This window comes from Amblyomma mixtum, chromosome 2 (assembly GCF_055824585.1).
Source record: "Amblyomma mixtum isolate Tamu chromosome 2, ASM5582458v1, whole genome shotgun sequence".
In the NCBI taxonomy this organism is placed as follows: Eukaryota; Metazoa; Arthropoda; class Arachnida; order Ixodida; family Ixodidae; genus Amblyomma; species Amblyomma mixtum.
This window is the reverse complement of record NC_143013.1, coordinates 12394644-12516211: the sequence shown is the minus strand read 5'-3', so window position 1 is coordinate 12516211 and position 121568 is coordinate 12394644. Positions and strand designations below refer to the sequence as shown.

At 47.9% G+C, this 121568-nt stretch overlaps 1 protein-coding gene across 2 annotated transcripts; it reads right to left on the bottom strand.

Moving 5' to 3' along the window:
- Positions 1-18157: 18157 nt before the first annotated feature.
- On the bottom strand, positions 18158-120079 carry LOC149358453 (protein Wnt-2-like). Of its 2 annotated transcripts, none has more exons than XM_089570512.1 (5): positions 120046-120079; positions 64040-64260; positions 54832-55030; positions 51904-52186; positions 18158-20169 (listed from the first exon to the last, which is right to left on the bottom strand). In XM_089570512.1, exons 2-5 carry the CDS (start codon positions 64164-64166, stop codon positions 19573-19575), a joined length of 1206 nt encoding a protein of 401 aa, XP_089426638.1. In that variant the 5' UTR covers positions 64167-64260; positions 120046-120079; the 3' UTR covers positions 18158-19572. The 2 variants fall into 2 exon arrangements, with proteins under 2 accessions (XP_089426638.1, XP_089426637.1); XM_089570511.1 differs by lacking the exon at positions 120046-120079 and adding an exon at positions 99653-100617.
- Between the last annotated feature and the right edge of the window lie 1489 nt (positions 120080-121568).

Here is a 121568-nt window from a genome sequence, read left to right as displayed (position 1 = left end):
TCGGCAAAAAGTTTCGTTCTGACAGGCGATTCAACGATAGCAGAAATATCATTTATATACAATAAAAACAAAAGTGGACCTAGAACGGAGCCCTGTGGCACCCCCGACAGAACTTCACGCCTATCTGATACTGCACTTTCTATTTTGACGACTTGACAGCGGTTACTTGGATAGGCCTGAATCCATAGTACTATATTTTCAGCGATTCCTAATCTGCGCAGTTTAAAAAGAAGCTTATGATTTGGAACTTTATCGAAAGCCTTCGAGAAGTCCACACAGACCACATCTACCTGCTGACGTTCGTCTATATAGCCTTGCAAAAGTCGTTCACTGTTTCAATTAACTGCGTCACTGTCGAAAGGCCGGTCCGAAAACCATGCTGGAATGAACACAATAGTTCATTTATTTCCAAAAAATGAAGGATGTGTTTAGCTATTATGTGTTCAAAAACCTTGCAACATACGGAAGTGAGTGAAACTGGCCTGTAGTTTTTTACAAGAAGTCGATTACCGCCTTTAAAAACCGGAACTACTATTGCGCTCCGCCAGTCACGAGGTAAAGAATGATCCCGCAATGACTTTTCAAATAAAATTTGCAAATAATATGATAACCACTCAGTATAACGTTTAAGGAATTCCGTCGGTATTTCATCGGGACCGCTCGATTTCTTCGGGTCCAGAGACAGCAGCTGCTGACAAATGCCCTCCCTATTGATGCGAATCTCGTGCATTGAGTATGGCAACGTGTAAAGTGTTGTATGATCACTCTCAATGTCATTGTCATCCCTACTAAAGATCGACTGGAAGAAATCATTAAACAGATTTGCAATATCGTTTTTATCAGTCACCTCATCGTCCCCATCCATTACCTGTGTGATTGCGTTCTTTTTCGCTGAAAAATATCGCCAGAACTTTTGCGGTGAGCTTGTGAGAAAATTAGTGTTGTATTAATACGAATAATCTTGTATTGAAGGGAAAAATCAGCTGTATGTTCCCGGCCATTAATCTAATCACTTTCTTTTGAAGCAATAGTAATTTATTAATGTTAGTGCTTGCTGTGGTGGCCCAGATAAAAACACAATAGTTTAGATGAGATTGGAATACTGCATTGTATATCATCAGCTGTAGATATGAAGGAAATTCTGAGCGACATCTGTCAAGGACACCAACAGACTGTGACACTCTCTTTGCGATATATGTTATGTGTTCTGTCCATTTCATGTGTGCATCGAAGATGACGCCCAATGATCTAAAACTGTTGACAATTTCTATTACTTTATTATTATGTAAAAGGGGGGCTGATATAGTTATTTAAAGTTGAAAGGTCGAAAGAAAACTGCTTTAGATTTTTTAGTACTGGCAACAAGTTCCTTTGATCTGGACCATCTGTTTAAAGAATGAAGAACACCGTTTCCTCTTTTTAATAGATTATCTGTTGATGAGTTAGTAAGGGAAAAACTTTTTCCATCTGCATACAGAACATATCTAACATCAGAAGCGATTCGAACTATATAATTAATATAAGCATAAAAAAGAAACTGACCTATAAGGCTACCTTGGGGAACTCCGAATTGTATGCGTTTTAAATCAGATTGGTTACCATCAATAAAGACAGCCTGCTTACGCTGGCCTATATACGAGCGAAACAGATCAAGACAAGAGCCGCGGATACCGTGCCTTTCTAGTTTATGAAGTAATATTTCATAATTTAGGAGATCAAACGCTTTACTAAAGTCTACAAATACACCTAGAGTAGTATTCTTGCATTCCATACCCTCTAAAATAATTCTTTTTTTGCAACAGTTTAGCAGATTCTGTGGGCCGTCTATTACGAAAACCAAACCGAATGTCAATTAATGAAGACTGTTTATTGAAGTTCTTAGTTCATTTAACTATAACTTCCTCTACGGTTTTGAAAAAACGGCAAAACGGAGATTGGTCGGCAGTTGGATATTTCGTTCTTGTCTCCTCCCTTAAATAAAACTGAAACATTAGAATTTTTTTATTCTTGCGGGAAAAGTGGCAGAAGATGTTGAGAAGTTTAAAATATGCGCCAAATAAAGTGCAGTGATGTCTGCTACAAATTTCATCGATCTTATTTGAAGGCCGTCATAACCTACAGAACGATAGATAGATACAGAGAGGGGGAAAAGGCAGGGATTTTAACCAGAAAGGTATCCGGTTGGGTACCCTGCACTAGGGATGGGAATGAGGGGATCAAAGAGGGATGAGAGAAGGAACGGGAAACACAGTCACAATCTGTCAATCAAGGCAGTCTCGCAAAAAAAAAAAAAACAGTGTCTTGTAAGCCTTGATGGCAGTCGACTGTTGTGGCCACGGACCGAGGATCTTAGCCTCCGTGTAGGGTTCGAGGATTAAGGCGGTCCAGAGCACAACGCAGCTTAATTGTCTTTCGTTCACAAAGACAGGGCACTCACACAAGAGATGACTGATTGTCTCCTCACAGACACAGTTTACAGAAGAAGGGCTGTCGGCCATCGCTATTCGGAAAGCGTACTGATTTGTGGAGGCAACGCCGAGCCACAGACGACACAGTAATGTTGCTTCACGACGCGCTACATCACATGGAAGACCGATATAGACTGTCATAGAGCTTCTGTGGTGGGCCCTGTTCAAGAAAGTAAGGGCTGCATCAGAACTTGCCGTCGAAATACAGCCAGTGAAAGTTATTGAATTCGTCCGCAAAGGGGAAAAAACAGATATGGGCTTTGTATTTATATTAAGCTCTTCTACATTTGTAGCTCCGCACTTTTTTTTAGAAATTCATTCTTCAAAATACTCCAGAATCTTCTTTGATCGACTTTATCGCTTTCAGGTAGGCGTTTCTGATATCCCTATTTTGCCCTTCTCAAATAATTAGTTAAGTTATTGCGATACCGTTTAAACGCAGCTAGGTATACAGGTCCCCGGGTGCACAGGAAACGTTCGAAAAGCTTATGTTTACGGTTCACGTTAAGATGGCGAGAATCAACCCATGGCTTGCGGAATTTAACGCTTTCAATTCAAATTTTACCTTCAAAGGAAAACATTTGTCATAGAGAGGTTTTAACATGTTTATGAAAACATCATAGCACTCTTCAGGTGTAAGGCAATCAAAGATTCGTCCCAGACGGTCGCTTCCACTAATGTTCAAAAGCGGGATAAGTTTTTGTTAGTAATACATTGATATGAAAACACTTCACACGCATTCCGAGCAGCTGGAGAAGTCAGAGGCATAGAGGCAAATATAGCACAGTGATCACTAAGATCAGAAGCAACTGTTTCAGCGCAGGACAAACAGGAAGCAATGTCTACAACAAAAATACCAAGCAGACTATAAGTTTTCGAAGTAATTCTAGTGGGTGTTGTGATTGCGTTTGAAAACTTGTTTTAAGAAATTGTTCGTTGAAAATCAGTATTAATTCTTCAGGTCTCCTTAACATTAATGTTGAAATCACCGCCGATTACAACGGGACACCTTTCGGCACTACAAAGTTCAAGGTAACTATCAAAGAATTTCAGAAACTTATCAATATTTCCAGACGGGTGTCTATACACCACAGGAACAATCATATCCTTGGTCCGTGGCCACAACAGTCAACTGCCATCAAGGCTTACAAGGCACTCTTTTGTTTTTTGAGAGAGACTGCCTTGATTGACAGACTGTGATTATTTCCCGTTCCTTCTCTATTTCCTCTTTAATTCCCCTCATTCCTTCATTGTTAGTACTTCGTACTCAGTAGACATGACAGAAAAGGCAGGCATCAAATCAGCTTTAAGATGTCTTTTCACGTAAATAACCACGCCGCCTACTCGTGACCCCCGGTTTAACTAAAAGAGTACATAACCAGGAAGGTCAACCAAGTCCACCTCATATTCAGCCCAGGTCTCAGTTAATAAAATCACATAAAACATGTGTTGCAGGTTTACAAGAAAATAAGCAGAATTGTCCAAGATATTTCGAATAGACCGAATATTCAGTTGTAAAGCCGAAGAGCTATTCAGTCCAGGACAATGAGCAACTTGATGTGGAAGTAGTAGATTATCGCAATGCATTGCTGACAACTGTTACAGAGTGGTAGAAGCAAGATTAGTTTATAGTTTATTGGGGGTTTAACGTCCCAAAGCGACTCAGGTTATCAGAGACGCCGTAGTGAAGGGCTCCGGAAATTTCGACCACCTGGGGTACTTCAACGTGCACTGACATCGCACAGTACACGGGCCTCTAGAATTTGGCCACCAGCGAAATTCGACCCCCGAGGCCGGGATCGAATCCGCGTCTTTTGGGTCAGCAGCCGAGCGTCATAACCACTGAGCCACCGCGGCGGCGATAGCGCAGAAAGAACTGCCACTGAGTGATAGCAACAAGATCAGCTTCACAGCGAATGACCCAGGCTGTATCTCCTTCCTTCTTCCTGATAACTACCCGTTCATTCGAGTGCCATGCAAACGCATAGACCACTTTGCCCATTCTATAGTGACATATATTAGAAAGAAGTCTGCGAGCACACTTAGTCATGTTTTCAGTGATATACTGACAGCTATTAGAAAGCCACAAGGCGTGGTTTTTGGCCAGTCATTGGTCCCTCAATTCTTGACGCCCGAAGCGAACAATTATGCCAGGGGTTTTGTCCTTCTTGGCAGGAAGCCTATGAATCGATGCGTTGTTTCGAGCCTACTTCCATTACTTTCGCTAACCAATCTTCCTGCTCACATTAAGGGATACTGTGAAACTCGAGACTTAAGCGCATACTCCGTCATACAAGGTCATCGATATCCGCCTTCAACTCAGCCAACTCTCTAGGTGTGTTAGCTTATTCAAGCGTGCCAAGCCGTACCTTTAGATCCGCCGTTCTTTTCTCCTGAGCATCAAGCCTTTTCTTGAACTCGTCTAACTCGTTAGGAATAAACACAACATTTTATTCAATCTCCTCGACTTTCCCTGGCAGGCAGAAAAGCGAGCGCAATTTGCTACTTTTGTCAAGCACCCTAGATTTGACATCCCCATGCAATGAGTTTCCACTACCACACTTAGTGACAGCGGGTTTGCGTGAGGCAAATTTTCAGGCTTTTTAGAACGGTTTTCGTTAGTTCTTCAGTGTTTCTTCCGGAACCCCAGAGCAAGCACCAGGCTGAAAATCTAACTCACAATCGCTACAATTCAAATAAGGTGCATTTTTTTTAAGCAAGACCCTGCATACACAACAACGCGACATACTGATAACGTGTCGGCATACACGGAACAAACAGCACTACAGGATAAGCTTGGAAGCAGCGGCGTTACTATAAGAGTAGAAGTAGAAATGGAACCAACCTGCAAACTAAGAAGCAGACGTAGTACAATCCCCGTGACGTGTCGCGAGCTGCCGCTGCTGCCAAATCCGAGTTAACGCCCACAGATACAGTCCAGGAAAGCTTCCGATGCGTCGATGCCGGCGCCGCTGGGATTGACGATGACGATGCGGGTGTCTGCAGGCCACGGTGAATTAAGCCGCCAAAATTGCAATGCTGCACCAAAAAGAGTGCAGTTCACGAAAGCGGTTCCAGGTTCACACCGCGGTCACACGAGTTAAAAACTGAAGCCAACTGAAAACGTAGAAGCAGACGTTGTACAATCAGCGTGACTTGTCAAAAGCTGCCGCTGCTGCCAAACGTCACATGCAACAAACATATGCAATTCTTAATTGTACAGAATGCGATTGGCAATAAAATGGATATATCGAACTCTCCGGCGACTACAGCCTGCAATCCCAGCGGGCAAAACTTGGTGGTCACTCTGATGGCAGGCGGCAGGCTTTGCCGCTTTACATAAACGACTGACGGTGATGCCACAAGCATTCGCGATATGGTTCACGCCTTTACCTCGCACTCTTCAGCAGCGCCCCATGAGATAAAAACAACCTGCAGGGCCTAAGCGGCGCTAAAACTGTTCCACCGCATGCCTAAAAACTGCTGTCTTTATTCCCTTGGGTCGCGGTAAACGCGAGGTCATTTGGAACGATTAGATGCGCGCGTCAGGCTGATAACATTCTTTGCCTAGGTACTCTCGACGTAGTCCAGCTCGCTGGAGCACGGTACATGAGACTTCGAGAAAGCGCGGAAGCTCATGACTACAACCTTAAGAATGTGGTGTGGATAACTATTTCGCGTTAGAGTCACGTGGACTCCACTACGAATTCGCCTAAAAATGCTTTCGCCTCTAGCTAGGCTTGCGTTAATGCTCTGCGATAGACACTGTAAGCGTAATCGCATGTTTCCACTGACAGGGGTTAGGCACTCATTTGTGCCTCACACACCCGTCGACATCGCCTCGGAAGCAGCGTCGAGGACGATTGTAGTCTTGCGGAAACCATCCTGTGCTCCCGTCATCTGTCACGGCGCTGGTGAGAGCAGGCGATAGCTTTTGTTCTGCCGCACCATTTTTTCACGCAACGCTCCTGCAACGCGGAGAAGCCACCCTATCTGGATTCTGGTCTGCCGACTGTGGCACAGCGTCTGTTCTTTATTTGTTCTTGGACTCTTCTCGCTAACTAATTTCTTTCACAGATGGCCTTCCACCGTTTCGTGCTGACGCTGCAGTGCCGGAAAGCCTAAGGTGCCCCGGGGCATCCTAGGGAAGCCAGTCTAACTGACGTTTGGCGCTCAGCATTTCGCGGGCTCCAGAATCGCCAAGACTGTCTTTGAAACAACGCACAGACTTCGTTAAATGTTTCACCCTACTCTTGAGGATTGACACTGTTCCCAAGTGTTTCTTTCCTCGTAAAACCGAATATCATGCCAGAGGAGGCTTGCACCCTGTTTAAAAAAAAAAAAAAACGGCGATTTAGCCTGATTAGGCCAAATGCGAATTAAGTGCGCAAGTGCTTCGGTTTCAGTTTTATGTTTCTGTTTCGGTTCGAGGCTCGGGTTTTCGAGGTAAAGCACGCTTCAGACAAAGACCAGTGATGTCGGTGAGTGGAGGCCTTATTGCTAGCGCGCTATACTGGGGGTCACACTTAAGCTCCGCCTTAAGGGTATGACGTGATAGCTTGAATGGATTACTGCCCATAAATGCGGAATTGGTCATTCTGTGCTCAACATTCATAGGTCCTTGGGAGTCCCCATACCCCTCCTGGCGCAGTGGTGCAGCGGTTAATCGATGCGCCACTGCCCTGCGATAGGAGGTGCTGCCACCTATGGGGGCTTCTGAGACCCAGGTTGCCCATCCTGAGCAACCCCTCGCGACCAATCTTTAATTGAACTGCCACATGCCACGGTGACCATGTTACTCAAAATTGGGTGGGCAGGTGGTGATGATGTCTCAAGGGCACGTAACCTTGATTATCCAGACGCACAGTGGCTAAATCGGTGAGTGGGGGTCTTTGTGCTATCGCACTATAAAAATGCCAGTGGGATCCCCATTGTGCCGGCAATGGTACCGATTGCGTAGACGGCGGCAGACGGAGAGTTTGAAGAACACTGGATAGGCATTTCCTGCAAATAACGGAGAGATATGTTTCTGAAGTAAATCGTAGCCGACAGGGGAGACAGAGGCATGAATATAGTTAATGTTTACGACGTAGGGTGGTTTTCTTAACCTGTAGATATTTTTATTTTAAAAGTAGAGAGGTAAGTAGGCGCAATCTGTTTAGGGAATTCTACAGCAAGCCTGACATTACGTGCGTGATAGAGCCGGATAACTAAACTTAACTGATCAACTTTTTATTTTTGATCCTAGAGGGTGAGATTGAAAGGCGAAACTGAAGGCCATCAGCACTGAAGGTGAGCGCAGCGTTTAAATGTATCGGCAATGTGGTTCAAAATATCGAACGTTATGAATTCGCGTTTGAAAACTCGTTGAGTTGACTTCTCTGTGTTGTACATGTACAAAATGGTCTCGCTCGCATTTCCAATGTCGCAAATACAGACGCCGTTTGTGCATTTTATCACGTGAAAGTAATTAACGTGATATCGGCGGCGATACCGCGTGCAGCGACACCATTTTATAGATATGCAGCGCGGAAAAGCCAACTCAACGAGCTTCAAATTGAGTTCTTTTGATGTTAAATTTTTCGAAGCCCATTGTCGACAAAGAAATATAAAAAAAAAACTGAGCTCATCTTCGATGGTGACAGCCTTCAATCTCGCGATAGAAATGCTGCCCTATAAAGTCAAAAATAGGAAAGTTTTTAGTTAATTTTAGTTCCTTAAGCGTCTAATTACTAACTACTGAGCTCTATCACATACAGCCTAAGGAGAGTGGAAATATTTTGTAAAAATTTTAAGGCGCATTTTGGCCCCACCCTGCATAGTAATCATCAAAGACATCACGGCACATGTATGCTTTGGTTGGTTTGGTTCATGGGGTTTATCGTCCCAAAGCAACTAAGGCTATGAGAGACGCCGTAGTGGAGGGCTCCGGAAATTTCGACCACCTGGGGTTCTTTAACGCGCACTGACATCGCACAGTACACGGGCCTCTAGAATTTCTCCTCCAAAGAAATTCCAGCCGCCGCGGCCGGGATCGAACCCGCGTCTTTCGGGCCAGCAGCCGAGCACCATAACCGCTGAGCCACCGCGGCGGCTGCACATGTATGCGTGTGTGTGCATGAATAAACACGCTTGGAGTTCACTCCTAAGTTGAAATGATTTGACTATACGTACTTAAAGTGTAAATCGAATCAGACTGTCGCTAAATCTCTGCTTCCCCAGGCACCTATTAGATTCTGCAGCTAATATGCACATTCCCCAACATTTAAAGACAAGGTCATTCCTGGTACCGCGCATGCATTATGTTGTTTTAGAAAACGTTGGAGGTGATAGGTGTGATTGAATCCGGTGTTGTTTTTTTTCTTTCTCCTTTCAACGCCCTTAAGATAAATGGCTAAAGTCCCCCTAGAGGAAGGAATTTTCTGCGGGAAGACCACATCGCCCCCCTTTTTCTGCGGATAAACTTAAAAAAAAAAAAATCATTGTATATGAAACAGCCCTTCGCAACCGACCGACCGACCCACCACCAAACCAAGTCGAACCAACTATCCACCCACACCGACCAACCCAAATAAACCAAACCGAACCAAATAATCAACCACACCAGCCAAACAAAAATAAACAAACCAAACCAAGCCGAACCAACCAACAAATCAAATGGCCCAGGCGAATCAATCAATCAATCAATCAATCAATCAATCAATCAATCAATCAATCAATCAATCAATCAATCAATCAATCAATCAAAATAGTATTTAATCAATTATATAATTACCATCCACCAGTTTGTTATGATTGTCCACAATGCACCATTCGGCACAGCCTGGAAGACCGTACTTGCAAGACATTAGTGTTATGCGGCGAAACCTCGCCAGCTTTAGTTTATCGACGTTTTTCCCAACGACGAGTATGTTTGCAAAAAGGAAATAACTTGGCCATGTTGGCCCGACCGGCATTGTGAGCAGGAATCATATGCAGTCCTGGGGGCATCAGTAGTCATAATAATGCGTCGCGCTTTTCCAGCCCGCCTGTGCCGTATGTTGTCGCGATAAAAGGGTCAAACGTATTTCTGCCAAGCCACGCTTCGCAGGTGCAATGCACCTGCCCCGCGTAGCAGCCTCGAAAGAACGGTGAAACTCATCTGTGCCGATTTGTTTCTTGCCAGATGCTTGCCTGCCTTAACATGAGGCGGTGTTGCCACCTGGCGAAGCGCGGCAAAACAACTTTTCTTTCATCGCGGCCTTCGAGATTAGCGCACCAAACCCTATAAACGCCAGTATTTGAGGCCATAAGCCGTCAGAAAGCGCACGGCCGCCCTGTGCCGCCACCTAACGTATTCCCAAGGAGGTTTCGACGGCTGGCGCGGTGCTTGACTTCGCCAGAGAGCCCTACGAGTACGAGCCAACGCAGTTTATGGTTCCGCTAACATTGCTGGGTGATCTACAAACTGCTGCTGCTTCAGCTTAAAGGCTGACTACTTGTTCCCAGACACTGTCATGTATGCTATTGTATAAAAGATAAGGACACGCAGTAAACTAAGCTAGGAAATCGGTTATGTGCACCAGCTGGGAGCTCTCATTGTAAGAGCTAAGGCATGGGTGACATATCGGCTTCATACTGAATCGAAAGAAATGGCCGCGACACAAAACGTCAATACATATTATTTTGTCCGCATCTCTAGCGGGATTAAACCCATATTTTATGAAATACTCGATTATAGGAAGCCAATATTTTTTGGCGGTTGGCTGTTTGTCTGTTGGCTTTCCTCATGTGTGTCGTCACCAGCCCCTCAATTCCATACACGGGCGTCCGGAAGGGTGGGCAAGGGGGGGCGGTTGCACGCACCTGGAATTACAGATATTATTTATGCACTAGTATAAAACAACTACACAGCTTGATTAGCACGCTTAGGTGATATTAACTTCTCGGATTTCGCTCATTGAGTTCAGTTCTTTGTTCATTAATAAATTCCAATGTTTGTTCTCCAAGCCTAGCACTAATTTGCTGCTTCTAATTTTTGTTTCATGTGCGCAGTTTAGACCACAAATAGTTCCTTTTTTGTGCTAACCTTCCGCCCCCCCCCCCCCCCCCCCATACCTGGCCATCGGGTGTCCCCCCCCCCCCCCCCCCCTGGAAAAAATTGGCTATGGCTTAGCTTAGGTTAAGCCTGGATATCAGCGAAAAGCTTCGGTGAGCGTCATATCAGGAAGCCGAGCGCGCGCCGATGCACACTCGTTAAACACGCGCAGAGCGCGTGAACGACGGCTAAGGTCGACCGACGGAGCCGCGCACGGCGGCGGCTCCGCCGGCCACCTGCGCCGCTCCAGTGACGTGACGCGGCGAACTCGCGCACGCGCAGATGTGGCTAAAATTGATCACGGCGCACGCCAGACCCGGTGTTGACTAGCCTATTGAAGCTTTTCGCGTGAAAAGTTCTGCGGACGCCGTTTATTCCATATCCTTGTTTTCAAACATTCTTATTGTTCATCATATTGTTGGCAATGCTCGCACTACTTCTACATCCGATTTCTCCTGTTGACACGTTATTGCCGTGCCTTTCTTACTCTTTAATTAAGAACTTTATTTCCCTGATGTCGATGACTCCCATACCTCGCGGTTTTTAACAGATTGAAAGAAGAAAGCTCCGGCTACAATAAGGCGGGGTGTTAATTTGTCATCTTTCCCGCTAATGGTGGGCGGTGGTGGTAGTGGTTTATTTTAAATAAAAACAGAAAAAAAGGTCAAGGAAAGGAGTGTTGCCGGCCGCGGCAATTGCTTTCTAATATCTTAAGCACGCAAGCTACAGCTGGCGGAGGTGAAAGGGAAAGGAAGAGGATAGCGAGGAGAAGTACTGAGGGGAGAGATTGCAAGATATCAGAAAACTATCTTCGGGGTGGCTAGAAATCGAAACAAATTCGATAAAACAAGAGCCCTTTCATAATTTCTTAGGTTGGTTTTCCCATGTTAAGAGTTGCCTTAATAATGAATATAATGACGTCACTGGCAAGCAGTTAGTATCAGGACAAAGAGATGAACTTGCAAGCTGCTATTTTGCAAGTGCACTATATGTTGTCATGGTCGCCGCGTTGACATATCCCACTACATAAAATACGCAATAATTACCGCTATATCTTATGCTGTAGAAATTTGCTGTTCTGAATTTGTACGGCAGTTACATGAAGCTGGCCCTAGCATTGATGAAAGGGGTCTATTAAGTTGAAGTAAGATACTGCATAACGGTGCGCACGGAATTACGCTCACTTATGTGTCTGCACGCATCTCAGTTGAACACTTACACTAGTAAAGAAAAACATTTCCCTCATATATGTGACTTCCCGTACTTCCAGAACGAAAGACATTTAGGTGGTTAGTGGAATCTCTCGTCTGTACCATTCAGGGGCGTTTAACCTTTCCGAGTCGTAATGTTCCTGCCTTCGTGCCCACATAATACTCTGAAGTGTACCTTCAGTCCCAGTATGTGCACTGGTCGTGCAGCCAGTAGCCTCGTAATAAGGCTTCGTTTTATGGTTTGTTTTTACTCATCATATATCTGTTTTCGCTGCAGCAGCCGTGCTCTGCTTCAGTAATGTCTACAGTGTAGATTCCACCACACTCCGAAGGATGGACAGGAGTTTCTGACATAATTCGCATGCGATGGGAGGCAGCAACTTCGCACAGACGGCCACGCTTCATGGACTTTTCTCGCTTTTCATATAGCCGGACCAGTATGTCAGTTTGGTGCATTCTGTGAAAACACCACGATCGGCTGGTAGCAAGCACCTTTGAAATATTTCCTTTGCATAAGATATTAGGCGCACCAGAACACGCGGAGCTCTCTGGGAACCACGCGGCTGACGTCATCGCTTAAGTCACACTTACCGAGCGGAGGCTGAAGCGTGGCTCCCGGAGCCTGTACCCCAACTGTACGTCGTAGCAGTGGAGCACGTAAGGGACAGTGTAGATGACGTTACCCACTGCCTCATCCTAAGTTCAGCAAAGAGGAGGCGGACACGCTGGCTCCAGCCTAACCCTACTCACAAAAATTCATCTCACCGCTTATGAGGATAGATGTCCACATTGTGGGAATAGGGCAACATAATTCCGCACCACGTGGGCCTGCCAGCGTAACCCGACAGTGCATTCACACAGATGTCTCACATTGGAGCAGTGGGAGGCGTCCTTGACCGGCGTGGTCATGGAGCACCAGCTCGCGTTTATAGACCGAGCCTGTGCACCGGCTGTCTCTGCCCTGCACTAGACGAAACTAGTCCGGGGCGACCCATCCAGGCTTTTCCGCCTTTCCGAATAAAGTTTATTCTTCCTTACTTGATTTGCTTATAGGAGCCGTAAAGAAGAATCTGAATTCGTCTTTTTACCTCGTGAACTCGATCTACACGTTCCGAGCATCCTTGAAAACTTCGAATTATTGTCCTGTGCGGCCGATTTCCCTAATTTAAATCGCATTTAACGTCCCGGCTCCCGCCTTTATTCGAACTCACCGCTGATGATAGGAGGACTCAACCAACCCGCAGAGTGCTTTTCAGCCAGTCCCGTGTCGGCTAGCCGCCCTGGCATCAGCGGACTGATAGATACAAAGCGATTGGCGAAAGCAAAGAGTCCACAGGTATTTTTATTTCCGTGGGCCTAATTTACAGCTATGTTGTCTCTGACTGGATCTATTCATTAACGGAAACCTAAAAAATAAAATAAAAGTGAAAGCGAAGCCGCCACGCGACTGCCTGAAAGGCGCTCCACGCGTTGGTTGACTCCTCCTACCTACAACAGTGAATTTTAAAAAAAATGGCGGGAGCCGGGACATTTAATTCGATTTAAATTAGGAAAATCGGCCCCACAGGGCATTAATTCCAAGTTTCTAGGAATGCTGGGAACGTGTAGATTGAGTTCCCGCGGTAAATAGTAGACGAGTTCAGATTCCTCTTTAGTGCTCCTTTAATATACTACAAATCACACTAAACGAAACAGCTATTCGCAAACCTTGTCCGTCGGAAGAAAACAGCTCAGCAGTCACCTGGAGACGAAGGCCGCCTGCCTCTGGAGTACTGCTAAAGGGTTACAGATAAGGCGTTCTGTCAGGGTTACAAATTTGGAGCTAACGGAATGTTTTCAGTGTGCACTCAGACCTTGTGTACGAGTTGGTTGTGTACCAGAGGCGTTCAACATTCCATTCCATTATCATTTTCTGAAAGAACCGCACGCGAACACACATACGCTCTCTTCCTCTCTCTCTCTCTCTCACACACACACACACACACACACACACACACACACACACACACACACACACACACACACACACACACACACACACACACACACACACACACACACACACACACACACACACACACACACACACACACACACACACACGCACACATCATTTACTGAACAGCACGGACCAAGCGCTCAGTAGAGGTGACTACAGGCAGGCATTCCAGAGGGCATGCTTTTCTTCAGTCCTGTAAGGACCACAGGACGCATATCACAACTGTAGAAGCAAATGCCTTCCTAGAAGCAGTTTGCACAGTTGTCAGCTCACCGTATCGGGCACAGGCTCATCCATAGTTCGTTACTGCGGGGGGTAGTCACGAAGCTTTGAGCAGCTCAAGACCGATCGGCTACTCCGCAATTACGAGAGGTACGGAGGCGTGTAAGAGACCACTTTTGTCAAATTACTTGAAAAGTGGTTTAGGTGGCCCTTGGGGGACAGGTGAAAGTAGCGTACAGCGAGCACAAATTCCTGGTTCCTGAAATGCGCGTTGTATTCAGAGCGTTGCGAGCTTTTTAACGTGTCATTGACCGATACTTTTTTTTTTTTGCGCATCGCGTAGAGAATGAAGAGTAAAGACTTTGGCCGGCGTTTAAAAAGCGCTGGCATATTACTCTGCATTGGGGAGGACTTGGGCTTGTAGTGTTTCCTGTTCAGGTTCTTTAACGGAATCTCGAGGAAGTCGAACTGGTAGAGTGATTACCTTGCCGATTCAGGAGCAACGACAGGCGTGTATAACGCTTGTAATCAAGGCTACATTAAATTGGTCGTGTGCACACTCGGCTGTTTTACAAAGTTAAGACGAGACTCAAAATCGCTATGAACTCACTCGGGCACCGCTCAACATAAGCACGTCCATGAAGGCTATGCAAAAGTAGAAATTCATTTTTTTTTTCCTTTAAGGAAACGAAAGGCACAGCAACTGTCGCACTTTCGGTTGGCACCTGAAACGTGCCATGAGGAAGAAGGGATGAAAGAGACAGTGAAAGGAAACAGAGAAATAAAGGTGCCGTAGGGGCAACGGCTCCGGATTAGTTTCGATCATCTGGAGTTATTTAACGTGTACTGGCGTAGCACAGCCAGCAGAAATTTTAATGCGATGGTATTTAGGTTGTCGGCTCACAAAGAATCTCCGGCTTCTCTGTCGTGCAATTCCCAGATTGGTGGAGAGAGGTCAAGTGACCTTGGGACGTCATCACAACCTGCCCCCCCCCCCCCCCCCCCCCCCCTCCCTATCTCCTGTACGAAAAACGAAACGGCCATTTTTTTTTTTTTGGTATTAACCTTTTGTTGCTGTTCCATCTTTATCTCTGACAAGATTAAACAAGCTGAACAAGGCGTACCGCACTCAGCGGCTTAACAAAATTTACAATTTCTTTTTTTAGTCCATCGCAAATTCATTTCAGTTATGTCACATGCCTGCGTACGGCAATAACATTGGGACTAGACGGCCAGTTCTGTTAAAATGGTTGCCATCGTCCTTGTTTATCATCACTACCACTTTTTAAGAATGAAATGCTTTTCACTCCCATTCTCCGCAAATTTAAACGAACACGTCCGGAAACCGTGCTTATTCTGAGGACAAATATAGCCGAACTTATCCGAAAGCGACCGATCTTTTCCGTCCTTGGTGGCCAGCCGAAAAAAAGACTTATCGCACAAGCAGGATTCAAACCAGCGCCGGCACATACAGACCAACTTCGTTTTCCGATTCCCTGCACCACTGGGCCATCACCGCAGCCAGCAGTGCTGCGCTAGTGACAGTACAAATGAGTCAGATATGCGAAAAGATAGCAAAGCTTGACTATGTCGCCAACGGCAACTTTATGTAGCCGCACGCAAAGATGAGAAGGCGGCCAAGTCGGCCAAGCGCATTGCTAAGGCCGACGGAGAGTGGGCAAGCGCCGTTTTTTCATATATCGTTAGATCTCACTGTAACAATCAATATGCCCGGAGATTCCCCCTCGGCAGGTTAGCATTTATTTGCTGTTAGTGTTTTTGCTATCGTCAAAAACGTTCGGCAATCTTAACTATTCGATGCGAGCGATGGAAAAAATTCAAAAGATTTTACTACGCACCGAAAGAATGAACCATTACCTTCAATATTTCCATAACTGAACCTTACAATATTCCAATGTTCAAACTTTTTTCCCCAAGAATTGTGGAATTGAGAACCAAAGCAGTGAAGGAAGCCGACTGCGCAGCCTAGCGAAGAAAAGCGGCTGATGGCGGGCACCCCTGAAGCACCTAAAGTTGGCAGGAAGACCAAATGAGCTACCTATCTGGAAGAACAGAAGCAGACGAAGACAGACAGCCAGTTGTCTTGGCCTACACCAGGCAGTACGGGAGCATATTATAGGGACACTAACACCAGGGTGCGGGTGCTGCCATCTATGAGCCGTCCTAGAATGCGCCACTTCTTTCGTGCAGTGTGTTTCTTGCTTACACCCACTGTCGACGACGGACTACACTTTTATTTTTCAATTTGCTTACAACGCGTTGGCGTTAAAAAATCAATAGTGAACCAAACCACACAGCTTTATCCTTCAAGCTGGTCGAAGCCCTTCCAAAGATGGCAATAACGTCGGCCTGTGCCGTCTTGGAGTGCGATCAGGAATGTAACACAACCACGGCGTCATTACGCGTCCGGAATGCTCATCAGTGCACCGGGCCCTCATAAGTTCGCCAGGCGAGCGCAGAATGAAAAGTGCAGCAGAGCTTTCGTGCCAAGCGGCCATAAACGGAGCGAGTTCCTTCCCTGATGAGCCGAGATGAATCGCCTGCGGGAAATAGCCTGATCGCAAATGCCGTGCAGATCACCGCGGCTATTATAGGTGCGCGCACCGCCACTGAAGCGGCACCGCTACGGCGCCGCCTCCATCTTCCGTGCTTACCTGTTATTCATCGCTCCATCAGGTCCCATCTGCGATTCCTATACCTAACGCCTGCCGTGCATTCGTAAAACGTATAGCAGTAGTAATCCCTTGTTTCGTAATCGTAACGTGCATTAGTTAGAAAAGAAGCTTTGTGAGTAGTTTTATGCCACTAAGAAGATAAGGCTATGACGCACCAAACTCTAAAGTTCGAGTTTTCTTTAATTTTTTTCTCGGGGTTGGAGGAAAATGAGAGGTGATTTCCTTCGTATTTAAGCGCTCAGCGATTCTAAGGAATCTTGTTCTGTTGACTCTAGACAGAAAAAGTTTAAAGAATGATTAGCAAAATCACCAACAGGAGAAGAGGTGTGAAAGAGAAGGACATCCTGCAGCTGGTATACAGGCTTTCATAATCTGCAGAACTGCGAATTTCGCACCGTACCTTAGAATAATAAAAAAAAAACAGAAGAGGAGAAAAATCAACGTCCTGATAAGGATGGCATACAAGAGAGCCCGCGGCATTCCAATAAGCGCGTCAACAGAAAGGCTATTGATGCTAGGAATCCGTAACACGCTGAATGAAATAATTGAAGCCCACCTAACATCGCAGAAATGCCGGCTACAGCCAACAGTATAGGACAGACAGAGCAGGGTAAGACAAACTGAAACTGACATACGTGAGCAGAACGCAAGACCGACATGAAGCCCTAGAACAGATGAACATTATGTTACAAGTGAAGCCTATACCAGGGAACATGCATCCGGTACACCACGCAAAAAGAAGAGAGGCCAGAGCTCGAGCCATAGAGAAACAATGGATGATCAACAGAAGCACACTGTATACAGACGCGGCGGGGCCGGCTGGAGGCATCATGACGATAACAGCCACAGACTCGGCTGGCAACCTCAGAAATAGCGCATCAATTATGTGCAGAGACCCAACCAACGCGGAGGAGGCAGCCACTGCGCTCACAATAATCAGAGAAAAAAAATAACATAATCAGCGATTCGTGAGAAGCGTGCAGGAGCTGCATCATGGGCAGGTTAGGGCAGGCAGCCATTAGGATCCTGAAGGACATCAAGGAAGCCGGTTAGCAAGCAAAGCTCATATGGACGCCAGAGTATCAGTCCATAGAGGGGAACGAAGGCGCACACGTCGAAGCCCGAGCATTCCTATCTCTTTACGAGTAAGGTCATATGACCATGTTGTGATGCCCATTCAAGTAGGTAAATGACTTCATGAAATGAATCGGCCGCCCTTTCCCCGATGGCCATGTACATAACAACGTCCAACGACACTTACCGGTTTCTTTGCACACAGCTCTACTTCACTTTTTTCATTACCCTTTCGTAGCTGCTGCCCATTCCTGCGTCAATTTTTCCTCGGTTCAGGCATAAATGCGTCTTCGCCTCAATGCAATCACAAACCCAATAAAGTCGTTCATAAAGCATGGGTGCCTGCTACGTCTCGAGTGTGTTCTTGGTAAACGAAAACAAAGAAACAGTACGTGAGGCGTTCGACCCCATTCTTTCTAAAATAAACTTTATTCGCGAAAAATCATGCCACAGGCTGTATGCGTCTTCGGCATTCGGAGTTCCGACGTGGTCGTTTCGGGGAGATGACCAGACATTTTCGAATCAAGCTTACACATGTTCAGCCTTGACGACGACTAATTTTCGACGACAAATGGCTGCAGAAAACGTTCATCTAATAAGACCGCTCACCACTTTCTCGCCTAAGTCTTCAGGGGCAGCACCTCATTTGTACCACGAGGAATGTTCGATTTTTATTTAGCAATAACAATTAAGCGCCATGCATATATTACTTGTGGAACACGTATTGCACTTCTCTAACGGGTGCATCCTTTGATTTCACAATGTCTCTCAATAACGAAAGAAAAGCGAGTTGTAAGCCTTGAGACAAAAGCAGAAAAAACGCAGGGACTTTTTGTGTCGTAGGTAGCAGATCTGATTTGTGTAACATGTGACTTTATCCACGCGGCACAGACAAAGTCTCGCGCACAGTGACAGCGCTTCAGAGAAGCCGTTGAGTCTCAAGGCACTGTCTTGTGACCTTAATTTCACACATCACAGGTGGTGCAATGTCTCTTCGCCACTTCCGGTGTCCCTCTGGCGTTGCTCTCGCGGGAATAGCGCCCAACTAGAAGGCAAACAGAACAACGAAGAAGACGAGGCAATTTGGCCCGCGCACGCCTTCCTCGTTCGTCCTTGGGTGAAGTATGTCGTCCGTCAGTGAGGGGTGCTCTAGCGAAACTGCTTGGGTCTAAGCTGAAAAGTGCTCCTGACACACTGAACACACAAAATATCACATTATTCTTAAGCAGCTCTTCCGTAGTAGAACTAGGGCTCAAGGCAAACGTAGCTTGAAATAGCCGCAAGGCTGCGCGTCCATGGAATGATTGAGTGCGCTAGAAACACAGTCACAGTAATCGAGGAGGCGACTGAGTTCATTTCTAGATGGTATCAATAACCGAATGTATATTTTTATGTAATATTTTTGCCGGCTATTCAGTGTAACCGCGAAAGTAAGCAAATATCCCAAGTTGTCAGAGCTCTTTGAAGTCTCAGAGCAGCGCGATGTCTGTGAGCGACAGAGTACCTAGTGGCTGTGACTTAATGCGGGTGATTTAAGCTCTCAACCCCAAATTTATGAATGTCTGATGCACCCATGCAGTCCGTTAGAGAACACCGGTGTTGGGTGAGCCACCACCTCAGCGCCCAGGATGCAGAGAAATCACTCAGTAACTTCGACTGGCGAATTCGGTATGTGGACACACGCATATCTTCATATTAAGCACATCGCAGAGTCACAGCTGGGCAACTGGTGTTCTACAGAAGAATGGCCTGCGCACGCAGATTGACGCACCCCAAACACGAAGCACAACGCAAAGCTTCGAGAGTCACAGCGCCCCAAGCGGCGTCACTTGCAAATGCTCTCGCGCACTTTCTCGGCGCACGTGTCGCAGCGCACGAAGCAGCACCAGTGGAACTTGCAGTGGCACTGCTGCGTCCTGGTTCTGTAGTGAGTCTCGAACCCGCGGCCGCAGCATAGAAAGCGGCAGCTGTCCGGACCCGTCGAGGTCCGGTTGCAGACGCGGCCCGCCGTGCCGGCCGAGCCGCGCTCCACGTCACGCACGCAGTAGTTTGGCGAGTCCTCCAGGAACACGAGGTCGCGGGGCTTGGGCTGGACCACCACGTCCGCCCACGGCACTTCGTACGAGTCCGGCTCGTCGACGAAGGCGCTCGAGGAGCGCCTCTTGGACGCCGAGGCCTTGGCGGGGGCCGGGCGCAGGTGCTTCTCGTGAAGCTTGAGGTGCACCGGCCTCCGCCGGTTCGGGTCCAGGGAGGCCCTGGAGAGGCCAAAGTACGGCAGCGCCCGCTTGGCGCGCCGGTAGCGCTCGACCAGGTAGTCGCCCACGTGACTGAACGGGGGCAGCCGCTTCCAGCAGGTCTTTAGCGAGCAGGAGCCCGACACGCCGTGGCACTTGCACTCCGTAAGCAGGGTGAACTTGACGGCCTGAAATAAAGGAGGGTACAAAGGTCAGTGAGGGCTTTGAGTAAAAGAATGTACACTAAGGCTTAACCGGTATTGCTCCCTCTTAAGAGTTACCAACGGTTGCCAAGAACGCAATAGTAGATGGATAGATTAATGTTATTTCACACATTATTGGTTACTATGCTTTCACACGCTCATGCGAGGATTTGCTTGTATTTGACAACTTGTATTTCTTTTTGAAAATTCACGCAGTGATTGCACTGCAACAAAGAAGTACCGGTCGATACTTGAAGATGGAGAAAAGTCTAACGACCGAGTGACCAGGCAAGGAGCACTATAACACGCCCAGCACAGAACCGGTGTCTGATGTGTGGAAAATAAAGATAGGGCTTGCATCTGATGTGGCAACGCTTGCGTTGTCGCTTACCGCTGACGGACATTAGGATACTGCACATATATGAAAGAGTGTGTTATATAAATATTTAATTATGAGTCGACTGACACCATTTCTACCGGAATTTACAACGCAGGTGTTCCACTTATGCCTGCCTACCTGTATATGCGTATATTTTCGTTTCGGTGGCCGCTGTAAGCGTGACACTAAGATTTAGCTTTGACACTCAACGGGTAGGAGCGAAACGGTTAGGTTTAGCTTCCTCATACGCCCATAAGTTCTGTGCAGCGACAAAAGCTTGTCTTTCAACGAACCTCTGAGCCGGAATCACAGCCTGCGCGATGAAGGTTGTATACACTGCACGACAGTCGGACTAGTGAGAGGAAGATACAGCAAGACCAAAACTATTCGAATCGATCGTGCCGTAACAGAACAGGCTCGATATATCTTCCTCGATGACGAAATAATCAGCTGACCGTGATTCCTGTCCCTGTGCTGTTCTCTAAGGTCGAGTGTTATATTCGAGCACTCGAAAATCGACCGAAGGCATCCGATCTGTCGCCTGCTCGAGTCGAATCGGTTTGCGCAACCCATTCTGTTTCGAAGAGGAATAGAATGAGACTGACAAAAAGAAATAAGACAGATTCAACATAGACAATTAAGGCTGCTTAGGTGTGGGAATGCGAGAACATTCCTATCACAGCAGGTGCCCTGACACCCACCGTATGACACCACCCAGAACGCTGTACGACGAACGGTTGTGTCACAGTTTTGATACGAAAGTTTGGGAAGGCATAAAATTGAAGACGCATATGTCATCCGTTCGAATCCCTGTCGCAAGCTAGCCTCCAACTTGACTAGCACATGTAAGCTGTATGTCGTACACCACCCGGAACACTGTACAACAAGCGGTTGGATTACAATCTTAGTACGAATGTTGTCGGGAAAACTGGCGCGACATTTTAGGTCGGACAGTGGGGAGTAATACAGGCCAACGACATGTATATGATTGTCTGAAGTGGTGGTGCTTGGCTTGCTGTGTGCGTCCTACGCCGTTTGATGACGTCACTCGTCCGTTTGATGACTACTTTCTTGACGTTGGTGGGATTTTCTGTACCATCTGCGAGTACACAAACACACACACTCGCCGCCGGCTTTTCTCGTATTAATGGGACTAGTAATGCTTTCGAATTAAAAAAAAAAAGCGTACGCAAGTGTGAAGAAAAGACGCCGCCGTGGCGAGCGCACAGTGGTGTGGCCGCCCGTCTCGGGCGGCGGCGGCCACGTTACTCATCCGCGCACTTGCTCGGCGGCGGCCCCGGCGAGCGAGTTGATGGCTGCGTGGGGCGGCCGCCTCCTCCGCTCCCGCCGGGTGAGATGAGCGATCCGCGAGGAGCAGCACGGACGCTTGCCAGTGGATGGAGTGGAGGGGGTCAGGCCCTCCACGTGCAAGAATGCTCGCCGGGCCGCCGCCGCCGGCAAATAAGGGAGGTGGCGGGAAGAGAGAAAAGAAGGGCAGACGGGGGGAGTGGGGGGTGGGGGGGGGAAGCGGTGGCACAGTCCACGAAGGACGCCTTAAAGGGGTGGAGACACCAAATTTTGAAGCTATAAAAAGCCTGCTATGGGATTCCTATGTATGCAAGGGCAGTCACTGCCAGGTGTTGGACGCAACAAACGTTTAAAAAATATTTTAATTCGGTTCCAAAGATTACCTAAATGCTCACTCTCACGACCTAGACCCATTCGCTAGCGCCATCAACCATGACGTCACAAGGGGTGTAGAAAAATAAAGTTTTATTGACGTCATACCAAAATACAGTGACGTACGATGAGCGGGGCAGAGCCGCGTGAGCGCAGTCGACGCACCAGCGAGCCGCGTTTGCTGCTAACCGCCACTCGCTCGGTTTGCGGCGCGCCGTTGCGAACAGCGTCGCAACGTCCGATTGCAGCTCGTTGCCTGCGTCCGGCCTGCTAGATGTCAACGGCGGGCCGCTCGCGGCAACAACGACGGGAAGCGGCAGCCAATGCGAGCGCGGAGAGCGGCAGCGTCATGATGACATAGGGCGCACTCCTTAGAGCCAGTCTTCGTGCCGAACGCCGGCATCTGAAGAACGCGATAGTATTGTTTGTTCACGTTCATAGCAAACCCTGGGATATATGAATATCAAAAATGCATCGTTTGTGACGATCGTTGGCAAATACCGAGTTCCTGGTAGAAGTGATGACTGCGATGCAAGCAAATTTCATCCCATAGCCGGTTTTGTGCTGCTGCTACCTGGTGCGGTTCGCCTGCCGTCTGCTAGCTCTGTTGCTGAAGACGTCGTGGAAATCGAGCATAGCTTTTATTATGGGACGAGTTCACAGTAAAGGGGTGCCAAGCGGAGCACGTTTCTGAGCGCTGGCCAGTCCCGAAGCTCCCTCAGCTGCGGAGTCGATATCGAAAGCAGCTAGGCCTAGCGACGACTAGGGCAGTCTGGGACCAGCGCGCAGGTCGTCGGCCGGCGTTGCCGCAGGCAGTGTCGCTGCCGAAAGATCCACTTTTAGCACAGATGCATGCTGTCGTATCTCGAATCTAGAAAGCATCCTTTCTGGTGGCATGGCTGTTTTGTATTTTCTTGTGCGGACGTGAAGTACGCCGAGTCTGCCGGCCGGTAGGTCAGCCTGGATACCGTCTGCCGACGTCATAAAAGCGAGCTAAAGAGTGTTCTTGACGTAAATAATAAACCATGGGACAAGAAATGTGAAAAAAGTGTCATTTTTGAGGATCGCTGACCAATACTGAGCTGCTAGTAGAGGTAACAACTGTGATATGAGCAAATTTCTCACAACCGCGCCTAGCAGCTGCCGCTGGCGCGACGTCGGGGTCCGGCTCGCCTGGCGCCCGCTAGCTCCGCTGCCGAAGGCGTCGAGGAGATTGACCATACTATTATTTTATTGTGAGATGATTCTGTTAACACTACAGCTATTTGTGAAAAGTAGGCCTTTTATTATAGCGCAGGCAAGGGCGTCCGCAGAATTTTTTGCAGGGGGGGGCCCCGTTGGTGCCCCGGGGGGGGGGGGGGGGGGGGGGGTATGTTCGTAGCAGAAAGGCGCTATTTGCGGAGTAAATTTATTTATTTATATATAAATAAAAATTAAACAAAATGCACACATGAAAGAAAAATTACAAACAGCAAATTAAAGCGCGGCTAGGAGAGGTACATTGGAGTTTATCAACGAAGAAACAACTAAAATTAATAAAAATGCAAAAAGATGCTATATCACTTCGTGGAGAAGAGTGCTCAGTCTTGCTGCATACGGGTTCTCGACTCACCCGGATTGATGACCAGCACACAGCACAATATGTTCACAAACACGCAACTACAGTCACTCAGTCAGTCTTCCTTGAACAGCAACTGTAGGCGCCTCGGATTTTTCTGGGCGAATTGCGTAATTACACGTGTGATAAATTCACTTCTGTGCTTCATTACACGCTCTCGGTGCACACTCATCATACACATTGATTGGAAAAACTGTTGAACGCGTACGTTGAAAACAAAAGATGACTATATATACAACGAAAACTTATTTACAAGATAAATGCACGCTCGCAGCTTCATACACCTCGCTCCATCTTGCTTGCGCATCCGCACAGTCGAGCAACCGCACACACACTGCTCTCCGCTCGTCGTTTTCTCGTCCGCTGTCTTGGTTGTTCTCAGCTTCGCTGACAACCGGCCACTAAAAACACCCAAGCACAAACACAGAGGCGCGCACACGTGCAAGGGCTTACTTGCCGCAGTATCCCCGAATGCGCGCTTTGGGGGTGAAAGGAACGCCGCGCAACTTCCGAGGGGAAGGGACACTCGCCACTCCAGTCGGAAAATTTGTTTTTGTGTTTTTATGGGGTTCAGAGCCCCAAAACGACTCAGGCTATGAGGGATGGAGTAGTACAGAGTTCCGGGTAATGTCGACCACCTGGGTCTCTTTACCATGCACTGACACGCACAGTACATGGGCGCTGTTGTGATTTGAGGCCCAGCCAGAGGTGACAGGCGAGCCAGGCAGGCGCCATCGGGCTGCGTTGACCAAAGGCGCTGGTTTTCGCAGAAGACGCAAAGAACGCTGGTGTGGGGGCGCCTCGGGAGACTGCGTCGCCGTGAACAAAAGCAGCTAATCCCCTTTGCCGGAGATTCTGAAAGCGGCGCTTCTACCGAACTGCGCTACCCGTGGATCGGAGGAGACAGCGAGCGGCGGCGGCGCCAACTCATCGCCCGCTTGCCCCTGAGCAGCCCGACAAAGCGGGGGTGGACACGGCTGATTTTACCTTCCCTCCTTAAGAATTCATCGGTGACCGGCGTAACGATAGGCGAAAACAAGATGCCCCGTGCACTGTCTGCCTCCGTGTCGCTATCTCTCTAGAGATCAAAGAAACAGACACCCATCTCAAGGCGGCTCGAAACACATGCTCGCCGGTGCCGCTGTATGTCTGGAACAGGTCGCCCTTCAGTAGAGCTAACGATGGCGTGGTTTGAAAACGGCGGAACGACGCACGCCCGGACGCGGCATTTCGCAGATGTGACCATGCGGGGCTGCTTTTACCCTTTTGACTGAGCGCACCACCGCCCCTGGCGTGCGGCCATCACTCACGGTTCGAGTGAGTGATTTTCCAGGGGGGTGCAGCCGCCCCCCCTTGCCCCCCCCTCCGGACGCCCATGAGCGCAGGCGACTTCCGAAGCGCCGGCCGCTTGCTAAACAGGCTATAGGCCTAGCGACGACCACGGCAGCCAGGCTGCAGCAGAGCTCGTCGCCCGGAGCGCCCGCGAGCGGTGCCGTTGCCGAAAGCTCCCAACATAAGCAGACATGCTTTGTCGCTGCTCGAGTATAGCTGGCAGTTCTGATAACAAGGCGATCTTGTCTTTTCTTGTGATATTTGTACACCATCCCAAGCAGCGCTCAGGTACTGCTGCACGGCAGCGAAGTGTGACACCGGTTGTGGGCGCAGCTTGGGTAGAGCGGCGCAGCGATGCTTACTGGCATTTTGCAAAGTGTTTCGCATCCTCACGCGAACCCGCGAAGGCGATATTAGCGTGCGAACAAAAAAAAAGTCGATGTCCTCACTCGTTGGAATCAGATCTGTCAGAAAACGAGCTGCTGGGACTAGACGTGCAGTTGTTAGTTTTCATATGCGCTGGTCAACACGTGTGTGGGAAAGCAGACGATGCAGCAGTAGGAGCGTCACAACTTTTGTGGGCCCACGTGACCAAGCGAAGCAGTTGATCTTCCCCCTCTGTGACGTCACTGTACAACTCGGCGTTCCGAAACCGAAACCGAAAATCGTTCACCTAAAAATGCTATAATAAATTATTCACTGTGAATATATGAATCTTTGAGTGTGTATCATGCTTCCTGGAGCCATAAGAAACGTTTGCAACTAAGAACGCGCGAACCACAAATTTGGTGTCTCCACCCCTTTAAGCTTGTCGCAGCCCGCGGCGTGACAAGTGTTTCCGTCTGACCGAGTTATAGAAGCGCACCTTCTTGTTGCGACAATCAGAGGAAAAAAAGCTGCTCCGCGGATTCTTTGGCAGGGAATCGCACGGAGCGATTCAAAGCGTAGTCCTAGCAGCCCCTATTGCGTCGAACCAGCAGTTAGGGGTCGCTGGAGGTAATAGGTTAGTCAGAGATATCTACACTTGACTGCTCAGAAAGAAGTTAGGAGGAGAAGCCGAAAATTTGTAATTGTTAGAGTAGTGGATGTAGTGATGGGTTTCCTTGGTGACTAACGTCCCTTTGTAGGTATTTTCAACAGAAGAGGACCGTGTATATGCAAGAAATTTTAAGGAAACAGATGCTTAAGGAGAATATGTTCTGCTGCGCCTGTTTCAGAGAAGAGTTCGACGTTGGAATCAATCCTTCCCAGAATGTGAAGTTGGATGTAAAGTGTACGCATTGGCGTTTCCAGGAATCTTTCAGTAACTATTTTGAGTACGCGATGCTTTCGCTTTGTTTCTGAGCATTTCCGTCCCTTCTCTGCATGCGCTGTATGCCGCCGGCAGGTCAACAGCAGTCCATGAAAAGCAAGCTACCTTCGGCAAGTCAGCCATCATTGCGCTGACTCTTCTATTTATGTTCCCATTTTGACAGAGCACAGATAAACGTGCTCTCCTTTGCGCAAAACTAAACAGTACGAGTCAGTGATTGCATTTATATAAGTTTATTTGACGTTTTATATAACCCATTGTGACGCAACGTAAATCTCAACGAATAGCGGGAGACTGGTAAGAAACAGGGGGATGGGTTAACGAGGAGCTACGCACCCGTCACTTCAGCGAGCGTTACAGCTAAGTTTGTCACAAAAATGGACTTATTCTGAGGCGCGAAGAGCCGTCTTGAAGGCCATACAGAAACAGTCCAGACTCGGATCCTACAACATGACCCCATTCGTTTACGACAGGCTCCCCCGACCCCAGAAAATACGAAGGCAATTACTACCACACCTGCTTGAAGAGTTGAGGAGTTAATAGAATCTGACACTAACCATAAATAGGACAAATACAGGCAGGAATTTATTTAAAACGGGAGAAGAAAGTTCATTTCGGGACTTCGCGGTCAATAAACTCCATTTTTCTTAGATCTGAAAGCTATCGGAAGTGATAACATGGTTAGGGAAGGCAGGGTTTTGTTCGCCTGAACAAAATTTAATTTCTGGTTTCTCGAGCACACTTTAGACATAGAGAAAACAAAACAGAAGGCAATCAGCAATTGCGTGACTAACTCCATCTCACTACTACCTGTAGTGTAACAGAGTATATATGAGCTCAAGGTGACTGCTTCCACAAGCGTTCTACTTGGAAATGCAATTCTAGTAGAATTCTACAGTGAGCTGCACGCCACGAACGGTACAGACGGTCTACCCGCATCTAGCTTGCCCGCACGAATGCCAGCTTGAAAGGCTCATCGTATTGTGCGTTCGTTCGCATACCACCGTCGCTGCATGATTGCACCAAGACTGAATAACGTCCGCGGCAGTGTACACAGACGCGTGACCCGTCAGCATTCATCTCAGGTTCCTCCGCAAAACTGAAGGCCTCTATATAGAAAGCCACCGAAGACGATTAGCGTTTTCCTATACGAGTCTCGCGACGACAATACGATGAACGGTTGCGGGCGGCTCCACACGTTCTTCCTTCATATATCTACACATACGTATACGCCCTGGGCCTCCATATTTCATGCCACTGCGCTAGCCACCTGCGGCGCCCTCAAACACACCAACATTTGTATGCGGTTCGCCGCAGAAGATAACTTTATCGCCGCGCTCGACTTTATAGACGCGGTCGTGAGTGAGATTTACGGCTGTCGGCCAACTACCGTGCCCGCTTATTTATTGCGGTCAGTTCGCATCCATAAATCGACACAGCGGCCTTTTTTTGCATCCTCTCCCCCTAACTTTATATCGAGCATCGACAAATACAGGGGGCGCTCGATTCCTTTCAGGGAGGCAACGGTGGCTTTGGCGCACTGGGCGCAAAGCGACTCAGTGGCAGCTTATTAAACAACAACAAAAAAAAAGTTAAACAGCGGGATAAGACAAATGCCGAATCGTGAGCGATTCTTTGCTCTTCATACGAAGGGGGTCTAAATAAGCAAGTGCACCCAGAGTTGACGGAGCTAGCTGCCGAACAAAGGGGAACGCCTGTGGAGCACGCGAGAAGCTCGCGTTCAAAGGCTGGTAGCTAGGGTTCTTAATGTATAGGAGGGGTGGCGGGGCTTTCAATATCCTCAAATGGCGCACTACAAGGGAGCTGCGGTTATGAGCAGGCATTGCTGTTTAGAGGCTTTGCACACTAACGATGAGATTGGCTGGGAGCTTGAGCAAAGCCGGAGGCAATGAATTTTGGTGGCAGGAGGTAGGCGGGGGTATTCACGAGGCTTACAGGATTTTTTCCCACGTTAGAGGGGTCAATCTTTAAACCGCAAAAAAAAAAGAGAGAAAGAAATGAAACCCCGCAACGCATCGCACAAAAATCGTATACCGCAGAGCTACTGGAGGCAACTTCGAGCAGGAAGCAGCGCTTTTCGTTTTTACTTTGCCACCGTTCAACCATATGATTACCATTAATCAATAAGCGTTTAAGGCATTAGGGATGCTCGGAATTTTATGCGGCGTGAAATTAAGGATCTAATCACTCAATTTCTTAAAGCATTAGCCTCTCCCCGCAGAGAACAGAGGTTGCGCAGAGTTTTATGAGAGCCTGCGTGCGGGAGGCTAGAGCAGCGTAAACTGAAAGCAGTAGCATAACACTGTCCAGACGCAACCAAGCACAGCGCACATCATTAGGCTAAACCGGCCTTCAAGCACCCGGAGACGCATAAAATGAAAATTGAAAGAATAAGTAATTTATGATAACGTGAGGATTGCTTTAGTTGTTCTGGTTATATGGTGGAGGTGGGGGGATGGGAGGGAGGGGCACTTGAGGAAGAAGAGCCTTCGACAAAACACTGCATGGGTAGTCAGTGTTTGCTGTTGCTGTTTGAAAGGCGAAGAAAACATTGAACTTATTCTAATCGCGCGCAAGGCTTGCCAGCCCAGAACAAACGAGGGTATCACGAAAATCAGCTGAGCTCAAGCGTTCAGAAGCAGCGACAGGGTAATTTATTCGCTGAAAGCAGAGATAAGCTATGTAAACGAAAATAGAAGTTCAGAAGAAAAATTGGCAGTGGTTTAGCTCTGGTTAAACCTGGGGGATTGCGAAAGCAACGAGGAAAGAGAGAGAGGCGATGGAGAGCGCGCGGCAGCGGCGGCGGCCCCGGCACGCTAGCTATGCGCCGCTACTGCGCATGCGCAACTGGCGAGCGCGGCGGCGGCACCTCTGAGTCACCCGCGCAGCGACGGCGGCTGCGCGCCAGCTGTGCACCGTGTGACGTCACTGCTCCTAGCACATGTGCAATATGGCCTTGCCTCAGCTCCGCGAAACGGCTCGGCGATTTGCGTAGTGTTGCTTTCGCAACAAAATATATTTCTGAGAAAATGCAGTAGGTAAGAATAAGAGATTTCATAGTTTAATAGCAGAGGATGAAACTGCCGCAACCTGAAGGAACAAATTGCATACGTGGAAAACTGGCAACGATCGCCGTGCCGGCCAAAACAATTAGATAAGCCATGAAGCGCCCACTATACTCAACACGAACCCACTGCACTTGAGTGCAGTGAGGCCTTGCGGGGACCCAGGGGCCTGTGTGCGCTGAATTCCTTCGTCATAAGTTTCTCTCTCCCTCTCCTACTCGGCGTTGGTTATATGAAACAGTGCTTCCGCACAAGAAGCCATTCCTCAGTGCAATCCGCCATGGCCTATGGGAAAGAAAAGCCGCGACCATCAAAGAGGAACACTTTCTCTATCTCTCTCTGAAAGCAAGCACTCTCCAAGGCAAATAACACGCCGCGTATATAATAGACCAAGGCACTATACAGCGTCCGCCACACCAGCCCCGGTTTTTCGACCGATAGAAAAGTGAAATACCGGTCTAACTTCCCATTCTCTCTTAGAAAAAAAAAATCAAAACAAAAAACAAGTAAAATAGTAAAGGAGGCACTGGCGGGATGCACGGGCATCCGAGCAAGAATACCACGGCCTCGCAATGTTGGTGAACCAGATGCTGGCAAACAAAGAGCTGCTAATTAAGTGGTGTATTCACAAAGTAGTTGGCTCGTAAGAGCGAATCAGCAGCTCTGAATGTCAACCGACTGTGTGATTATCGCGTCGATGGCTGGCCATTGAAACGCTGCAGGCCAATTAGAAATAATGCTAACTGCAGAACTGCCGCCGCGGTGGCTCAGTGGTTATGGTGCTCGGCTGCTGACCCGAAAGACGCGGGTTCGATCCCGTCCACGGCGGTCGGATTTCGATGGAGGCGAAATTCTAGAGGCCCGTGCACTGTGCGATGTCAGTGCACGTTTAAGAACCCCAGGTGGTCGAAATTTCCGGAGCCCTTCTCTACGGCGTCTCTCATTGCCTAAGTCGCTTTGGGACGTTAAACCCCATAAACCAAACCAGACCTAACTGCAGAACTGCTTCGCGCGTTCTGTTCACGGTGAGCGGACACCACTTTTCGCTTTCGGCGGGGTGTTTAGAGAATTTGTACAGCCTCTCACAATTGCCGGAACTGAATTGGAAGCTTCAGTTCACGCTGACAAATTACGGGCTGTTTTCTAAAAGCATCACAGCCGGATGGACAGTTTGTGAGTGGCTCACACCCATGGCCTCGGAGAGCGCGATCACTGAAAATGGGAATTGGTTTGTGGAATGGGAAGAAGTGAATGCTGCACTTTCGATGAACCCTTCAACCGCGCCATCAGGGAAAGGGCAAATGAGGAAAAGAAGGGAGAGAGAGAGAGGATGTGCTGTGATGGAGCGCTCGGAAACAATTTCTACCACCTGGAGTTCTTTAACAGACACTGACATAGTATAGTAGACGGGCGTACACTGCATTTTGCCTTCACAGAAACGCGGCTGCCGCGGTCGCTATTGGATCCCACGTGCTCGGTCTGAAGTTTCAGAATGGAGACAATGGCTGGTGTACTATTTCCTTGACAATTTTCTCTCTTTTTTTTTGTTTTGTTCTATTCTAACCGTCCGCCGCACCAATTAACTAAAGGATGAATGGGAAAAAGAATGAAAATGATATGAAGTCGTGTAAATGGTCGGACATTTTTTAAACAACTCTTTTAACGTTCCATTCTTCTGTGTATAGGGCACCCAGCAAGCGATGTCTCTGAGGAACAAATAAAAGAAAAAAAATGCATATATAGTGCTCGCCAGCAGCAAATAGAAGGAAAAAATAGTATAAGAAAAAAATTGAGCGAGAACAAAATGTTGCAAAACGTTGCCCCCAGCTTTTTTTAACAAAACTTTTTCTCGCAAAAAAAAAAGAGAAATTGAACTAGGAGGCCACTCGTTCGCAACTTGTGCGCGGAAATATCTTTCTTAGCGTTTTTATTGGATTTTCTTTTTCTCCTATGCTTGAACGTTCACTGTTAGCACAGATGCAAAATTTCATCGCATATAACAAGAACCGCGTAATTCCCCAAGTAGGCTTCTTCGCAGAGCACGTCACGTTGCTTTGTGGAAAAGCTCAAGTGGAATGTTCTGTTGGTCCGGCGCACATTAGCTCTACGTCTAAGGTCCCTTAAAGTCATGAAATTGATACAAGATAAGGTAAACGTAGCATGAGGCGGCAGAACACAAGGCAGTTAGATGAGATAAGAAGTTCACGGGTATAGGGCGGTCGCAGCTAGCGCAAGGCAGGTTTAACTGGATGTCATTCGGAGAGGACTTTGTCCTGTCCTGCAGTGGACCTAAGTTCGTTTATTTTAAATTATTTGGTATTAAGAATAGAGGCCAAATAATTACAAGAAATTAGTATTGTAGGAGCTCCAATGGTTAAAAGTGGAATGATGATGATAGAATTGTATCGCTCATCTCTTTTGTTGTTTTAATGAGATGCAGGCAGCTCAGTCAACATAGTGTGACTGCCACCTCCTTTTTGTTGTGCTCAGTACAAAACAGCGTAGTTTATACACCTAGCTCCGTTTTATTAAGAAAACAAACTGTTAAAGGTAAATGCGGGAAGTCACGCTTTAGCGAGTTTCTGGCTAACTAGCTGGTATTGCATTAGCGAGTTTCTGGCTAACTAGCTGGTATGACAACAGCATTTGATACTATGCAAGAAAAACGGATTCGTCGCCCTAATTCTCTCCGTACCGCACTAATCGGTTATTGTTAGCCCGGTAACGATGGAGGTGAACATCAATTTCAAATGCTTCCGCGCCGTTCTTGAGCCTGCGGTGATTACGCCCTGAATCTTGAAAACTTCAATTGAATTTTTTTTTCAGTTTTTTTTTTTTTTTTTGGTGTGGGGTAGATTCTTGAACCACTTGTGAGAAGAGAGGTTTAGAATGGCCGCCTCTGCCAGCGTTGGCACGCACCCTGAAATGCGGCAAATGTTGAGATTCAGCCGCGTCCACGATCGGTTTTGTCGATAATTAGGCAGCAGTGACTCTGAGTATCCTACCGGTACTCACCTATGGGGCAGAAACGTGAAAGCTAACAAAGAGGGTTCAGCTTAATTTAAGAACAACGTAGCGAGCTATGGAAAGGAAAATGATAGGTGTAAAGTTACGAGATCGGAAGAGGGCGGAGTGGGTGAGGGAACAAACGCGGGTTAATGACATCTTAGTTGAAATCAAGAAGAAGAAATGGGCTTGGGCAGGGCATGTAATGCGAAGGCAGGATAACCGCTGGTCCTTAAGGGTAACGGAGTGGATTCCAAGAGAAAGCAAACGTAGCAGGGGACTGCAGAAAGTTAGGTGGGCGGATGAGATTAAGAAGTTTGCGGGGATACAGTGGCGGCAACTGGCGAAGGACAGGGTTATTGGAGAGACATGGGAGAGGCCTCTGCCCTGCAGTGGGTGTAGTCAGGCTGATGATGATGATGACTCTGAGGATGCTGTCTCATCATCAGAGAGCGAAGAAGACCCGAGGATTTTCGTTGCACCCAAAGCGCCCACAGGCACGGAGGAACGTTCACCAACTCTCGCACTTGAGGCGGAAATACAGGCGACGTGCTTCGCTTCTCTGCGATGACATCTACCAGGCCCGTAAAGCGGCGCCCCTTCGCAACAACTAGTTCGTTTGCTGTGCGCGCGGTAAGCTTAACATTTGCGGATGGGTAGATTTATAGTGCTGTTGAAGTTCGTGCAGCGATGCTTAGACGACACAAGCGCACACTATGGCGTAAGTGCAATTTTTTACACAGAAAACAATATTATATGCGTCTGCAAAGAGCCAGCACAGCAATGAAAATATTGCAAGCACGATTACGGTACTGCCTCATGCGAAATTTGAGCGCAGCTCTGTCGATGTCTCAGGCTCTGTGCCTCTTTGTTTTGCTTTGCTGGGCCGTCGGCACGTCTCGCGACGATATTAGTTCGATAGTACTAATTGATGAAGACGAAGATGTGCAGTGCACTGCGCACGGGAATGTGTATGTTATAGTTCGATAGCGTTATTATTACTAGACAACAACGATGTGCAATGCACAGCGCGAGAGTGTGTTGCAGTTTAACACGAGGCGCGATCGGCTACGGCAATAGCATAGCGCTCTGGTGCAGTCGACAGCGAAGTTGATTTGTTCGCGGCGCCGCTAATTCCGGTCCCAGTCGCGGCAATTTTTATTTGTTTATGGTTTGGCTCGGTTGCATTAAGGCCGGCGACGCGGCACTACCCCCGAATGGTTGCTTAAGAGCTGCGCTCTAAAAAAACTCACAGGACGGTTGCCACTGTGCAACGCGAGATTCAGCGACAGCTGCTTGCAGTGGTGAAAATTTGTTTTCGTTCTAGTACAGCGCGCGTGGCTTACTACGGTGTAACTTGTGACGTCAACGCGTTCGGACCACTTAGCGCAGTGAGTCACCACGGTGTGTTGCCATGGCGCACTGGTTATGCATGATGTCACTGTATGCGTGCCAATCAGCGTGGCATGTTGCGGCTACGTCATGCTTGACGCCATGAATGCTGACCGGCTTGCGTGTCGCTAGGCTACGCAGCCAACGCCGATGCCACGTAGCCGGGAAACGTGTCCTAAACATTGTTGGTTTCGAATACACCATATACGTGTTGAACACGTATCAAGTTTCGAAGTGAGGGATGTAGTAGGAATGTCGTAATAAGTTGTAGACACTAAAAAAAGACCTTAAAAAGCGAAATTAGTTAAGAAAATATTACTGCCTGTTCCACAATCGAGAGTAAATGTAAGCCTGACATGATTACGGGCATAGCACTCGACCACGGTGCACTCGACCGCCGTTGTCGGACTTCTACGTGCGTGGGACCGTGGGACCGTGGCGCCATCCTTGGGGACGGCGCGGAAGCTCTTGTTCCGCGCAGCGCCCCTCTCACCCTGTCGTAACATGTTTGAGCAGCACTACGCAGCACCTAGTGTTTGCATTCCCGTCTTGTTCGAGGGCTCGATCGGTGGCCGGCTGATCCCATTTCGGTTCCTGGATGAAGGGAGATCGGTGTCCGGATGTTGGCTCTGTTTCGGCTCGACGTCGCCTCAAGGTCGCCAACAACGGGAGCTAAATGCATTTCATGCTTAAAATCGGCCCGACCTTTTTTAGCCTGTGAGCGCAAGGCTCGGGCGCGAAGCGAAAAGAATGCCTGACACGAATCGAGTCTAGAACTGAACTACCGTGCCGTGTAGTGCCGTGGCATAATACGCGCACCCCGCGGCGGCATGTTCTTTATTTCCTTCTTCGTTCGACCACGAAGAAGCTGTTGGGTTGCTCCTTCCTTGGGAGAAGCCCAAGGAGGGCGCTACAGGCGTTATTTTCTGCTTCAGCCTATGTACCGCTTCAACCTTTTTCTTGCAAGTGTGCCTTTCCTTTAACAACCGTGGATGAAATCATGTATGCCAGTCCAGTAAGCCAGTAACCCAAAATAGATTACGTGTGTCGGTGCAGAAAAGGTAAAACGTCAGTGTTTTTTCCGCCGACACTATTCGAGTTGTCGTTCGCAGCACCTGCTAACATATAGCGACAGGTACCTGTGGTGCTCAGAACAGCTAAAAAGACACGGAGGAAGACACAACTGGAGACACAAGGCCCTGTCGCTTTGTGTCAACATCCGTGTTCTTTGCACTGTTTTAAGAATCACGACCGACCAACTAGCCCGTACCTCTACCCTTATACCACAACTATGGCCTGGCATCGTTTAAACTTACCAGAAAGGGCTTAGAAACAGAAAATTCAGAAATAAGCTTATTATAATCGCTCTATTAAGCCGACCAGGCATGCTAACAACTGGCGTCCCTTAAACGCCGTGGCGAAGTATAATACGCGCGACGAGTTTGAGACAAGAGTGAGACGTTTCCATCCTCCGCCTCAACCTCCCCCTTCCCCCTCTCCCTTTTCCGTTTGGCTTTTTTTAATATATATATATATATAGATATATATATTTTTTTTTCGTTCAATCGACGATGACCGCCTTGCACTGCGTAGGAGAAATAATGAAGAGGCCTCGAATAAACAACCCGGAGAGTTGAGACCTGCTGTTCGCCGGCGCTCCGAGAATGGCTGTTTTATGCACGCAGCGTCAAGATTGCGCTCTCGCTTAATTCGGCAGGTGGAGACCCTCGCTCACGTGTCCGGTATTAAGGAACCGTTGGGGCCGCATAAATCTCCGGCCAGTTTGGGTTTTTAGGGCCGGCGATTTATATGCCGTTTAAGCCTGCGGCTTTGTATACAGCGCGCACCGCGCGAAGCAGTGGGAAGAAGATAAACGGTGGTAATGAGAAGATAATCACCCAGCTTGCGCTTTCTACAGAGCTGACCCTCGTGTCGTACCTCCGCGAACGGCTTTAAATTACGATCTTCCACAGTGTCTGCGTTTTCTTTATATATATTCTTTCCCGTACATGTGCCATTTCAGTTCTTTCTTTTCTTTCCTGAAGGTATTGCGTGGATATATCCGCAGTCCCGGTTGTTGTCGGGACTGTGAACGTCGCCGCTTCAAAACTGGCACTTAGAAAGATTACATCTAGGAATTTCTCGGGAGAGCAACGCCGCTAGTGCGCCGACATCCGCGTTTGCGCCACTTGTGAACGTTTTTAAAGCATTCCACAGTTTACGGCGCCCGATAGTGGGACTTCGAACCGTCAACGCACGGGTCTTCTTGCACAAACACGGGAGATAGCGAGTTTTATGTTAAAGTCGTATCGATAATACTGCGGTCTGTTTGTTGAGTCATTGCTAACCGCGAACATACGGCACTCCATGGGGTGCAGATACCAGCGGGGAAGCCGCAGAAGAACGAATGGTGCCGAAAGACGAACTGCAGGTATGTGCCGAGGTATGTGCCATGGCTCTCACGGTGCTCAAGTTGCAACAGATTCTTTCTTGAACTACGTCCTTTTTGCTTGCCTCAAACTGGACGCGTTTGGAAGCAGAAAGTCGCAGGTTCGACTGCCAGCCATCTCAGCAGCATAGCTAGTAAGCGCGTGCGTTCAGATTGTAGCGTTCGTGAGATAACCTCAGCTTGTTTTTACGCTTTGTAGATTTCAGTCCATTAAAAGCTAGCAGAATGTCTGATTGCTTAAACTTGCTTAGTGCCTTACTATTGGTTGTCAACAGCACAAACTTTGCCACTCTGAGGCTGCAGCAAGCCAGTTGTTGTTTGTGGAAGATTGTCACTCAGTTCCCGCTTATCTTCGGGGTTCTTATTGTAAACGGTGAGCTTTTAGTGCAGTAACCTCGCATGGAATTTCAAATGGTTATTAAATACGCCTTGCGTACATAATTCGTACCATCGACGTTCTCTGCATGCGACTGTAGTGCGTGATAAGACACTGCCTTTTCCTCCTTGATCAGGAATAGAGGAATGCGTTCAAGTCGCGTCAAGTGCCTCGCAAGTAGTTGGACTGATATACCGAAACAAAAGTATACTACCCTGTAATGTAATGATGTTACTGTATAATGCCTTATTTTGTTCAAGACTTAACTACTGCCATTTAGTTTGGGCCTCTACAATACAAGGAAATATTCATAAAATTCATATTCTGCAAAAAAGGCTCCTACGTGCTGTTGCAAACGTTCCTATGTGCTATCCCTCTGAACCCTTATTTGCAGCATATAATGTATTGCCTGTTACTAAGACATATGGCTATCGCCTCAGCAAACAATATAAAAAGGAGGTGAAGAATAATACGTGTTTTTTAAGCCACCTAGCAAACCTAAACATTCACTCCACTACATATAACACGCGAAAGTTTGAGCGATGGCAAGTTGACACGTGCAGGACAACGTATGGCTTGCAAATGCTAGAAAACCGGCTTCCAAGATTGTTAAGCGCACTGCATAAGGACAATATAGAAGCCGAGAGCATTACTTTCAAGAAACTTCGTGATCACTTCAGTACTTGAAAAAAAAAAAAAAACTTAATATCGCTAGTTAACTGGTTATAGTTTCATTTCCGGCGATAAACAATTGTCGGAATTTCATGCTCTCTTTCCTAATGATGCTTGTATAGGTTATCTGTTTCAATGTAATAACTTTTGTTTTGTTGATTGTGAATGCTGACTTTTATTTATTTTTTTTCCAATGTATGGTGGAATCTGAATACATGTAACTTGTAGTTCTTGACCTGTAGCGCGGTTTTCTGAAACGTTGAATGCCGTCGTTTTGTGTTTTTCCCCTCTCTGTGCTCGAAATAACTAGTGCGAATTTCTGTGTTTAGTTATATATTTTGCTGACCACTGTGTGATGTTGCCAGTGCGGGGGCCTGTGGCCTTGTCAAGCTGCCATTGTGACAGCTTTTTCCGCAGGCCTCCGGCATCATGTATGCATGATGTGAATAAAGTTATTATTATTATTATTATTAATATTATTATTATTAATTGCTAATATGGCGTTTGGTGCCACTGATCGCGTGTCGCGTTCGTTTCGAGCCATCTTTTTGCTCCTTCACTTCAAGCGCTAGGCGCCAATCCCCAACATGATTTGGACCCTGAGGGGAGAACTTCTATTGGGATATAGACGTTGAACCGGCCCAACCAGCTCTTATCTGCAGTACAGGCATACTACGCATGTGCGCACCATCCCATCCCTTTCCTTAGGTAACCAACTCGCCCAAAATGTTGTATTATGGATCCCATCCCTGCTGTTGATACACTATACGCGATAACAACAGTTCGCCGAAACAGTTTTGGTGCACTGTCCTCCGACTAGACCTCCCGTCTTGAGGTCGGGGGCGTTATGCTCTTTGTCAGCATGTAGACTGTGAAGAGCAGGGAAATGCTCATGGTGCCCCTATTTCCAGACAAGAGCCATGACCGAACGATTTCAAGCAAGTGAGCCAAGCGATTTAGAATCTCCGTTTGTTTCGTCTTATCGCAACGTTCCGGCATGAACAGCCCAACAAGAAATGGGAAGGAGTTAACACGCCCGGCCGATTAGGATTGGAGTAGATGAAAGGAATTGGCCTTGGATTAACAACATTCCAGGTTTCAGATATTAAAGTGCCAGGCTTTTGCAGATCAAGATGTCCGTTTCCCAATAATATCCGCGATTCACCAGAGAGATCTCTAGGTGATAAACTTCCACGTTATGCTTTGACTATAGCCGCAGCATAATACGGAACACACGAAAGACAACTGCGCTATAGTGCAGCTGTCTTTCATGCGTTGCTTTCTAAGAGAACTGTGAAGCTCTGCCGTCGCTTTTGAGAGGGGTAGATGTCTAGTATTGCCGACAACGTGTCGAGACTTTATTTCTTGGCGGGGTGGATCACTTCCGTAGCAAAGATGTCGTTCTGAACTTGCTTGAACCACATGACCTCAGGTTCTCATAGTTCTTGGGCATCAAGGGGTTCGGTTCAACGAGTTCCAGCGGAATGACAGTTGCTGGCGAAATGCCTTATCCTTGTCGTTGTTCTCGTAGTTTTCTTCGAAGTGCTGAACTTATCACTAGGAAAAGCTGATTCCCTGGTCCCGGTCGTCAGAACCGGCACGTTGTGCTTCAGCTCAGATGTGGCGGTAGTGTCTTTTGGGCAGCCAATGTTAGCAGCTCTGTCCGGTTAAGTTTCGGAAGAGCGCGACACCCAGTCAGGAATTTCCAACAGAATTGGGTAGCTATAGAAGGTCATGAGTGGATATTCCTCGAATTAAAAGGCCCGCTGTGTTTTGATTACCAAGATTGTAATTCAAGCGATATGGCCCACTTGCAGCCTGTATTTCGGTGTCGCTATTGCAAATTCCTTTCACCTAGTAGTGGCACCCTTTATCCAATAAAGCGCGAATCTAGGGCCTGTCCATAAACACTCTGTGCTTTGTCGCTAGCGTCGCCCGTGGTAATTTCCCTAAGCGAGCCACGAAACTGTAGCAACCAGTTCTAAACGAGGTACGAGGTTAAGGCAAGACAATTGACTGAAGCGACACTTCGGAAGTAGAAGCTCAATGTACACCTTACCGTATGCGTCTTCGGCACGAAGCTACGCGACAATACCCTATGCATTGGTGCTTGTGCCAGCAAATACGAGTAACTGGTAGATGCAAGAGTGCCCCAAAACTCTCCCACATATTGGTCAAGAAAACGTCTGTAGCTCTTTTATAGTCTTCGCATGATGCATCACGTTGTTCTCCTAGGGATTTAGGCGTGGTGTCCTACCAGGCAGCGCCACGGAGCCAAAGACGCTGGATGAGAATCGTGACTCTGGTAAAGAGTGAAGATAACCGTTCTAAAGGATGGCAGAGGCATGCTGTCGTCTGTAAAATGTAGCGCTTCGTGTTTTCCTTGTGTGTGAGCGGCTGCAGCACCGTGTCAGCATTAAGGTGAAGCTGGTCAGAAGCGATGCTGCAGCAAAGGCCCGAGGCCTTCGTTAGCGCGGCATGGGAAGCTTGTGCCGCAGCCCTGCCGATGTGTTGCTGGAGTGTGTTCGCATTCGTAGCTCACTCATGAAGTTTCATGCAAGCTCCCTGGAGGCTGCCATTTTCTTTTTCATATAAGCGAAAGACTGACTACAAACAAGAAGCCCCACCCTTACAAAAAAAACTTTTCCACAGTCTATAGACTGCCCATAGACTTCTGTCTATAATAAAGTATGTAAACTCTCTGTACACAAATCCTGGAGAACAGTCTATATGCAATACAAATGCTATAAACAGTCTATAGACAATCTATAGACTTATGGCCATTAACTTTTCATTTAGTATACTTTCGTCTGCAAACACCTATAGACTACGAATAGAGAAAAAGAAATATCTGTAGGAAGCCAATAGAGTCTATAACAAGTCTATAGACTTTCTATAGACCATTTTTATGAGGGTTCAGTGACCGGCTGCTGTGGCAAATCGGCGTTATCGCCAAGTCGTCGAACCAAGCTGCGCGGGCGTCCGACCGCAAACGAGCGGTTGTCGACTAGTTAGCATCCACTGCCGTCGAAGGCAGCAGTTAACGCGGTACTTACGGGGTTATAAACGACAGCGAACTGAAGTTCCTATCACGGTTCTGACTAAAGAAACGACAGCACAGTGCACTCTCAATAAAATAGTTCACAAGGCTGTGCCTTGGAGTTGCGTTCCCTACCATAATCATAATTTCCCTCTCTCTGCCGGCACATAGAACGAACTTCCCAGACAAGGTAACAGGTAAAATATAAAGGTTTAATACATGATTAAAGGTGAGACAAGAAGGAAAAGTAGGGAGACAAGGTTACAAGATTGAAGAAAAAGCCCCTTTCCATGCCGAACAGCCGCTTAAATAGGGTGTCCTGTCCCCAGGTCCCTAGTTGGGGAAATTGGTTAATCAAAAATGTGTCCAATCACTGTGAACTGGGTCACGTGTCCATTCGTAGTGGTCCGCCCACAAGGACGTCCCCCAGTTCACCCTCGCCACTTCTTCGAAGATGCTGTCCGGCCGATCCCTCGCGGCAACGATGACAAGCCGTTGAGTTCGAGCCATTCGTCAGCCGAAACACGAGTCCGACGCCTGCACTTCACAGCGAGCCGCGGGGACGGAGGGCCGGCGTCGCACTTGCGCCGAAAGGTTCCAGGAAGACCGGAAGCCGTTACCGAAGCGCGAGCACGCCAGCACCCGCGCTGGCCACAAACAACACAGAACAGCCGCCGACCCACCATGCCGTCGCGTTGCGTTTGGGTTTGGCACCGCTAATGGGCGTTGAGCTGAAGACCGTTCCCGTGCAGCGGATGTCCCCCCGTAAACCACCAGGGGGTCCCCTTGTTGACGCCGCTCCCTGCTTTCGGGGTACCGGGGCCGCCACGCCGACGCCTCTCCGAAGTCCTGTCTATTGACACTTTCCAGATGTCTGGAGATTCTTTGTTGCCTGGCGCTTCCCCGTCTTTAACACATACTGCACCAAGGAGCCGCTCCGATGCTTCGGCGCTTTAGCGGAAGGAGTCGAGCGTAACACCTCCGCACCAACTGTGTTGCATGGTTTTCCTAGCGTGCAACACAACACACCAGAATAGCTCGACAAGCCCGAGCCCCGGCGGCCGGGAGTTCCCGATGGCCTCCCGCGCCGCGTGCAAAGTCAAAGCCTTCTCCCACTTATCTCCCCATACCGCAAAAGAAAAGAGAGAGAGACAGAGAGAGAGAAAGAAAAAAAAAACTACTTGACCCCTCCCCCGCACACACAGAGATCCCGCTGGAGATTAGCCGGCACCCACAAGCCTTGACATGGCGTCGGCGTTGGCATTTTGGACCCCCTTTTTGTGTTCTATTGTGAGGTTGTACTTTTGCAGAGCCAACGACCGTCGAGTGAGCTTAGCACTATGTGGACTGCAAAGGGTGAGGTAGTGAAGGGGGTTATGGTCGGTGATGCTCGCACCTTAGTGCCGAACACCCACTCCTCGAGTTTATCTAGTGCCCAAATGATGGCATAAGCCTCCCTTTCAACGGTGGCCCAACGGGCCTGGGCCGGACTCAGTTTCCTGCTCAGGAAGGACACGGGGCACTCCCTACCCTCCTCGTCGAGTTGCGCTAGACACGCGCCGACGGCGAAGTCGGACGCGTCTGTGGCGAGAACATATTCTCGCGTGGGATCTGGCGCGCGTAGCGCTGTCGCGGACTTTAGCCTAGCCTTGACCTCGTCGAATGCCCTTTGGGCCTAGCTTTGCAAGGAGCTCCTGAGTCAACTTAGCTGTGAAATTTGTGCCCTGATCGCAGCAGATCGTCTCTGGGACACCTAGTCGCGCAAATATCTGAAGTAACCCGTCGCAGGTAGCCCTCGCAGTCAAGGCCCTCAAACATATTACCTCTGGCCACCTTGAATGGACGTCCACTACACACAAAGCATAACGGTGTCCTCTAGCGGAAGGCGGCTTTAGCGGGCCTACGCAGTCCATGTTTACCACTTGGAATGCGACGCCCGGTCTAGCTAAAGGTGAGATCGGCACGCGGTCCTGTGTTAGCATAGGGGCTCTCATCTGACAATTATGGGCCATTTCTAGGACTTCCTTGCGGCGTTCTGATGGCAGAACGAGCTGGCAGCCCTCGTGCCCGGCGACGTGCTCTCGGTGATAAAGCAACTCGTCGCGCACGAGCATGCCGTGCGTGCCTTCCTTCGCCTGTGTCCATGCTTCTCTCAGCGTTTCGTCCATCCGTTGCGCCTCGCGGAACGTCTGCCGCGTCGTTTGCGCTGCCTCTTGCGAGGTGCTCTCGACGGTCACTTCGCATGCGCGCACTACTTCCTGGCTCTCGTTCTCGCACGATTCCTGCCTTGGGTCTAAGTTCTCATCTTCGCCTTCAAGCTCGCAGATAGGTGGTACTGCCACTCTGTCCTCCAAGAGCTGCTCGTAATCATTAGGGGTTATCAGCGCGTCTATGCCCTTTGCCAACTTGTCGGTGATTGCACACAGTATGCCCTTCTCCGAGGGGTAAAATGAGACACCTGGAGCGCCCTCCGTAGTCGACATCGGCACGTATGCCAGCTCGGCAACTACTTGCTCCCCAAACGCGCCTGTCAGTTTGATAGTCGACCCTGCGCTGTCGTACCTTGGACATAGTGATTTGCGAATGACGGTCAAGTCCGCCCCAGAGTCTATTCGCGCGTCGAAAGTTTGACCTGCGCTCTTTAGCGTAACCGTGCTGGCCCCGCCGACTTCTGTTACCCGCACTGGCGCGTCCCCCGCCTCAAGTGGCGCGGCTACCCGAGCAACGACCTCTCTGTTCTCACTACGATTTTTCTTTGTCGCCTCCCTCGCTGATAATGCGCCCTGCGGGCATTCCCTTGCTACGTGCCCGTAGCTGTAGCAATTAAAACATTGTTTCCTGCGCCGCGAATGGGGGCTAGCGTTTTCTGAAGGCCGCGCTGTCGGTGTCCCTTCAGCTTTCTGTTTTTCGTTCGCACTTGATGTCCTTCCCGCTGTTACTCTGCACCTGACACTCTCCTCGAATGCCTGTGCTATCGTAGCAACATCTTCGGGTTTAAGGAATCCTCGCTTTTGGCTTTGGTTTAGCACAATGTGTGCTCTTGCGTCTGCGTTGAGACAATCCTTCAGACGGTCTGAGACTACGAGCTGTTTAATTTTCTCTAACGAGTTTGCTTCACTGCTTTCGACATAGTACTCCCAATAATTCTCTAATCTGACCGCGAATTGCTCCCACGACTCTTCCGGTCTCCTGCTGGATGATTGGAAAAGACGTTTGTACTCCGCAGCTGATAATCTAAGTCCCTGCAAAATTTTGCTTTTTAGAATGGCGTACTCTCGCCTTTCATCTGAAGATAGACGGGTAAGGAGTCCCCGCGCCCTCTCACTGAGTCTCGGCAACACAAGTCCGGCCCACCACTCTGTTGGTACATCGTAGGATTCCAATGTTGCCTCGATGTCTTCGAACCAACCCGGCACTAGTGCTTCTTGAGTAGGCATTGTCGCGAGTACCCCTTTCAACAGGCTAGCAAATTTTAGTTTCCGGTCCTCCTCCGACCGCGTATCCGCACCTGAGCAGCTGCTCCCCTCGACGGACGCGACTCCACTTTGCGATTGCAAACGTACTGTTTCTAGGATCCTTTCAGCAATTTTCAATTGTAACTCCAGCAGCCTTTCTTGCTGCTCCGACGCCGTCTGTGGCGAGGCGTTACTACGGCCTTCTACCATTTCGCTTGTTAGTGCCGGCACCTCTCCCCCTTCCCCATCTACACCCGGGTTCTCCATTACTGTTTCTTTGGCGATGTCACTCCTCAAAACCCAAGGCTTTGACATTACACGCAAACACAAGAAACCAAACGGGTACTCGCCTAGCTACCGAAGCGTCGCTGTCGGTGCCCCGGCTGGGTCAGATGAGCCTGGAGGTCTGGTGGGTCTCCTTGGTAGCTCGGTCGCTCCCTCCGCCACTCTCGTCGTCGTTGTCGCTTGTCCCCGGTGAAGTTCTTCCGCTCAGCCTAAGCAGGTCCTGTCGACTGCGCCAGTTGCGTTCCCTACCATAATCATAATTTCCCTCTCTCTGCCGGCACATAGAACGAACTTCCCAGACAAGGTAACAGGTAAAATATAAAGGTTTAATACATGATTAAAGGTGAGACAAGAAGGAAAAGTAGGGAGACAAGGTTACAAGATTGAAGAAAAAGCCCCTTTCCATGCCGAACAGCCGCTTAAATAGGGTGTCCTGTCCCCAGGTCCCTAGTTGGGGAAATTGGTTAATCAAAAATGTGTCCAATCACTGTGAACTGGGTCACGTGTCCATTCGTAGTGGTCCGCCCACAAGGACGTCCCCCAGTTCACCCTCGCCACTTCTTCGAAGATGCTGTCCGGCCGATCCCTCGCGGCAACGATGACAAGCCGTTGAGTTCGAGCCATTCGTCAGCCGAAACACGAGTCCGACGCCTGCACTTCACAGCGAGCCGCGGGGACGGAGGGCCGGCGTCGCACTTGCGCCGAAAGGTTCCAGGAAGACCGGAAGCCGTTACCGAAGCGCGAGCACGCCAGCACCCGCGCTGGCCACAAACAACACAGAACAGCCGCCGACCCACCATGCCGTCGCGTTGCGTTTGGGTTTGGCACCGCTAATGGGCGTTGAGCTGAAGACCGTTCCCGTGCAGCGGATGTCCCCCCGTAAACCACCAGGGGGTCCCCTTGTTGACGCCGCTCCCTGCTTTCGGGGTACCGGGGCCGCCACGCCGACGCCTCTCCGAAGTCCTGTCTATTGACACTTTCCAGATGTCTGGAGATTCTTTGTTGCCTGGCGCTTCCCCGTCTTTAACACATACTGCACCAAGGAGCCGCTCCGATGCTTCGGCGCTTTAGCGGAAGGAGTCGAGCGTAACACTTGGATTCATGGCAGAGTGGAATATAGAACGGGATTCAGGTGGGCCCTGATTGATGGTACCGGGCTGCTGTTTTAAAGTGGCCGGCCTGTTGCATTTGGTGTGACCTGCTCGGTGTCCTGATGTGTTCAGTCTGGTGTGTTTTTGATGTGATCAGATAAATGTGTTTTGTTTTGAATTTTCTACTTCGTCAGGCTTATTTCACCGTGACTTGCCACTTGTCCTTCCCATTTTGTTCGTACATTACCTGCTCACATCTGCATCATTGCCCGTCTGCCTGGAGAACGACAAAAACCAATGCCGAAAGCTTGTTGCTTTCACAGGGACGTGTTTTGCGCGCGAGTGAGCATGCGTAATATCAGCGTCATTACACTCTACAAGAATATGAATATAGAGTTAGAGTTTGTAGAGTTTCAGAATATGAAATATGGTGACAGAACGTATTCTGAATAAAAATAGTCTCAAATCTATGCGTTAGGAAACCAAGTGAAAGGAAAGAACCTTTCACAGGCAGCATCTTTTGAAATAACACGAATGTAGCCAAAGAAATAAGGAGGAGGAGGATATAGAAGAGGAAAGGCAGGGAGGTTAACCGAAATAATAATCGGTTTGCTACCCTACACGGGGGGAAGGGGGTGAGGGGATAAAAAAAGAAAGAGAAAGGAGAGTAACAGAAAATTGAAGTCACTATAAAAAGCCTAAGAAATAAAGTGCCCCAAAACTCTCCCACATATTGGTCAAGAAAACGTCTGTAGCTCTTTTATAGTCTTCGCATGATGCATCACGTTGTTCTCCTAGGGATTTAGGCGTGGTGTCCTACCAGGCAGCGCCACGCAGCCAAAGACGCTGGATGAAACCCACCAGTTAACGGTGGTTACACTTAAACTTTTTCCGTCAACTTCAATGCCCACTGCTCGATGTGACCCATATACGTTAGGAATAAAAAAAAAAAAAAGCCTAAGAAATAAAGTTTTTTGATATCACCCTGCCATCGCGACTGTAATAGTAGGATCAGTACCACGACCCCAGATATGGCAGATTCCCGAGCACAGTAATATTCATCACCTTAAGACTGCCGACACATAGCTCATATGTTCAGAACATTTAGCACGTAGAAGAAAGACAATGAATAACTTTTTCCGTCAACTTCAATGCCCACTGCTCGATGTGACCCATATACGTTAGGAATAAAGAAACGTATGCAGCAAGAAAAACGAAAATTTCAAAAACTTTAACACTGCGGACACTCAGGCTAGGGAGTCTCAAACAACGCGTACTCCTGTGAAGTACAGGGCGTTTCATTTTATTCGATACCTATTTCGTTCCTCATAAAATTGCCGCAATATCTTAAGACCTCCGTTTTTAGTGTCAGGTTATTGGCCAGGCAGATGAGTCGTTCAAGGAAATTTCTGAATAACAACTGATGACTACGTAACTATTGAAAAAGCCACAATTATTTTTTTTTGATCAATCCGTTTCAACCAATATGGATTCAGTAAAAATGCCACACCCTGTACAAACGCGACCGCTGGGCGCTCTTCATCCAGCGGCACCGTCGGCCGCCACCCCACCACGCTTCCAGCGGGCGCCGTCGAAACAGAAGCGGCGCCGACGGGGCCCGCACACGAGAAACCGGCCGCGGGCGCTCGATTATCGCTTGTGCAAACAAGACAGCGGTGACGACGCCGAACTTGGCCATGCACGTCGCGTGCGCCTGCATACCGGATCAAACGAGGGAGAGAACGAACGGTCCGGCCGGCTTCGCCACCGAGCGAGCAGTGATCGATGGCACGGAAGCGCGCTCCGTTCTTGCGGTGGGCCTCGCCACCACGAGCAGCGACCGAGTATCGCTTCTGCTGCGCCCGCGCTTAATTGGTTCGGCCGCCCATCTGACGGATCCCACGGAGGGTGTGTCCCGACGGCCACCCGAGCATTGGTTCCGCGAGAGAGCGCTCTCCGCCGCCGCGTGGGACGCCCGATCTCCTCCACGAGCTCCACCGCAGTTGCCGGGCGCGCGCATCAAGCACGTAAGCGCAGAAAACAAGACGACCCGGAGGAGAATTGATGCCCGGGCTCGGCTTATCGGCTACCGCACGGCGGGGCAGGCAGGATCTTTGGGCGTGTGTGTATACGAGCGTCCCTGGATATATATCTGTGTGTCCGGGCTCGGAGAGGGTACAGTGTAACCTTCTCGCTCGCAAAAGCGAGATCCGATAAACGGGTACGTTGATTTGGGCGTGATGCTGCAGTGTGCCTTGCTCGCTTTCTGTGGGAAGAAGATTTCGCCTGATTTCTCTAGTAAAGAATGGCCAGTTCATGCCTTACGACCTCGGGTGGGACGAGATGGCCCCAGCGCTTACGCAGCTTCTTCTGAGCCCCGGCTGTTGTCTTGTTTTGTTCTGCGTAATATCGCTCGTTACGACGTTGATGTCTGTGTAGCTAAGAAGGGGTTGTTTCGGTTGTGGCTCGTATCTTTTACAGCGCTCAACGCATACGTGTGCGAGTGGTTCCCAGCCGATCCTCGAACCGTCAGCGAACAAGAAATGGCTACGGAGCGCAGCCGCTAGTCTGCTACGAAAGGATTTTGAGGCGCGACACGCAGCAATAAACATATTTTTTCCTATAGAAACGGCACTGTGAGGTTCCATCGCACAGCAGAAGTTGAACGCATTGCCACTCTGAGCCAATATAAAGGGCTGACGGGACTTATGGGACTTATAAAATGCAAGCGCTGCTTGCACAGGGCTATCTCGTACAATTTTTGTTACGTGTACCAGTTTATATTTGCACGGTAAAATTCTGACAAGAGTTCTTCAGAAATTATCACCAGAGTTTGCAGACGACGACTGGCATCAGGAAAAAGCAAACAAACGAAAAACTCCACACACTTGTATCATGAAGGGTCCTGCGATAAATGTAGAGACGTAAAAATCCAGTGGCGTGAACCGCTGACATGGCGTGACAATGGCATGAAAACCATCGGACTTCATGAACAGAGACATCGAGCCAACAAAATCCTTTTTAATCAATATAAGTACACCGTCTGTTATGGCTCTTCACGCAGCTAATCCTAATATAGGAGGCTATTAGGTGCCAAGTCATAACCGCTGCTGAAAGCTGATGGCAGTGTAACCACCGTTGAATAAGCTCGGAAAAAAGAAGGCTTCAAAAATTCGCGAAAAATGTGCAGGTGTAACTCCTTAGATTAGACATTTATGCTTGAGGACGTTGTTAGAGCAGAATTTAAACTGTACAGTCGAGAGCAAAAGTGGTCTATACCATGCGAGCGCCGGTTGTACTGCATCGCCGCGACACACTCCGGCTGTGTTCGCTGTAACAGGATGTGACCATTTTTATCTCCTAGCATGTAGGTTTGCTGCTTTTATCTGTGCTATTTCTTGAAAAAAAAAAAAAAAACGCAGAAAGCCTTCGCAATAGAAGCGACCCATGCAAAGGCGCGTTTAATAGATCCCTTCTGGCCCCGACTGTACTTGTTTGGCATCTCGTGCATTATGAGGCTATAGACTTGGTTAGGCTTGGTTACGTTTGGCAGTACGCCTAACAGTACGATTGGCGTTGCCTGCACACTGCTGCCATTCCATTTTCATTATTTTGACTACTTTTTTTATTAAAAGCTAGCCGGCTGCTTCGATGTTGTCGCAGGCTGCTATATGGTTCGTTGAAAGGGGATGCAGCTAGGAGATTAAAAGACACGTCTGGTTACGCGCATAATGGACCGCGTTCGTTGTGGTCCCCGGCTCATAAAGTTCAGACCCAAATTATCGGCCAGAGGTATACGAGATACGTCCATCCCCCAGGTGGTCTCGAACCGGAACTACGCAGTTCTCGAAGCCCCTACGAGGTGCTATACGCGAAGACTGCCAAAGCAGAGTAATTATTCTTCTCCTTTGTCGTTACTCCCGCACGCGGAATGCTGACTTAACGGCTTGCTTGTTTGCTTTAATGAATGACGCAAACCGATGACAAGCATCCGCATCGCTTCTACACTTCTTTTTTTCTTTCGTGTCCTGTACAATTGCCCATTTGGCGCCAACCGCACGTCCACAAAAAAAGATCAAAATCAAACCAACGTCGACGGCCACTTGTTGAGTCGTCGCGGTTCCAGAGGGTTTCTTCCTCTTTCTTCACCTGTTATCGCGCGAAAATAGGGACCCAGCCAGAGAGACGCCGCCGAAATAAACATCGCTTTACTGCCTCGCTCAACCAAAGGCCAACGTGGTTTGGAGGGAAAGGGTGAGAGAAGAAAGGGCGCGTGCGTGGCATTTATGCCATCCATTCACCGGCGCATGATGGAAGCCTCCAGTTTAGCGTCTCTTTGGGAGCGTGCGCCGAGGCCGGCCTCAGCGAATCATCGTCGTCATCTGACGCCCCGACATCGACGCTGGCGTGCGAAAGGATTCTTTTTTTCCCAGGCGCAGAATGATACGACCGATTCCCGCGGAAGAAGCGAGTAAAGAAGCGAAAGCCGCATATATATGGCCCTGGGCTTTACGACCCCATACGGCGGCGAAGACCACGCAACACTCAGCGGAGGAAGGCCGTGTATGTATAAGAGGGTAGAGCTAAAGGAGTAGAGGGTCCGTCCGACAGAATCCGCACCGCCGAGCGAGCGTGCGCCGGTCACAAAAGGCTGCGATCACAGCGCAAAATAAAGGACGAAAGAAAAACAAAAGACGCGAAGGTAGAGAGAGAAAGAAGACGGAAAGGAAATCGGAGCCAGCGACGGAGAGCAAAGGCACGAAACTAGCGCCAATAAAACGAAAGGAGCGTACACGCAAAACAGGGAGGCTTATATAGGCCCCACTCTCTCCGGTGTGCGGGCGACCCTGGCCGACCTCACAATGAGGCCTCCAGCCAGAGGCTACGCCCATGAGAGAAGATCTGTGCCCGGGATAATAATAAGAGGGCGAGGATGCGGCGGAGGAGGCATCGAGGGCGCCGCCGCCGAAATGCCCTCTTGTTGGCCCGTAGCCGCGTCCTCCCGGAGCCGGAAGAAAGCGACAGCTGCGTTCTCTCAGCGCCGGTAGGAGAAGCGCACGCGCAGCTGTTGCTTGCGTACAATGCACCCAGGCATTTTTCCCCCGGGAAGCGAGGCATCTCCTTTAGTCATCGTCATCTAGCAAGGAGACCCTCATCTAGTTGCGTGGGGACATTAAACGTGGGAAACAACGGTTCCTTGCAGGGCTCGGCAGCAAAGAGATGACTCTTCTGGGTCTGTAATGATGCAGCGGTATCTGCTCGTTGCGTATCTCATGACAGGGCACTCGACACAGTGCATGCAAGCCCCCTGGACCTACTCGCTAAGTGACCATGTCATCAAACCAGGCCGGTCAGTAATGGATATGATCACGATCATGATATGATCATGATCATGGTGAACATGAGCCTCAGATCAGTGGATAGCGGTAAAGAACCTCCATTGTCTCTGCAAAATCGATTCCGATCGCATGTCTGCCATCACGCTCACAGGCACAGGCAGCAGATATATTAGTTCAGTTTAGTTCATCTTTTTAAACATTTCACACTGTTGACAGACTCCCAGACAAAAAGATGTAAGGACAGCTTTCCAAGTAGACTTCCACAGTGATTTTACGACTTTCTACCCGACTCACGCAGCCAAGCGACTTTTCATAGCAGCAGAGGTCTCGGTCATGTCCCAACACTGCACACCCTCAATTCCTACCCCGAGAGTCTCATTCCGTAAGATGCAAAATGCAATCACCCATGTGCTGCGCGGTGTCAGTGTACCTTAAAGTAGCCGAGGTCGTCAAAATAAATGCGCAGCCCTCCACTACTGCGTCGCTTATATAGCTCACTTGAACACCTACCATACCGTGCTTCAGCCCTGCCATAAGCCGACTCACCTTAACGAAAAGTACATCATGACGACAGGACGTAAAACACAATAGTGTATCTACAGCACATATGGCAGGTTCTCTCAGATCATGAATGGTAGCTTACCAATATCCCTGAAGAGAAAAGTATACAACAGCTGTATCCTACCGGCACTCACCTGTGGGGCAGAAACGTGGAGGCTAACAAAGAGGGTTCAGCTTAAGTTAAGGACAACGCAGCGAGCTATGGAAAGGAGAATGATAGGTGTAACGTTAAGAGATCGGAAGAGGGCGGAGTGGGTGAGGGAACAAACGCGGGTTAATGACATCTTAGTTGAAATCAAGAGGAAGAAATGGGCTTGGGCAGGGCATGTAATGTGAAGGCAAGATAACCGCTGGTCCTTATTAAGGGTAACGGAGTGGATTCCAAGAGAAAGCAAACGTAGCAGGGGACGGCAGAAAGTTAGGTGGGCGGATGAGATTAAGAAGTTCGCGGAGATACAGTGGCGGCAACTGGCAAAGGACAGGGTTAATTGGAGAGACATGGGAGAGGCCTTTGCCCTGCAGTGGGTGTAGTCAGGCTGATGATGATGATGATGATGATGATGTATCTACAGCAAATAGGGCCTTGTTTGACCGTGATGTCCGTGTTTGAGAGTGAAATGAGCACGCCAGTGGGGGGGGGGCTCACCTTTCTTCCGGCCCGGTTGTTGTGCAGGTTCATGAGCGCCCTCTCGTCGGTCTCCACCTCGCGGACGTCGAGGAACCTGCGCGCGAGGCGCATGCCGCGCTTGACGTGCGCGCTGCAGCCGCCCCACTTCCAGCTGGGGTCGCCCGCCGACAGCGTGGACAGCGCCAGCAGCTCGTCGGCGGTCAGGCCGCGGCTGCCGTGGCGGGGGGCGGCGGCGACGGCACCGCCCCCAACGGGTGCCGGAGAAGACCACGAGTCCCGCACAAACTGCGCACCTCGGGCGCTGCGTCACGAAAGCACGGAACAGCTGCAGCCACGATGCTGATTAATCGAGGAAGTTTCTGATCACCCGTGGCTGTCGGCACACTATACGGGGACCATTACACACATACGAGGGAAAACTAAGGCCCACAGAGACATACGAGCAAGGAGAACTGTTTTACCCGTTCCCCGCTAGAAATAAAAAGAAAGCTGATCAGCTGCGTTCAAAAGTGTAAAGGAATACCCGAAGGCGGAGTAGATTTGCAATAAGGGAGTAATTACTCATTGGCATCAGCGGTGGCCCCGAGCTCAAAACACAGACCAGGATGAATATTTAACTACCAAGCTTTTGAAAAAGCTTTATAGCTTATCTTTATAGCCGCGTGGCTGCGGTTAGGTGGATGCTAGTGAGTAATTACACCCTTATTGCCCACCAATTGCACTGGACGATTAGATCGCGGTTCCCTACACGGGTCCTTAAACAAAGTGAAGTGATCAACACAGTCGCTCGTTTATTCCGTAAACGAGGTATTCTGGTGGCCATATTTTGAACTAGTCCCCTGTTCTGGAAGCCGAAACATCATCCCCCCATCTTTTTCTAACATTTGTAGAGGGCAGGTTGCCCCGTCTTTCTTTCAGCTCACAAATTTTATGATTAAGCCTCTTTAATGAGAACGTCTATCAGGTGATGATGCCTCGCTCTAAAGCTTTTCGGTATTTTCTTGGGAAGGGGTCAACGCGGTAATGGTAAAGCGAACACGAAATAACACTGTTGAGCAGTGCCAGTAAAACACATCCCTAATGAAAATGGTCAATAGATTGCCCATAGATTTCTTATAGACTCTACTGCCTTCCTGCAGATATTTGCTTTTGTCAATATGTAGTCTATATAGTAGACTGCCCGTAGAAAAAAGCCTACCAAAAGTGTATGGTCATAAATCTGTAGATTGTCTATAGTAGACTGTCTATAGGTTTTGTATTGCCTTTAGACCAGTGTTGTCGGTAACGCGTTACAAGTAACGGCGTTACCGGTAACGCGTTACTTTTTTCGGTAACTTAGTAACGTACTCGTTACCGTTTCGGAACTATAACGGGTAACGTACTTACGTTAACATTTTTCGGTAACGTGAGGTGTCACGTTACTAGTTACTTTTTATTTAAATATTCCCCCTCCGCCTCTCTTTCAGAGAAAAAAACGCCGAAAATGACGTTGCAAATAAACAAAATCTACAGTTGCTCTCGACGACCCTTGTTGCGGCTCGCATGCATGCCAGAAAACACCTGCCCTTGACGACGCACTAAACTAAAAAAAAAGCACGAACACTCATTCACACACTTGTCTTCACCCCCAAACCACTCACACACACAACCATCTAAAGAGTGGACCCATGCCGAGCCACCAATGGACCATTTGCAGAAATCTGTAAGTCAGTTTCTCTGCAACCTTGTTTTCCAGCCAAAAGCTCGTTCCCAGGCGACACTCTCGCATTCTTTGTGGAAACAGTTTCCTCTTCTGAGTAAACTCAGAAATGTCGCCAGTTTACTTCAAGATGGCCCCAAGAGCCGTCGAAAGAGTACAATGGTACAGCCCACAAAAGGGGATTGCAGTCAACCGGCTGTAGCACCGCAGTAGAGGAAAAAAGGAAATGGGCATTTGTTCCTCTGCCCGCTGCAGTGATACTAAGCTTTCTAAAAACTTTCTGCTCAACAACACTGTCGCTCCAACTTTCTCCCGACATAGGCATACCACCCCCCTTCTCCCCTAGCCAGTACAAGGAACAACGCACTCCCCACAGCACTGTGACAAAGGACGGCCTCCCTCCTTTTCCTGCCTAGACTCTGTTGCAAGCAGAGTGCGACCATCCGGAGTTACCATTCGTTTGAAGAATATGAGCGTGTCGTCAGGGTTTGAGACCTTTTGGTTGGAAAACAAGCCTTGCAGAGAAGACGAGTTATAGGTTACAGTTACAGCGAAGACGCACTGATTCATGGCCATGGCGTAACGGCAAAGTAACGTGCGATACTTTTTTTCGGTAACGGTAACGGTAACGCGTTACCTTTTTTTGTAGGTAACGTAGGGCGATAACGCGTTCTTTTTTTCTTAGCGTAACGAGTAACGTATTTAGTTACTTTTTTTTCGGTAACGCTTACAACACTGCTTTAGACTAGTATATAGGATCTGTTTACAGAATAGACTTTGTATTGCCTTTCGCCTAGTCTATAGGATATGTTTACAGAAAGTCTATAGACTGTATATACAAAAGTATATGGATAGTCTATAGACTATCTATAGTAGGATACAACTTAAAAAAACAGCAGTTGCTAACACTGGGCCACGGTCCGCGGCGTCCTGTATTACTCCGCTGGCCAATCGTAACTGTAAAAGAAATCAGCTTTTTAATGTTTGACTATATCAAACAATCCACGTATCAAAATTCTAGACCTCATAATTTTTTTTATTCTGCTAAGCTTCTTGTTTACGTAACAAGAAACGTTTAAGCAGTGCACTACTTTTTTTCGCGGAGGAATTCTGTGCGCGGAGGCGGAATGAGGGCGGAGCTTCACTGCAGACTTAAGTTGTATCCGACTATAACGAAATGTTTGCATAATACAACCTCCTTGGTTTGCATACGCTCACAAAACGGTACGACATGCGGAGGGACTCACAAGGTGACCGGCTCTGCAGGCGGTGCTTGCACCACGGGGCTGATGAGCCGGTGCGCGTAGTGGGTGCGGAGCTGGGGCTCCTCGTGCGGGGTCCGGTCGCAGCCGCAGCGCGCCAGCTGACCCCGCGTGCACGCCCGCGTCACCGCGTACGTCACGGCCGCCGAGCTGATGGCGTACACGAACGCCGCCTCGCGGCTTCCTGCAGCAACACACACACAGAGAATCCGAGATTCACACACAGAACCCGAGATTCATGCTGCCACCCACCCAAACTGTTACATGCATGATGCACAGCGCGCAAAAAAAAAAAAAAAGCATGTACCGTTGGAAAAAGCTGTGACACGCAAAAACACTCACTGACACTTGTTGAAGAACAAGCACCAAACTTTTCGCCTTGTAGAACAAGTAGAACAAGTAGAAATGTAGAACAAGTCCAAGCCTTAGCGAGACCAAGGCAGTGCCCATTTTATCAGTCTGTCAGCTAGGGGTGAACCAGCGAGTGGATGAAACTGTGTCATTACACTTGCGGTTCGATACCTAAAGAAGATCAGTGGCGTTCCTTTTGAGGGATTTTCTCGTTTTTAAGAAATTTGCATAAAAAACTGGCTCGATAAATTGGGGCCATTAATGTACGACATCCTTAACGTTCCGGACGTTTATGATGTCTGCCCAATATTAAATGGCAGAGAAAAAAATGCAGCGATTTTTCAAACTGTTGCACTGAAAAAGGTACATATAAACATAGTGATTGATGCCTGAGTGTAAGTAAGAGAACATTTGGTTACGCCATGGAACATCAAACGTGGCATATGGTTTGATTGATTGATTATCAGGAGATGAAAGACTCAGTAACTGTCTCACTTCTCAGGGTACGCCTCAACCGCAACGTGGGGGAAAGGAGGAAGGTGTGAAAGAGAGAAAGAGGTGCCGTAGTGGAGGTCTCCGGAATAATTTCGACCACCTGGGAATCTTTAAAATGCGTTGACATCGTACAGCACACGGGCGCCTTTTAAGTTTTGCCGCCATCGAAACGTGGCCGCCGCGGCCTGATTAGAACCCAGGCGCTCCGTTTAGACTTCATGCAGTGCTAGGCGAGGCCGAGCTCAGGTGCACTTTCACTTTAGTTGTTTTTGAGGAAATGAAATGGCGCACTGTCTCCCTTCTACCAGCAGCGCAATCGACTGCTCAGGCGAGAAGCTCAGGTCTGGAAAGGCTCCCATAACATATCTTTCGCTGTGAAAGTGGAATGGAATCGAAATAGTCGTTATACTGGCCCAGCGTAAACTCGGAGTGAGCCAGATACCACGCCTTTCCTGTCGGACGTGGGTTCCGCAAAAAATGTTTCACGATGCCTTGGTATTTTGGCAGTTTTTAAGCTGCTTGGTTTTGAGCCGGGCACTTTGCGCTGGTGAAAGGCTTCAGCCTAGGTCCGTTCCCTCAGAGTGGCCATCGATGCACTGAGCATATCGCATGCCAGAGAGGCACCACCTGCTGCCAACACTTGCCCAGTAGTCCAAAGCGGACTATTTCTTCAGCTCCGTTCACACACGCCGGGATGTTCTGTGGTCAAACTGGGTATGGGGAAAAGTCTGCGACACTAAACAGAGATCTAGAGGCAGCATTTGGATGGTATAATTAACCGGCATTGGTTAAGCGAAAAGACAGGAAAAGCAGGTTAAATTAAGCAAGTACTGCCAGGAAGCCTCAAACCAGCAGCGCCTCCTAAGCGGTCGCTCCGAGAAACTCAGAGTGGGGACAGCTCGGAGAGGACAGCAGAGCAGAAGGCAAGTACAAAGAACCATTTCGTTATTGGTGCGTAATCGCAAATAGCTCGTCGAAGCCCCCAAATCGCAGTAAGCGACGTAAAAATCCATCGTTAGGTATAGTGACAATTCAGCATAAATAAAATACCAACTATAGGTGCACTTTTCCGATTCCCACAGGGGCTTCAAAAGGCGGACACAACTTTTTTATTTGGAAAGCGTGGACAAAAGCCTCGCGGAGAAGCCTCCAAATGCATTGTGTATTAAGAATATTCAAAGCGAGAGTTCCAAGCGTAGCCTCGCGGCTACAAAGAAAAGCAATACAACATTCACGGGGAAGCAACGCAGTGTTATATAGAACCTTCGCAGTTTCATGGTGCGCGGATCGAACCCAGGACAACTGCCTGTCCGTGACAGTCTCTGACAGAACGAATGACAGAACGACAGTCTCTGACGTGGCAGAACGGCCAGCTCACAGTACGACGAGGCCAAATTAGCTAACAACTCGAAGTGGGAACGGTCCAGTGTCCAGTATTTAGGAAGATCTTCCAAGGTGGAGTAGGGTTGAAAATTTACTCCATCTTGGGAGATTCCCGCAAACGTTGGACTAAAGAAAGAGGCATGGCTTTATCATATAAGGAATCATATAAGAAGCGTATCATATAAGGAAATGAGGGGACTCATGCGTTAGCAGTACCACCTTGACTCTGCATGATAAGGAATTCGCGTTCATAGACACATTTGCGGACTGACCATTTCCACGTGATGTGTAACCACTTGACGTGCAGAACAGCGATATTTAAGAGATGTTTTTCCGAATAAAATTCAGCTGATAGTTAGCGCCTTGCTGCGTGCTGTGTTTCTTTTCTTGTTCGTCGTCTCTGTGCGCTGCCTCGTAGCAATGAGACACGGCTGTTCTCGAATTCCATATATATTCTTCTCAAACAAGTCCATGCATTAGAAACGGAGGCTTCTTGTCATGCTTGCAAACAAAGGTAATTATTATCTATTTAACTTGAAGCAGTGACATCGGTCCGTTCCAAGAATGCGCTAATAGACATTGATGAATGAAGTCTTTAATGCATCTACTCTGGAACATTGTCTACGGACAGCAGAATTCCATTTCCATAGCGTTTCGGGCCGCCGCCGCTATCGGCAGCCGCTATCGACGCCAGTTTTTCCGCCTCACGAGCTCCTCAACGCTCTCCCATTAGAAGCAGAGGGCGCTGTCGCTCGCGAAGGAAAGCTTACAAGAGAATAGCGGCTAATGTGGGACGCTCCCCAAGAGAGAAGTGCGGCTATCCGCCTTTATCAGCCGCCCTAAAACACGCTACGCCTTTCCTGCAGCGGATTTCATGCATATATCTGCTCTTGACGACGAGATAGTCTGTAAATGTTTTCTGATTTGCTCCTTTTTCTTCCTTTTGTTTCCCGCTCGGTGACTATGCACAGCTCCAACGCCGCGCAGCTGCAGGGAAGCAGGGGGGAGGGGAGGGGGTAGTCCCACTTGAACCATGACTTTTACACTTCTTTCCTCGAGAAGGTGAGGTTCACGATGCTTTCCAATGTAATATTTCTCGCTCGGGGTGAAAACGTGGGGGGTGCATTAATTTAGCGAGGAATTTTGCTTTTCAGCCAAGATAACCATTCGAGTACTTTGACGTAACAACACCTGGTTGCGCCAAGCATCGAAGGCCGTTTCCGAAAATTCACATATGATCGAAATCAAACTTCGACTGCGCCCCTCTCGACAAGTTATTTGTACAAGAGGTTACCAGACAGCGGATTCTCTACGCTTGCATCCCAGTACAGAGCGCCACAATCACCGAAGCACGCCGACCTTGCTCTGACCTTTGACGGCGAAAGCGCAGGTGTGGGGGGGAGGTGGTGCAGTGATGGAAGGAGCGATAGAGCCACGTGTACCCTGGACTTGTGCGCGCGCGCGTAACACAGGAAGGCCGCATCGCCGCTCGTGTTTACCTTCGCCCAAACGAGGTATTTATGCGCCAAGACGCGAAAAGGCTAAAAATAAGAAATGGGGGCCAGGCACGCCGTTCGCATGCGCCGACGTCGCTGCTTCTGCGTCGCCGCGGGCACCTCCCACACGGCGGCGGCCTCGTCTTTCATCCGCGCCGCGCGCCGCGCAATTGGCGTTCACGCATGGCCGCACGCAATCCTCGGGGCGCTGCCGGCCCGACGACCACTCTACGAGAAGACGCACGCCGAGACGAGGAGGGCCGGACCGTGTATTACCCACACTGCGCGACGCGACGCCAACGCTAAACGCCGCGCCGGCGCCGCGCGGCAGAAGACTGGAGAGGTTTTGTGAAGAACGCCCCAGCGCGGGCCGGGTGACGGAGGCAGTTGGGCGCTCCGTACGCTCGCGCGTGCGCTTTTGAGTGTTCCTTTGTCTCTTCATTTTGTTGAAGGAAGAGGTTTAAAGAAGGCAGCTGGGAAGGTGGTCTTGTGCGCTATGTAGTAGCGTGGGCCGCGCGCGTGCAGTTGTTATTCGAGAAGCGAGCGCGCGCTCTCTCGGCGGCCATGCATCAACGCGAGACGTGGAGGCACATCGGGAGGCTGCGCACCTCCCCTCATTTTCAGCCTTTGTTGATGACGCCCGATAATCTGTTCCCTCCGTGCTGTGACTTGCGAGCGACAGTGGTAGCGCACTATTCTATTTTCAACGCCGAAGTGACCTCTGTTTGAAGCGCGAGCTGAAGACTGATTAGCCAGCCCTCACCAGAGCTAGAAGTCTTGTAAAATTCACTGTTCTCGAAGTCTCATCTAAGCGAACAAACCTGCGCACTAGGCCGCGGTGAGGCGAGCCCGTTGTCAACGTAAGAGAGTAGTACAGCTCAGGCAGATTTGAAAAGTTACGGAGGGACATTCAGTGATAGCCGCTTTAGCAGCTAGGCGGCAACTGTGCCCACCTGATCAAAGTCAGAAGCTACTAACAGTCGGCCTATTGGAATTTGTAAAAGCTAGGGACAACGCCAGCCCTTCAGCTAGCTCAACCCTGCTTTCACTTTTTTTATTGTTCTTGGATGTGTACACTGTGGCCCGTTGTGTTGAGAAACACGAATGATCTGTATGTCGGATCATCGTTGTACACCCGAATTCCCACTACGCTTTCGCAAGGCTAAATATTGGCGTAGTCTCAGAGAAATATGACATGGCTGCCATCGGGCTAAACATTTTTTGTTCAGGCTGGAGAGACCGAAATAAAGAGGAAAAGGAAGGCAATGAGGTTGAGCGAAAGGGTGTACCGGTCGGAGTTCAGATTTCAGCACCGTACATAGACATGACAACAGGCGCCGTTATTTTTGGTTCATCACTTATCGAAACAAATGATTCTTATTTATTTATTTATTTATTTACTTATTTATTTATTTATTTAACATCATACCCACGGCGCCATTGTCTGGCATTACAGTGGGGGGGGGGGGGGGGGGGGGGGGGGGGGTTGAACAGAAAGTACACAAATGCTACCTCATGCAGGTGGTTACAAAAAAAGAGATAACAATGAGATAGAAAGAACACGAAATTATTATACATAAAAAATGTCACAGCATGGAAGAAAATGAATCATTTGATAATATGGACACTACTTCCTCAGGCAGCTTGTTCCATTCCGGAACCGTTTTAGGGAAAAAAGAGATTTTAAAAAGGTCAGTCCGGCATCTGTATTCTTTAACTTTAAGTGGGTGATCTCTTCGTAAAGACACGTAATCAGGGTTGGCTATATATTTGGTTTTGTCTATTCCAGTTCTAGAATGAAATATGTTATGAAATAATTTTAAACGCAGAACATTCCTACGTTTTTGAAGGGAGTCCCAACCCAAAGATTTTTCGCGCTCGTTACACTAAAATATCGCCCATAGTTATTGAAAACAAAACGAACGGCCAAATTCTGAACTCTTTCTAGCTTTTGAACGTCAAGAACGGATTTCGGATCCCAGACTGTGCAAGCATACTCAAGTATGCTTCTAACGTTTGTATTATACAGCAGTTCTTTAGTCTTTAAGGGGAAAAGTTTAGCGTTACGTCGCAGGAAGCCTAACACACGACAGGCTTTGGCAGTAACGAAATCCACGTGACGATGCCAAGACATTGAACTTGTTAAACATACACCAATATATTTAAATTCCAACACTGAAAGCAGTCTGCTATTATTTATGTTATAAGTGAAAATATGGGGAACCTTCTTTTTAGTGAAACACATATGTACAGATTTTTGTAAGTTAATATGCATTCCCCAGTTCTCAAACCACTGAGTGAATTATTGAGTGAATTCTAGTTTTCTGTGACTCAAGAATTTCAGATTCTGAAGGTTCGCAAAGCGGTTAGCCACCAATTGCTGCCAGGTGCATTAAGGCTGATATGCGATTTCACCTCGGCATCACCTGACCGCGAAAATTCGGCAGTCACTGAAGAAAGGCAGGGGGGAAGGGGGGGGGGGGGATAAAAACTGCATAGGAGCACCTGCCAGAAGGCTGTGCATCTTCCCCAGCCATACTTTGCAGTGCCATTAGTCACATTGTGGCTTCAATGCACGATATTGATTCTTTTTTCCTTTCCTTTCAATTATATTTTTTTTTTATTCTGCATGCTTTGAAATGATGTCATACTCCAAATGATGCCACTTCGAAGAATATCTGAGCTGATCAGTGCAATAGCTACGTTCGTTGTACAATGGCCTAGCCAAGCTGCTCTTAGAGCAGATTTGTAGGTAAGGGGTTACACGTAACTGATTACTTGCAACCAATTACATTTGCCTGTAATTTTGTAGTTAATCTATTACTTTTTCAAACAGTAACATTTAGAGTCATTCAATTACTTTTGTGTTATTCACTGCTGGTAATATCTACTTTTCTTTTTCAAAAACAATTTGTAACCAGCGTCACAGCTTTGAAAACCTCAACCTGACGGCAAAAACTGGTGCTAACGACGATGTCTTTGTAGTGACAACGAACTGACTACAGAGAAGCATCGCACGTGTTTCTATACGGAACACAATTGGGTCATCGTTGTACTCTGCGGTAGTTCTCGTAGTTCTTCCCAAGAAACATGACATGACCGCTCTGTAGGGAACTCCCGCTCGGTCAGATGGCGCCGCGATTTACCTCCCACTAAACCCAGTTTTTGCCTCTATTTCTGCTAACATTGCAGACTATCTTGCCGAAAATATCCGCCCTCAGCCAAGGGTCTCTCCAAAGCGAAGGAGGTTATATGGCGACGCCTCCAGACTGTGACTTACAACTCACCCTGCCATCTGAACCAAATAAGACCCGGGTCTTGCGACCCCAAATGCAAATTATGCGGGTGAGAAGGCGGGCCTGCGTCACATGGTGCGGATCTGCCCAAACAATCCACCTGGCTATCCAAATGCAGCGCAAACCACTAAGGGGTGGGAGGCTGCCCTGTCCAGCTCGGGACTCGGGGACCAGAAGCCCCTCGTCGAACGAGCATGGTCAGCAGCAGCGGCAGCCGCTGGTGTTCCAAATTAGCGACTCAGCCGCCCACATATCCCCATCCTAAATCTGCCAATAAGTTTTCAACGCGGTAGCGTTAAAGGCCCCGTTGTACAGAAAATACGGTGTCGGCGTTGTCGGCGTCTGCGTTGTGAGCGAACAATCACGAGCATGACTCTGCAGCCAGGTGGCGCCCGGAGAGCAACCTAGGGGGCAGGCGAGCCACCTAGGTCACGTGACCTTGTGACGTCATCACAGCCTGCCCACCGGATAGTGAGCAAACTGCCAACCGTGGCAGGTGGCAGTTAAATTAATGATTGGTCGTTCGGGAAGAGCATCCTGGGCCTGCCACCTGCCGCCTGCCACCGCAGTGCAGTGGCGCGTCGCTTAACCGCTGCACCGCTTCTTTAGGAGGGGTACGAGGTCTCCCAGGGATATATGAATCTGAAGCCAAGAATGACCCCCTACCGATATGGGGATTAACCCAGTATGCTATCGCATCATACCCTTAAGGCGGAGCTTACGTGTCACCCCAGCTTTTTTTTTTTTTTTCAATCATTCACCCAACTATAGGAAGCTTTCCACACAAAGCATGGAGCAACAATGAGGCGCGGTGCTTCAAAGAGGACTTGAAAACCAACACTTACGCATTGCGCAACTACTGGTGCGCAAGGCGATCATACGCTACAATACACCCCTTCCCATGAATTTAGAATGGGCTCATTGTATGTGCTGATCTCTTCACGATGAAATGTGGGAAAGTTAGTGATGACAACTTCGAAAAACTACGCCTCTTGAAAATTAACAACTTGTGATAAAACATCAAGCAAGCCAGAGTAGTCTTCTGAGTAATTTTTTCTCATGGCAATAAAAGTTCGAAACAAAATAACGCAGTGACGCTCGTGTATATCTTGCTTATTTTTTTACTTGTGTCTGTGCTCACCCCCGCTTGGAGTCAAGCGTCCGCAGTATTAAATAAATAAATAAAAATAAATAAATAAAATATTTCTTTATAATTGTTCACTTACTTCTCTGGAGCTGTAACTGACCATTGTAATCAGTTACATTTCAGATGGAATAATTGTAATCGTTTACTTATTTTCCTTAACGAGTACAAGACTGTCTGAAAGTAGCATTTTGCTAATGGCCTTTTTATGTCTCTTTGAGAAATAACCTTTCGGATTTGACCACGAAAGCCGTGCGAAGCCACAACGACATTCATACCGAAATTACCCACTTATAACCTGAAAGAAGGTAAGCATTAAATTGATTTTTGAGGAACCTAAATGACGCAGTAACTGTCTCACATCTCTATCTCATTGTCTCACGTCTCAACCGCGCCGTAACTGAAGGGATAAAGGATGGAGTGAGAGAAGAAAGAAAGAAAGAAAGAAAGAAAGGAAGAGAGAAAATAAAGAGAGAAAAGAAAGAAAGAGAAAAGAAAGAAAGAAAGAAAGAAAGAGAGAGAGAGAGAAAGAAAGAAAGAAAGAAAGGAAGAGAGAAAATAAAGAGAGAAAAGAAAGAAAGAGAAAAGAAAGAAAGAAAGAAAGAAAGAGAGAGAGAAAGAAAGAAAGAAAGAAAGAAAGAAAGAAAGAAAGAAAGAAAGAAAGAAAGAAAGAAAGAAAGAAAGAAAGAAAGAAAGAAAGAAAGAAAGAAAGAAAGAAAGAAAGAAAGAAAGAAAGAAAGAAAGAAAGAAAGAAAGAAAGAAAGAGGTGACGTAGTTGAGGTCTCCGGAATAAGTTCAATAAGTTCGCCAGAGTGGAAGCTTAGGCGAGTTGGTGACGGTTCACTTGCCACATAGCGCTAAACAGACACGGACACATGGAGAGCGCCCGTCCTGTTTGTCTCCCTGTGTCCGTGTCTGTTTAGCGCTATGCGACAAATAATTTCGACCCCCTGTGGATCTCTAACGTGCACTGCCATCGCACAGCACACGGGCGCCTCTTGCGTTTCGCCTCCATCACGAGCACATACCGACGGTGAACAGTTGTCCGAAGCCGGACTCGTAGGCCCCGGTATCGGAGCAGTTCCACCGGCGGTGCCGGAACTGCCGGCGACACTCGGCCAGCCCGAGCAGGGCGCCCTCTCCGACGGCCACCATCACGTCGGGCCGAGCCGCGCAGAAGCGCCGCTGGGCCGCCGTCAGACCCCGGATCCGCTGGCAGATGAGAGCGGGGGCCAGCGCTGCGCTGAGCCTGCACGAGGAGGAGGAAGAGGTTATAATGAGGAAAGGGAAGATGCTGCAACTATTTCAATAGGAGTTCACGCTGTGACGAGACGGACGAAGGAGGTGAAAACGGGGGAATAGCGACGAAGAAGGGAACGTGCTGTGGGCATAAAATGCATGTCAACGCCAAGGACTACACGGCTTTATCAAAGGGTAGCCTAATATTGCAGTAGAGAAAGTTGACCGTGGTAAGCGCGGTCTACCGTGCTTAAAAGGAAACTGGAGAGTACGGTATCGAAGTATATTGTTATAAGCAAAAATTGATCATCTGGCTCTTCCTGGCTATGTTGGCATTTGCCCGGAGCACAGCCACCGGGATCGAAGAAGAAAACCAGCGTTGGAAAACGCATTTTGCTTGCGAAATCAGCCGATGATGGTGGCACCTGAATTTCGCATGGCGATCTTTATAAAGCTCCGTTTTGAGTGAGAGTGGTCTATTTGTCACTTGAACGCGTACACTACCGGTGAAAGACAACTTCTATCCATCATCAGCGTCCCTTTGACATCTACCGGTAGATTTAACTTCTACTACGGTGCTAGGTTTCAATACGAAAAATTTAAAGGTGCTTCCACGCATGGCTCATTGACTTTTTTCTTTCTGCGAAAAGCATACGTAGATTCGTCCAGCCCACTTGTGCTCTAGACAATGATGTTGCAACTCGTCACACACTGCAGACGTCCTCGCGTACGATCCACCTTTTTATCCATATAGGTCATGTGTTCGTATAGCTGCGCTCGACATTACACGCTACGCGAAGGTGCTGATCATGCCTGGGTACACGTTTTATATCGATTGAATGCGTTGCATGATTGCACAGCATAAAAAAAAAAAAAATGCTGCAACGTGCTGCAGGCGACCCCATTCTTTCTATTCCTGGCTAAATATACAAAACTTCTAAGCACTGCCTCTATCGCAGTGCTTCCTGAAGTGAGCTAACAACATAAATACTTTATAGAAGGCTTTAATGGGCGCTATTGTTTACCGCCGGTAGAAAAGTTACGGTTGGTAAAACTTGCCTTAAACGCATATTAAACCGCGAACTAAACGTTGTCATGACGGCTGAGTGGCCGTCCCATTGCTGGCGCTAATGTGACCGTACAAGCACGTCTGTGACTCTGCTCCGTGAGGGGAAACAGAACCACGGACGTCTTGGCACCATGAAGATGCGCTAACCCACACCGTAGAAACCAGTATTTTGTCGCAGCTTCCTTTATCGTCCAGACTTAATGGGCACAATGAAAGAGGATGACGGTTTTTTCAACAATGTTGAGGGTGGTGTTTTTGCGAGTGTTCAGAAAAAAGCAGAATCGTGACCAAGGGCCTCAGCATCTGATAGCCGAAAAGCTCGCAAAGAAATAGCCGATGCGATATGACAGACTTCAAGGAGTTACTTACGGCCAGATATTGAATAACTCCAGACAGCTGGAATCCCTGCGTAGCCTCGCTCTGTGGTCTGTTTCTTATGTCTGCTTTGTTGTGCATATTAAGATAAATAATTGGGAAGCCCTGTGTTGTAGCTTTGGCATTTGTTTTTCTTTCTGCCAATATCTACATAGGAGCTAATGCGTCTGTCCCTAAATCGATAGGTGTCCCAAGCGGCTGGCATTAAAATCGTGCCGTCGAATTCAACAAAAAGCAGTCAGTTATAGTGTGTCGGTCCGGTGGGTTTGAGTGGAAATGGAATCGCCGTATCAGCTCTAAACCTTGATGCGAACCAAATGCACGTAAACGTTTCAAATGAACGGCCAAAAAAAGCAACAGATTTCCGGTAAGTCCTTAGGCCACAGACGGAATGCAGTAAAGGAAGGGAGTAAGGTTATGAAGTTAGACGTTCAGTTCTTCAAATACAGAAAGCGTTCCTTAAAAAACTACTCACGGGTCCCATCCTAAAAGCCCCTTTTAAGGTTTACGAGTTGAAGAGCTGCCCACCCTTTACAGTAGCGAAGCACAAAAGCATCACCAACAACGTGTACTGGATACAAACTTGTACATATGTATAAACCCTGAGCTGCCGGTCCGCACCTCCATTTAGCTCTGAGTATATCTGATCATAAACGTTGCTGTCCGAAGGTCGTGGATGGCTACCAAGTCTCACAGGTTGTTCGCTAGATAAAAAAAAAACCACCGTGTGCTTCTAAAACCAAGTATATCACTCCGCTCCTCGCTGTTCAGCAAATCCAACTCAACCTGACCTCGTCTTCAAATCTCCCAATCAGCCGAAAAAAATGCGAGCACTTACTCTCACACAGCAACTTAAAAAGAGGGGGTGATACTGTCGCAAAGCGGCGTCTATTCGAGTCGGCCTTATCGCCGCCTTTTAATCGCACCTAGTCTTTAAAGGGGAGAGCGGACCTCATTGATATGCACGCGAGTCCGTAAAGGAAAACGCACCTCGCACGCAGTGGGCAAGCAAATTGCCCCTTTACTGTGAGATTTCCCGCAACGCAGACATCCAAGTCTCTCGAAGAAAGACACACATACATATACACACGCACTGAAAGCGACTCGCGGGAGGTACAGGCTGTCCGGGTCTTTAATACGGCGCGAAACGCATGCAAGCGATCGGCCAGAACCGTCAGCGCTGTCGACACGGCGAGAACGCGACGGCTGTGTCATCGGGAACGCGCGGCACGTCCGCGACTCTATCGGTTCTACGACGTGGCTAAAGCCCCGCTCACGGAGTATATGGCTGCACGGAATACTCCCCCTCGATATCGCGCCCACAAAGTGAGTCGACTTGCCAGCCCGGACTCGTATCGCGAGACGGAGGACGTGGCAACTCGCTTAGGACGACGGGCTTTGCATGCCTGATGCCACCGGCAGAACGGGCTCGTCCACCCCCTCCGCCTCGATTGTAGGCTTCGTTCCGTCTGGCCTGCATTTGAGGGAATGATGCCCGCCGACGGAGACAAAGAAAGGGGATGGACGAGGGGGTGGAAGGAGGTCAGATGAGTGTCCTCCTGGTACCTACAAATTGCTTTCCTGTGAACCGACATTTCAGAAGCATTTAACGCATCGTCGTCGTCGTCATGATGGTCATAATAAGTCCAGTTAAGCCCACTGCTCATCAAAGGCTTTCATGTCCAACATTCTTGAAAAAAAATTTTGAATATTGGAATATTGTAAGGTACTGCTTGGAAATATTGAAGGTAATGGTCCATTCTTCCCGATGCGTAGCAAAATCTTTCTTTAAAAGTTTTTCCATCGCTCGCATCGTGCATTTAAGACTGCCGTAAAAAACCGATGGCGAACGTTTATGACGATAGCAAGAGCATTAAGAGCAAAAAAAAAAAAAATTCAAGCCTGCTGACGGAAGATCTGCGGATATATCGATTATTGAGGCAAATTTTTACAATATATGATAAAATTGCGTTCATATTTCGATAGAGTAACTGCCGCAGTACAAGACAAAGAGGCACACACACAACAACACAACACCTCTGCGTGTGTGTGCCTCTTTGTCCTGTCCTGCGTCAGTTTCCTCGGTTCCATCATCTGTGCATTAACTCTTTCCAGTTGAAAAATGTTTCCGTCCAGAATTGCTGAGTACGACTCCTACACGCTCTGTATACTGTACGATATACTGTGTACGATATACTGTATACCGCGTTTTATGATGCACTGGATGAAAACCCCGCAGCTATAGCACTTTATGTGAATGTCGACGCTCCTAACTAATGCGCACTGCAGTGCGATCCGTATTGCAGTGCGTCCCACCTTTGCGTACATTGTGATTGCAATCGAAGCGGCTTGGCAGTCGTAAACCTCGAAAAGACTTCCTTGGTCTGAAAATTAAGCGCGAGGCGGACAAAACGGGCTTTTTATGTTCAGATTTTGAAGGAGGTGGTACGCAATAAATCCAGCCAGGGTTTTCGGCAATCAGCGCAGAGAAACCTAAACTCTCACTATGAAGGAAAGGGACAAAAATCTTTTCAGGCTGCACAAAAAGTGCACAGCATGTGCAGTGCAGCGAAGAACTATAGAGGATATCAGATAAGTATGTGAAGGCGCGTTCACACTTGCAAATCGCGGTCATCGTGAGACTCGCCGACGCTCCTTATAAGGAAACGAAAAAGAGACAAGGCTCGAGAAGTTTCATCAGGCGTCACTTTTCGACAACGTTAGTTCCGCAGTCTTTACCATCCGTGCCAAAAATATTGAAAACATGTCCTAACCACATTCTTAAAGAAGAAAATGCGATAGCATTTAGAAGTTGGCTCGCTTTCAGACATTCTAAAGACCCCCGAAAATTTTGGAAGTATCCCCACCCAGAAATAGATTAAGGCTGATTAGTGGGTGGTTTAAGGTGTATTAGTGGGTCGGGTTAGTATAATCCCATATGAAAGGTACTCAACCATTCTAGTTGTCAGATTTTGAAATTTGGCGGTGCCGATGACATCACGACCCTCTCGACCAATCAGGAAATTTAGTTACGGAGAAACTGAGCGGTTTCTGCAAAGCGACCACCTAATAAACATCTGTAAAGAACTAATAAACATTTCCTTATTGTTTGGACTAACTCAGGTTGTTTCTAGTGCTACTAGGCTGAATTCCATCCTCGACTTAGTTTTTCTAAGCTCTACATTGGCCCAAAATGACTTCTCTTGTGAAGTATTGATGGGCTGTCATACCATAAAGGCATGTTAGTTTCACTCTCTTGTCCAGTCTCCAAATCACCATATTTTTTTACTACTATTCCTGACTTTACTCGTGCTGACGACAATTCTATTATTGATGTTTTAGCTGATCGTTTCGATACATTCTCTGCTTTTCAGCAAGCCACGACGTAAATTTTCTTGCTAACTACTTTGAATGTCTTGTCAAGGATTGCGTCCAACGTTTTGTTCCTATTAAAACTAAGAAAAGAAATACTAATGTTCCTTGGATGACTCGAGACATTTTGCATTTATCTCGTCGCGTTCGTAGGCTAAGGCGTTCTAGAAGAAGCAACGATCCCATAACCTTAGACAGATTTCACAAGGCAAAAAGAGCTTAATCTTAAGTTGCACATGGCCAAGGATTTCTTTTTTCGTGTCCACCTGCGCGATCTGTTAAGAACAAACCCCCGAAAATTTTGGTCATCCATCTTACCTCGTGATACTTCATCCACTTCGTTCAGATTAGATAATGACGTCATCAGTGAGCCGGCTGTAATATCGGATGCTTTCAACAAATATTTTCACTCGGTGTTCGTTCCGGATAACAACGCCATTCCGCCACTCACTAACATAATTTCTTCTCCAGCAATCAGTGATGTTGTAGTAAACACTGACGGCATTCTAAATCTTGTATTAAACCTCGACGTTAAGAAATGTACCGGCCCAGATGGAATACACAATGCGCTCCTGGTTCGTTACTCCATGTGGTCTTCGAAATACCTGTCCATCATATTCAACAAGTCCTTATCATCTGCTACCGTTCCTTCTTCTTGGAAATTAGCCAAAGTGATCCCTCTTTTTAAATCCGGTGATAGACAGTGCTTGTCGAACTACAGACCGATTTCATTGACGTCACAGTCATGCAAAATGTTGGAACACGTCATTCATAAACACATCATGCTTTTTCTTGAATCCAATAATTTGCTATCTAACATTCAGCATGGGTTTAGGCGCGGTTTTAGTACGGTAACACAATTAACAGAATTCGCTCATGATATGTTACATAACCTCGATGTCGGTAACCAAGTTGATGCCATTTTTATAGACTTCTCGAAAGCATTCGATACTGTTCGACATTCCAAGCTTCTTGCTAAACTAAATGCTATACTAAACAATCCTCACTTGGTTGATTGGATTTCTAGCTTTCTCTCATCTCGTTCCCAGTTCGTATCCTATAATTCTTCTCATTCTACTGCGGTTGATGTAACGTCAGGAGTGCCTCAAGGCTCCGTCCTTGGACCACTACTCTTTTTAATATACATAAATGACTTGCCACATAACATTTCTTCTAACATTCGTCTTTACGCTGATGACTGCGTTTTATACGAAGTAATTAATGACCCTAATGATCATCGTCACCTCCAAGAGTCATTTGCTATGTTCTGTAGTTGGTGTAGTACCTGGCAAATGAGAATTAATTTCGACAAAACCGTCCTCATGTCTTTTTGTAACAAATCTTCCGTTTCCCATTTTAGTTACTCTTTCAATGGCCGCGTGGTAGATAGGGTCTCTCAGTACACATATCTTGGTGTCATATTCACGCATAACATGTCTTGGTCTAAATATCTTGATTACGTATGTAATAAAGCACTAAAAAAACTAGGTTATCTACGACGCACGCTACCCAATTCACCAAAAGACACAAAGCTACTGTTGTATAAATATCTAATCCGCCCTGTTCTTGATTACGCAGCTTTAGTGTGGAACCCGTACAAGCAATTCGAAATTAACATGTTAGAAGCAGTCCAGAAGAAAGCTGTGCGTTTTATATGTCATCGTTATGATCGCGATTTCTCACCCTCTTCTACACTTCTCTCATTGAATTTAACCACGCTGTCTGCCCGTCGCCACACTGATTCATTAAAATTCTTACATTGTATCGTCAATTCCTAAGTAAGGCTCTCAGCTAACCACTACATTAACTTTGCACCATTATTATCTACAAGAAGTCATCACGAGCTTAATTTGATACCGTATTTTGCGCATGCTAATTTGTTCAAATTCAGTTTTTTTTTTTTCCCCCGTTCAGTAGAAGCCTGGAATTCTCTACCTGGGTCCATTCGTTCTTGTCCATTTCAAAACTTTGTAACTGCCGTTGAAGACGCATAACAGCTGTGTATTCTTACCCTGTCGTTAACAGTTCCTTTCTTGTTTGATATTTCGTTTGTGATTTTAACTTTTTGTAGTGCTCACTTTGTACATTTTGCTGCATTTTGTTACCTGGCATTTTGTGTTTTTTCGCACTCCTGCCATAGCGCATATAATTGCGCTGCAGTATGTATAAATAAATAAAAAAAAATACTATCGCATTAAAAAGTAAGGTCAGTGGAGAACGAGGGAAGACGACAACCACAAGGGCGCACACTCATCCTTGCCCCTGTCAGCCCCTGCGCCGAGCGTAACCGTTGCATGCAAGCAATAAACGCCCTCGCACATCAACCGTTTCAACATCCCTCGCAATGGCCCCCTTAGGTACATACAGCGAAAACCCTGCAGCGGGTTCTTTCGTTGGCGACAGAAGTCGGCGTCAACGTTGCCGCACGTCGAAACACAATACTGAAGAAGTAAAACACAGCGCAGCGACGACGGACAAGACAGAAGGAAGAAGGACAAGCGCTGTCAGCCTGATTGTCGAGAAGAGCGGTATTAGGACAAAAAACAGAGCTCAGAGTACCAGAAATGAACTGCAGAAGAACCGAAAACTGAGCGAGTTGGTGCATACTGAAGAAGTAAAAAACAGCGCAGCGATGACGAACAAGACAGAAGGAAGCTTGTCCTTCTTCTTCCTTCTGTCTTATCCGTTGTCGCTGCGCTGTTTTTTACTTCTTCAATATGCACCAACTCGCTCATTTTTCGGTTCTCCTGAAACATAATACGAATCATAAGAATGGTAATGTTATCCAGGTAGGCACGCATTGAGTGTCGGCTCCTGAGAATGTTCCCTCTACGGTCCCGTGGTCCTGGAAGGCCTCCTTAGTGGGACTTCCAGAGGATGCTTTCTAGGAGCGGACATCAACAGCCGTACAGCTGTCCTCTGTTGCCTGTTCCCTCTGAAGGAGGATGTAAAGTGTGGCAATTTTCGGATGGTACCTGTTCGTGTACCTATAGCGTCGCGACGAAATGACTGATAAAGGACGAGAAAAGTGAGCAGGCGATGAGGCGTCTGTCTTGTCAGGCTTCCCTAGTGTGTAGCGCCTATACAGACTTCGCAAAAGAAGCCTAAGTTCCTGGCACTGCTAGGTTAGCCTCCTTTCTTTCCTTCTTTATCTCCCTCTTTAAGCATCAAAGATTGACGTACAACCAACTAGGCCAGACTTCGATACCTACGTCCGCAGCTTCGCACGGCAACAGCTCCTCTTGAACAGTGAACACATGTTCGACCTGCCGGACACAGCCCCCTCTCGTATCGCCCCATACAGGACAGCGTTCCCTCTCGTCTCCTGTCTTCGCCCTTTCTCACCGTTCCCTCCGAGAGTCGCGTAGGCGAGCATCCGCTTCGGGGTGTGTGTGTGCATGTGTGTGTCTAAGGAAATCGGGTTCCGTCCGCTCCGGCGGGCAACGCAGCTGCTAATTGGGGTTTACGGAAACCGAAACCCGGAGCAAGGGATGCGGGCACGGCGGGCACGTACGGCGTACGTGAGCTGCCGGCTCCTCCGCCGTCGCGCGGCGGACAGTCGGGCTATGCCTCTCGGCTAATCTCCACACGCACCGCAAGCACCCCGCCTCCGCCTACGCAGAAACGTCATCCCGGTGAAGCGCTGCCCCCCCCCCCCCCCCCCCCCCCCCCCCTTTTTTTTTTTCCCCAGTGATGAATTGGTTGCGCTCTCCTGAGCCCTGATGATAGGTTCTGAGCGAAGGGGCGGAGCTTATAAGGGGTTCGCTTACTGTTCGTGGCCGTTTATATGTAGAACGCCTCGAATCACGTCTCCGCCATACCGAACCCTAAGAATCGGCTTCGTCAGCGCGCGGCTGTGTGTGTGTATGTGTACATTAGAGGCTATTGTTGTGGTTGCGTAGATTCGGTGCCCTTGTCTAGTATGGCGGGGTCTTTGTTTGGCCCCGATTACCACGGTGCTTTGTCTTTTTCCTCCGGCACGGCCCCTGTGGATGCGTCATAAATCAGCCGGAACTGACCACAGTTGGGAACCCCTGGGGCCTTGGCACATGCTGTGCAACCCGGCGGGCAGTGTTCGTACGCGTCGCGGGCAGTCTCGTTTCGTACCCTGTGGGCCGTAACAGGCTCCATCGCGTGGCTGCTTGCCTAGTACGATTCCTTGTGTCCGGAGCGAGAAAAAGAGGAGCGATTAGGCTACCAGATGTGACCGCATCTTCATCTCCGTCAACGGTTCTTGCGAGCAAACGGCTCGTAACCGGTCTGGTCTGTAGGACGTATACCAAGCGGCCATTTCATGCCAAGGGCGAGATAGGCATTTCATTATGCAATGTGGGAGGTGGGAGGTTAGAGACCTCCGTCGGTCAAGAGGGCTGTAGAGAGGAAACGGCTCTCACGACTTATGCTAATTGTTCTCACGTTTGTGAGCGGATAGAGCACATCAAAGCGTTAATTTCGTGCGCGATCTAAAAGACCAGAATTCGTGTGGGTCTGCGTTTTCTCGCGGGTAAAATTCCTTTCTCTGTCCGTGCACTACACTCGACGTGCATAGCTTGGTGAGACCACCAAAGTCGAAATAAAAAATACGGCTTTTTGCACCGTGTATGACCTTTGCTGCTCTTTCTACCCCTAGCTGTCTTTCTCACTTTCCTCTCACATTTGTCTGGTCAGGCAGTGTACACAAGGAGACAGGGTTTCCACGGTTATTCTTTACGGTCTCGTACACCCACACCCACAAAAGGGGTTGGCCGCCCACGACGATGCATCCACAGATTGTTCAGACACGCGAGCTCAGGCTTGAAGCCCACAATAACACGACGCTGAGTCTCCAGGGGGGAGCAGTTTATATCGCTGCCCCTGCTTCGCATTCGCGGAGCTCGGCGGGGGTGTCTCGCTCCTCCTCACATACGCGGATAAACTTCGCATTCATATTCGACTGGTCACACGCAGTGCGCGTTCGCACCGCTCTGCCAAGTTCGATTCGGTCGCGCGCGATCAGGTGACAAGGAGCACTAACCCCGACTCGTCCCCTCTAGTCTCCTTCCCCTCTCCTGGCATTCGAGTCATCCTCGCCTGTCGTGTTTGCCCTCCAGCCACGCGCCACAGTCACGCTTAGCGTGCGCGAGGTGCCAGCGGACAGTAATGGACGACGCTGTGTACATCCCCGGTCGCAAATTTTCGAAACACACGCGACCACCGCACTCGCTCTCTCATTCGAAGCACGAATCCGAACTCCGCTACGGAAACTTCTGCTCGATATTTCAAAGCTCCGTGTCTTCTCCGCACGCTCACACCGCGGAGAGGCGTTATCTCTCTGGGCGAGCACGGGGTGGACAAATGGAGACGGAAGGGGGAAAAATATAAGTGGTGGCGGAGAGGAGGAGATGGAGGAAAGGGGAGAGGTTACAGAGTATACCTCCGCAGGCTTGCTAACCTCGCAAAGAAACCAGCCCGAGGCGGCAGCGGCCACCACCTATGGAAGCGAGACCGTGTCGCCATTAATCATTGCCCCGCAGCCGGCGCCGCTTTCAGATGCTAGCAGTGTTGTTTGCTTGAGTCTGTGCGTCTGTGCGCGAAAGCGCGCGCCCCTCCAGTTATACAGCATGCATGAACACAGCGCACTCGCTTTCTAGTTCCTCCGAGATCTGTGCCGTCCGCTCGCTCGCTCACGCGCTGGCTCTGTTGAATCGCTGCAGCTCGCCGGAGCGATTAGGACAGACGCGAGAGCAGTTATATCTCTACTTATAGTTTCTTTTCTCTTTTTCTTGGTCGATTTTTTCTTTAATTACGAGCTGGTCTGTAGTGACTCGAGACATACGAAGCGGCACGGCGTTAATTGGATGCCCTTCCTTATTTAATAACCGCAGAGGAATGTAATCACCGCTGCACTCCACTCACGCCTCGCGAGAGTGGCTTTAGGCGTACGTGCGCTCCTCTTTGCTTTGGAGGACCTCGGGGGGGGGGGGGGGGGGGGGGGAGGGCGTGACGGAAGCGCCGATGAACACGTTCGCATCTGTCTAGGCGATGCCTGACCGAACGGCGACGTGGCCTAACGTCGAGCTTTTGCAACTATTTGCTGTTAAAGAAGAGGACCAGTGGTTCGCGTCTTGCGCGATCTGTTGCACGAAAGACCTAACTCCTATACTCAATTTGCCCCGTTGCCAAAATTGCGAGAACGATGCGGAGCTTTAACTCCTCATAAGTTCCACAGCGATGAGCACACACGAAGGGAAAAACTGCAAGGGCATGCACAAAACTAGCGTCATGCCTAGTGGCCTTGGCCCATGGCTTGGCCTTGTTCCGACCATGATTTCGTACTCTACCAAGAGACGCAAGAACTAAATTAAATAAGCATGCATGTGCGTTTTGTCAAGATCATCTAGAACAGAAGTCAAGGTCTCGTCACATCTTAAACCAGGCACTGTCGGCCAAGGTAATTTGTAGGCACGGCAGCGGCAAACGCCGACACCTGCCGTTGGCGCCCGCACTGGGCGGAGACATCAGGATGCTAGCATAAAGTCAAGTAGCCAGAGTTCATGCACAGAATAAGCTGCCATGCACTGTCGTGACCTGTGTAGAAGACCAAGCGGCCACACTTATCTTCTGTGCAGGTCATCGCCACAGTCAAGCTACTGCAGTTCACTTTGGTAGATCGGCTGGCGTCTTACTCAGCGGTCTTTCGCCTGGAAATGTCAGCGCATGTTAAGTAACCCCAGGTGGCCTAAATTAACCGGAGTCATATACTAGGGCATCTCTCAAAGCCTGAGTCTTCGGGACGTTAAAATCCATGAAGCCATTAACCATGTCAGTGATCACTCCATCACGGAAACTGAAGTGAAAAGGTTTCTTCTGAATGTCTTTAAAACTCGACGTGCAGAGTTAAGCGCTTATATAGGCTCCGCTTAACGAGCCAGCGACAGCTGGCCATTCTACGCCCGCGGTCTTACGGCGCTAGCGCTGCAGATGACACCGATGCCGTCGCCGCCGCTGACAACGACGACTGGTGCGATCTCTCATGCACCGCTTCGCACCGTGGGCGGAACGAGATGTGCCCAGATGACGCCGTTGTCGGGGCCGACCGCCCGCCGCTCGGCTCGGCGGCGACGGCTGCTCGCTCTATCCGGGCCAACCTCGATTCTTCGGCGGCGCGCGTCTCCGCAGCCAGCTGGGCTGAAGTCCCGTATCTCGCGTCTGAATTGGGTGCTGACTCGTTTCATGAGCGATGAGCGCGCGTGTCGCGCACGCCGGCCCCCCACGCGTCGGGCATAACTCACGCGGCGGCGCAGAGATGCGTCCGACCGATAGCTCCCCGCCTACCCACACCGGCGCGCACGCGACGGGGTCTATAAATACGGCTGCGGGCGCGTAAATCATGCCCCGGTTGATGCGGCGCATGCGCGCCACGACGAGGCAGTCGTCGCGTGTAACCACGTGATTGCGGTTGTCTCCGCTGCGAATAAAAGCATCAAATTCGGCGTGACCAGGATGGAGCAAGCTAATGTCGGGCGTGCTTTCTATGGCCTAGAAGGACGATTTGAACAGTAGTTTCGAGCGTGAGCGGCTGCTTGAGACAGATGTCAAAGAGTGAAAGATGCGCCGTCGAGACGGAAACGGCCCTCGACAGGTTTTTACTGCGTGAGTGATTTCAGAAACACTGCAGACATAAGAGGCAGGATGGCAAGATTTAGGAGGGTTGGCTGTCGCTGCGAAAGGCGAAAAGGCTCTATACTACGCAATAAAAAAAGGCATGCACGACAGGTAACTACAATTTGACACCTGAGATCAGATTTCGTGGACATTTTGTTAGGTGGCTTTGGTTCGTGACATTTCAGGACTGACAAGCTGCCGTTTCTCTGCAGTTCCACGTACGAGGATCTGTGCGTACACGGCCTTGAGTAACAATGCAGTGTTGTATAGATTGCAGCTCGCGGCGTCGACATAAGGAGATTGATCGCGAAGGGGAACTGTTGAAAGCCTTGTTCTTGTTTTTTTTTTCTCTTTATCTCTGCGTGATGTGGCAACGCCTCTGCACGCCAAGCAAGCGATCGTGGGCAGCGACTGCGCAGGGCACTGGTGTTGCGTGATAGTGTACATCTATCATTCTTTTGGACAACCAGAGCATGTGCACACAACGCCAAAGGAGGTATAAGTGCGGTCGAATGACGATATACAGCTTGTCTTTGTGAGCAAGAGGGAGGCTAAGCCTTATTAATGCAAAACTCCTAGTCCGGAGTCTCCCGCTGTTTACCGGGCCGAGCCGCGTGGCTGGCTTAACCATCGTTTTTTTTATGTTAGCCCGCATAGAGCCCGTCAGCCACTTTTCCAAGGTCTGGGTTTTTATTGTTGTGGGAAGGACACTCAAGCGTTTCCGCACGACCGCGCAGCCCGCCTTGCAATCTGAAAGGACATGGACATTTTCCAAGAAGCCGCCGCACGCCGTGTACGCGGGTCTATACCTGGTCGTCCTTTGGTGTCGTGTGTGAAATGGAGGGACGTCATACACTGACAATGTGTGGACCACCCTCTGAATGTTATGTAGCCTTTTGACAACCTGTATGCGTGTAACAAGGGGTTTGAGTTTGGTGTCGGTCTGTCTGTAATTACAGCTGCAAATGTTCTCGCTGTCTGAATAAAACGGTATTCCAGGTGGCTCCGGTCCAACTCGTTCCCGGGAAATATATGCCCAACACTGAATGCCGAACGGAAAAAAGGAATATAGTGAATGCAGGAGCACTGTTAGCTACTCGAGCACAAATTACTAATATCATCAGCTATTACATATCTCGTTGTGTCATTTTTTTAGCTACTTGACTGGAAAAAAATGTGAGCAGTTTGGAATGACCGGTGCAGCACAACATTGTTGCTCGTTACGCTTCATTGATTTATCCTCAAACTAATGCCGACGTAATTTGCGCGAGGTTTATACGGATTATATTTGTATACCTTAGGGCCATTTTGGGATAAAAGAAAATGTCCACCCTTAGAAAAATGGTCTATAGACGGTCTATAGACTTATTAAGAACTCTATTGCCTTCATATAGATATTTTTTTCTATTTATAGCCTATAGACTGTCTATAGACAAAAGTCTACCAAAAGTGCATGGCCATAAATTTATAGATTGTGTATAGACTGTCTATGTGACTTATTTATAGAGAGTCTATAGACTGTATCGACAGATGTCTATGGACAGTCTATAAACTGTCTAAAATATTTCTGTAAGGGCATTTTCTGTGCTGGAACTCAGGTTCGTCTCACGATAGACGCTCAGGTGTACCGCGGCGGCCGTGTTTCTATGGAGGCTAAACGCAGAAGGCACCCGTGTGCTGTGCGATCCCCATTTGGTCGAAATTATTGCGGAGCCCTCCACTACGGCATTTCTCACTTTCTTTCACTCCCACCTTCTTTCCTCCCCCACGGCGCGGTTGAAGTGTCCACCGAGAAGTGAGGCCGTTACTTCGCCATTTCATTCCTCCAAAACTACTAAAGCTCAGGTGTCAACAGCGGGATTTGCTGCAAAACATACTCAAGTAAATTTCTGAAGTTCCAGCAAAGCAACGGTAGTGACTGCACTACCTGTAATCCACCCTCCCTCTTCCGAGTAGGCTTCAGGAATTGCACGCAGCTCCCAGAACGTCTCGCATACAGTCTTCTCTTAGGCCGTAGACATTGCCTTTCTGAATACTCCTTTTATTTTCTGCACTAGGGGGCACACGAAGCAAGGTTTCTTCGTCTCGCAAGAGCGGTCCCGTACGATAGACAAGCCTACAAGAAGCAGCACTTTTGAAAAGCAGGTGTTTAGCAGGATTAAAAAGTGCTTCGGGGCTGTCGTAAAAGAAGTGGCCACGACTAAGCCGCCCACGGCGAGCGCGTTCCATACGCGAAAACCGTGGGAGTGGGCAAGCCTCCGGCTATTGGCTTCGAAGCAGGTATGCAAGACTGCGCTCGGCTGTCGGCAAGCCTATGTTTCACTGGGGCGGCAGCGGAAGCTTTGAAGACAGGCCAAGACCTGTTTTACGGGCCATAACCCGGCTGCGGCGTCGGCCGTGGCGGAGTACAGACCCGTCCAACAGAAACCACCTCCGCACACGAATGCATCGAACACGCGAGGGACACGCGCCGAGAGCCACGCTTGCCCCCGAACCTTCTTTGGCTGTTTGACTACAGCGGACACAGACCCATGTTCGCTTCGCTCGCAGACATGCCGGACGTGCTTTTCTTGCTGTCCGCCTATTCTGTCGAATGCGGGTTCACCACTACGCGCAAGGTGAGGAGAAGTGGAAACAAGGGCGACTAGTCCATATCATCTCGACAGGCAGCCATGAATCAAGGCTTGGGCTTACAGAGCCGGTCTCGAAATACGACAAGAAAATTTTTTGTCGTCCTGTCGTTACGACAAGTTTTTCTGTAGTACTACAAGGATGTCTGTTGTCACTACAGAACTAACCCTGTCATTACGGCAGCAGACTGCACAATGCTATAGAAAATCCTGTTGTACAACAAGACTTTCTGTTGTCAGGTCGCAAAGTAACACAGGAAAATTTGTTTGACAAGAGAAAATTTTCTGTTTGTTTTTCAATAGTTGGCTCTTAGTTAAAAAAAAAGGGGGCGTAACGAGACACAAACGCACAAAAAAGAAGACGCGCACACAAAACTGCTTTGGACTCTGTTCCTGCTGTATCTTGTTGCGTTGCGTTTTCGTTGATGTACCCAGAGGTTGCCCTGGCTTCCAGGTCGGAAAGCGACGAATCGAACCAAACTTCCTGCTTCGCATGTCTTATTCCTCACGGAAGTCAGCATTGAAATGCAGCGACACCTTTACAGCCTCGTTCAATGCGAAACCTTCTGATGGGAGAATCCCCAAAAGGCCCTGTTTTCATTATATTCCGTTTTTATTCAAGAAAAGAGACGAATAGATTAGCCACGCAAAGGGAAATTAGGCGGCAGTCATAAAACAAACCGGTTGCCTCCACGTAGTTGAGAACAGACCTCACTGCGCACCGAAGCCATATATTTCCTTCGAACAGGTGCCCCACACTTGTCCGCCGGCGCCTAGACGCACAGTTGTGCGAGCAGCGCTTACTGTAAGCCGTACAGGCACGGAAGAAATACCCATAAAAATTAATGTTATAGTTTCATTCGAGGATATTTTATCAAGATAGCATAACGAGGTGGTCGCGCGCCTCAAGCGTTAAGTCGCAGTCTGACCAGCTTTAAGCAGAACAAAACGGTTCTGCAGCAGTGACGTACGGGCATGCTTTCGTTTTATTGTTTTTTTATTTGATGTTCAAAGTTTAATTCGTTTTTTCTTATACTGAATTAAAGAGAAAGGGAAGTAAGACCAGAAGGGGTCATGGCTCCCAAGTACAGCTAACAACCATGGCTGGAACTTTATTGTGGAAGCATTTTTTCCGCAATACCAAAAATACGTATGTGCAGAAGTTGACGTATACGAATGAACCAGGTTTAAAACATGTAACGATATCAGCACAAAATGGCTGGCGTAGCCGGCATGCCGTGGGAAACAAACAAGGAAAAGTAAAATATGCCACAATCATCATGTCATATGGAAATTTCATCTGAACGTGGACTAATTTGCGATCAGATCTTACAAGATTGTTTATAGACTCCTTATAGACTTTATTTCCTTACTATAGATATTTCCTTTTGTCTATTCATAGTCGATAGAGTGTCTATAGACAGAAAAAAGTTTAATAAGAGTGAACAGCCATAAATCTATAGATCGTCTACAGACTGTCTATGCGATTTGTTCTGCCTGTAAAGAAATTTTTGCAAGGAAGGGAGACCAAAGTTTGTACATCCCCAGTGAATCAATGCTGCGATCGCGATTCCATTCAATTTAAGCTTATATCTGCCGAAGTGTCAAATTAAGCGAAAGGGCAGAAAATAAGGACTAGTTAACAGAGCACTTTTTTCTCTCTCTTCCTCATAACTTGAACCACGTTCGTTCGTAAACGAGGTCCACGACTCCAAAGAACGCTTCGGCATTCGTACCGGTCTGAAAGGAAAAAGCAAGCAGGCGTACACCATCGCCAGGCGAACTTTTTTACTCCGCTTATGTTTCCCCCACATCTCGCACCCGTCCTTGCAACCCGGTCATTTATCTTCATGAGCTGCCGGCGTATGTAATGGGGTGGGGGGGCTCCATGCTATTGCTACGTGCGCGCATGCGCGACCAAAAACCAACTATACGTTCGGCCGCACTTTTAATCCCGCAGCGTCGGACCATGCATTTCTGGCACGCCGAGATTCCGGCGGACGGCCTTTTATTCCTTCCATCTCAATCAACGTTGTTTTCTCAGGGCCAAAGACCGTCGGGGAACAAAGGAGCCGCCGAGTGCAGAGGGGGCGGTCATCGTTTCCGGCCCAGGAGATGAGTCGTCTACGGAAGCATGAACACCTGTCTTTGTTATCTGCTTCTATCCCGCGTCCCAGCGCCTTCCTTCTGGTCAAGCCCGAACCAAGTGCGATCCGACCGTGCCCAGGTAATCATTCTCTGCGAGCAGATTGAGGTGAAACGACAAGGTACGCGCTCGAGTTGCCGAGCATAAATTGCGCCTGTAATGGGACGGTGAGCAGGCATTTAGGAATGCCTAATCTTTAGCGCCGGCATGGTTGTCTGTGTTTGCACCACTCTATCTGTGCATAACGAGTCATTCCATCAACGTGTACATGTGAGGTGAGTGGGGTGAAATAGCCAGGCGAAGATAATGCCTACTTTCTTCTGGGCTTGCGCATAGAATGGCTGTGCTCGCCAAATGGTATTGGTTGCCCTGTCATAACGCGGCCAGTGCCGTTCGGTAACCTGCGCCAACTATACAAGTAGTTATTGATTCGTTGCTTAATGTGTGTGGTGAGTTGTATGAACAACGGCTGTATCGTTAACTATACGGCGAAGTTTCGTCGAACCACTACATGAGCACAATACAAGTGGGAAGGAGCTCTAATCGTGCACGTAGCCTTAGATCATATGGTCCTTCCTATGAGTTCTGTAAATAACAATAGATAATGACAACCTCGTCAATTTCACAGCACCAGGCTTCTGCGACTAAATAATGTCTCCTAATCTATACGGCAGATTGCATAAAGCTCGTTATCTATTCTGAAATGTCGACGTTGTGGTAACGGACTCCAGGATAGATAAGTCGAATCACTTTCGATTCATACATGACTATCCGATAGAGAACAAACAGAAGGAGGACTTAGTAATGAGAGTTTTCACGCTAGTTGGTACAGCTCCATCTTGTCTACGACGCACCTAGCTCTACACAGCTCAGGACTTATACATCCATTATGAGCTAGGCGTTGGCCAAATGCAGAAAATTGCATAAGCGGGTGCTCGATGCGCCTTTTAAGTTCTATGCGTATATGAGGGATGTAATAACATGGCCGGATGAGTCTACACTCATCCAGAATAAACCTCTCGTTTATCATGCTGTCGTTTAGCAAAACTCTCATTCATCACTGACATACTTTGCAAGGCACAGGTGATCAGCGAAGATGCCTGGAGCTAGGGATGAACGGCAGAGATAACGGCCTTGATTCAATGCATTCCATTTGAAAAAAAAAGGAGAGATATAAGACTCTGATCTAAATATACCCGAAACAGAATTCTGTATTTATCAGCAAGCACTGAATTTATTTGAATTAACTTAATTTCACTCCAAAGAAAAACATTAGTGACCAATAAAGAACATTTTTTTACATAACTCCGCAGATTTTATGCAACAGGGCAGAGTATGCTAAAACTTGAAAACAATAAATGATATCCCTTTTCTCTTTTCCTTCTTTTTAAACTTACGTAGGTTCGTAAGGAAACAGATGTCGTAATTCTACTGAAAGCAAAATGCTCGAATGCTATGGTTTCAGCCCATGTTTCAGCACAGTGTTATCAGTTACGCATCATAAAAGCTTTTGTAGCTACTGTAATAATATCAAGTACAGTGCAATCTCAGGCGCTGTCAGTTTTATTATGTTTTAAGCATGCTTTAAAGGGCTTTAGGGTGCATGCTCAAAGCGCTTTAAAGCGTGTCTTAAAATCTGTACAAAATTTATGTCTATGTTATGGCTGGAGAGTTGCGCATTTAGAAATTAAATTGAATAATGTAAAATAAACAGCGCGAACTCAGAATAATGGCGGCAGTAAACAATACAACGGAAATTTTTGAACAAGAAAAGTAACCCAGAAAATACCTGTTCGTAAGTAGAGTGATTCTACCTTTTTTTTTTTGTACGTAACTGCGATGACGTACATACCTGAGCCTTATCATTTCACAACTCAGTTATCTGTAATCTCTGGTACGGCGTATCGGAGTAAGCTTTTATTTAGTCCAAAGTTTAAGGGATTCACGCAATGTGGAGTAGATTTGTAGTGAGTAAATAATTGCTCTGAGCGACTGCCTCAGGCAGACGATGGTCCTAGGTTAGAACCCCGGACGAGGACGAATTCTTTAAGTGCGAAGTTTCTGTACCTCATGGCTACGCTTAGGTGGGTGCTAATGAGTAATTGCCCTCTTACTACCAGCTTATCTTTATAACATCTGTTTACCATCGCTCCAAAGTGTATGGAGGAGCTCTACATTTTCTCATTTTTTTTTCTACACATTCACGCTGAAATCTTTCGCCTATTTGAGTCACATATACATACTTCAATACTTTTTTTACGGAGGAGAGGGGGAAGGCCTAAAGACGATTTTCCATTCACCGAAGCTTCATAGGAGAGGCGCGCTCTGCGAATGCGCGTTCACGGATGCACCATAATGGGTATTCCTTTCCCTCACGGGTAAAGTTTTGCTAGCCGATATTTGCTGTCAGTGAGTTCGTGATCGTGCTTTGCTGGCTTCCTGCAGTGCAGTCGTCATCATCAGAACTGTCCTCATGGCGTTCTTATCTGGCTTCCTCAGTGAATCGTCCCGTAAGACGATCCCCTTAAGTTCCAATCTTTTGTACGGCTTGTAAGGAATGGACGAAATTTACACGGGCTATATTGACAATATGTACGGACTACATGTCATGTGAAGCACGTAAGGCTGAAATCTTACCGAAACCGGACGCAAAGCATATGAAAGCAATACGAAAAAACGTACGAAGAGCTTACGAATTTTCGCGTATTATTCGACTTTCATTGTACCCGTAATTCCGCACGTACTCGGAGTTCCCCGGAGCGCAACTACAACCCACCATGAACTTGGGACAACTTCCGTATGCGTGGGGAATTTTCGACAAATTCTATCTCAGTCATGCTATTTGAGTGGTTTTCGTTGAAGAGCACGACACCTCGCCCAGGGAAACCTTTAGCTATAGAATGCATGTTCTCTAGACTACCAGTGCCTAATCCGCCCTTGAAACTACAACCAAATTTGTAAGGCGCATGTCAATTTTTCTTAAGCCGAGAGAGAAAACGCAGTAAGAAGACTGCGTCAAAGTATCAAGTTTTTCTTGGGTACAAACGCCTTCGCACCGATGGCCTCTAAGACAGCATCACAGTAAGCGCCACAGCCATCGCCCGGTACATGCAAGTACGTCAAAGGAATGGACAGAAATGTTGTCCTAGCAAGATTTCTCCCATTATACGCATTCCGATGCTGCTAAACAACATCCGGTAGCCGACATTTCCTTCGCTTGACGGTGCGGGATATTTTTAGAGCGGCGGACCGCATCAGTAAAGGTCAAATTTTTAGCGCTGCAAGAAACTCGCAGAAAATTGTCTGGCACAACTTGTACATGGACTGTCCGTCACTGACAATTCTTTTTCTATACTTGCCTGAGAGCCCTATGTTTTGCAGATGGCATGCAGTAGTATACGAATGCAAAAATTCACCATGCGGGTTTGATTCGCTCACGCAACAGCTGCTTAAGTTCCTCGGAAGTTGACCTCTCAGTAACACACAAGTTACAGACGACATGTTTTGCAACGGCGCTCGGTAGGCTATTATGCAAAAACGGCTGGTGTTAAACGCATATCCATCACCTGCGAGCAACACGAAAACAGTGGACGCCTGTATTTGCCACAAAATAATAAAACTCCTCCTTCAGCAGGCTTACGCGCGGACATCCTACTCATGCCGGTTCGAAACGGATCAAGAACCCGCTTGACAGCTTTATGGCGGAGGCAGGCAAGTATTTTGCGAACCATCCGTTCGATACGAAACCTATGTTCAGAAGCCCTGCACGACTAGTGAAGATGCCTTGAAGGCCAGGAAGATTTCTAGGCCGAAGCATTTTTAAAGAAATCGTTACAGTGCTTGAAGTATAAGTTGCGCAGGCTTTGTAAGTAACGAAGTTCGATGTAGCCGAAGCGATGTTCCGTGCCAAACTAATACCTTCATCACTGGAGCACAGTGTTGTCGGTAACGCTTTACAAGTAACGGCGTTACCGGTAACGCGTTACTTTTTTCGGTAACTTAGTAACGTACTCGTTACCATTTCGGAACTGTAACGGGTAACGTACTTACGTTAACATTTTTCAGTAACGTGAGGTGTCACGTTACTAGTTACTTTTTATTTCAATTGTCCCCTTCCGCCTCTTGTAAAAAAAAAAAACGCCGAAAAGGATGTTGCAAATAAACAAAATCTACCCGTGTTCTCGACGACCCTTGTTGCGGCTCGCATGCATGCCAAAAAAACACCTGCCCTTGACGACGCACTCAAAAAAAGCACGAACACGCCGTCACACACTTGTCTTCACCCCCAAACCACTCACACGCACAACTCTCTAAAGAGTGGAAGCATGCCGAGCCACCAATGATCCATTTGCAGAAATCTGTAAGTCAGTTTCTGCGTAAGCTTGTTTTCCAACCAAAAGGTCTCGTTCCAGGCGACACACTCGCATTCTTGGTGGAAGCAGTTCCCTCTTCTGAGCAAACTCAGGAATGTCGCCAGTTTACTTCAAGATGGCCCCAAGAGAGCCGTCGAAAGAGTACAATGGTACAGCACAGAAAAGGGGATTGCAGTCAACCGGCTGTTTCTATCTGCAACTGCGGCTACGTTTCTGGTTATTGAGTTCCTAATTGAGCGAAGCTGGCCTTGAACACCTTGACGGAAACACTCGCATTTTTGCGATAATTATGCAGGTTCAAGTAAAAAAAAAAATTGTTTATGTGCGCAAATATGTTTTTTCAGGAACTATGACATTTAAGCATTTCTTTATTGCTACACAATTTCCCCGTAATTTCGTAAGCAGAAGCACACCAGAATTACTGTAAATTTGTTGAGTTCAGCTATGTTTTCTTTGTGAAGTTGGAATTATATGAAGTATGAGCTTTATAAAATTGTTATCTTGAGTTCTTACAGCGAAGACACACTGATTAAAATTTATGGCCATGGAGTAACGGCAAAGTAACGTGCGAGACTTTTTCTCGGTAAAGGTAACGGTAACGCGATACCTTTTTTGTAGGTAACGTAGGGCGGTAACGCGTTCTTTTTTTTAGTGTAACGAGTAACGTATTTTGTTACTTTTTTTTGGTAACGCCTACAACACTGCTGGAGCACCGAGGAAGGCTCTAAGGTCCCAAGTGCTGCAGTGGAGACAAAAAAACCCGTGCGTTTAGAAGCGCCTGTGCGTCAGCTCTTCCATCCTGTACATTGGACAGCAAAGAAAAATAAATAAATAATAGCACCTTGCTCGCACTGTCGATGGCGCAGCTGGTTAGTGAGCTCTTACAAGGGCCTAACCTAAGAGGTCAGACATAGCACAGGTAAATTTATTTCCGTGCAGAGCCGGATGGCCCTGCAAACTGTACCCACTCCACAGCATTCCACACTTGAACCGGCTCTCAGTGGCGATACAAATCGAAATTTTGCTTATCTCCACGAAGACGTACGCAACAGAAGTCACGAAATAGCTATTTGATAAGTCACGTACCAAAGTACAACTGTGTGTTACTGCTGCAGACTTGATAGACAGATGCGAACCACGACGCCCTCTGCGAGTTTAAGGGGGAAGGGGGGGGGGGGGGGGGGGCTGACAGCAGCATTGTGTGGGCGCAACCGTCGTGAGTGGCTGCAAGTTGCCCCCGCGCCTCGCGGCAAGGCGTAAATTAGCGGCCAGCTAATGACAAGGCACGGACCGACGCACAACCGTAATAATCATTTTTTCTCGGCTTCTCACGAGCGGGCCGTCATTCACGTGAGGCTACTACTGTGCACCCGACAGGGGGAGGCAGCGCGCGCACGTTTCTCCCAATTACTGGCTTCGAAAATGGCCACCGCCGCCATCAACGGCGACTGTGTTCCCGAAGGTGTCACAAGCTGGATGTGGCTACCCACCGCGCGAGGCAGGTCTGTTCGCCGCCCGTCGAAGTCGTTATTACTGACCTCCCCCCCCGTTCTCCAGCGTAGAGCTTCGCTGCGTTGGCGGTTATTGCTTCAGAGAAACTGTTACACAAATCTGACACAACTGGTGGCGGAGCCAAGCTCATCCCTGAGGGGCTGGGTTCATGCCGTGTGAGTCGAAATTATTTAATTGCACGTATACCCAGAGTGGGAATCCCCAAGAGTGCTAGACGACCAAGAAACAGCAACAAAACAGGAAATGTCGCCTTAATATCACGTGTGTCGGAAAAATCATAGTACCATTTCATGGCCGGCTTTTAAACTTTACGGGCTCAAACTTTATGGGCTCATGAATTAAGTGTAAATGTTATAAACTGGCGCCATTTCGGGTAATGTATAGTAGCAACAGGTGTGAAAGTGCCTACTTAAGGTTTGGTTCGGATAGATTTTAGAAAGAGTATAAATCAGTTTAGTGTCCATCTTAGTTGCTCTACCCTGAAGCGCCGCCGTTGAAAGCGAGCCGCCCATCCTGTTGAACAGAGTCAGAAAAAAAAAATGCAAATCTTGGTCTGCCGCCGGCGCCACCGCTCGTCTTCACAATCCTTTAGACTGTACATCCAGATTATTATTCATGAAAGCCCCTCGATAGTTGAAACATAAATAGGAAATGCCTGCTCGCTGCCATATATAGCAAAACTTAATAGGAACCATCTGCTGGCTGTCATATATAGCAAAACCTAATAGGAACCACTTGATCGCTGTCATATATAGCAAAACCTAATAGGAACTACATACTCGCTGTAATATATAGCAAAACCTAATAGGAAGCACCTGCTCGCTGCCATACATAGCAAAACCTAATAGGAACCACCTGCTCGCTGCCATATATAGAAAAACCAAATAGGAACCCCCAGCTCGCTCTCATTTACAGCAAAACGTAATGGGAACTACCTAATCGCTGTCGTATACAGGCAAACCTAATAAGAACCACCTGCTCGCTGTCGTATATAGCAAAAACTAATAGGAACCACATACTCGCTGTAATATATAGCAATACCTAATAGGAAGCACCTGCTCCCGTGAAAAAAAAAAGATATATATATATATATATATATATATATATATATATATATATATATATATATATATATATATATATAATAACCAAATGGGAACCACCAGCTCGCTCTCATATGTAGCAAAACGTAATAGGAACCATTTGATCGCTGTCGTATATGAGAAAACGTAATAGAAACCACCTGCTCGCTGTCATATATAGCAAAACCTTGCCACGAGATCGTCTACATCGTTGCGTGTCATTTTCTTGTTTTTAAATAATGATTGCAGTTCACATTTTGGATCCACACTTAGATACTGAAATTAACGAGACGCGTTCTTTTTAATGCTATTCTAGGAGGCAGCTAGAATGCAGAGTAAGGGGGAATAAAAGAAAAAAAAAATAGAAGCAGCAGCTTATTCCACGACGAAAATAAAAGGTGCGATATCTACGCGCTCGCTTTGGTATGCGCGCATGGAGGAATGCACAGAGAGCGGAGCAGCAAGAAATAAAGCCGCGTAGATGTCAGTAATATAACAATTAAGCTTGATTGTGTAGGAGAAAAAACCCTAATTTTTGGCATTAATTTTTCTGAGCTCTCTCAGTTCTTCAGGTGTTTATCTGACTGACCGGTTGATCGGAATACAAAGGCAACCATGGGTTTATATTCGCCGAGTTCTGATGAATGATATAAGAACGATGACAATCTTGTAATCACGTCTCGGTGGTTTATTGTTATTTCCCTCTAAGTCTGGCATAAAGGCATGCATAATTAACCAATTACTAAAGCAGATTCCAAAAATGAACTTGAAAATTAAATCTTTCGAGAGAATGAACTGTCTTCTTGGCTTCAAATGACAAGGAAACAGGGATAGTCTCCAACCAAAATATGGTTTAATTGACCCTGTGTTTCAGAGCTAACTCGGCTTCTTCATCGGATGTGGGGGGGGAGGGGGGGGGGGGGAGGCTTTGACAACAAACAGCAGGGGGTGCAGCCTTAAAGGGTTTAAAGCTACGCTCTCATTCCCTTGAACCTTTCAACCTTCAACCTTTTAGAATCTCAGAGCCTGCTGCATGTTGTTGGATCCAGTGAACTAAGAACCGCGGTTACTTTGGAATATCGGGAGTGATTAAGGTAAATTTTGGGCGCAGGCTGTGCCCTTGTACATATAATAATAAGCTTGTTGTTCAAAACATCTTAAAAAGAAAACCAATTTATCCACGTATAATAAAGCAATAAAAGTAGCGCATCTTCTCCGCGAAATTAGATGATTAAGCTGATCATGCCATCATGATCAGACCATTGGGGAAAATGTTGGAATTATCGACACGCTCTCAATTACCCAATTATAGCTGCTGACAAACTTTCGATGACGGCGGCTATCAATGCTTGTTACCTCCGCTGCTGCAGTATTTTCTTTATCTCTTTTTATGCCTCTTCACAAATACCGCAATCAAGTTTTGCACAGCGACAAAACACTGCAATTCAGGCCGTGGAACCTGCCATGTTACAAAGCGGATTTACGAGACATAGTTGTCTGCACGTGACCCGCAATAAAAGTAATCCAATATACAATTAGATTAATAGCAATGATGATATAATATGCGACCACCCCAGTGCTGAAGGATGTGCTCGGGGATTCTGAGAACTTGTGCGTTTTTTTTTTTTTTTTCCGAATATGCTGCACCTTTTCAGTGGTAAATAGCTACAGGAAGCAAAGATGCAGTTTGTGAAGATGAAAATGGTGCCAGTCGAAACAATTAATGCCCACATGTCTTATTCCATAGTCATACTAAATAAAAAAAAACTAATTCTACTGTCCCATACTTAATGACAGGAAAGTTAGGAGAAGTTTTTTAGGTTCACTGAAAGAAGAAAGAACGCTGTGACACATAGACCCGGGTATTTTCACTCCGAAAACGAAGGAAAAAAAAGTTTTGTTTCATGCAGTATCTCTCTTCAACACAGCATGAAGTACGAGCAGACATTGGCCCAGGCCGCGGCGGTCGAATTTCGATGGAGGCGAAATTCTAGAGGCCCGTGTACTGTGCGATGTCAGTGCGCGTTAAAGAACCCCAGGTGGTCGGAATTTCTGGAGCCCTTCACTACGGCGTCCCTGAGTCGCTTTGGGACGTTGAACACCATAAACCATAAACCACAAGTTTACTGATAGAACACTGTCCCAGATTGAATTTCGAGACTTCCCGAACCTGCAAGCAAAGGTAAACCACTTGCAGCTTGACCGGTGTCCTGTTTCCCATATCAGAGGAGTAAGAAAGGGTAAAAACACTTGTTGCACTAAGAGCTATTTGTAAACCCTGTAAGTGAGATTACATCGCCAATGCTCATCAACGTTTTCCCCAAGTTATGTTTCATGCTTCACGTAAAGTTCCCGGCAAACAAAAAGCAACGCAGCGTGACTACGACGATAGAGAAAAAATAGCTCTGGCTTAGCTTGGTTAAGCCCGGTAATTGCGAAAGCAATATCCGTAGGTACGCCATGGTTCAGCTGGTAGTGTAGCTGGTGGTGGTGCTTGTGGTTAGACTTGTGGTGATGCATCGGTTATACAATCCAATATAATCCAATCCAATACAATCCAATCCGATCCGACCCAATCCAATATGCTAATTTGGTAGCTACCGGCCTCGCTACGCGACGGGCTGAAAGTGCAACTAGTATTGCTTTCGCAATAAAAATATGGTTCTAAATTCTTCCACCAAGCTGCGGCGTGTAACAGAGTTGGAACTTTCAAAGCAGGTGCTCCTTCGAACTGACATCTCTCGTATTCCGCTGCACCCGTCGAGGGGAACAAGCGTTCCTCCCCTTCGTCGCATTTAGAAATGCATCTTTCTTCCTCACCCCGTGCTCTCAGAAATGAAGTCGTCTGCTGCGTGGCTGCATACCGCGACGTTCGCTCCTCGGCCGCCGTACATCGCGTCGATGTATATTTCTTGTTGGAGGCGATGCGCCCACCGGTGCCGCTGGAAGCTAGCCTAATGGCGGGCTATTAAAAGACGCTTCATTGATTGCCCTGGACCGCCTAACAATTACTGCCGCAAAGCGAGCGCACCCAGCGGCGTACCAACGCGCCCAGCGGTCGAGCCCGGAAAGTGATTCGCCGTAGCTTTTCCTTTTTTTTTTTTGCTTTCTGCGTTCTCGAGAGTCGTTTACTCTATTTTCTGTGCGAGTGGCATATAGAGCTTAATCGCCGACGCCCCAGCACGTGGACGGCACTTCGTACGTCTCCCGGAGCTAATCACAGGGTTAGCGAGCTCCCCCGTGGGAAAGTATGGGGCGGAGGGTACACAGTGGCCACTGGATATCTCAGCGGAACAGGAACTCATCGCCTAGGAGAGGACGGCGTGTGAGCTGGAGCAACTCTGATTTTCGATACCACCGAAGGAAGTCGATTAAGATCTTTTTAAGCGCAAATTGAGACTGTGCGCGAGCGAATATGTTTGATGTTGCGTCGTTGTTGTCATAGATGGGCTCCGATCAGCTCTTAAAAGGGTTGCTTAGTCGACTGAGCAATAGCCTATTGTAGACAAAAAAGAGTCGACTGAACAATAATCTACGTAGACAAAAAAGAGGGAGAGAAAATGAGAAGACATTTGTCCAATTGAGTGGCGGAAGTGTCGGCTGAAATGTTCAAAATTTCGCTCTTTCTCAGTGCGAGAAGACTGTGATTGGAACCAGAAAAATTTTGCCCATTCGATTAAACCATGCAATATTACGTTGGAAACAACAAAATTGTGTCCACTATCTATCTGTTTGAGGCCATGACAACTGGAATCGGAAAAGTCCGTACCAGGCGATTAGGTACATAAGAGTCCGTTCGAAATAGCAGGACTATTCGCCCTCTAATAATATCAATAATACGATAGATGAAGCTCACAGTCCCATGCACACGATTACAGGATGTTGTAGTCAATTCTTAGGTTGTCCACATGCTCCGAGATCGAAAGCTTCACATCGTACTGAACCAACTGAACTACGTCGGTTTTTATCCGGGGAACATGCACCGCTGATTACAAGTGTGTTCTAACCTCGATCTTTTCTTCTACATCCTTCATTATAGGCAGCCGAAAATCAACTACCCTGTCAACTGGCCCCATCGTACCTCTTTAATACGTTGAACGCAATTTTTTTAAGGTAAGGTGCGCTTGCTTGGTACATGCGGTCCATTACACTTGCTTCCTGTCTGCCTTTCGAATCCTAAATATAAATAAATGTTGCACAGGAAACGGTCTTGCAAATTTATTCGACTCAGTTCTGAGCAGCACACTATATAAACACGTATGCGCCTATACGGGAGTGAAGAGGGAGTTAGCTTTCATCTAGCACAGACCCTTGGAGTGCGCTAGAAGAAAATCTAGTCCCTTCTTACTGCGTTCTGTTTAGAGTGCACATACCACGAGATCCAAGACTCGGCAGCATATACTTTTCAGACTTGGGCGAAAGTTCAATTTGCCGGTGTTAAAATCTGGACGGGACACTTAAAAGCTACGCCTTAAGAGTATGACGCGATGGTGCTAATGGGACTGGCGATTCTTTAAACACTTTACGCTCACAGATCCCTGGGAGTCGTCATGCCACTCCAGGCGCAGTGGTGCAGTGGCTAAGTCAAGAACCAGTGCCCTGCAGTGGCAGGTGATCCCAGCGGTGGGGTTTGTGCGACCCAGGTTGGCCTTCGCGGCCAATCATTAATTTAAACGCTACCTGCCACGGTGGGAAGTTTTCTCACAATCCGGGGGGCAAGTTATGATGCGGGCACAGGGTCACTTATGCTGCAGAAGTGATACATTTTTCTGAAGCGAAGAAAATGTCAGAAACCCATTACGGCAGAAACCCATTAGGATATAACGCCTAATATAAAACCAGCTAAGCCACATTATCTTACTAGAAGCTATAAAAAGGTTCTTCAGAAATCCATAAAAAAATCGCATGAGCATGGACATAAGAGAGGATGCCATAAAGCATAATTAGGGTGGTGGTTGCTACTGCTTGCATGAAGATGAGACAGGTTCAGAGGTCAGTGTCCTCGCCTGCGAGCTCTTCGAGTGGGCAATTTCTCGAATATCCACACTCCCACCATTGGTGCATCCGCAACCACCGCTGAAACGTGCGATAAAGCTCTCGCTGTCCCAGGCACCTCAAGCAGGCGCTTCTGGTGCCCTGAACAGGGCGAGGAATCGAGCTTTTGCTTGTTCTTAACGTATATACTTAACTAAGTATACGACATCCTTTATTTGCAATTTTTGCTTTAGTACCACATGTATATATATTTTACCTTGAGGAGGTGCATACACAACAAACACTATAAATGCATAAACACAATGAACAATTTACATATGCCTATGAACATGCTTGGATGACAATTTAGATATGAGCATAGCGTCTGCCAGGAGCCGCATGTGTTTTTTTCGGCATCACTAGCGCCACCAGCGGCACTGTTTATATGCAGAGTATATAATGCCACCGGAGCCATTAATTTGTGCACATACATGGTGTATATATATCGACGAATGAGGATGAAATACATAAGCAAGTTACATGCGCTAGAGCAACACACTGATGCATGTACAATGCAATATATACATGCGTACTCCGCTGCCGGATCAGAGGTGTTGGCGTCTCTTCTTAACGTAAGCTAAAAGTTGTTAATGCAAGGACAAGGTCAGTCACGTACACCAGGTACTTTTGAGAATTCCCTTGAGTTAACACGGCGCTTGTATAAACCTGTTTAAAATAGCGGCACATGTCCAAACGCCGCTGCCGCCAACTGGTCTGTCCCGAAAAGGGGTGTTCGAGGTTTTCTATAATACGCTTGCGTTATGTATACAGTACCGGTCGCCGAGTGTTCGTGCCGCGTACGGGATCCCGAAAGCGAAACATTGATTTACAATATATTTTGTAAAAATTTACACTTCCACGCCACGCAGCGACCTGCATTGCCGGGCTTTCGCCTGAATCTGCGCGCAACGCATCAGGCAGCGCTCATTACATCATCAGCGGAGGACTATCATAGGTTCGCCGGAGCGTCTCATTCTGACGTTAGGCAGTACCAGGACCACGGCAGGATGCTCCGCACCCCCCCCCCCCCCCCCCCACCTTCCTTATGCGCGCCTCAGCAGCTGGCGGAGGGACCGAGTGGGTGGGGCTGGCAGAGGACCACCGGCATGCGAAAGTGACGAGAGGAGAGAGAAAGGCGCGAAAATGCAGAAATTCAAATTTTTGCTGCACATAACTCTGCTCCCACAAAGCTCATTACAAAAATTATTGCTGGCGGATATTTGTGAAGCAGCGTCCTTTAACATCCGAAATCCCACAAATTTATTTGGAGCCCCTTTCAGAGCCTCTTCAACAGCACGTCAGTGCTGTTCGGCCCAACGGCAAGGTTTTAACTCTGTGTTTTCTTGTCTTCTGGGGGCTCATTTCATTGTTAAATTTTAAGCATTGTTTACTTCAACACAGGAACTGTTTCGTGGTCAGATTTATTGGCCAGAGTTTGTATGTGCAAATTTTATTCTGATTTCATCATCATCATGCAGCCTGACCACGCCCAATGCAACACAAAGGCCTCTCCCATGTATGTCCGATTAACCCTGGCCTGTGCCAGCTGCGGCCACCATGTATCCCGGCAAACGTCTTTATCTCATCCCCCCCCAAACTTTCTGCCGCCCCCTGCTACGTTTGCCTTCTCTTGGTATCCACTCCGTTACCCTTAAGGACCATCGATTATCTTGCCTTCGCATTACATTCTTCTTCGTTCCCCCTCTGATCTAGAGTTTCCCTTTGCCTCCTGAGCTTCCCTTCCAACGCATCGTTCATGCCAATAAAAATCTGTCCTTGATGAGCTACGTGTTTTCATGTAACCGTCATCTTTCTTTCTCTCTCCGCGACCATTCCTGTGAAAAGCCGCGTCTACCTGTTTTACCTGTAATAGCGCTTCAGGTACAGTAATCTAAGCAGGGGAAAATGTGCAGGCAGCTTTCGTGCCTCGACGCATAAGCCTTCGCTGTCGCGGTGCTTTCCGCGCGAGCAGGTGCCTGACCGCCTGCAGCCCCAGAGACAGGTGATGCGGGCGCTTAATGACGATGATCACGGAGCTGCCGTCGATGTGGGATTCACATCGAGCGGTTGGTTGGCAGGAGTGAGTGACGAGCGGTAGTGATGCTCTAGCGATCACAGATGAAAACTGTTCGGCTTGATAGACTCTCAACCAGTCAACAAGGGTATATCCTTGCGAGTACTTTATTCCGAACCAACGAAACGCGTCGCTCCACTTACCAAGCATCCGTGTCCATGTGGAATAAATTAATGTCGAACAGTGTGAAGAATTCCTGACATATACGATGAACCAAATCAATCGGCCATTATCAATATTCCAAGAGTGCTGCGGTTATACTTTAAACACGAATACAGCTATATGGGACTTAAAAGGAAGTAAGCTGCTTTCTAGAGCCCCCCCCCCTTTTTATAAATATGAGTGCACTTAAGGACAGCTTTATCCCTCTTTAGTCCCTTCTGTCTAGAGTGTAACGACTCAAGCATGCGCACCCGATGCGGTACACTGGTAAAGGAGCCTGTCGTATTTGCGTAAAAACTGGCTCGAAATTTTTTCGGCGGAGATGTGCAGTTAACTTTCATATCCGCGTTTACGTTACACAAATGATGAAAGCGGAAGATAGCTGAAAAAAAAAATTATTTTATTTAAAGGATGGCGCCGGCGATAGGCTAGCAAAGCTCTAGATATGCGAAAAGAACCCGATATGGATTCAAGAGACCGACACTGGCCGAAAAAAAAAATAACAAGAAATATGCTTGAGTATTGACACCAGAGCTTTTTATCGCGCGGCTGAAGAAATTTTAAAACTCAGTCACTCCACATGACTCCCTACCATTAGTTATCGTGGACCACCGCCCAGCAACGATATCGGTATCCCTGAATAATTCATGACAGTTCCACACGTGATATGGCACCTTGAATATGTTCACATGTTACGCCAATCAGCGATATGGATTTTGAAGCTCGGGCCAATCGAAAGTTACATAATTGGTATAATTTATCGAGTTATGCGAGTTGCACCATCGTCACACTACTTATTGACTCATCGTTAAGTGTGACGCCTGCTAGCTTCAGTGCCGCTCAGCAAATAGCGGTGACCTGTTCGCGGACGCTTATTTGAGACGCTGACACGCATATACGGTCTGTTGCAAACATTTTCAGGCCAAGGAAGACGCTTGCGAGTGTACGGCGCCGACGTGATCGCTGCTATTCGCTACAGCTTTGTTACAAAATATGTCCAGGATGAATTTTTTTTATCGCTTACAAGCTCGCGTGAACAAATTAAAGCTGTCTTTTCGTCAATTAACGCAAAGCATAAAGGAGTAAAAAGGTGGTAAACTGTCCTCTAGTGCAGTCCCTTTTAATAAAGGAAGTGCGCTAGAGGATAACTTATTCCCTTTTTACTCCCATATAGGTGTATTCCTGTTCAGAGTGTAAGTATGTCACCTGTATACGACACTCCAGTCACACCAAGCGTTCATCAAGCACATGTGATACTACGTGTGATACTACATGGTGCTACAGCTGCTCCTGAGACGGCAACCAGACGTCATCGGGCAGCCGCGATGACGCCACAATGTATACTCTATGCTCCTGGTGACGACATGATCGAAATTTTTCACGCGCAGGGGCTCCAGCACAATTACTAAAGCTGCACATTAATTCAAAGGGCTGTATATTAACTACGTTCTAAGAGGATTCTGGTGTGGGCTAGTTGGTTCATGCTTAATAAACAGATTCGCACAGCGCTACGGAACGAGGACGGAAGAAACACGAAAAACACTTCTCGTGTTCCTTCTGTCCTCGTTCCCTAGCGCTGTGTGAATCTGTTTATTATGTATATTAACTTGTCGCCAAACGCCTCATATGTATTATGTGAGCAAATTTCTCGGAGCCCAGTTCACCGGTAATTGTACAGCTTAATATTCAGGACAGTGCCTATTAGGTCTTCCTTTAATCTACATACGTTAAGGTTAAACTGCTCATGACAGTATCTGAAGACGAACGACGAGGCCCTGCATTTTGCCTCTTTACTTCTTTTGTGTACCATTCCTACGCTGTTTCCTAGTGATATAGCTTATCTAATGAAGTTTATCGGCACTTCAGCCGTTACGCTCTAACTTGTTGTTTAAGAACTTCGGCTGCATTTCACTGCCGAACCGAGAAAGAGGCAGCACACGAGAAAAAAAATGCCGAAGCTCCTAATGACTAGTGAAACCTGCACTCTCCCCAGATGCTGAAGGACATCTGTGAAATAAAAAAATATATACATATTAATTAAAGAGAGCGTCACCACAGCCTTCCAATCCCATTGGAATGCGCTTAATAAGAGAAGCAGCTAAGATGTATGCGAACTTTGTCCGAGGCGGAATTCGTGGTATGCAGTGGTAATCATCTCGATCTGCATACTGAAGTAGAAGTCAGCGTCCCTTTCGACTTTCCTCTCCAATTAAATCAAGGACTGCTGTTGCTGCCTCAAGTTCGATAAACCTAACGAATGTTAACGACAAGTCGGGTTTCGAGAAAAGCATAAACGGCGCTATAACCGATTAGCATAAATTGCGTCTGTGCAGTCCACGGACTCGAAAAAGCCATGGAGCCTCACACTTCACTGTAGAAATAGAGAAACAAAAATATGAAACAAAAATCTGAAGGAAGAACCGGCACCCACAGGCATCTGAGCTGTGGGAAGGTCGCTGCGGCAAACGTGACCACCATAGGTGAGAAATGAACGCGAAGACACGCCAAGCGGCAGCCCATACGAAGCTTGATGCAGTAATGAATACCACCGTGCTTGCACGCAATCGTTTTTTTACGGTGGCTAAGCAGCTAATCGCAGAAATCCTTGCCATAATCACGAATGGTTATTACCGCTCGCGAGGAAGCAGTGATTAATTTAAACTGTGTCTCCGAAGCCATTACATAATTCAACGGCCAAATACAGGCACATTAACGGCGTGCCTGTCAGCCATTGAAAGTCGTTAATCACGATAACCTGTTGCCTCCGCATCTTGTTTTCGTGTGCAAGCGTGTAACAAGGACCACTCACAAGCGGACAGCCTGAAAGCTATAAGGAAGGCTGTTGTTTGCAATCAGCAGCAGCGACTGGCGAGAATAGCAACGTAGTACGTTCGTTCGATATTGGAGGGAGGGGGGGGGGGGGGGGGGGGGGGGGGGGGGGGAGACAAGTGAGCGGCGCCGTGTCGCCACAGAATGCGCCTATCTTTGACGTTTATTGGATCTGTGTATTCGGCCATGATGTGACCTACAGCGAAGGGGCAATAACCATAAATAACCGCCCGCTAAAGCAGACGCTTGGAAAAGGGTGGAGGCCAGCGCATATAGAGTCGTGCCCAACGTTCATACCTGTCGTCCTTCGCAAGCTTTCCGTATAGATAATAGATAGAACAAGGCGAAAACAGCGGTGGGTAAAATTCAATTTTGTTTTTACACTTCGCCGAAACCTGTTGCACAGATATTCAAATGTGGATTCATTTTTTTTCCTTTTCACCTTTATTTTTCATTTTTTATTCTAAGGAACGATGAAAAAGAACAAAATTTGAGGACATCGCTGCGCATTTCGTTACAAATGGGTTGAATAAATTAAAAGAAAAAGGTGCGACAGTCTCGGGAAAATTATTGGTCTCGAGATATTTGTTGCGAAATACTCTCCGTCGACTTTTGAAGCGAATGCCTTCCGATTTTAGCAAAAACTCTTGCTGGAATTCCCGTCATAAATTTTATATTTTTTCCTAGATGCTCGCTGCAGCTCAAAGTATGATTAGTCTGCAGTAAGGTATCGTTTAGAGCCTTTTTTTTTCTTCTTCTTCTTCTTCTTATCGGGTGCGTTTTGCAGCTGCCATGCCAGCCACTAAATTCTTTTCTTGATGCTAAAAAATGATTCAAAGATGGCAGAGAACACCTCTCGCTTTACAACCGGTCTGGGGTGTGATTTCTTACCGTTTCGTTTTACGATACTTTAAATTATTATTATTTTTTGCCAACTAACATTGGTAGCTTTCAAGCGACATTTGTCGCCGGCTCTGGTATCGAAGGTCATATTTATCGATGACGCAGGAGCAAAAGAATGTGTTTTGGAAACAAAAAAAAAAAGAGAGGCCGTAACAAAATACGGCACCTGTAAGGTAAACGAGGCCGAGATCACTCACCGAGCGTTGTCGAGCAATGCGAAGAGGATCAACGTGATCTTGGCGTGGCGCGCCGACAACGTGCCATGGACTCCGCCGATGCTTCGGACCATGGCCCCGACCTACGTAGTTGGCGGCATGGCACAGGCTCGGGAAGCCTGAACCTAGAGCCGTCCATCGACACTCGACACAGGCATCACTTGCTCGCGCTCGACGCCTGGCTCATCGCAGGAAGCATCCACTGCAGCACTGAGTCACCTAGACGTGGGCAGACTAGTCTTCTCGAGCAGTCTCCTCCTGGTGGGCGGGCTTGTACTAGTGCAGAGTTTACTATTTCCGCCACCAACTCCACAGTGGCGTTGCTTCCGGTTTTTCTCTTCCTGAGCTAGGTGTCCGTTTATTCTTTCCGGACTGGACAAACGAGCAGAAAGAGAAGTGACACGTTCTTGCTTCTGTGGCCTGTAGTCATCCACACGAATGCACGTACTCGGTCACGAAAACATGCGATTCCTCGCGAACACGATACGAGTACCATAAAACTAACATGGCTGCGACATTAAGCGCGACAATTCGAATCTTCTTAAGCACGAACTAGAAGCCAAGCTCCATTGGAGACTGAAGCTGGCGAAGGTACCTTGAGGCCAAGTCCCTTTTCTCCAGAGGGTCCACAGTTGAAAGGTCATCGAGAGGTGCAAGACACGCGCGCAGCATCTTCGCTTGCCAGCTCCACGTTTGGAGAAGAAAGGTCGAGGATGGTGTCGATCGCACAAGCACTTTCTCCGGGACACTCAGCGCACGCGGCAGGCACATGCGACGAAAGAGAGACGGGAACCGCGAACACAGCCAACGTTCCGCAACCGCGGCATTCGCGTCCACGTCTTCTGCCACTGTCGCCTCGCTGTGCGACTCGCTCAGGTGCGCAGCCGGCTTCTTCGGAAATCCCCTTTCTCAGCGACGGCCTCGCGGCGCGCAAGGCAGAGGAGAAGGAACAAAAATCAAGAGTGGTGCATGTGTGTGTGTGTGCGTGTGTCTGTGCGTGTGCTCGCGTTTTATCCTCTGCTCGATTGAATGTGTGCTGCCGGGCCCCTTTGCTTCTTATTTAGCTTGTTCGACGTCGTCCGCGACGTACCCTCTCCCTCCTCGAGCGCGGACCAGTCGTGAACGGCGCGGCCAGCGTGCGGGACGTCCCATTGGTCCGCACTCGACACCCTCTCGCCCAGCCGACGCTCCGGGCCCTTGGGATGGGGCGGACGGCGGCGCGCACGACTCGAAGCGCTTGCCCAGAACTGAACTGGCTTTCCTGCACGGCTTCTGTGTATTGCGCATCACGGCGCGTACGCCAGCGACCTGCTGCTAACAGAGGGTTTCAGTACAGCACTAATGTATACCACTACTGCCAACCGCCAACAGTGGAATCCCGCTCCATTTGCGCGTTCGATATTGGCGGCTGGCGGAAACGATTTGCAATAACGTTATGCTAAGACTCTCTAACATCTACGCAACGCAGAAGCGAAAGGCGCATGTTCCGGAGTGCGTGAGACGAATCTTGCTCTTCTGAGTAGCTTAACTACTACTTCTAGTATACTTTCAACTACTTACTCCAATTACATTAAGGGTACTACTACCACTAGAAGTAAAATGGGATTATTGATAGAAAGGAGATGCAGATGAACCTCGTTATAACGAAGTTGAAGGAGCGCGGTGATTGCTTCTTTATAGCCGGAGTTTCGTTATAGCCCGTGTTGACCAAACATCCAACGGGGAATCGTCATTCCTCCGTTATATCCATTATTTCGTCATAGACTGTTTCGTTATAACGAGGTTCGACTCTAATCCGTCTGATCACTTCTGGACGTAAACGCTTTGCTCCTTTCCAATGAAACAAAGCAGCGGGTGTCTGCTGTTCAAGATCATCACCGTTTCGAACGCATTCGTTGCACTAAATCTGAATACTTCTAACCCAGCTTACTTGACTTACAAAGTGCTCATTTATGCACAGAGCACCACACAGATTTTTTTTTTTTTTAATAAAATAGCAGAGAAGCAGGCACCTTTGGGACTCGCCAGAATCAAACCTACAACGTGCTCAGAACACGAACACCCACGTTACTCCAAGTGATCCTCTAAAGAGGTCACCCAAGTGTGGTACCGCAACCCATTAATCAGCCTTACGGCCGTGCAGACACTTCGCCTGTAGCGCTAAGTTAATGTTACAGATAATGATGATCTGATTATACCAGAGCCAAACTATCAGCCCCATTATCTTTCAATGAAACGCGCCACACACGACGCCCTTGCCTGTAGTGCTCGAATACTGTTGCTATATAATAAATTACTAGTAAGTAAATTATAACCTCCGATTGATCTTCCCAGCGCGCTCTCTTCTTTCCGACGCAGGTACCAGTAGTTGTCCCCGAGATCACCTACTGTGTCCCCTTGAACATCTAATTGAGGTTAACCAGCGTAGCGATTTTCTAGTCTGCAAGGATCTCACACTGGCTCCATTAGTTACGGGTGATTTCCCACCTCGCGAACATGTCTCCGCGCTGCATTTCGAACTGTGGCCGCGGCACTCTCGTGCTCCCGTCCGATGGTTCCCATGAACGCTTTCGTGATTCATCCAATGAGGCGGACGACCTCTTGCTGCTGAACATGGCGTGCATGCTCCTAGGAAACGCCACGCGTGTCACGAACGAAATCAAGGGATCAACCAGGGGACGCGGGCGTACATGGCCCGCAGCAACGACTTCCCTTCTTCTTGTTCGCTACTCGTGGAGAATCTTCTCTGTTAATTCTTTCGTGCGGCTGAAAGACAAATTGCTGCTCACGACGAAGGCATCGTGAAAAAGCGTCTACCTCCTCTCCGCCCTAACAAGACTGGCCCGGAGGCGCGAATAAGCGAGCGAGCGGTTTCGCCCGCAGCCACATGTTGAACGCCGCGTATTCGACCCGCGACGCCGTGTGAACTGCCCTCGGGTTGCGTCATGGTCTCAATTTTTGTGAGCATGACGAACGTACGTTTCGTGCGGTGAGGAAGACATCGCAATTAGTCGAATTCCTTTGGATGGGGGGCGGGGGGCGGAACCTCTTTCCTAGCTCGCTTCGGGTGTAGTAAGTTTCTAACAGGAAACGATTCCTTTGTGAATACAGCGTGAGAGAATTGCATGAAGGGCCGTCGCTATAGCTGCTCGCTGCGAGGTAGAGTAATGGAGTTTGGGTCGGGATGATGAACAAATGCCAGCAGTACAGATAGAGAAAGAACTTACATGATGAACTACGTTAAGATGAAAATTTATTTCCTACAGTAATCTCACTTCCAAGCTAACAGCGCATCCCCATGCTGTTATCCTGAGTACTCGAGCGAATGCCTCCTCGATGACGTCACTGCAACGCACTGAAGTGGCTATGCCGTTTATGTTGGAGACATTCCATTGTGCAAAGTAAAGGGCAAAAATAATCAATGGATGGTATATAGCAAGTTGAAGTTTCAGTCGTCGTTAACAGCTGCCGTACTGTCAGTAATTTGCGCAGAAAAGAGTGATTCGCTCACTATGATTTCAATTCTACCAACATGACTTGTTCCCTACGCAACAATGCACCCAGCGACACGCCCAGAGCGGAGCCTGCTAATCTCAGCGGTAGAGGAAGAATCATTCCTTCATTAAATGGCGGAGGTGTCGTGTTAAGCTGCTGAAAGCATTTTCTACTGCTGATGATGATGCAAGATGATGTGAAGAAGAGCTACAGATGCAACAACTTCTCTGTATTGTTGCTTGTATGCCAATCTAAATCCTGAATGAGTGTGTTTTATGCTCCCTTTAATTATTCTGCTTTAAGCTTAGCTGTACTGATTTCTTCTCCTTTTTAATGTTTTTTTCGCTCTTTTAACTGGTGCTTGCGTTCTTCGCTGGATATGCAGCACAGTTCTGGAATTTCACTCGATTCTTGCTTCCTTCAATTACGATTCATGTGCCCCCTGTTCACACGCACTTCGTTATTTCTCATATTCTGTCCTCTTCGAAGCCCGCTGGCCTTCCTGAATCATTAATCAATCTCACCTAACTTTGTTTGGGCTCGTAATTCGAAGCACTAATCTTTGACCTTTATATCGGCACCTGAAGATAATTCCTGGCAGATTTTGCGTAGTCGGTGTGAGCCCTTATAGGGCCAACACCAACATAACAATTCAGGGAGCAGGGACAACAACTGCATCCGGTCTGCTAACTTTAAACGTTTTCTATGCTTGGCCAACACGCGCAGTTTAAGTTACGGCGTGCCTTTCAATTTCGTCGACATAGCGCTCCCTTTACTAGGACTTCGATTCAATGATTTCCGTCCGGTGGACGCCTTCGAATAAACCGAATTCTGGCTCGATGCCTGCCGGTTTCCTCCGGCGCGTCGGTTTACGAGCGCGACGCCTATCGCGAATCGACGAGCTGGCATCTTTTATTCATCGCCTCATATCGACTGAATCGGCACTTAGAGGCCTTCGTCACATCGTTGCGACGGTGACGAAGTCGCTTTAGTAAAATTAGCGAGACGTATAGATCCGTAGCAAGAAGAAAGGGGGGGCGACCTCGAACTCTCTCACGTCTGCGCAGAGTATATCTGAAGTCATTGTTAGGAGCCGGTATACCTTTCGTACATGTTACGAATTGTGAAGCGCGTTCGTTTCCACACACACACACACACAAAAAACGTGCCACTTGGTCCTTCCATTTCTGTAGAGCAGAGGTAAAGCGGGGAAAAAAGATACATTGGCTTGCAGAACGTCTCTTACTTCGCAGGATTCTTAAGCTTGGAAAGATATGAAGTGAGTGCACACGCTCCACTGTGCCCATTTTTAGCACGTTGAAAGCAACAACGGAGATATTTAGCTTATATCGCGATCCGCTACCGCGAACCGGTTCCATGAGGCGCCTGCGGCGCATGCGCATATGGCCACATCAGACAGAAGTTTTGACTACGATGATGCGGCTGGCCGAGTTGGCGATTAAACATTCGTAACACAAAACAACGCAACAGGCGAGACAAGGGGGGGGGGGGGGGGGGGGGGGGGGGGGGCAGAAGAGACTGACATGTGATTGGGATGTGGCGGCAACAGCTGTATTAGTTCTACTCACATGGCATCAGTATTAGCATATATATACGTAACGTACTTCCTTTTCAGCATTATGCAGCTGTAAGCGAAGTTATGAAATGGTAGGAAAGGTGCTGTATAGTCGCACTGTTCTTTGGAAATCCCCACCGAACACGGCTTACCAGTTATCACGAGGAAATAAAACAAGCCGGTTAAAAACAAGGCAAAGCTTGTTCGAAAAATTAAATTTTCTTCCAATAATTGGGGCCCAAACCTGTAAACGTAAACAACATAACGTAAAACAATATAATGTTCGTAGCATCGACGCCGTTTTCTGTAAGTACAGTGCATGAATGGCTGCATTTACCACAGAACTGGCTTTGCCACGGCGACAGAAAATTTCGTCGCTGTGGCACTGGGCTACAGGAGCAAAGAAGTTAACGCATTTTCGTACTATAGTACGAAAATACGGGACAAACTTTGATCCGATGACAAGTTCTTTTGTTGCCATTTTCAGCTGGTAAAAAAATAATGCACTGCTGTTGGATCTGAGAAGCAGTTCTCAAATTCAACAAATAAAAAAAAAAGTCGGATACAATTGAAGAACGAAGCTGCAGATATCTCTCAAAGGAAACCTCGACTGATTTTCATGACGCCGCGGTCTATCCCATAACAGCTGCTAGTGACAATGGCAGCTGCAAGGCGGTCGAACCTGACTTCATGGCAACAGGTCAGTGCCATATTAGTTGGAGGCCCACCTTTTAGGAGGAGTTGCCGCATCATTTTTTAGCTGTTTAGCTAACTAGAGAATGTCATATCGAGGACTATGATCGGAGTGTTGACGAGCATGCAGCTCATGTGCCGATCCCTCAAAGTCATCACGGGTTGCTCATTCTGAGGTTGCAGTTTGAAACCATGAACGAAGGGATCAAGCGCACTTTAATTACCAATTACAGAATAGGCTTCAACTGTTTTTGTTATTTTTTGCTCCGTGCAAATAACTTGCTCGAACCTATAGGTTACCCATTTGTAACTGGAAAGTAGCCTTCCATAAATTTATCGACATCGGAAAGTGAACAGTTAAGAGGTAACACTAATTGTCTCCTTTTCTGCGGCGTGGTCATTGTGTGAGGTGATCTCTGATCAGCTATTTCCATGCATGAGCAATTACCATGTTCGAACAGAACGTGACCCGGGTAAATACTTGCGCTTACTGTTATACCTGTGCCACCAGCGTTACCTGATCTTCCTTTTCATTACCATCATCATCATCAGCCTGACTACACCCACTGCAGGGCAAAGGCCTCTCCCATGTCCCTCCAATTAACCCTGTCCTTTGTCAGTTGCCGCCACTGTATCCCCGCAAACTTCTTAATCTCATCCGCCCACCTAACTTTCTGCCGTCCCCTGCTACGTTTGCTTTCTCTTGGAATCCACTCCGTTACCCTTAAGAACCAGCGGTTATTTTGCCTTAGCATTACATGCCCTGCCCAAGCCCATTTCTTCCTCTTGATTTCAACTAAGATGTCATTAACCCGCGTTTGTTCCCTCACCCACTCCGCCCTCTTCCGATCTCTTAACGTTACACCTATAATTTTCCTTTCCATAGCTCGCTGCGTTGTTCTTAACTTAAGCTGAACCCTCTTTGTTAGCCTCCACGTTTCTGCCCCGTAGGTGAGTACCGGTAGGATACAGCTGTTGTATACTTTTCTCTTCAGGGATATTGGTAAGCTACCATTCATGATCTGAGAGAACCTGCCATATGCGCTCCACCTCATTCTTATTCTTCTTGTTATTTCCCTCTCATGATCCGGATCTGCGGTCACTACCTGCCCTAAGTAGACATATTCTCTTACTACTTCCAGCACCTCGCTACCAATTGCGAACTGCTGTTCCCTTGCTAGGCTGTTGAACATTACTTTGGTTTTCTGCATGTTAATTTTTAGCCCCACCGTTCTGCTCTGCCTGTCTAACTGATTGATCATGCTTTGCAGTTCTTGTCCTTAGTGGCTTAGCAAGGCAATGTCATCAGCGAATCGCAAATTACTCAGGTATTCTCCATTAACTCTTATCCCCAACTGTTCCCATTCCAGTCCCCGGAATACCTCCTGTAAGCAGGCAGTGAAGAGCATTGGCGAGATCGTGTCTCCCTGCCTGACACCTTTCCGTATTGTAATTTTGTTGCTGACTTTATGGAGAACTATAGTAGTTGTGCAAACTTTGTAAATATCTTCAAATATTTTCACATAACACTCTTCTACACCCTGATTCCGCAATGCCTGCATGACAGCTGAGGTTTCCATACGGAGTCTATTCGCGCCAGTATACCATTGCACTATGAGCGCACGAAGTTGTCCACGTTCTAGTTGTTTGCCTTGTCGGTTTGCTGCTAACCACCAAAAGCCCGCGATTGCAAAACTGGCTTTTCGCGACAGCCCGCACCCATCACTATAATTTATAGCTTTCTCCATCTTACCTCCTGTCCTCGCCAACCACTCATCGCTGCTAAAGCATCGTTCATGTGCCTAAATCGTGACTGCTATATTATGACAAAAAAAAAAAAACTCACAGGGACACCTAATTGCATTATGTGTTCGCAATGCGACAGCACTAGAAGCTGTAGATGCCCTTAGCGGAGGTGGCGTCACATCCGGCATGGGGACTTCCTGCCAGTCAGTGGGAATTATCCGGGCTGGTGACGTCACTGCAAGGTTTTTATGCTGTCACAATAATACTTGGCAGTTGCTTACGAACCATCGAATACATTGCATACTAGCGTAGATCGCCGTTAGTACGTCATTCCAGCTCCGGTCTGCGCGAGCTATATTTATTCTAGAAACTGGCATGCCGCAGTTTATTCAGGCGCTCGTCTGATCGCCGCCCCTCGACTTCCTCGAAGTGTCTGGAAAATTAGCATCATCACTAGGACGTAATAACAGCCCCACTACCTGACAATGGTGCACAACCCACAATCTGTGCTTGATCTTTCGTTTTTCCGCATAGGCGTCAAAGCGTCGTAAATCTTCCTCAAGCTCGTTGGACTTTTTTTTTTTCAGAGTTTGTTTTTTCTAAATGCCATAGAACATTCACCTGTCTCTCTTTCTGACTGCACAAGTGTGACGATTGCCGGTTTCCTTCGGCAGTTCATGTTGTTTTTTATTATTGTTGTCGTCCTCAAGATAATGGCGCGTACCCACTGCGGGGGATTGGCCAAGACACAGGCGGCGACTGACAGGCGCTTAAAACGTCAAAGAATTAAATAAAATTTTAAAAACTATAAAGGTAATAATAATAATAAGTGAATGAGACGAATTCAGATTTTAGTTCTACCCATTTCATCTCTTTTTTCTTTTGCCAACATGCGAGCCCGGCACTAGCTGCGTCCCTCTTGTGTCCCACGGCGCCCCGCAAGGAACGTGAGTTCCAGAAGACAGAGTCGCGCCAAGGGTTTAGCGGCGACGAGGTTGACAATCGCTCCTGCATATCTTGGGCTTCGGCCAGTTTGCTGGCCGGGCAAGAGAAGAGCGGTGCCCGTACATATGTGCGGCTTCTTCTTACGAGATCCGATCTCCGGCCGCCGGAGCTTCTTCCGCAATAGCCCGTAACTCAAGCGTGCGTACAGGTTCGCCTTGAAGGTCTTGCCCTGAACGGAAGCCGAGTGTTCTTCAAGGGAAAACAAAAAGAAAGGGAGCTCAGAACGTACTTACTATCTCTTAACGTGCATAAACTACTATTTTTCACAGCACGAAAAAAACTGTTTCCTTTTACGAGCACTAAAGATGTTAAGGCGACCTTTTTTATTATTTTTTTCGTGGCTTCTGGACAGCAGTTACAAAACTGCTCGAGCAGCCGATTACGTCAACTCGCTGCCGGGGGCCATTTCGGTGGAGAATATTTAGAATTTAGAATTTTTTGGTGAATATTAATTTAGTGATTTATTCATTCACTTGAAATCCCTTGCAAATTACAAAAGGAGGCAAGCGTAGCAGGGGGCGGCAGAAAGGTGGGCGGATGAGATTAGGATTAATTGGAGAGACATGGGAGAGGTCTTTGCCCTACAGTGGGCGTAGTCAGGCTGATGGTAATGACATGCCCGAAGGGCTTCGTGTAAGAGGGGCGTCAAAAAAGCATACTGAAAACGTATGTGTCCAGTACTTTCATTTGAAGAAAATGTTTAATTTTATTCTCAGGCAGCTTGCTCTACTGACGCCAATGTAGCCTTGAATTGCATCAAATGCATTTTATACCTTCCTAAACCGAATGCCTGCCTCTCTGTTCCTGATCTCTGCTCTGCACCTATGCTTTTACTGTGCACAGGTGCAATTTTTGCACCTGCGCGAACGTTAAACGTCGTGAAACGACCCAACGTCTTTTATATACAGATAACGCAGCATGTAGATCGGCTTCAGTGTGAGCAACCAATCTCGCCAATAATACAACCCTAAACACACCTGGATAACAAAAAAGCACCTGTGTGTTTACAAGCGTAGATGGTAGCCTCGAAGAATATAAGTGGGCCTCTATGAGAGTTCCGTGCGCCGCAGATTAGCCAGCGAGAATTTGTAGCGCAAAATCCGCCGTCCGCTCTATGTCGCCGTCCATTGATGTCAGTCACAACACATGTAAGCGAACACGTATGGTCATGATGACGAAATGTACCGTATTATTACTGATTAAAGCCTCGACTCACATCAACGTAGCATGATTCACCCCTTTACAAGTAACGCAACGTAAGGTTTACAGTTTGTACGAAGCATACTTGAGTCATCACTATGTCAATGCCCTATGCATATATGTATAGTAATGACTCATACACATTCTGGAACGCATTGCCACTAACGTACTGTAAGGTGCACAGAGTTTGTACAAAGTATGCATAGTCATGATTCAGAGAAATTCTCACGCGTAAGCAGCCTTAAGTGTTTCTGCCGAATATTTCTTTTCTTGTTGTTGCAATCACATCGTGTTTGGAGATAGATGTGGTCCCTTCAACACCTTTGCTGTGTACTGAGAGGTAAATAATATTTTAACTATGACGCACAGTGAAAAGGAGAAAGGGCTCAATGAGTAATGACACCTCGTCGCTATTCCTTGGTTCTGTGCACAGCGGTCATGAAGAATCAACTGTCCCGAACTTCGTATCTTCCTGAGCTAGGGGTCAAAAGTTAACCATGGTCAGCCACCAGTGCAGCACATAAAAGGCGCCGCCACGCTATCCCTGAGGAGACCCCGTCCGTATTTTATAGTATACAGCGCTTTTGGTATGCCCCGGCTGCGTTACCGCCTCACCGGGCGCCAATTTGCGTGCACAACCTAGCGTGATGCACGTGAGGATGTGACCCGGGTAGCACCGTCGGTAGCGGAATGCTAAGAGGCTTTCTTTTGCATTTGAGTCAGACAATGCATGGTTAAGGGAAAAAGAAGTTGCGCGGACGAACGTTCCTCTCCCCTGTACACTCCCAAGAAGGTACTACGGGGAAGAAAGAAAAGGAAAGGAAAAAGGAAAAAAGAAGAAAGAAAGAAACCGCAGCATAGCTAAGCAGGAATAACGACACGCTGAAGCTTACATACACGACGCCAAGACAAAGCTGGCCGCTTCTGCTCATTTCGTTCTCCCCTGAAGGCGCAGTCGACGGAGACCGCGAGGCGGACAACTCAGAACTTCGCAACGCCGTGGCTCCCTATATCGTCGCAGTTGTCATCTCCGAATGCAAACAAGCGAGCTAAAAATAATAAAAAAAGAAACTAGCGAGAAAGAGCGCCGCCGGCGCGCATTCGAAGCTCGCTCGTATAAAAGAAGGGACGAGGAAGCCATCTCGGGACGCCGCGATGAAGCCGGGGACATAAAGATGCAAATTCGGCCCTCCTCTTGCGGACAGACGCAACCTCGCGAGCGGGCCAGACTCAACAGCACGGACGAGTCGCATGGCCTGCCGCTCACAGAAGACGTGGGGAAAGAATAGGTAAGATGGGGCGAGGAGGCAGCTGCTGAATCGGCGGGCTGCCGACGACGACGCACCGGCGAGCACCGACTGCCCACGCGACTGCGGCGGGGCCTCTACCTCCGCGCGGTTCGGTCTCGCATATATATACAGTGCCGCACTGACCCGTTCACATCCTCCTCCTAACTGCACTCATCCTTCTTGCAGTCTAGCTGCCTTGACTGCGCCCAGACGGGAGCCGGCTCAAAGCGGGGCCGGAGAGGACACGTCATGTCCCTGGCACTCGGTAGGGCAGTGACGCGGCGCCCGTGGCAGCCATGTTGTCGCAGTTCTCGCGGCCCGCGCTTACACGCGTGACATCTCACGCGCGGCTGTACAAACGTAGAAAGTAAGCGTGTTCCGTGTGTTACACTTCTGTAGAGAGGAGTCGGTGAAAAACGATGCCGAACACGGGTAGGCCGACGGCGTAAGACAGGTACTGCGCCCCGTTGTCCCCTTTTCTCTCTGGCGTCGTTTTTCACCGGTGTCAAAGTGACAGCGACGCGCGAACCGCGTCGTTTTGTTTTCTGCTCACGTTGGTCGACGCATCGCAGTTCGAGCGTGGTACTTTCGGCACACGTAGTACAGGAGTGCCCACTTTTTATGTGGAAGAGACTCAAAGGTTTCCGCCTGCCAAAAGTTAAAAAAAAAAAAGAGAGAAAGATTACGGACTATAGGTTATTCTTCTAATGAAGGCTTTTAGGAAACCACAGGTTTACTTAAGAGTAGGCTGCTTTGTTCAAGGTTTGCGCAGTGTGTCCCGGAAGCCGATTCATATGCCGTTACCGCCAGCTGATTGCGGCTGCGCCAGGACATACCCGAGTGTGAAATCGCAGCGGACGGATGCCATGAATTAGCCGCTACAGCGTTTGAATTGCTTAAACATTAAACTACCCAGAGGCTACTGAGAATAACTACACCATGCGAGCAAGTGCACAAAAAAATTGTAAACGTAAAATGTAATGAAAACTGTAAAGCTTAAATCAAGCTTTTGTTGTTATTTGTGAAGTGGTTTATGGAGTTTAACGTCCCAAAGCGACAGGCTATAAAGGACGCCGTAGTGAAGGGCTCCGAGTAATTTCAACCCCCGGAGGGTCTTTAGCGTGCACTGACATCGCACAGTACACGGGCCTCTAGAATTTCACCTCCATCGAAATTCGACCGCCACGGCCGCGATCGAACCCGCGTCATTCGGGTCAGCAGCCGAGCACCATAACCACTGAGCCACGGCGGCGGGGTAAACTGTGTAGTGACACATGAGCTGTGAAGGACGCCGTAACGGACGGCTGCGGATTAATTTGTATCTCACAGTACACGGGCATCTTTGCATCTCCCCTCCGTTGAAATAAGCCCGTCGCGACCGGGATCGAACCCGCGACCATGGGTATGCAGCCGAGCTAGTGTAGAGTAAGAACAAGAACAATCCACACGTTGAAGTCAATACAGAAACTAAAAATTTTCAGAAGCAGAAACGAAAAAACAAAGAACACACTGAGAGAGGAAACTTCATGACAGAAAACCAGAAGGGAAACGTAACGAACCCGCCGCGGTGGCTCAGTGGAAAGGCGCTTGTCTACCGAGCCGGAGTACCCGGGTTCGAACCCGACCACGGCGGCCGCGTTTCGGTGGAGGCGAAACGCAAGAGGCGCCCGTGTGCTGTGCGATGTCAGTGCAAGTTAAAGATCCCCAGGTGGTCGAAATTATTCCGGAGACCTCCACTACTGCACCTCTTCCTTTCTTCTTTCGCTCCCACCTTCCTCCTTTCCCTTACGGCGCGGTTCAGGTGTCCGCCAAGATATGTGAGACAGATACTGCGCCATTTCCTTTCCTCAAAAACCAATTTACCAATCGTAACGCATTGTAAAAGTAGCGGAAAATTGGAATGGAGGTCTTGGAGCAAAAGTAGAAGATGCAAGAAGAAAATATCAAAGTCAGTTGTCTTCAAGCGTCACCAATCAAGAGGTGAGCGTCACTGATGGATCACGGACTTTTAGTTTGTTTTCCGAACTTTTAGCGCTCGTCGTGGTTTCATCTTGAAGTTTGTCGTTTTTCAAGATGTAGAAATTTGGGCGGGGGGGGGGGGGGGGGGGGTTAGTACTCTAATGTACCTGAAGCAGCGAACCCAGCCTCTTTACTCCAACAGATTTCTTTTAAAATGAGCTCCGTTTTGTGTTCCTTTGTAAATTAATCTAAGACAGCGGGTCTGGCCATGTGTGTGCAAGGAGACAGAGAGAGTGAACGCTATCGCGTCATATACCGGAGCATTAGAGCTCCTTCTTTTTTTTTTTAACCTCATGTGGTCTTAAGCAAGGTGGGCGGAAGTCAGAAATTTGAACGGGATAAGGTGGCCACAGCTGAAGCAGGGTTAACTGGAGGTGAATGGGAGATGCCTTTGTCATGCAGTGGACGTATACTTAGGATTATTACGGCGGGTCTCAAATGATGTGGTCGACCTACATCCGTGGCCGGGTTACATTCGAACAAATATTGTGCATGAAGTAAGTAGAAGCCCTGAGGCTGAGGTTGTTGCAAGCTACCAGTGGGGTTAGCCTTGCGGATTATGCCCGCCATTGTTCCCCGTCATCATCAGCCTGACTACGCCCACTGCAGGGCAAAGGCCTCTCCCATGTCTCTCCAATTAACCCTGTCCTTCGCCAGTTGCGGCCACCGTATTCCCGCAAATTTCTTAATCCCATCCTCCCACCTAACTTTCTGCCACCCCCTGCTACGTTTGCCTTCTCTTGGAATCCACTCCGTTACCTTTAAGGATCAGTGCTTATCTTGTCTTCGCATTATGCCCTGCCCAAGCCCATTTCTTCCTCTTGATTTCGACTAGGATGTCATTAACCCGCGTTTGTTCCCTCACTCACTCCGCCCGCTTCCGATCTCTTAACGTTACACCTATCATTTTTCTTTCCATAGCTCGCTGCGTTGTCCTTAAGTTAAGCTGAACCCTCTTACGCCCAAGTCACTCCATCCGAGCGGTGACACTTAATTTTGTTCCTGCATTTCGCATTCACTGTGTATGCGACTTGCATGTCTTTCTGACTTGGCGCATATTGAAAATAAGGTGAAAGCGGCTTTCGTTTTATGAGGGGGGGGGGAGTGGCGATGCAGATTTCGCTGGTCAATATATAATGCCCGACCGAGGCTGCGTAGTGAAATAAAATTTGTACGTTACCCATAGATAAACAAGGTCAATCGTCTAGAGATTTAAGAGAAGCCAAAAGCTTGGCTGTGCTCGCATCAGTGCGAAACATCACTTCTATAAACTTTCCATCGGCATGTCCTTCTTCACGATCTTCTTCAGGGACATAAAACTGCACTCGAAAAGGAGATCGAGTGCCACCGTGCGGCACCTTATAATATATACCAGGTGTCCCAGCTAAATGTAAGCAAGCTTTTAAAAAACACTGGGTTCCTAGCCGTCTGAAACCAACTGAGGGTTGTTTAGAGTCGCGTGACCTAGACTGCAGTATTTTTTTCGTTCCTCAAGGTTGACTAATTAGTCAAGCTTAATTAACTAACTTTTTAATTGTTGACTTGAGGAACAAAGTGTCAATGGAAAAGTTGTAGATCGCTTTGAGAAACAGCTTAGTGAGACATTTGCAGCAAAGTACTATTTACGTAAAGTAGTTTTTTTACCGCCCTTTAACCATAACCCGCACAATAAGAAAAAGCTTCCACATGACAACTGTGCCACTTCAACGTCCCAAGACGTGCCTTAAAGAATAAAATCCGTTTTTTTCTGAAATCCTCTCCTCGATTAGACTTTGGGTGCACATTGGGGAAGAGAAGTGAGCGAGCAGCTGGTCACGTGACAACTTTCTTTTAAGGCCAATAAATGAAGCTACGGAAATCGTAACTTGACGGAAACAGCGCTACTAGCGGTTTTTCGAGGTGATCTAAAACTTTTGCATTGACACTTTCTTCCTGAAGTCAATAATTAAAAAGTTAGTTAATTAAACTTAACTAATTAACATTGAAGAGCGAAAAAAATACTCAGGACTAGGCCCCGCGACTATGAACAATCCTGAGTTGGTTTCACTGGGGCTAGGACACTTCGCAAAAGTTTGGTTACCTTTAGCTGGGACACCCGGTATATAGTGCGCAGATAAGAATGGGTTTTAGGCGATGCTCTATAGGCACTGCCTTAAGAAATTTTAAATCGTGAAATGCTACTATAGGCCATTCTTCACAAGACAAGGAGTACTTCCCAGTTTCTCCTTCCTCTCTTTGCATGTGGCTCGTGATGTAATGGGATTTGAGACCTCTGATCTTCCTCAGCCGACATCTTCTTTAGGCCCACTTATAGAGGGCATTGCACGTGTCTCCACTGTGCTTGAAATCCACAAGTATCTCGCATACGTCCAGCTGGAATATCTGCCGTATACGTACCATACCTCGGAACGGGCACTAATTTTATTGTTTTAGATATTCATATTTTTGGTAAACGAGACGAAGATTGATGTCTGGCAGGTGTCAAATGTCCAGTGTAAATATCTCATGGGCGTCAATGAAATGTTTAATAGTTTACTAATAGGTAAGGGTTAAATTATTAGTCAGACTTAGAGGGCGTGGATGACGTTGAAAACAAATTCCGGAGGACACGGAAATTTGAAAAACACAACGCCTTTCAAGGCCTCCATAACCCATCCACGACTGCCGTTTCACGTCTCGCAAACTTTGTAACAAGATCCTGAATGACTTCTCTAACCAGCGCAACGCTACAAAGAGCTTAAGTTAAGCAGGCAATTTAGAAAGCGAAGAACGAGACGAGCATACGCGCAACGGCAACATCAGCAGGACTCGTCAGTCTGCATTGTGCAGCATAACACTGAAGAGATGGACTCCTTAATCGTCTACAGAACACCAGCAAAGCCAGTACAACAGATGGGAGAGGAAGTTTAAGGGGGACGAAAAAAAAAAGCGCTTCATGACAGTACGACAAGTTAGACATCGGCTCACGCACGTAGACCCTGAAACAGAGGTACGCAGACGGGAAAGAAGGGAAGGAGGGGGGAAGCGGGAGGGGGGAGGGCGCCGAGAAGTCGACGCGCGCCAACTCGTGTTTGCATCATTAGCACGCCACGCGACGACCTCTCCGAAAGAGAGCGTGCGCGGGCCAATTTTTGAGGCCTGACGCACGCGCTGCTGCCCACATTTCGGGTTCACCACGCAGCAGACACTTCCGGGGCTGTCGTCCACCACCCCCGCGCGCTCGCAAGAGAAGAACAGCAACAACAAAAAAGGAACAACAACACTCCATCCTCTTCGCCCGCCCATTTGCACCAGCGCCGCGCAGTACATATTGTGCGCCGAGCGGCACACTCCTCCCTCATTATGTACCTCAGCGCACGATGACAAAGCGCGTTTCTCGAGACGCTAGGGCAGTGCCGAGACACTCAACCACCGTTCGCGGGTCCTTGTCTTCTTGTTCGGAGACGCCGAGTCGCGATCAAACGGGTGATATGTACGCGCTCGTCGTCGTCTAGGGTGTGTATTCTTTAGTGCACTGTTTCTTTTAAGAGAGCGAAGTCTGTGTGTACGTTTATAGATGTATACACGAAACAACCGCGCAGCGAGCGGCGCGCCGCTTACGCATTACAAATTCCGTCGGCGTACTACCTGGCCGCCGCCGCCGTGCCGACGAGGATTCAGCCTTGCGCGAACTCTTCGGGGAGTCGTCGCCGTCGTCGTAGAGACGTCGTGGAGCGCTTACTGCCGCTCGGGCCCCTTGCGTGCACTTCCTGCACGGCCGGGTCGACCCCGTACCGCATCAAGGGCGTATAAAAAACGCCCACGGTCATTCCATTCAACTCTCCCCCCAACGCCCGCCCGCCCGCCCCATTTCATTTTGTACACCACTCGTGTGTGCAGTATGCCTCATCCTGAGAATATGAGCCGAAGGATTTGTCAAAGTTTCCTTCGGTCTGCCCTTAAAATACGTGTGCTTAGTTGCTTAATGAAAAGAGATCAGTTGCGCAATGTATAGTTGGTTTGTTGGGGTTTGACGCCCCAAAGCAACTCAGGCTATGAGGGACGCCGTAGTGAAGGGCTCCGGAAAATTCGACCACCTGGGGTTCTTTAACGTGCACTGACATCGCACAGTACACGGGCCTCTAGAATTTCGCCTTCATCGAAATTCGGCCGCCGAGGCCGGGATCGAACCCGCGTCTTTCGGGTCAGCAGCCGAGCGCCGTAACCACTGAGCTACCGAGGCGGGGCTGTACCATGTATAGATAAGAGGGAGACCGTCTCGCCCTAATATTGTTCGTACATGAGGCAACGAGTCCAAATAATTGACAACATGAGCACTGACTGGCAGGACTTTTCTCGAAGCTTACATAGCCTCCAGGGCGCGTTCCCCTGCTCGTTTTCGTGTCGCACGTGTGTACATCTAGGACGTACCATGGACCACATATAGCTGTAAAAACGGCGCACACGTAGTACCGCGACTGACGCAGCTGGCGCACAGTAAGGCTTTCTAGGCTTTGTCACATTGTGGTCACGCTACCTAAGGAGGCACCTGCAGCTGGCGCTCCGCTGGCCATAGAACCACGCAGTGCACACTAGTGCACCGGTGGCGGAAAAGTGTCGTCGCCGGTGGTGACTTTAACGAAAATAAATGTGATTCATAGGGAAAAGACGTTCCAACCTTTCATTTGAATAGAACACATTTTAATTCTATCATTTGATAAAACTTTAAGGCCCAAAGGTCAAAACACACTGCGCAACCGTGGCATCTGAGATCCGCGCACAGGTATCATCGCGAGACATCTACATTACGTTTTTTTTTTCTAGCTTATAAAAGCCCCGTTTCGATCAAAGTAATCTCTCTGTGGCTATAACGCGGTACCCTATCGGTAAAGGCCAATGTACGTTCTCGTCTCTGTGCCGGATCGACGACACCAGTGCTATTCCATCGTCACCATGGTGAAGATTAAGTGTGCGCTTCATCTGTCAAAACGCCAACTCGTTATTCTGGTTGCGGTTCACCTTATGTTTACAGCTTTATGAACGCCTTCTGGCATTACCTCAACATCACTCTGCATGATAAGAGACAGCTGTGTAGGTTTCGTGAATAAGGACAGTGGTTCAGCGTCAGTTGGTGCGGAAATTTTCGCGGTGAACAGCGCGAAGAGGAACTTCACACAGGGCAGGTACACACGGGCGAGAGCCAAGCTTGATACGGTCAACACGCGTCTGAGTGTACCGGAATTTCTGGTATATACTACGCACCCAGTGTGCAGTTCGCAGTGCTTAATTTTGGCTTATAAAAAATCTTATTTTTCCTACATTGTCCCCACCCGGTACATAAATCACATTGCTATATTGGCTGATATTGAAAATAAACGCTTGTTAGTCCGCGCCTATAGATACGTCCACAAAGCCTCAAATTTTAACTTTCAAACATGTATAGCCCGTAGGCTTTGTACCGGAATTTGCGGTATATCTTCTTTGTGTCCCGTTCCTGTTTCGCGCTGTTTTCCTGTGCCACACTTACTCACCCAAGCTTTTGTTATGAAACAGAAGATTAAACTAGAGGAAATCCCCACGGTTAAATTTAATTGTAAAGTCAAAGCAGTTTGCGACCTTATTCGGCTTTAGCACGCGGCGTTCTTGTATACAGTAGGATACAAAAAAAAAAAACTAGTTGGTAACAATAGGCCACGATCTGCCCCAACCTGTATTCTTCCTCTGATCAATCACAACAGCAAATGAAACCAGCTTTTTAATGTTTGACTATATCCCCCTCCCCCCTCAAGCAAGCAAGAGGCATGAAAATTCTTAAGTTAAAAGTACGTCTCATAACTAGTTTTTTTTTTTTTTTTTGCATCTACAACAAGAAAGGCTTTCACAATGAACTATCCTTTTTTTGTCGAGGAGGATTTCTGCGTGGCAATCCTGAATGTGGGCGGAGCTTCACTGCAGACTTAAGGTATCCGACCATAGTTCGGTGACTTCAGTGACAAAACACAGTCGCCAGAAACTGGACTCTTATTCAACAGCAGCGATAATTTCCGTAAGTACAAAAGGGTTTTTTTTTTTTTTTTCGTTTCACGCTGTATTCGTCTGAAATCGAACCATAGGAACTATTTCCACCCCTGCAGTCCTATATATTTTTTTAATATATATGTGCAAACTCTACTGACAGTGAGTTGACAGCATGACGAAGGACGCGTGCAGGGTGGATCCTTCCAAGTCGTAAATGCCGGCAGCTCTCGACATTAAACGTCACTCAGGCAGAGGCTCTTTTTACGAGCTGCTCTACAAGCGGGAACTCGCAAAACACCCTTCGCACTGACGTCGAGCAAGGGCGCAGCTCCATTCTGCCTCGTTCCAACGCAAGCAGTCAGGTCGCGCGTGGGCGGTTAATGGCTGCTCATATCGCGGCCTGCGTTCGGGCGCGCGAGTTTTGGAGAGACGCGCGAAGCTTTTGTCGAAAATCACTAGGGGCTTTTTTTTTTTTTTCCCCCGTTGACACTTCGTCTTTTGCATTGTCATTTGTATGCGCACATATTCGCTTATACGCCATCTTTGTTGTGTTCGAGCACCGTGACGCCAGTTTCTAGAGGGATCCGCCGGTGATGATCTGCTTTGCATTGTGGCGAAGCTGGCCTTCGAAGTAAGCGCATGGCGCAAACAACACAACAAAGGCGCACAATAGACACATAACAAAGACAGAAGGAACAACTAGCATTGGCCCGTACATGCTTGTTGTGCGTCCTTCTTTCTGGGGCCGTACACTCACCACGAACGATCACCTACACGCCCACTAACTAATGTTTTTAGGCAGACCTTCAGTAAAATAAAGCGAAGCCTATGACGGTACATGTAACGACACAGAAACAAAAAATTACAGCACTGACGCAACGGGGACACCTCCAGACAAATGGCAGATAGCTAGCAACGACTTTAATTAAAAGTAAGTAAACACAGGGACAGTTGTAACTCAACTTAGCCGCATCAAGCGACAAGATTGGCGCTTTGTCCACCAGAGGGCTTGTCAAATTATTGGGGTTATAAAGACCCTTGCGACCGTCAACTGCACCAAACAATATCCGGAAATGCACAGGTACGTAAGCAGCTCTTGAAATCTGTGCACGATAAACTATGCGGTCACTCTCACAACTTCCGAATGTCCGGAACTCGAAATAGGCATGGAGTCCCAAGCAACATTTTACAAGAAAGTGAAAGCACAATCATATCCATTAATGCAGCTGACGCAACCGACTAACTACCATCTAGTTTAACGGCAGCCTATTCGAAAGCTGTACCGTTGTCCATTCGAATGACAGGTGAGTGGCCGTATTAAAAGTATAACTGATTGAATGAAGTAAACAGTATACCAGTTAGGTCGAGATAACCATCAGTATATAGTCACGTTACTCGGGACGTTTTGTTTCTTGTGGGCCCATCCACAGTCGATCGTGATCAAACATCCCATCTAGCTTTCGGACGACCTTAGGAAGAAAAATATGAGTATGCTGAACTTTAGTTGGTTTGGATTAATGGGGTTTAACGTCCCAAAGCGACTCAGGCTATGAGGGACGCCGTAGCGAAGGGCTCCGGAAATTTCGGCCACCTGGGGTTCTTTAACGTGCACTGACATCGCACAGCACACGGGCCTATAGAATTTCGCCTTCATCAAAATTCGGCCGCCGCGACCAAGATCGAGCCCGCGTCTTTCGGGTCAGCAGCCGAGCGCCGTAACCACTGAGCCACCGCGGCGGGGCTTTAGTTGTATCCTGGGCACTAGATCTTTTGATGGCATAAGTGGAATATGATTAGTATTTCTTCGTTTCGGCTTGTTGCAATGATACAGGGACACGTGCTATGATGACGCAGTGGCTTTGCGACGCTCGATGAGATGAATCAAAGATCGACACACATACAAAGTACATGCACGAAATACAAAGTAAAATGCGGCTGATACTTCACTGAGGCCGCTCTACCAGACGGCGCGAGCATCGTCGCGGCAAACGCGCCATGTTTGCGGTCGTTTCACGCCGTCTCGCGCAGTGTCGCGGTACGCGTTGAGGTACCCGGCCTGAACTGTTAGTGATCCGTAACATATTTGCTCGTTGTTAAAGGCGTCAGCGACCACTTATATTTGTGGAACGCTTATTGTGCATGAAGTTTGCAGCGGAATTCTTCTGTGCCGTGATATCTCAACTCGGCAGCAATACTGGCTGGGTGCACTGCACGCGCGGAAGAATGTACACGACTTGCAGCTTTTAACATGAGTTGATAACTTTCAGCTAGTCATGCAGGGCACATCGTGGATAAACAGCACGATTAATTGCCGAAATTCCGAAACTGGCGCCGCAGACACTCATATTCTCAGCGGCTCTAGTCCTCGAACTGCTGAAGTTTCACACGGGCGGTGTTTCAGCAGAAAGCAAAGCGTCATAGCTGCCTTACGTATACACGACAGAGCGGTCAAACAAATACTGTCATGCGCTCGCAGCACGAACGGTAGACTTAGCGAGAATGTTTTGATTGTTGCTACGTAGCGCTGCTTCGAATGCACAAGACGTCTAGCCCTTTCGCAGCAACGCAGTGTGCAGTCATTCCGCTAGGTTCAGTAGTAACAGGTCACTTTCAGCAGCTAGAGATGACAGGTTAAGCTACAGCTAAGCGAACAGACCCTTCGAATTACTCACATCTCCAAAAACGGCACTTCGGCCGTCGGCACCCACAGCACGCCTCTGGGACTCCCCCGCTTGCCAAGTAATTGCACCCTCTCATTGGTTTGTATGCTTTAATTCCTTGGCCTGCCAGCAAACTTAAGCCGTGCACAAGGTGGGCCTCGATACCGGTGAATTCAAAGCGCGGCAGCAGTCTTGTACGTCGCACACCGCGCCGGCGC

Coding starts and splice junctions, on each gene's coding strand:
- LOC149358453 (XM_089570511.1), bottom strand. CDS start 99,744: ATGGTCCGAAGCATCGGCGGAGTCCATGGCACGTTGTCGGCGCGCCAC. Junction 64,261..99,652: donor GCATTGCTCGACAACGCTCG/GTGAGTGATCTC, acceptor CTCCTCGTGCAG/GCTCAGCGCAGCGCTGGCCC. Junction 55,031..64,039: donor CGGACAACTGTTCACCGTCG/GTATGTGCTCGT, acceptor GTGTTGCTGCAG/GAAGCCGCGAGGCGGCGTTC.